Source organism: Hypanus sabinus, chromosome 22 (assembly GCF_030144855.1).
Source record: "Hypanus sabinus isolate sHypSab1 chromosome 22, sHypSab1.hap1, whole genome shotgun sequence".
Classification (NCBI taxonomy): Eukaryota; Metazoa; Chordata; class Chondrichthyes; order Myliobatiformes; family Dasyatidae; genus Hypanus; species Hypanus sabinus.
This window is the reverse complement of record NC_082727.1, coordinates 23,187,228-23,324,169: the sequence shown is the minus strand read 5'-3', so window position 1 is coordinate 23,324,169 and position 136,942 is coordinate 23,187,228. Positions and strand designations below refer to the sequence as shown.

Genomic DNA, 136,942 nt, shown 5'->3' with positions numbered 1-136,942 from the left:
GACAATTAAATGTGAGAATCCTGAAGCCCCCACCCCCAGCTCCCTTCCCGGGCATAAGTGATGGTGAGCAAAAATCCCCCCTCCCCCCCCCACCGGCAAAACAAAAAGCACATCCACTACCGAGCACAAGTGTGAGCTAAGTGATAGCAAAGGCACAGACCTTGCAGCTACCCCAAAAAGCATTGCAATTCATCTGCATTCAGCAACCCACAGGTTCTCTCTCTCTCTCTCTCTCTCTCTCTCTCTCTCTCTCTCTCTCTCTCTCTCTCTCTCATAAGGTGTCCCTCATTTCACAGCAAGATACAGACATAACAGCAACCTGCTGGCTTACGATGATAAAAGGTCTGTTTAGTTGCTTTTTACGAGCTCTGTGCCCAAAGATCGCAAAGATCTCAGGTCTTTGAGCCCACAGTGGAAGATTTTCTGGCCTCCCTGACAAAGCATGAGTCTCCTGCCCTTGATCCGCCCATCTCCAGAGCCCCGAGATCTTAGGCTTCCGAACACTAGGCCACCTCTCAGGCCGAACCCTGGGCGTGCTGAACATCATCCGGTCCTGAAACCCCGAGAACGTGTCCCATTCCCACAAAGAACCAAAGTCAGCGTCTACCTCCAGGTCACGGTCTTCTAAAGAACCCTGAAAGGGAAAAAATAAAGACATTTAAAGATGGAAATAGAGCTGTTTCTGAAGATACAAGCAAAGGAGTCGCCATTTGGTGCCATCTTAACTCCGGGTATGAAAGGATGTAAAGATAATAGATTCTGTAAATCTAAATCAAGCCCAGCAAAAATTCAGAAATCTTTCGTATTGTAATATCGACTTTAACTCCCACTCATGGTTAATAGAAGTTCTTAATCTGTATAAAATACTTGTGAAATTCCTGCAACATGTGATGAATCATTGGCATACTATAATCATTCTGTCTATTAACAACCCAAAAAAACCCACCTCTTTATCAAACTAAAGCAATTTTCCAAAACAACTCTCTGAGCCTACTACGGTTCTGTATAGCTTTAAATCCACTCTCTAATATACTGAATTGGATGAAAATAGGGTATCAAATCAGAAACATCCAAATGAATTATACCTTGACACACCATCAAAACATAGTTGATTTGAAATTATACACTCCTTCATCAGTAAAGCTAAAGCAATTAATTCAAATAGTAGGACTATTTTCTAAAGATATAAACATGAACTTTGGATTTGATAAGTGCAGAACATTAAACATAAAGAAAGCTGCAATAGAGCTAATAGAATACAAACCAGAGCCCCAGGATACAGTACAATCGATGGATTAATATGAAACATAAGTATGCGGGATATCAACAAGCAACGAAAGTAATATTTCCTCTGCAAATCCACGTGCAACATAAAAATCCCATTCTCATAGACATCACCTACTGTATTTACACCTTTAATCTTCCATTCTTTCCAGTACACCGTTCTTTTCCCAATGCATATCGCAGGGTTGTTCCAGAGCGAGGAGTATAACTGCTTTAAATGTGACATTCTACAAGCTTTATAAATTGTACTCCACACACTCCTTGAGTGAGATAGTATAGCATTTAAATTAGTCTTGTTTTTCACATGTTGTGAGAAAATGTTAAGGGGAGAATATGGTGCAGCCAAGCTCTGTTCTATAACTACCCAATCTAAATCAACATCAACCCTGTCCCAATGTTTCGCTAACTTGGTCATCTCAAAGGATAATTTATATGCCCTGACGTCTGGTAGACTGAGCCCACCCATGTCCCTGGACATACACATCTTACTTTGTAGATAAAGGGAATTTCTGGAAGTATTTACAAATAAGACATTGCATTAGTAGCATATCCAAGAATGGTGGCCCACAAAGTAACCCTTTAACTGAATACGCTACCACAGGAAGTTCATAAAGCATCAGTGTTTTATAAAATGTTCAAGCACTCTGTGGGTGAAACGTGTCACAATCTCAAAGCAGTACGGCAGAAGGACCTTGGAAGCAATAATGAAGATAATGGGTGGTCAAATATTTTATCAAATGTGGTTAGACATATTAGGGGAGCGAGAGGGAAAATGTATTCAGTATAAGATAGTACACAGATATTATTGGACACCAACTAGACTCTACAAAATGGGGATTGTTGATAATAATTTAGGCTGGAAATGTAGAAACGAGGTGGGCACATATTTTCACATGATTTGGGAGTGTTCCATGGTTCGTCTATTTTGGTGTAAAGTTCTTGATTTGTTGGGGAATTAGTCGGGTCCTACACTGCCCTTGTGCCCACGGCTTTGTCTCCTGGGTGATAGGACGATGATACCTAATGTAAACAATGCCAGATTTACTATTTTAAAGGTGGGTCTCATCACAGCTGCAAGAATTATATTGTAAAACTGGAAAAAACCCCGATGTCCCACTGTGAGGGAATGGACTGAGGAAATGGTTAAGATTTCATCATATGAACACATATTGGGAAGAATTAACAGTGAGGGAAAAGTGCAAGACACATGGGATCAATTTTGGTTGTATGTTAATCTAAATTTAAATAAGAAGTGTTTTTCTGTTTCTTAGTTTTATATGTTTTCCTGTCATGGGATGGCTGTGTAAATATGCTGTATTGTATCTGCTTTATGATATGCTGTGCTGCTTTGTAAAATAAGAATAAATAATAACAAAAATTTGAATTACAATAAAACAAGCAATGAAGATAGATCATAGTGCATAAATAAACTTTTGGCAGAATTTACTTCAAGAAAATCTGAGAGAGCTCAATAGTAAAAATATAATAGAGGAAATAACACTTTTGTCATACCCATGCTAATGTACTCTTTTGGCACAATGCCTTAGTCCGAAACCAATCTGGAAAATTTACTGAGAAAAATAAGAACTGAAAAGACACATTTTAGAAAACACTATGTACACTAGAACATATTTAGATTAACATGACCTGGGACAGAAAGAGGAAGAGGAATAACAGATAAAAAAATTACACAACAGACAGATAAAACTTTGAAGGATATACTTCCATAAATGGAAACAGGATTCAGCACTCCAAGTGAGCATATGCAATTCTGATAAGTACACGCCGCTAAACCTAAATGAAGGCACAACCCAGAAAAATGAAGAAATGATCCCTATAGAAGAAAAAGTAACCAATGGGAGAAGATGACCCTCCATGGAAGACATCTCTATAGTTTGAGCAGACTAGATGTTGACAAGGAAGTGTCAAATGTCTGGCTCAGAGATGGAGACCTCTTCCCAGAAACAGAGGTATTTCTTGTGACAATACAGCACCATGTATTTAACACAAAAATAATATCAAAATTACATGATAAAAGAGACCAACAAATTCAAGATGATAAATGCAGAAAATGCCAGGAGCATCCAGAAACGATCCAACACATTAAAGGATTCTGCAGCGGTTTAACTCAATCTGATTACTTACACAGGCACCATCAATGGCAAACATCACTCACCAAAGTCTTTAAAATGCAAACTCATAAATGACATCATTCTATAAATACAAGCCTGTCACAATTTTAGAGTCAGAGTGCTACAAATTCTATTCCAACCAATCCATTATTACAGATAATAACAGTCTGGATATAATATTGCAGGACAAACAAGCAAGAACAGCTTACTAAAAAATTAGCATTCCAAACAATATAACATACAGAAATCAATAAATGAAAACCACCAGAAAAATGCTGAATTGAGGGAACTGACAGTCTATTGAGCATGAACAGAGTATATATTGTCCCAATAGTAATATCTACAACTTGTATCACCCCAAAGTCATGGCATTGTAGCTATAGCCGTACTTTAGGTTTTACCAGCTTGAGCAGAGAAAAGATAATATTATAATAACTTTCTTATAGAGCACTTTCATACTGACAATGTAGTTCAAAGTGCTTTACAATGAGATAAAGTGCAAACTTGAAAATAAAATCAGGGTTATATTATATATTATTTGAGATGAAGAACAAGCTGCTTTAGACCTAGATGAGATGTTCCTGCCTCTGGGGAGATATGAACCTGTGGAATACTCTCCCACAGAAGGCAATTGAAGCCAAGTTGTTTAATATTGTTCTGAGGGATGGAGGGATCATGAACTATGGGAGAGAGCAGGTTCAGAGTACAGAATTCAGATGACCGGCCTTTATTATGTTGACAGTGAAGCAAGATCAAAGTCTTAATCCTGGTCTCGTTTTCTATGTTATCTACCAGTACAGATATGTACAGAGAGCTCCCACATTACGGAAGGGCTGTGTTCCTAGAAAATAATTTAAATATAGAACACTGCAGCGTAGTACAGTCTCTTCAGCTCATGATGTCATGCTGACGTTGTAACCTACTCTAAAATTAATCTAACCCTTCCTTCTGTTACAAGGATTATCCCTCAGTAATAATGAGACAGACACAGACAGAATCTATATTTACTGACAAAAGCCTTTATTGTCTCAGATAACCAGCATGAGAATTTACAAACTAAATTCCTGTGTGCACACTCACTGGGTTTCCTTGAGCCTCCATGAACAGTCAAAGAGGAGAAAAGGTAATAACCGGGAAAAGGATTCGACGGTGGTCCTGATGTAATCTCCACATGTCCCACGTGAGGTCCTACGCATTGGTTGACCTCTAGAGAGTTGTCACTACCTGCGCTCCCCAAATCCTTCATTCTTATTCTTTTCCTTATCAGATCAATTTTGTTGGCTCAAGGTCATCTGACTGACCTGTGTCAGATTCTTATTCGATGTAGCCTAGGGCTACAAACAGTATTGCTTTATAGCTTTTCCTCTAACCTTGTGCCCTAGGCAATTTCCCTTGTTTTTTTCCCGAATCTAGTCTAACCAGGTTACCCAAACACTGGGCTCAACTGACCAGATCACAGGCTGCTTCTCCTGCAAACCTGCTACTTTACATAATAAACAGCTTCTTAACTGAGAATGGTCTCAGATTTAGCAGATCACTAGCAGAAACTCCTTGTGTTCATGTTCAACTCCTCTGGTTAAGTTATCCCGGAGCAAGAACCAGTTCACCTAATAATTCACAAAATGGCTGCTGCATGGATAGTCTCACAATGTGGCCATCTCCATTTCTGCCATCACATGACAAGAACAAAGACTTTTGCTCGATATATTTCCATTGTCATTACCTCATTCCCATTTACTGATTTGTAGATTGAAGTTCTTTCTGGCCAACATCTCGTACATAGCTCTCCATTTTTCTATCACCCATGTGCCTTTCTAAGAGTTTCTTAAATGCCACTACATCTACCATCACCCTTCCCAGTGCATTCCATGCACCCTCCACCCTCTGTGTAAAAATCTTACCACTGAATAGATCTTTGCAATTGAATATTGTTTTGCAGTTTTCTGTGACATGAAACACTGATTCCCATTTAATTCTGTTTTACTGATGGAGATGAGTTCCCACCAGATGTTTTTCTCTCAACAATAATGACAGTACCACAGCAGGTGACAAATTAGGAGATTGCCTTGTCAATTTCCAAAGCAAATACCTTCAATGGCTAGCTGCTATCTTTAGAAACAAAGTAAATGTAAATGGGTTCGGATCATTTTTGGTTCGGAATGTTGTTATTCGCTTCAATTGTTTGCATGTCTTGTATTTTTTTCTCTTGACTTTTATTTATTTTTTAATTCGTTTTTTTCCCCCCTTTAAATTGGGTTCTTTCAGGTTTCTTGTTTTGTGGTTACCTGTGAGCAAGCAAATCTCAAGGTTGTAAAATTTTTACATTCTTTGATAATAAATATACTTGAGCTTGAATCTTCCAGTCTTTAGTTTAAACAGAGACATACAGTTTTAAGTGGCTATCAAATATAGGTCAGACATTTTATGACACAACTCAACAACAAGTAAGAGTTTAGACTTACAACTTGGGCTTAAAATTGTTGGCCCTGCTTACCACCTTGTAGGTAAAAATATGAAAAAAATATGAAAAACTTTTTTTAAAAAAACCACTCCACTATCTGCACATGTCAGGAAATGTGAGTTTAAAAAAAAGACAATATTTATGGTTATCTTCAAGTTTTTTGTGAATGTTCCTGCCTCGTAAATTCTGTCTGAGTGAATTATATTCAGTATCTCAGATTTTTGGGCAGTGATTTGTAGATTCTGTAAGGGTGAATTTCTGTAACTAGAGCAGATGTAATGCAAGGGTCACCCATATAAAATCAGCGGGCTGCAGTATTGTTATGGTACCCACACCCTAATTCTGTGTAGGTGTGTGAGCAACCTTCAGGAGAGAGAACCCACACAGCCTAGATGGGACCTGGCCAATTACTAAAGACCTGTGCTGTACAACTGGCTGGAGTGTTCACTGAGATCTTTAACCTCTCTCTTTGGCAGTTTGAGGTATCCACCTGCTTTAAGCAGGCATCACTTATGCCAGTGCCTAAAAAGAATGTGATAACCTGCCTCTGTGACTATCATCCTAAGGCACTTACATCCATAGTGATGAAGTGTACTGTGAGGTTTGTAATGAAACTCCTGCCTGAGAAGCAACTTGGATCTGCTCCAATTTGCCTACTGGTACAATAGGTCCACAGCAGATGCCATCTCATTGGCTCTTCACTGAATCCTGGAACAACTGGACAACAAAGAAAAATACATCAGGATGCTCTTTATCCGGTCAGCATTCAATACTATCAACCCCTCAGAAGAAATCAATAAGCTTCAAGACCTTGGCCTCAAAACCTCCCTGTGCAATTTGATCCTCAATTTCCTCACTTGCAGACCCCCGTCACTTTGGATTGGCAACAACAGAAGGCTGTGAGTTCGCCCCTACTCTACCCACTTTACATTTATGACTGTGTGGCTAAGCACACTCCAATGCACAATCAGGTCTGCTGATGACACTGCTGCCGCAGGCCGAATCAAAAGTGGTGACAAATCAACACATAGAAGGGAGATTGGAAATCTGGTTGAGTGGTGCCACAACAACAGCCTCTCACTCAATGTCAGCAAGACCAAGGAGCAGATTATTGACTTCAGCAGGAGGAAACCGGAGGTCTATGAGCCAGTCCTCATCAAAGGATCAGAGGTGGAGAGAGTCAGCAACTTTAAACTTCTTGGTGTTATCATTTCAATGAATCTGACCTGGGCCGAGCAAACTACTTCGCAGTTTGTAAAGATTCAGCGAGACATTTACAATGTTGACCAACTTCTACAGATGTGCGGTGGACAGTATATTTCAGTGGTATGGAAACACCAATGTCCTTGAATGGAAAATCCTACAAGAAGTAGTGGATATGACCCAGTCCATCCTAACAATGGCCCTCTCCACCACTGAGCACATCTACATGGATAATTGTCACAAGGAAGCAACATTCAACATCAGGGACCCCCACCACCCAGGTCATACTCTCTACTGACTGCTATAATCAGGAAGAACGTACAGAAGCCCCGAGAGTCAAGCATCAAGCTCAGGAACAGTTATTCCCTCTCAACCATCAGGCTCTTGAACCAAAGGGGATAACTTGACTCAACTTCATTTGCCCATCACTGAAATGTTCCCACAACCTATGAACTCACTTTCAATGACTCTTCATCTCACATTCTCGATATGTATTGCTTACTTATTTAATATTATTATTAGTTCTTTCTTTTTGTAATTGCACTGTTTGCTCTTTTGAACACTGGTTGAGCACCTAAGCTTTTATTGATCTTTCATTGATTCTATTATGGTTATTACTCTGTTATGGATTTATTGAGTATGTCTGCAAAAAAATTAATCTCAGGGTTATATATGGTGACATACATGTACTTTGATAATAAGTTTACTTTGAACTTTAAGAGGAGTATAGAAAGCATACAGAGAGAGAGAGGGAACATAAACAAGGGAACATAAATGCAGAGGTGTAGCAAATACCCAGTAAGTCAGGCCATGCTGGTAGAGAGAGAACTGAGCCAATAGTAAGTGAAGGATGAGCTAAAACCGTACAACAGGACTGTGCAGTTGTGAGAGAAACTGAGAAAGAAAATTAGCTGAAGTTGTAGAACTAAATACTGAGTCCAGAAAGGAAGAGACTAGATATAGGCTGGGCTTGTTTCCAGTGGAGTGAAGGAGGCTGAAGGGCAACTTGATAGAGGTTATGTAAGATTATGAGAAGCACAGATAGTGTAGTTTGTCAAAATTGTGTTTGATAACTGGAATGCACTGCCAAAGAAACTGCTAGAATCAGATACAATCATGTGGCACATCGGGCGGCAACCTTGCCATTTCTTTAGCAATTTTTTTCTGTTTTATTTTACAAGACCAAGTTGCCAGCTTGATGCTCAACCCAGCACAGATAGAAGGCATGCAAGGAGCTGGTTGGATTTGAACCTGGGACCACTCGTTTCACACTCCGGTGCAAATGTCACTACACCATTAGCTGGCTAATGACTGTATTAATCTATAACTGTTATGGTTGGGAACAATGTAACAGAAAACACAGGTTCAAACAGTGCAGTACAGTAGTTGTGACATTTTAAATTCCTGTTTCTGGATCTGGATGTCATAAAATGGCCGGCGTCTGTCGTCCATGAACTGACAAGCTGGCCTGGTCTCTGCAGTCAACCACATTAAGCCCAAACCACACAGGATGGCAGATCTATTATTTTATATGAGACTGAATTTAAAACCTCCATGGTGAGAGCTGAATCTTGCTTCTGGATAGTTACTCTCTGTCTCTGTGTCAGTTGCACAATAGCTTAGCTGCTGTTTCATCACCGTAACCCTGTATCACGGCAAGGAGCAGACCCTAGTCATATCGGCAGTGTAACATTACTGCTACCTCACTAGAAGTTGTGGGTACATGAATGTTCAGTGCACACGCTCTGTAAGTCTAGACTGCAGAGCCTGTATCAGGCATGTGGAAGATGTGGCTTGCACTTTAGGGCCGGGGCTCAAGTGTGATCATTGTCACGATGTTGTAGGCTGCTGGCCTGGGAGGAAGTGCTGACAAAGCCTGCCTTGTCAATCAATTGTACATATTTTGTGCAGACAGCATTGTTAGTATTTCCCCAGTATTTTGAGATGTTCATGTAGCTGTTCATGATCCTAAAAAGATGGGAGGGCAGGGACCAGGACTGTTTGATAGAACAAACAAGTGGGTGTGAGGTGTTGGTGCACAAAGCACTTTCTTGGTCAGGCAAGGACTGACGTGGCTCAGTGGAGCTGGTGGTAAATTTCATCATCGATATCTATGTTCACTGTGGTGTGGCTTCTTATATGTGGTGTCTGACCCAACTCCAGAGCTTCATCTCGCACAGTGCCACAGATCCTAAAAATTTAAGGCAACGAATCATTATGTCTTATATGATCTGTGAGAGTATGGAATGAACTGCCAATGGAAGTGGTGGAAGTAGGTTCAATTTCAACGCTTAAGAGAAATTTGGATAAGTACATGGATGGGAGGGGCATGGAGGACTAGGGATCAGATGCCGGTCAATGGGATGGGGCAGATAAATAGTTTGGCATGGACTAATTTGGCCTGTTTCTATACTGTAGTGCTCTATGACTCTAGAACTCTAAACTGCCCAAGGTACAGTTTAGTACAATGAGCAAACCTCTTAATATTTAAAACTTTAAGTATAGATAATCATCTTATAAACCCACTCAACTGTGTGAGTTCACACACTATGTCCTCTGTTAGCCACTGGAATACTTGATATCAGCCAGTTTCCTGACACAACTAAATACAGAAATGACATTTAGCCACATCCTAAATTATCTCCATATTCTTCGGTTTTTTAAAAAAATATGTTTTCTTAATCTATTTTATTTTCTTTGCTTTCCTCTCTCCTTGTCTTTCATGTCTCATCTATTCTGGATCTAGTTCCTGAAGCAACAGACACAGTCACTCTGCCACAAATACAAGAAAATGTAAAAAATAGGAGTACAAGCCAGCTTTTCAATTCTTCTTCGCAGCTTCACCATGTTGTAAGGTCCATTCTCTAATGAGTCATGTCTCCAGTACCTTGTAATTAGATGTGACTCTAGTACCTTGTAATGAGACATGTCTCCAGTACCTTGTAATGAGTCATGTCTCCGGTACCTTGTAATGAGACATGTCTCCGGTACCTTGTAATGAGTCATGTCTCCAGTACCTTGTAATGAGTCATGTCTCCAGTACCTTGTAATGAGGCTTGTCTCTAGTACTTTGTAATGAGTTGAATATTTTACTTCAGTGACATTTTCAAGCACCATCTCCGTAATTCCTTGATTTGCTCAATATCTATAAACATGTTGATCCTCCTGCATCATGAATTCCAATGAATTTCAAACCTCTACATGAAGGGCTTTATTTTGAGATTATGACCTCTAGTTCACACTCTCTACCCAGGGGAAATATCAGTTCAGCCTCTGTGCTGTCCAGCCACTCTAGAATGTTTTCACACAACACAGAAACAGGATCTTTGGCCCGTCTGTTCCATGTTGACCTGATCTTTCTAGTCCCATCTAACTGCACTTGAACCATACCCCTCCTATCTCCAACATCCATGTAGATACAATACTTCTCTTAAATGTTACTATTGAGCCAGCATCTACCACTTCTGCTGGCAACTCATTAACACTCTCATCGTACTCTGGGTGAAGAAGTTCACTCTCAGATTCCCTAAATATTTCACCTTTCACCCCAAACCTATGATCTCTAGTCTCAATCACCCTGAGAGGAAAAGCCTTCTTGCATTTATTCGATCTATATCCCTCATAATTTTGTATACCTCTGTGAAATCTCCCCTCAATCTCATACACTCCAGGGAATAAAATCCTAACCTGTTCAACCTTTCCTTATAACTCTGGTCCTCACGTCAGCAGCAACATCCTTGTAAACTATCTCTGCACTCTTTCAATCTTATAAATATAATTCCTATATGTAGGTGACCAGAACTGTAACACAATACTCTAAATTTCATGACACCAATGCCTTTTCAAATTGAACTACTCGGATTAAGGTGAATCCCAAGGCATTCTACACATACATCAAGAGTAAAGTGATAATTAAGGGACCACTCCACAATAAAGGGGGGAACATATGCTTGGATGCAGAGATTGTGAGTGAGGCACTTAATAAGTACTTTGCTTCAGTTCTTACCAAGGAAAAAGATGTGGAAGACCAACAGATCAATACTGACTGTATAAATACATTAGAGCATTTAGAGTTCAAGGAGGAGGAAGTTTTAGGCCTCCTAAGGAGTATTAAGGTGGATAAGTCCCTCAGTGTCAGATGAATTTACCCCATGTTATTGAAGTCGGCAAGAGGTGAGATTGCTGGGCCCTTGACCTGTATCTTTGTGCCCTCTCTAGGCACAGGAAAGGTCCCAGAGGACCAGCGAGTGGCTAATGTTGTACCTCGATTTAAGAAGGGAACAAGGAAAAATCCTGAGAACTGTAGATCAGTGAGTCTCCCAACAGTTGTAGGGAAATTGTTGGAGAATATGTAGGGATAGGATATATGAGCATTTGGAAACCCATGACCTAATTAGGGAGAGCCAGCTTGGCTTTGTGCATGGCACCTCATCGACTTGATTGAGTTTTCTGACAAGGTGAAAAGAGAGATTGGTGAGGATAGGGCAGTGGATGTTGTCTACATGGATTCTAGTAAGGTGTTTGATGAAGTCCCTCATGAGAGGCTAATCCAGAAGATTAAGATGCATGGGATCTGCTGCAAATTGGCTGTTTGGATTCAGAACTAGCTTATGCTTAGAAGACAGAGGATAGTAGCTGAAGGGACTTATTTGAGCTGGACGTCTGTAATTAGTGGCATTCCACAGGGATCTGTGCTGGGACCTCTGCTGTTTATAATGTATTTAAATGACCTGGATAAAAATGTAGATGGGTGGGTTAGTAAATTTGCGGATGATAGCAAGATTGGTGGAGTTGTGGATAGTGTAGAAGACCGGAAAAGGATACAGATATGCAGATTGCAAATATGGGCAGAGGAATAGCAGATGGAGTTTAACCCAGATAAATTTGAGGTGTTGCATCTTTGCAGGGCAAATGCTAGAAGTGTTGTTGAGCAGAAAGAACTTGGGATCCAAGCTCATAGCTCCTTGAAAGTGGCTACACAGGTCAATAAGGTGGTTAAGGCGGCTTATGGAATGCTTGCTTTTATTAGTCGAGGCACTGAGTTCAAAGGTCAGGAGGTTATGATTCAACTTTAGGATGCAACTCTGGTTAGGCCACATCTGGAGTATTGCATAGTGTCCTGCACCCCCCCCCCCAATGATAGGAAGGATGTTGAGGTTTTGGAGAGGGTACAGAAGAGATTCACCAGGGTGCTGCCTGGTTTAGAGGGCATGTGCTATCACAAGAGGCTGAATAAATTTGGGTTGTTTTCTCTGGAGTGTCAGATGCTGAGGGGAGATCTGATAGAGGTTTACAAGATTATGAGAGGTATAGATAGAGTGGACAGAGAGTATCTATCTCCTGATGCCTAATACAGAGGGCTTGAATTGAATGTAAGGGGGGTAGGTTAAAGGGGGATATGAGGGGTAAGTTTTCACTCATTGAGTCAAGTCATATCTGAGTACCACACTGAAAAATAAGGGGAAAAAACTAAGTAAACAAGTATCCTGTCTCCTGTGTTTTTCTTTATATTAATTTCCAGAGTTACAAACCATAATGGTGGTGACAAGGAAGTTTTAAAATGAACCCCAGATGGCTACCTACCTTTTGAAGTGCATCACATTTTATTTCAGAAGGGGAAAGAGATGTTTGAGATTTAAAAAAATGTAGAAAGCAGATGAAATTAACAAGCAATGAATATGGCCAATGGTTCATAAAAAGTGAGCACCAGGTAATAATAATAAACAAATGAACAGAAATAGCTGGTTACGTTGGAAAGAATGACATGTTTGATTGCACAACAGATAACAGCATGATGTATACTGAATGAATTGAGCAGTATTTTGAAGCAAATGAAACAGCCAATAAGAAAAACAAGTGGCAGTGTTGCTGAGTGCAATGGGTGGAAAAGCATACAATTTGCTTAGAAGTTTAACTACCCCAACCAAAGCAGCTGAAATGAGCTTTGCTGATATCATGAACATAATGTGGGAACATTTAGAACTGAAACCATTGTTGACTGCAAAATGCTTTAGGTTACATAAATGGAATCTAAAGGAAGGGGAGTCCATTTCAATTTATATGGCTGAATTGAAGAAATTGTCTGAGCAGGCTGAAAGAATTATTTCCAAGGTTTAATGGGCTTAATGATGAATTGAGAGCTCATTTAGTTTGTGGAATCTTACAAAAAAAGTATTCAAAATACCTCCTATGTGAAGCACAGCTCACATTTAAAAGAGCAGTTGAAATCGCTATATCAATGGAAATGGCAGCCAGAGACTGCTGACAAAAACAAATGGACTGTACAAGGAAGAGAAAAAGTTAAAAAGTCAAGTTGCAGTTTCAAAAAGAGCATTAATCTGCATGCTGTTGATTAAAAATCTGATAATGAGAATGACACAGGACTGGGTAGCCTTGGCATTTGTAATGTGAAAACTAACAAGGGACAAGCAATATGGCTTACACCAGAAGTGAACGGCAAATTAATTAAAATGGAATTGAACGCTAGCTCGGTGTTCATCATTCCACAAAATGAGTTTGAAAGGCAATTCAAAGATAATGAACTGAAGCCTGCAGATATTCAACTAAGAACTTATATCTGAGAAAAGATATCTCCCATGGAAATGACATTTGTAAAAATGAAATATAACACTGATAAGCCATAGTGGGCTTGTATGTGGTAAAAACAAGAGGGCCAAGACTGGCTGAGACAGCCATGACTTGATTGGAGATCCATCCACCACTTGCATGCCACATTCCCTGCAACAGAGTGACCTGAAACCAATTAAGAATGGTACTGGATGTTGATACAGCAGTGTTCAATGATGGCATTGGGAAACTGAAACAAATCAAGGGTAAAATAATGTTAAATAAAAATGCCACACCAAAGTTTTACGGAGCCCATCAGGTTTCTTATACCATCCATGATAAAGTAACCCATGCGCATGGAGGCTGAAAGAATTCTTTCCAAGGTTGAGTAAAGCCCATGAACGACACCAGTGGTCCCAGTACCAAGAAGGATATGTCTGTCAGGATCTGTGGTGACCATTAACCCAGCACTAATAGTAGATCAATACCTTCTGCTCAGGATAGAGACATAACCTATCACACACAAAGCAACATTGACTATCCCTAATCAGTCCCTGTCTAGACAAACACTTATATATCTGAACCCATAAAATATCTTCAAATAATATCCACTGCTGACGTTGGACTCACTGACCTATAATTCCCTGGGTTATTCTTAAAGCCTTTCTTAAACTATAGAACAACATTAGTTATTCTCCAATCTCTGACACATTCTCTGGGGCAAAGGACATTTTAAATATCCCTGCTAAGATTCCTGCAATTTTTGCACAAGCCTCCCACATGGTCTGAGGGAACACCTTGTTAGGTTTAGTTTGATGCCTTCCCTTATTTCCTTAGCTCTCCAAGGATGGCCCTCTCCACCCTTACTGTCATTGCTAGAATATGCTAGAACATGCTTTTGCTGGGCTCCATGAAAAATCTCTTTGAAAGTCCTACACTGTTCCTCAACTGTCTCACCATATAGTCGGTCTTCTCAGTCTACACTAGTCAATTCCTCCCTCATCCCTTGTTTAGATTGCACTGTTGCACTCTCCTATTTGTCAGGAATTCACTCTCTCCAAGAGGATCCCTGACTCTAAGATTGTTAATTTTACCTTTTTACCACAGCCCCAGATCTAAGACAGCATGTTCCCTTGACGATGTTCAAGAAAGCTATCATGGGTTCATTTTATGAAGTCCTCCTCAAAAACTGCCTCCATGCACGGCTCACCGGCCTGTAGTTGCCTGGTGATACAGCCAAAGAGTCAGGAAGAAAGCACCAAGGAGGGAAACAAAAAGGAGATTGTTATGGGAGGGTTGCCGAAAGGGAGAGAACGCAAAAGAGAGGGAAATCCAGGAAAATACTGGCAGGAACTGATACAGAGCGAATCTGAGTAAGTAGATGAAGGAATGGTAAATAGAATTTAATTCAGATACAGTAAGTGAGAGATGTTGCATTTTGTAAAGTCCATATCCCATATCATGGGACTCGCAGTGTATTCCAGGCACCTAGGGAGTGTTGTAAAACTGAGGAACCAGATACAAATACATGGTTCCCCGTAAATGGAATCCCAGGTAGATCGGGTTGTCAGCAAGGCTTTTAGCATGCTGGTCACCATCAGTCAGGGCATTGAGTATGGTAGTTGGTATCTATGTGGAACAAACTGCCAGAGGAAGTGATTGAGACAGGTAAATAAATACTTTTGAAAGACTGGTGGACAGATACATGGATCGGAAAGGTTTAGAAGGTTGTGGGCCAGATGGGATTAGCTTGGATGGGAATCTTGGTCAGCGTGGAGCAGTGGGCCAAAGGGCCTGTTTTCATGTTGCATCATTCTTAGGCTGTCTGATTCTGTAACCGGAGAGAGGCATGCATGCGCACAAACGCGCACATACACACACAAGCACGTGCGCAGGCACGGAGAGGGAAGGTGAGGATGAGGAGAACCAGCAAAAGAAAAGACAGAGAGAGAGACCAAGGCAGAAAGCAAAAAAGAAGCAGAGATGAATGGGCGAGAAGTACAAGGAGTGAGTGACACGGTAGGAGAGACATGGGACGTGTAACATGCAGGTGAAGAAAGAAGCAAGGAGCAGTTACAAGGGGAGGTGGTGAACAACAGGAGACTGAAGAGAGATATGAAGGGGCGGGGAGAAACACATCTGAAGAGCAGAGAGGGAGATCACGGCAGAGTTGCTAAGAGTGAAGAGATTGGAGGCACAGAGACTGAGGGAGGGGGTCATGGGGCTGATACAAAGGGAGCAACGTAGGAGAGGGTGGGACATGGGAAAGAGACAGAGAGAGAATGAAAAAGAGAAACCTGGGAAATGAGAGAGATAGAGACAGGGAGAGAGGAAGACAGTGAGAGTTGAAAGGAAAGATACGGTTTATTGGGGAATGGGAGATGAGTGGCCAGGGAAAGAAGGTAGAATGGATTAGGGAAAGATGGGGTAAGCTGGGGGGGAGGTACAGTGAGGGAGAAAGGGGAAGGGGAGAGAATGGTGGGTATGTGGGACCATGAGGGAGAAGGACAGTGGGACTGGGTCTACCTGTAGGATGCTACTTGGACAAACATCAAACAGTTGGAACAGGCTGTGTCAGATGAGGTTAACAATCGCTTTAGTTAGGAATACACAAGTGCAGAAACTGTTGGAGATAAGTGGGCTTGTACTTTGAAAAGAATGCACAGATGTATCCAAGGTTGTGGATTTGAAGCTACTTCCAAAGGTAGACTGAACATATTTATCAAGCTCACAGGATACCCACTTTGCAGCCAATGATATAACAATGTAATGAAAAGTCATCAAACTGAAAGGTCAGCTCTGTTTCTGTTCCACAGACGCTGCCTGACCTGCTCAGTATTTTTTGGTTCTATTCTAGTTTGCTTCTGTGGATGTTTGCTTTTGCCTTACAGCCTTAGTTTATCTGATCATTTAGTAGAACACAGAGAATGAAAGTAACTAACTTTACTTCGATCAACAAACAACTGATAGGAATATTAATCGTTGCAATTTTTACATTCTTTAAGTGAACTCATTACAGTGTCTATAAAGATAGATAGATACCTTATTGATCCCAAAGGAGATTACAGGGTCACACTAACATTACAAGTGCACACATATACAAATGTTAAAAGAGAAGTAAGAAAGAAAATAAGTTGCCTCAAACATTCTAACAGGAGGGGGTCATCACTTCCCTGGCTGTAGATTGCCTCATTATAGAGCCTAATGGCCAAGGGTAAGAATGACCTCATATGGTGCTCTTGGAGCAGCGCAGTTGTCTTAGCTATTATAAAAAGTGCCCCTCAGTTCAGCCCAGGTGCCATGCAGAGGGTGATAACCATTGTCCAGGATTGCTAGGATTTTCTGGAGGGTCCCTTGTTCTACCAGTTCGTCTAGTTTGACTCCTATACCAGAGCCGGCCTTTCTAATCAGTTTATTGAGCCCGTTGGCATCACCCATGTTGATGCCATTGCCCAAGCACAGCACCGCATAGAAGATTGTACTGGCAACAACAGATTGGCAAAACATGTGAAGGAGAGGCCTGCATACTCCGAAGGAACTCAGTCTCCTCAGGGAGAAGAGGAAACCCTGGCCCTTATTGTACACTGCCTCTGTGTTGGTGCTCCACTCAAGTCTGCCATCCAGGTACTTGTAGGTTCTCACCATCAATAGTAACGAGGAGCAGTGCAGGCTTGGTCTTCCTAAAGTCCATCACCATCTCCTCTGTCTTACTGATGTTCAGCTGCAGATGATTCAGCTTGCACCATTTGACAAGGTCCTCCACCCAGGGCCCTGTATTCATCCTTCCGTCCTCCCTTTATACGCCCAACTATTGCTGAGTCATCAGAGAGGTTCTGGAAATGACATGACTCACTGCTGTATCTAAAGTCTGATGTATACAGGGTAAAAAGGAAGGGAGCCAATTCAGTCTCCTGTGGGGCCACAGTGCTGCTTATAGCCACGTCTGACACACAGCTCTGAAGCCGCACGTACTGTGGTCTGCCAGTCAGGTAGCCCATTATCCAGGATAAAATGGAAGTACCAAGATGCATTGAACGGAGCTTTTCCCCAGCAATGAAGGCTGTATGGTATTGAAGGCACTTGAGAAATCAAAAAACATGATCCTCACAGTGCTGCCTGCTTATCCAAATGGGAGTCGGCTCTGTTTAGCAGGTAGATGACAGCATCAGCGATTCCAATGTGCTCCTGCTAAACAAGCTACAGAGGGTTGTGGGCTGATCTGACCAGGGGTCAGAGTTGAGTCAGGACCAGCATCTCCAGGGTCTTCATGATGTGTGAGGTCAGGGTCACTGGACAGTAGTCATTCAAGACTTTCGGTTGGCCCTTTTTGGGTACTGGGACCACACGTGATGTTTCCCACACAGTGGGGACCCTTTCCAGGCTGAGACTCAGATTGAAAATGCGCTGGAGAACTCCACACAGCTGCTCAGCACACTCCTTCAGGACCCTGGGGTTTACACCGTCTGGTCCCAATGCTTCGCAACTTAATGATGCCTCAAAGTATGCTTTAGAAGAGCAAGAACTTATTTCTATTTAGGTGAAATCACCCATGCAGGAATACAGCCCTGAAAAAAACCCACAGGAAGCATTGAAAAGCATACAGGAAATGTTTATCAATGCCCAGCTGGGGCCTGGAAAGTGTGTTTGGAACAGATAGCCCTTTCCCAGGCTCGGCTGCACTCTGCAAATGTGTTGATGTTTAATCCAGTCAAGTAAACAATCACAAGGCCTAAATTTCCATGGACTCACAATCCGAAATTCCTGAAAGCATTCTGAGGTCAACTGCTGAATTACACTTATGATTGTCAGGACATTCCCTCTCACTGAACAGCTGGTGAGAATAGGCAGCAGAGTGACGCTGAGGAAAATGTTCCTGCTCCTCAATTCCAGTCAGCCAGCTTCAAAACTGCCCTCCGCCGCTGTTGCCATGGAGATTGTGATTTCCCTGTGTCACTGTGGGATCCACACCAGATTCCTACTGGCAGGTTATTTCAAATGATTCCAAGTATCGAGAGAATGGAGAATCAACAGGAAGCTGACAGTCAGGTGAGAAAATGGGATAGAGATCAGGTACAGAATCCCTATTTTTATCCAATATTGACACCAGAGGGAGGTGATAGGCGGGCAAAGAGATGAGGTGAGAGAGAGAAAGGGGATGGGGAATGGTGAAGGGGAGAGAGTTGCATTACCAGAAATTCAAGAAATTGACATTCATGCTGTCAGGTTGGAGGCTACTCAAACAGAACATAAGGAATATTCGGTGAGACCCAACGTGGATTGGCAGACTGCTTCGCTGTGCACCTACACTCTGTCTGCCAGAAGAAGTTGGATCTCCCAGTGGCCACCAATTTAAATTCTATTTCCCAGTCTCATTCCGACATGTCAGTCCATGACCTCCTCTACTGTCGTGATGAGACCACACTCCGGTTGGAGGAACAATACCTTATATTCCATCTGGGTAGCCTTCAACCCGATGGCATGAACGGGAACATCGATATTCTGAGGTGTGTCTATTTCAATGCGAGGAGTATTGTGGGGAAGGCTGACGAGCTGAGGGCGTGGATTGACACGTGGAATTATGACATTGTAGCCATTTGTGAAACTTGGCTACAGGAGGGGCAGGACTGGCAGCTCAGTGTTCCAGGGTTCCGATATTTCAGACATGATAGAGGCAGAGGAATGAAGGGTGCGGAGTGGGGTGGCATTGCTAGTTAGGGAAAATGTTACAGCAGTTCTCAGGCAGGACAGATTAGAGGGCTTGTCTACCGAGGCCGTATGGGTGGAGCTGAGAAACAGGAAAGATACGACCATATTAATGGGGTTGTATTATAGACCACCCAATCGTCAGTGAGAATTGGAGGAGCAAATCTGCAGAGAGATAGCAGACAACTGCAGAAAACATAAAGTTGTGATAGTAGGGGATTTTAATTTTCCACGTATTGATAGGGACTCCCAAACTATTAAAGGTCTAGAGATGGGTTAGAGTTTGTAAAATGTATTCAGGAAAGTTTTCTAAATCAATATATAGAGGTACCAGCTAGAGAGGATGCAATATTAGATCTATTAGGAAACGAGTTAGGATAGGTGACGGAAGTGTGTGTAGGGAAACACTTTGGTTCCAGTGATCATAACACCATTAGTTTAAACTTGATCATGGATAAAGATAGATCTGGTCCTCGGATTGAGGTTCTAAACTGGCAAAAAGCCAAATTTGAAGAAATGAGAAAGGATCTAAAAAGCATGGATTGGGACAGGTTGGTCTCTGGCAAGGATGTCATTGGTAAGTGGGAGGCCTTCAAAGGAGAAGTTTTGAGAGTGCAGAGTTTGTATGTTCCTGTCAGGATTAAAGGCAAAGTGAATAAGAATAAGGAACCTTGGTTCTATAGGGATATTGGAACTCTGATAAAGAAGAAGCGAGAGATGTATGACATGTATAGGAAATGGAGCAAATAAGGTGCTTGAGGAGTATAAAAAGTGCAAAAAAAAAGTTATGGGAGAAATCAGGAGGGCTAAAAGAAGACATGAGGTAGCTCAAGGTGAAGGATAATCCAAAGAGCTTCTACAGGTATGTTAAGAGCAAAAGGATAGTAAGGGATAAAATTGGTCCTCTTGAAGATCAGAATGGTTGGCTATGTATGGAACCAAAAGAAATGGGGGAGATCTTAAATGGGTTTTTTTGCGTCTGTATTTACTAAGGAAACTGGCATGGATTCAATGGAAATAAGGCAAACAAGTAGTGACGTCATGGAACCTATACAGATTGAGGAGGAGGAGGTGCTTGCTGCCTTGAGGCAAATCAGAGTAGTTAAATACCCAGGACCTGACAGGGTATTTCCTCTGACCTTGAAGGAGACTAGTGTTGAAATTGCAGGGACCCTGGCAGATGTATTTTAAATGTCGGTATTTATGGGTGAGGTGCCAGAGGATTGGAGGATAGCTCATGTTATTCCATTGTTTAAAAAAGTCTATAAAAGTAATCTGGGAAATTATAGGCAGGTAAATTTGACATCAGTAGTAGGTAAATTATTGGAAGGAGTACTAAGAGATAGGATCTACAAGTATTTAGATAGACAGGGATTATTAGGGAAAGTCAACACGGCTTAGTGTGTGCTAGGTCACGTTTAACAAATCTATTAGAGTTTTTCGAGGGGGTTACAAGGAAAGTGGATGAAGGGAAGGCAGTGGATGTTGTCTACATGGACTTCAGTAAGGCCTTTGACAAGGTCCCGCATGGGAAGTTAGTTAGGAAGATTCAGTCGCTAGGTAAACATGGTGAGGTAGTAAATTGGATTAGACATTGGCTCAATGGGAGAAGTCAGAGAGTGGTTGTGGAGGATTACTTCTCTGAGTGGAGACCTGTGACTAGTGGTGTGCCACAGAGATCAGTGCTGGGTCCATTGTTATTTGTCATCTATATCAATGATCTGGTTGATAATGTAGTAAATTGGATCAGCAAATTTGCTGATGATACAAAGATTGGAGGTGTAGTGGACAGTGAAGAGGGTTTTCTGAGCTTGCAGAGGGATTTGGACCTGCTGGAAAAATGGCGGATGGAGTTTAATCCAGACAAGTGTGAGGTGTTGCATTTTGGAAGAAAAACTAAGGTAGAACATACAAGGTAAATGGTAGGGCACTGAGGAGTGCAGTAGAACAGAGGGATCTGGGAATACAGATACAACATTCCCCAAAAGTGGTGTCACAGATGGATAGGGTATTAAAGAGAGCTTTTGGTACATTGGCCTTTATAAATCAAAGTACTGAGTATAAGAGTTGGAATATTATGGTGAGGTTGTATAAGGCATTGGTGAGGCCAAATTTGGAGTACTGTGTACAGTTTTTGTCACCAAATTACAGGAAGGATATTAATAAGGTTGAAAGAGTGCAGAGAAGGTTTACAAGGATATTGCCTGGACTTGAGAAACTGAGTTACAGAGAAAGGTTGAATAGGTTAGGACTTTATTCCCTGGAGTGTAGAAGAATGAGGGGAGACTTGATAAAATTATGATGGGTATAGATAGAGTGAATGCAAGCAGGCTTTTTCCACTGAGGCTAGGGTAAACCCCCCCCCCCCAGAGGAAATGGGTTAAGGATGAAGGGAGAGAAGTTTAAGGGGAATATTAAGGGGAGGGCTTCTTCACACAGAGAGTGGTGGGAGTGTGGAATAAGCTGCCAGATGAAGTGGTAAATGCGGGCTCACTTTTAACATTTAAGAAAAACTTGGACAGGTACATGGATGAGAGGTGTATGGAGGGATATAGTCCAGGTGCAGGTCAGTGGGACTAGGCAGAAAAATGGTTCGGCACAGCCAAGAAGGGCCAAAAGGCCTGTTTCTGTGCTGTAATGTTCTATGGTTCTATGATTTCTTGAATTTCCATTATTATTTCTGCTTTGCACTACTTTTAATTTAACTATTTAATATACATGGATACTCACTGTAATTGATTTACTTATTTATTTTCTCAGTATTATCATGTATTACATTGTATGCTGCTGTTAAGTTAACAAATTTCATGACATATGTCGATGATAATAAACCTGATTCTGATTCCCATCAACCTGCACCCAGACCACAGCCTTCCACATCCCTCCCGTCTATGTACCTGTCCAAATTTACCTTAAATGTTGAAATCGAACCTGCATCCACCACTAGCACTGCAGGTCATTCCACATTCTCAGCACCCTCGGGTTCCTCTTAAACATTTCATCTTTCACTCTTCAACCATGACCTTTAGTTGTGGTCTCACCCAACCTCAAAGGAGAAAGCTAGCTTGCATTTACCCTATCTATACCCCTCATAATTTTATATACAGTACCTCCATCAAATCTCCCCTCAATCCTCTACATTCTAGGGAATAAAGTCCCAACCTATTAAACCATTCCACATAACTCAAGTTCTCAAGTCCTGGTAACATCCTTGTAATTTTTTTCTACTGTCCTTCAATCTTATTTACATGTTTCCTGCAGATAGATAACCAAAACTGGACACAATACTCCAAATTAGGCCTCGCCGTCATTTTAAACAATTTCAACATAACATCCCAACTCCTGTACTTGACACAATGATTTATTAGACCATAATATATAGAAGTAGAATTAGGCCATTAGGTCCATCGAATCTACTCCACCATTTCATCATAGTTGTCCCAATCTCCTGCCCTCTCACCATATCTCTTCATGTCCTGACTAATCAGGAAACTACCAAACTCTGCCTCAAATATACCCATTGACCTTGCTTCCACAGCTGCCTGCTGCAATTATTTCCACAGATTCACCACTCTCTGCCTAAAGGAATTCCTCCTCAACTTTGTTCTAAAAGGACAACCCTCTATTCTGAGGCTGTGACCTTTAGTCTTAGACTCGCCCACTATTGAAAACGTTCTCTCTGCATCCACTCTATCTAGGCCTTTCAACATTCAATAGGTTTCAGTTATGTCATCCCTTAGTCTGCTGAGTGCAGGCCTAGAGCCATCAAACATTCTTCATATGACAACTCTTTCAATCCCGGAATCATTTTCATGAACCTCGTTTGAACCTCTCCAATGTCTGCACATCCTTTCTCAGATAAGCGGCCCAAAACTTCTCACAGTACTCCAAATGAGGCCTCACAAGTGATTTATAAAGCTCAATATTACAACTTTGCTTTTATATTCTAGTCCTCTTGAAATGAACGCTAACATCACATTTGCCTTCCTCACCACAGACTCAATCTGCAAATTAACCTTTAGGGAATTCTGCACAAGTACTCTCAAGTCCTTCTGCACCTCAGCTTTTTGAATTTTCTCTCCATTTAGAAAATAGTCTACCCTTTTATTTCTTCTACCAAAATGCATGATTATACACTTCCCGACACTGTATTCCATCTGTCATTTATTTGTCCAATCTCCCAATCTGTCTAACTCTTTTTGTTACCTCTCTACTTCCTCAAAACTACACACCACTCCACCTATCTTAGTATTGTCCGCAAACTTTGCCACAAAGCCATCAATTCCATCAACCAAGTCACTGACACATAACATAAAAAGAAGCAATCCCAGCACAGCTCCCTGTAGATCACCGCTAGTCACCGGCAGCCACCTCTTTGCCTCCTACCAATCTGTCACTGATTTATCCATGTATCTTACCTGTAATACTTCATAGTACATAGAATAGTACAGCACATTACAGGCCCTTGGGCCCACAATGTTGTGCCAACCCTCAAACCCTGCCTCCCTCCCCCACCTTAAATTCCTCCATATACCTGTCTAGTAGTCTCTTAAACTTCGCTAGTGTATCTGCCTCCACCACTGACTCAGGCAGTGCATTCCACGCACCAACCACTCTCTGAGTGAAAAACCTTCCTCTCATATCCCTCTTGAACTTCCCTCCCCTTACCTTAAAGCCATGTCCTCTTGTACTGAGCAGTGGTGCCCTGGGGAAGAGGTGCTGGCTGTCCACTCTGTCTATTCCTATTAATATCTTGTACACCTCTGTCATGTCTCCTCTCATCCTCCTTCTCTCCAAAGAGTAAAGCCCTAGCTCCCTTAATCTCTGATCATAATCCATACTCTCTAAACCAGGCAGCATCCTGGTAAATCTCCTCTGTACCCTTTCCAATGCTTCCACATCCTTCTTATAGTGAGGCGACCAGAACTGGACACAGTACTCCAAGTGTGGCCTAACCAGAGTTTTATAGAGCTGCATCATTACATTGTGTCTCTTAAACTCTATCCCTCGACTTATGAAAGCTAACACCCCATAAGCTTTCTTAACTACCCTATCTACCTGTGAGGCAACTTTCAGGGATCTGTACACCCAGATCCCTCTGCTCCTCCACACTACCAAGTATCCTGCCATTTACTTTATACTCTGCCTTGGAGTTTGTCCTTCTAACATGTACCACCTCACACTTCTCCAGGTTGAACTCCATCTGCCACTTCTCAGCCCACTTTTGCATCCTATCAATGTCTCTCTGCAATCTTTGACAATCCTCTACACTACCTACAACACCACCAACCTTTGTGTTGTCTGCAAACTTGCAAACCCACCCTTCTACCCCCACATCCAGGTCATTAATAAAAATCACAAAAAGTAGAGGTCCCAGAACAGATCCTTGTGATCCTAGTCACAACCCTCCAATCTGAATGTACTCCCTCCACCACGACCCTCTGCCTTCTGCAGGCAAGCCAATTCTGAATCCACCTGGCCAAACTTCCCTGGATCCCATGCCTACTGACTTTCTGAATAAGCCTATCGTGTGGAACCTTGTCAAATGCTTTACTAAAATCCATGTAGATCACATCCACTGCACTACCCTCATCTATATGCCTGGTCACCTCATCAAAGAACTCTATCAGGCTTGTTAGGCACAATCTGCCCTTCACAAAGCCATGCTGACTTCAGGCTCTTAAATTATTAAGAAGTCTCATGTGTTGCACCTTGTCAAATGCCTTCTGAAAATCCAGGTACACAACATCAACCAATTCTCCTTTGTCTATCCTGCTTGTTATTTCTTCAAAAGATTCCAACAGTTTTGTCAGAAAAGATTTTCCCTTGAGGAAAATATGCTGACTACTGCCTATTTTAACCTGTGCCTCCAAGAACCCCAAAATCCCATCCTTAACAATTGACTCCAACATCTTCCCAAACACTGAGGTTAGACTAACTGGCCCATAATTTCCTTTCTTCTGCCTCTCTCCCTTCTTGAAGAATGGAGTGACATTTGCAATTTTCCATTCCTCTGGAGCCATTACAGAATCTAACGGTTCTTGACAGATCATTACTAATGCTCCATAATTTCTTCAGCCACTGCTATAAGAACCCTAAGGTTTATACCATCTGGTCCAGGAGACTTATCAACCCTTAGACCTTTCAGTTTCCCAAGAACCTTCTCCCTAGTAATGGCAACTACACTCACTTCTGCCCCGACACTCTCAAATTTCTGGCATACTGCTAGTGTCTTCCACAGTGTTGCAAAATACTTATTCAGTTCATTCACCATTTCCTCATCCCCCATTACTACCTCGTCAGCATCATTTTCCAGTGGTCCAATATCTACTCTCGCCTTTCTTTTACACTTTATACACAAGAAGAAACTTTTGGTATCCTCCTTAATATTATTGGCTAGCTAGCCTTTGTATTCTATCTTTCCTTCTTAACGACTTTATAGTTGCCTTCTTTTGGTTTTTAAAAGTGTCCCAATCTTCTAACTTCCCACTATTTTTGCTCTATTGTGTGCCCTCTCTTTGACTTTTATGTTGGCTTTGATGGCTACTGTTGTATCATTTTGCTTTTGGAATATCTCTTCCTCTTTGGGATGTATACATTCTGCACCTTCTGAATTGCTTCCAGAAACTCCAGCCATTGCTGCTCTGTTGTCATCCCTGCCAGTGTTCTTTTCCAATCACTTTTAGCCAGCTTTTCTCTCGTGCATTTGTGCCAAAAGCTTTCTTTACAACCTTATCCACCTGCGGCACCATTTTCAAGAAACTATGGATCTGTACTCCCAGATCCCTCTGTCTGTGATACTCCCAAAGTGCAACACCTCACAGTTCTCTGCCTTAAATTCCTTGTGAAAAATTTCAGCCCATTTTTCCATCTGGTTCGGATCCCCCTGTAAGCTTTGATAGTCTTCCTACTGTCCACTACACTCCTAATCTCGGTTTCATCTGCAAACTTGCTGATACAGTTTACCACATTATTATCCAGGTCATTGATACAGATGACAACAACAGATCCCTGTGGCATACTACGAGTCACAGGCTTCTGGTTAGAGAGACAACTACCTACTACCATGCTCTGGCTTCTCCCTCAAAGTTGATGTCCAATCCAATTCACTACCTCATCTTGAATGCTAAGCAACTGAGCCTTCTTGACCAACCTCCCATGTGGGATCTTGTCAAGGGCCTTGCAAAAATCCATGTAGATAACATCCACTGCCTTGCCTTCATCAACTTCCCTTGTAACTTCTTCAAAAAACTCCGTGAGATTGGTTCAACATTTCTTAACACGCACAAAGCCATGTTGACTATCCTTAATCAATCCCTGTCTATCCAAATATTCATATATCTGGTCTCTTAGAATACCTTCCAGTAACTTTCCCATTATTGACATCAGGCTCACAGGTCTACAATTTCCCAGCTTATCCTTAAAGCTTTTCTTAACAATGGAACAACATTAACTACCCTCCAATCCTCCAGCACCTCATCTATGGCTAAGGATTTTTTAGGGCCCCAGCAATTTCTGCACTTGCCTCCCACAGGGTCCGAGAGAACACCTTGTCAGGCCCTAGGCACTTATCCACCATAATTTGTCTCAAGACAGCAAACGCCTCCTCCTCTGTAATGTGTATATGGTCCATGATCTCACTACGGTTTTGCCTCACTTCTATAGACCCCGTGTTCACCTCCCGCGTAAATACAGATGCAAAAAATCCACTTAAGATCTCCAACTCTTTCATCTCTTTTAGCTCCAAGCACAGATTACCAGAGGATCAATTTTGCTCTTAATATATCTGTAGAAGCTTCTGGGATTTCCCTTCAGCTTGTCTGCAAGAGCAACCTCATGTTTTCTCTCAGCCCTCCTGATTTCTTTCTTAAGTGTCCTCTTGCATTTCTTATACACCTCAACTACTTCATTTGTCCCTGTCTGCCTGTACCTGCAATGCAACTCCTTTACTTAACCAGGGCCTCAATATCTCTCAAAATCCAAGGTTCCCTCAACCAGTTATCCTTGCCTTTTATTCTAACAGGAACATAAAAACTCTCAAAATTTCACTTTTGAAGGGTTCCAACTTATCAAACACACCTTTGCCAGAGAAAAAAAACTGACCCAATCCACACTCTCTAGATCCTTTGTCATCAAAATTGGCCTTTCTCCAATTTAGAATCTCAACCTGAGGACCAGAGCGATTCTTCTCCATAATTACCTTGGAACTAAAGGCATTATCATCACTAGATGCAAGGTGAGCATGGTGGGAATAATATACACACTTCTGTCATCTGCTCTGTCTCGTTCCCTAATGGGAGATTCACTATCACACTCACTCTAGTTGGGACATCTCTGTATTTGTTAAGGAAACATTTCTGAACACGTTTGACAAACCCTTTCCCATGCAGCCCTTTTACAGCACGGAAGTCCCAGTCAATACTGTATGTGGAAAGTTAAAATCATCTACTATCACAACCTTATGTTTCTTGCAACAGTCTGTGATTTCTTTACAAATTTGCTCCTCTATATACAGCGGACTGTTGGGTGGTCTATAATATAATCCCATTAATGTGGTCAATACTTTCTTTTTCCTCTGTTCTACCCATAAAGCCTTGTTAGCTGAGTTCTCCAGTCTGTCCTGAGCACTGCCAAGTTATGCTACTCCTCCCCCTTCAATCCCTCCCACTCTATCACATCTAAAACACAGGAACCCTGGAACACTGAGCTGCCAGTCCTGCCCCTCCTGCAACCAAGTCTCTCTAAAGGCTACAGCATAATTCCAGGGTCTGAGCTATGTCCTAAGCTCATCTGCCTTTCCTGCAATACTTTTTCCATTACAATATATACAGCTCACACAAGGCTCGACCTTTTGATTCCTGACTTTGTATGTAGGCTTAACAACATCTTTCTCCACAACCACTCCACTATCTGTTCTGGTTCTCTGGTTTCCATCTCCCTGCAACTCTAGTTTAAACCCCCTCCCCCACCCTGGGCAGCACTAGCAAATCTTCCCAATATGATATTAGTCTCCCTCCAGTTTGGGTGTAAATGGTCCCTTCTGTACAGGTCCCACCTTTCCTGGAAGAGAGCCCAATGGTCCAAAAATCTGGAGCCCCCCCCCCCACCTCTTTAGCCATGTGCTAAGCTGTGTGATCCTCCTATTTCTGGCCTCACTTGCACATGGCACGGTTAACAATCCTCTGATCACAACCCTGGAGGTCCTGTCCTGTCCACTAACTCCCTGAACTCACTTTGCAGGACCTTATCACCCCTCCTACCCATGTCAATGGTAATGATGTGGACCGTGACCTCTGGCTGCTCACCCTTTTGTTAAGAATGCTGTGGACTTAATCTGAGATGTCCCTGACCTTGGCACCCATAAGGCAACACACCATCTTGGAATCTCGTTCTTGTCCACAGAACCTCCCTTCTGTTTCCCTAACCAATGAATCCCCTTTACTACAACTTACCTCTTCTCCCTCACCCTTCCCTTCTGAGCCACAGAGTGAGACTCAGTGCTAGAGACCCGACTGCTGTGACTTTCCTCTGCTAGGTCATCCCCCAGCAGTATCCAAATTATACCTGGTGTTGAGGGGAATGGTCACAGGGGTGCTCTGCATTGGCTGCCTATCCCCTTTCCTCCTGCTGACTGTCACTCAGTTACCTGTATCCTGAGGTGTTACTACCTCCCTGTATTTCCCGTGCATCAGCCTCTCAGCCTTCTGAATGATCCAGAGTTCATCCAGTTCCAGCTCCAACGGCCTAATGCGGTCTGTTAGCTGGATGCACTTCTTGCAGGTGTAGTCACCAGGGCCTCTGGAGGCCTCCCTGCCCCGCCACCTACCTCAGGAGGAGCATTCCACTATCCTGCCTGGCATCCCCACTGTTCTACAGGTGCAATAAGAAATAAAGAAAGAATAAATAATGGATTAAAAATCTAGGCATATGCCCCTCTTCACTGAAGCCTCGTAGGACCAAAGCCTCAACTTCCCACTCTAATACCGATCCACTCACAGAAAGGCCTCTCCCACAATGGCTGCTTCACTTAAACCTAACGTATTTTTATTGGACCTTCCCAATGCGCAATCCAATGTCTCCTTGGGAACAGTAGCACGCAACATGTGCTGATTGCCCTCGCTTCCTTGTTGTACAAATGTCTGTAAATCTCTGCATCACATTTATTCAATCCTTCCCCTGCCACAGTTCCCTAGAGCAGAGAATTCCAAAATACTGTAATTCTTTCTTCCCTACACTGGGGAAACATGAAGCCTTAAAAATTCCAGAGCTAAAGGATAGTGCAGTATTATGCACAATTCCTTCCAGATCTTGCAATGGTTTTGCACCATCGCATGACTTGTTGAAGAAGATGTGATATCGAGGAAACAGTAACGAAATGCATATGGGATGAGTGCAGGAAATGTTTAACACAAGAAGCTTCCATTGTTCTTTAAGATGTTTAGTACAAGTTGATGTTGTGCTCCATTCAGACATGAAGAAGGAACATGCTAAAGAAACCTGTCATCTTTGCTTGCCACACATCAAAGAGCTAGCTCAGATATCTACAATGAGCTATAAGCACCAGAAAACTTCCTGGGAACAAGAATTGTCATTACATTTTTGACATATTACAGTAGAGATCCTTTATTCCAGGATGCTCAGGATTTAGGACTCAAATCTTTACCCATTTTTAGGGTATCAGAGATAAGTGGGCTTAGTTTTAAAGAGATAGGAAGGAGTTTTTAAGGGAGTCCAGGGGAAGGAATCCAAGTTTATTGCAGAGAGAATGGTTGGCATCCAGAACTTGCTGACGGATGAGGTAGTGGAGACACTTAAAAGGACACTTGAATGGACAAGGTCTAGAAGATACAGTCTTAATCTTGGCAATCAAATGGGCAAAAGGTCAGCATGGACAAGGTGGGCTGAAGGGCTTGTTACTGTAATGTACAACTCTATGACTCTGTGGTTTTGGTGGTGCTGAACCAGTAGATTTTCCAAACCATTAGATATTAGTCCTCTAGCAATCCAACACACTTTCAATTTACTTTTGTCTTTGATGTTGCACAACAGAATGATGTATATCCATGTCAGCCCAGGGTGATTGAAACATGCAAGGGGACTAGGGCCACAGTGAGTACAAGGGCAGGACAGGGGTCAGGACCTTAGGGAGAGCAGGAACCTGGCTCCTGCTGCTCCTTTGAGACAGGTAATGGGTCACCAAAGTTTTACTGTACCCTTTATAATTACCAATGCCTAAGAAGAATAATGTGAGCTGCCTTAAAGACTATCACCCATTAGTACTCACATCTACAGTGATGAAATGCTTTGAGAGGTTGGTCATGACTAGACTGAACTCCTGCCTCAGCAAGGACCTGGACCCACTGCAATTTGCCTATTTCCACAATAGGTCAACGGCAGACACAATCTCAATGGCTCCTCAAATGGCCTTAGACCACCTGGACAGCACAAACACCTACGTCAGGATGCTGTTCGTTGACTATAGCTCAGCACTTAACATCATCATCCCCACGATCCTGATTGAGAAGTTATGGAACCTGGGCCTCTGTACCTCCCTCTGTAACTGGATTATCGGCTTCCTAACTGGAAGAGCACAATCTGTGTGGATTGGTAATAATATCTCCTCCTCGCTGACAATCAATACTGGTGCACCTCAGGGATGTGTGCTTAGCCCACTGCTCTACTCTCTCTATACCCATGAGTGCGTGACTAGGCACAGCTCAAATACCATCTATAAATTTGCTAATGATACAACATTGTTGGTAGAATCTCAGATGATGACGAGAGGGTGTGCAGGAGCAAGATATGCCAACTAGTCGAGTAGTATTGCAGCAACAACCTTGCACTCAACGTCAGTAAGATAAAAGAGCTTCAGGAAAGGTAAGACGAAGGAACACACACCAATCCTCATACAAGGATCAGAAGTGGAGAGAGCGAAGAGTTTCAAGTTCCTAGATGCCAAGGTCTCTGAGGATCTAACCTGGTCCCAACATATCGATGCAGTTATAAAGAAGGCAAGACAGTGACAATACTTCATTTGGAGTATGAAGAGATTTCATATGTCAACAAAAACACTCAAAAACTTTTACAGAAGTACTGTGGAGAGCATTCTGACAGGCTGCATCGCTGTCTGGTATGTGGGGGGGATGGCTTCACCACAAGACCAAAAACAGCTGCAGAGGATTGTAAATTTAGTCAGCTCCATCTTGGTTACTAGCCTACAAAGTACCCAGGACATCTTCAGGGAGCGGTGTCTCAGAAAGGCAGCTTCCATTATTAAGGACCCTCCCAGCACCCTTTTCTCACTGTTACCATCAGATAGGATGTACAGAAGCCTGAAGGCACGCACTCAGTGATTCAGGAACTGCTTCTTCTCCTCTGCCATTTAATTCTTAAATGGACATTGAACCCATGAACATTACTTCACTTTTAAAAAATATATATTATTCCTGTTTTTGCACAATTTTTAATCCATTCAATATAAGTAAGCCGTAACTGAATTACTATTTATTTTATTTTATTTTCTTCTTCTTCTATATTATGTATTGCATTGAACTGCTGCTGCTAAGTTAACAAATTTCACGACACATGCCAGTGATAATAAACCTGATTCTGGTCTAATTCTAGATCATAAGCCATGATTTGTAATCTAGGCCTAAATCAGCCATATCTGTTTTCAGTGATCTTGAGATAAATGGAGTGAGCAGTCATGCTATCACAAAGTGACCGTACCTTTGAGCACAGGCATTCGAAGCAGAGCCCACTGTGGATTCTCTGTCGTTGCTACTAAATAAAAGCTCTGATAATGGAAGCAATAGTGTGATTACACACTACCTGTGGTTAATGAGAAATTTCCTGTGACTGCATGTGAAGCCACAAGCAAGATCTAGAGAGACCTAAAGCTGAACAAATGCTGAAATGTTGGACACAGTTAGATCAGTGAAGAGATAAGGAGTTGGAATCATTTCACAATCATCTAACTGAATAGGATGACCAAGTGAGATCACAGTGATATGGAAAGTTGGGGAACTCCCAGATGGCTACATGTGAGGGAGGTACTCCAGGTGCAGCTTCTGACAGACTGACCAAAGAAATGAACTGGGCTTAGGTATACTCAGTCGTCCATGAGTCAGAGGATGCTATAGAGTCATAGACTCATAGAGCACTACAGCACAGAAACAGGCCATTTGGCCCATCTAGTCTGAGCTGAACTGTTATTCTGCCTAGCTCCATTTACCTGCACCTGGATCAGAGCCTTCCCTATCCCTCCCATCTATGTACTTATCCAAATATCTCAAATTTTGAAATCAAACCCACACCCGCCACTTCCATTGGCAACTCATTCCACACTCTCACTATCCTCCAAGTGAAGAAGTTCCACCTCATGTACCCCTTAAATATTTCACCTTCCACCCTTAACCCATGACCCACGAGGCTGGGTTGTAGTCTCACCCAACCTCAGTGGAAAAAGCCTGCTTGCATTAACCTATCTGTATCCCTCATAATTTTGTATACCTTTATCAAATCTCCCTTTATTCTCCTATGTTCTAGGGAATGAAGTCCTAACCTATTCAATCTTTCCCTATAACTCACCCCCTCAAGTCCCAGCAACATCCTTGTAAATTTTCTCTGTACTCTTTCAACCTTATTGATATTTTTTCTGTAGGTAGGTGACCAGAACTGCACACAATACTCCACATTAGATTTCAACAACATCTTATGCAGCTTCAACATAACATCTCTTCTGTTCTCAATACTTTTGATTTATGAAGGCAAATGTACTAGAAGCTCTCTTTATGACTCTGTCTACCTATTATGCCAATTTTCTAGAAATTATAGATCTGTATTCCAAGATCACGCTGTTCTACCTCACTGCTCAGAACCCGACCGTTCATCACGTAATCCTTACTCTGGTTTGTCCTCCCAAAGTGCAACACCATGCACTCATCTTCATTAAATTCCATGTGAGCTTTGATAATTTTCCTGGTTGTCCACTATGCCCCCAAACTTTGTATTGTCCACAGATTTGCTGATCCAGTTAACCACGTTATCATTCAGTTTGTTGATATAGATGGCAAGCAGCAATGGACCCAGCACCTGTCCCTACAGCACACCACTAGTCACAAGTCTCCTGTCAAGAGACAACCATCTACTACCAGTCTATTGCTTCTCCTGTAAGCCCAATGTTGAATCCACTTTATTACCTCATTCAGAATGCCAAGTGACTGAACCTTCTTGACCAGCCTCCCATGCGCTACCTTTGTCAAAGTCCATGCAGGCAACAACCACTGTCTTTCCTTCATCAACGTTCCTGGTAACCTCTTCAAAAAACTCTATAAAATTTCTGGAAGTATTTACAAATAAGACATTGCGTTAGTAGCATATTCAAGAATGGTGGCCCACAAAGTAACCCTTTAACTGAATACGCTACCATAGGAAGTTCATAAAGCATCAGTGTTTTATAAAATGTTCAAGCACTCTGTGGGTGAAACGTGTCACAATCTCAAAGCAGTACAGCAGAAGGACCTTGGAAGTGATATTGAAGATAATGTGTGGTCATATATTTTATCAAATGTGGTTAGACATATTAGGGGAGCGAGAGGGAAAATGTATTCAGTATAAAATAGTAAACAGATATTATTGGACACTAACTAGACTCTACAAAATGGGGATTGTTGATAATAATTTAGGTTGGAAATGTAGAAATGAGGTGGGCACATATTTTCACATGATTTGGGAGTGTTCCATGGTTCATCCATTTTGGTGTAAAGTTCTTGATTTGATGGGGAATTAGTCGGGTCCTACACTGCCCTTGTGCCCACGGCTTTGTCTCCTGGGTGATAGGACAATAATACCTAATGTAAACAATGCCAGATTTACTATTTTAAAGGTGGGTCGCATCACAGCTGCAAGAATTAAATTGCAAAACTGGAAAAAACCCAGATACCCCACTGTGAGGGAATGGACTGAGGAAATGGTTAAGATTTCATCAAATGAACACATATTGGGAAGAATTAACAGTGAGGGAAAAGTGCAAGACGTGTGGGATCAATTTTGGTTGTATGTTAATCTAAATTTAAATTGGAAGTGTTTTTCTGTTTCTTAGTTTTATATGTTTTCCTGTCATGGGATGGCTGTGTAAATATGCTGTATTGTATCTGCTTTATGATATGCTGTACTGTATCTGCTCCATGATATGCTGTGCTGCTTTGTAAAATAAGAATAAATAATAATAAAAATTTGAATTACAAAAAAAACTATAAAATTGATTAGACAGGAGCTACCACACATAAAGCCATGTTGACTATCCCTAATCAGTCCTTGTCTATCCAAGTACAGTGGATTCTGGTTAACTGGCACACATCGGAATCAACACATTTTAGTCCAATTAAGTGGCTGCCTCAAATAGCCAAAGTTTCATTGAAATAGTTAAAAAGGTATATAAAAGACAAACCACCATTTAACTAAGTAACAAATCGTTATTTAAATACAATACACAATAAGTAAGAACACTATCAATACTACTACAATGCAATAAAACTGGGTGTTATTTCCTGATTGTTATTGACAGAGGAACTCACCCAGTATACGCTGCTGTGCTCTTTTGTTTGACTGTAAGTGAACAAATTCAGCACAGACACTTTGTGCTGATACCTTTATACTGCCTTAATACTTATGATTGCATCCTCCAAACTTTCATTTTCATTGTAACATTCAAGGAGGAAGAGCTGTGTCTTCTGAAAAGCCATTGAGATCAGCGCCAGGCTCGAGATCGGAGATTCCCGAGTTCGATCCAGTGACAGACCACTCCCGAGCGCGCTCTCTATCCGTAGCGGGTTGACGTCCAGCTCGCAACTCGGGCTCGTAAAAAAAAACACTGCCACCTCCAGTTTAAATTCCCATGCTGAATATTGTGGAGGATCAAATACCCAAACCCAAGACTAAGGTAGATAAGTCCCACAGTCTGATGGCATATATCCATAGTTCAATACGTGGCTAAGGAGCTGGTGCAGGAGGGAGGGCTTCAGATTTATGGATTATTGGGCATGCTTCCAGGACAACTGGATTTGTACAAACAAGATGGTTTGCTTCTGGAAGGGAACCAATATCCTCACCGGGAGGTTTTCTACTGGTTCACAGGAGGGCTTAAACTAGAGTAAAGATGGGGGTGGGAGGGGGGAGACTACAGAAGCAGGACAACAGGTGATAGGGTTGAGGTAAGAAAGATGATGGGACAAGTACAGAAGGGTCGCAAGGGGTGGGATAATAAACAAGGTGAAACTGAAGGGTTTATTTCAGTACTGGGAGTATTTATGGCTAAGGGGGATAAACTTTGGGCCTGGATCAGTACATGGAATTACAATGTTGTTACGCAGGAGAAGGTTTAGTATAAATTGGTAGAAAGATCAACACAACACTGTGGGCTGGAAGGCCTGTCCAGTGCTGTATTGTTCCATGTTCTAATTTGCCATGACTACAAATCATGCATAATTTACCATTGCATGGTAAAGAGAGTCATGATGCAATAATCTTTTCCCTAACACTCTGCCTTTATGTGTAAGCTACTCTTTTGGTTCCCGTTAAACCTTATTTTTGTCCTTTTCTTTGTTATAAAATGATTGGACTTCCTTGATTTTACTTGCGTTTGCATGTCTCATTGTTTTCTTAATACCTATCTTAATTTCACTTCTGCATTTTTCCTACGTATCCAGCCTTCCTGGAATTCTAAACTTCCAATGTTTGGCTTCATTGCTTCAATCAACTGACTGTTTAGTTTGCCATTTCAAAATCTCCAAATTTGGCAGTCCCGTTGTTTTTCTTTGTGGAGACATGTTTACCAAGAAGCCCTTGTATCTTAATAAAGTGTGACTGATCACATCATCGTTCATTACTTTTAGTCCCATTTGTTAATTTCTAGTAACTAGAGGCATTGAGCGTAAGAAGACCAAATATCAGGAACTGGTAGAGCAGTGCCAGAGGTAGGGGTGGAGGGCACGTTGTGAGCCTATAGAGTTGGGGTGTAGAGGTTTTGCTGGCTGACTACTCTGCAGAATCTATTGCTCTTTGCCATAACAGGGCTGCATAAAGCAATCAGGACCATCACAGAGGCTGTGGACCAAAAAGTGTGATCCATGGACCGATGGTGCTGGGACTCAAGCCTGGACCTGATCAATCCCTGGCTGGGTCACCTTGGTGAGGTTGTCTGATGTTGAAAGACCATAAATACCCAATGACCCCTCTCCCCCAGGTTACGTCACCAATGATGTGTCTCAGCACATCCTAGCATGTATCTCACTACATAAATGCTCCCCTCTGATACTGCTTCCACCTTCTTTACAGAAATAAATACAGATATGACAGGCCGCACTATCCTTATCTGTGTTCACTTACTATGTATCAGCAAGTTTAGGACAGATTAAATCTCCTGCACCACCTCACTTGATTACTTTTCTATCATTGCCATTCCTTCACAGAGCTGTGACATTTCTTAAACCAACATTGTCACTCCCTGCTCCTATTTATAACCACAACCCCTCATCCCACCTGAAATCCATGACTCCGGAATGTTAAACAACCAGCCCTGAACTTCCCTTATCTCACCTGCCTTTCCCCTTGCTCATGACAATGAAGTATCTATCGTGTCATCCTTTTCCATTCATTGATGATCTGAGATCGGCAGGGTAAAACCTGGGCCATTTGTACATACAGAGTGTTCCCACAAAGGCCTTTCCTGCGGTATCTGGTGAACTAGGTTTGCTGTGAGAGACATTGCAATTGATGGCTTGTGCTGTAAGCAGCGAGGTTTGTTGTGTAGCTGGAGCTAGGTCAGGCCCAGCAGTTTTGGAGGCCAGGCAAGCTGAACCTTCCAATTTCAAACAGCAGTCAAACACTTCCACGAACATCACATTGCAGCCTTAGTAGGATCTGTTTTGTTTTCAGTTATTGGTGGGGAACCAACATCCCTGTCCCACACAAATAACGAGCACTTGATTAAAGAAAGCCAGATCCTTTTTTTGTTTTGGTCCATTTGTTTTGTTTGCTTTTTGAAGTGTCTTATTAACTTGGAAACACAGAAAACTTACAGCACAATACAGGCCCTTCAGCCCACAAAGCTATGCCGAACATGTCCTTACCTTAGAACTACCAAGGAATACCCATAGCCCTCTATTTTTCTAAGCTCCATGTAGTCATCCAGGAGTCTCTTAAAAGACCCTATCGTTTCCGCCTCCACCACCGCCATTCCACGCAGCCCATTCCACGCACTCACCACTCTCTGTGTGAAAAACTTACCCCTGACATCTCTTCTGTACCTACTTCCAAGCACCTTAAAACTAATCCCTCTTCTGTACCTACTTCCAAGCACCTTAAAACTAATCCCTCTTCTGCTAGCCATTTCATCCCTGGGAAAAAGCTTCTGACTAACCACACGATCAATGCCCCTCATTATCTTATACACCTCTGTCAAGTCACTTCTCATCCTTGGTCGCTCCAAGGAGAAAAGGCCAAGTTTACTCAAGCTATTCTCATAAGGCATGTTCCCCAATCCAGGCAACATCCTTGTAAATCTCCTCTGCACCCTTTCTATGGTTTCCTCGTCCTTCCTGTAGTGAGGCGACCAGAACTGAGCACAATACTCCAAGTGGGGTCTGACCAGGGTCCCACATAGCTGCACCATTACCTCTCAGCTCTTAAACTCAATCTTATAGTTGATGAAGGCCAATGTACCATATGCCTTCTTAACCACAGAGTCAACCTGCGCAGCTGCTTTGAGCGTCCTATGGACTCGGACCCCAAGATCCTTCTGATCCTCCACACTGCCAAGAGTCTTACCATTAATGCTATGTTCTGCTCTCATATTTGACCTACCAAAATGAACCACCTCACACTTAAATGGGTTGAACTCCATCTGCCACTTTTCAGCCAAGTTTTATATCCTATCAATGTACTGCTGTAACCCCTGACAGCCCTCCACACCCCCAACCTTTGTATCATCAGCAAATTTACTAAACCATCCCTCCATTTCCTCATCCAAATCATTTATAAAAATCACAAAGAGCAGTGGTCCCAGAACAGATCCCTGAGGCACACCACTGGTGACCGACACCCATGCAGAATATGGCCCGTCTACAGTCACTCTTTGCCTTCTGTGGACAAGCCAGTTCTAGATCCACAAAGCAATGTCCCCTTGGATCCCATGCCTCCTTACTTTCTCAATAAGCCCTGCATGGGGTACCTTATCAAATGCCTTGCTGAAATCCATATACACTGCATCTGCAGTTCTACCTTCATCAATATGTTTAGTCAAATCCCCAAAAAATTCAATCAGGCTCGTAAGGCATGACCTGCCTTTGACAAAGCCATGCTGACTATTCCTAATCATATTATACCTCTCCAACTGTTCATAAATCCTGCCTCTCAGGATCTTCTCCATCAACTTACCAATCACTGAAGTAAGACTCACTGGTTTATAATTTCCTGGGCTATCTCTACTCCCTTTTTTGAATAAGGGAACAACATCTGCAAACCTCCAATCCTCTGGAACTTCTCCTGTCCTCATTGATGATGCAAAGATCATCCCCACAGGCTCGGCAATCTCCTCCCTTGCTTCCCAGAGTAGCCTGGAGTACATTTTGTCCGGTCCTGATGACTTACCCAACTTGATGCTTCCCAAAAGCTCCAGCACATCCCGTTTCTTAATATCTACATGCTCAAGCTTTTCAGGCCGCTGCAAGTCATCCCTACAATCGCCAAGATCCTTTTCCATAGTGAATACTGAAGTAAAGTATTCATTCAGAATCTCTATCTCCTCCAGTTCCTTACACACTTTTCCACTGTCACACTGATTGGTCCTAATCTCTCACATCTTATCCTCTTGTTCTTCACATATTTGTAGAATGCCTTGGGGTTTTCCTTAATCCTCTCTGCCAAGGCCTCTCATGGCCCTTTCTGGCTCTCCTAATTTCACTCTTAAGGTCCTTCCTGCTAGCCTTATAATCTTCTAGATCTCTATCATTACCTAGTTTTTTGAACCTTTTGTAAGCTCTTCTTTTCTCCTTGACTTAGATTTACAACAGCCTTTGTACACCACAGTTCCTGTACCCTACCATTCTTTCCCTGTCTCATTGGAATGTACCTGTGCAGAACCCACGCAAGTATCCCCTAAACATTTGAAACATTTCTTCTTTACATTTCCCTGAGAACATCTGTTTTCAATTTATGCTTCCACGTTCCTGCCTGATAGCCTCATATTTCCCCTTACTCCAATTAAACATTTCCCTAATTTGTCTGTTCCTATCCCTCTCCAACGCTATGGTAAAGGAGACAGAATTGTGACCACTATCTCCAAAGTGCTCTCCCACTGGGAGATCTGACACCTGACCAGGTTCATTTCCCAATACCAGATCAAGTACTGCCTCTCTTCTACATATAGTGTCAAGAAACCTTCCTAACAAATGCCACCCCATCTAAACCCCTTGCTCTATGGCGATGCCAATCAATATTTGGGAAATTAAAATCTCCCACCACAACAACCCTGTTATTATTACATCTTTGCAGAATCTGTCTCCCTATCTGCTTCTTGATGTCCCTGTTACTATTGGGTACAACCCCTCCATGACTTCCTCCTTTTCTGCAGCCGTGACACTATCTCTGATGAACAGTGCCACGCTCCCAGCTCTTTTGCCTCCCTCCCTGTCCTTTCTGAAACACCTAAAGCCAGGACTCGAAGTAACCATTCCTGCCCCTGCACCATTCAAGTCTCTGTAATGGCCACAACATCATAGCTCCAAGTGCTGATCCACGCTCTAAGCTCATCAGATTTGTTCATAATACTCCTCGCATTAAAATAGACACATCTCAAACCATCAGTCTGAGCACGTCCCTTCTCTATCACCTGCCTATCCTCCCTTTTGCACTGTCTCCAAGCTTTCTCTATCTGTGAGCCAACCTCACTTTCCTCCGTCACATCATTCAATGTGAATAAATGTGAAGTTATCCACTTTGGAAGCAGGAACAAGAGGGCAGAGTATTGTCTGAACGGTGTAGAGTTAGGTAAGGGAGAAATGCAAAGAGCCTAGGAGTCCTAGTTCATCAGTCAATGAAGGTGAATGAGCAAGTGCAACAGGCAGTGAAGAGGGCAAATGGAATGTTGGCCTTTGTTACAAGGGGAATTGAGTACAAGAGCAAGGATGTCCTTTTGCATTTGTACAGGGCCCTGGTGAGACCACACCTGGAATATTGTGTACAGTTTTGGTCTCCAGGTTTAAGGAAGGACATTCTGGCAATTGAGGAAGTGCAGCGTAGATTCACTAGGTTGATTCCTGGGATGGCAGGGCTGTGTTATGCAGAGAGATTGGAGAGATTGGGCTTGTACACACTGGAGTTGAGGAGATTGAGAGGGGATCTGATTGAAACGTTTAAGATAATTAAAGGATTTGATAGGATTGAGGCAGGAAATATGTTCCAGATGTTGGGAGAGTCCAGTACCAGAGGGCATGGATTGAGAATAAGAGGTCAGTTATTTAAAACAGAGTTGAGGAAGAACTTCTTCTCCCAGAGAGTTGTGGAGGTGTGGAATGCACTGCCTCGGAAGACGGTGGAGGCCAATTCTCTGGATGCTTTCAAGAAGGAGCTAGATAGATATCTGATGGATAGGGGAATCAAGGGATATGGGGACAAGGCAGGGACTGGGTATTGATAGTGAATGATCAGCCATGATCTCAGAATGGCGGTGCAGACTCGAGGGGCCGAATGGTCTACTTCTGCGCCTATTGTCTATTGTCTATTATCAGTTTGGTTCCCACTCCCCTGCAATCCTAGTTTAAACTCTCCCCAATAGCCTTAGAAAACTTTCCCGCCAGGATATTGGTCCCCATTGGTTTCAAGTGCAACCCGTCCTTTTTGTTCAGGCCACACCTGCCCCAGAAGAGGCCCCAATGATTCAGAAATCTGAATCCCTGCTCCCTGCGCCAATCTCTCAGCCCCACATTTATCCTCCACCTCACTCTGTTCCTATACTCACTGTCACGTGGCACAAGCAGTAATCCCAAGATTACCGCCTTTGAAGTCCTGCTTCTCAACTTTCTAACTCCCTATAGTCTGTTTTCAGGACCTCCTCCCTTTTCCTACCTATGTTGTTGGTACCAATATGTACCACAACCTCTGGCTGTTCTCCTTCCCACTTCAGGATATTATGGATGCGATCAGAAATATCCCGGACCCGGGCACCTGGGAGGCAAACTACCATCCGAGTTTCTTTCCTGCGTCCACAGAATCGCCTGTCTGACCCCCTAACTATAGAGTCCCCTATCACTGCTGACATCCTCTTCCTTTCCCTACCCTTCTGAGCCACTGGGCCAGCCACTGTTGCTTCCCGCAGGTTTTGCCCTCTATTCCCATTCTGACTTCCCATTCCGATTTGTTGCCCTTTTCCCATCCCTTTGTTGTCAGTTCAAACTCTCCTCAACATCATCAACATGATGATTCAGATACTCGTCTGGTTGGGACACAACCCATCCAGCCTATACAGGACTAACCCAACTTACCCCACCCACTTTACTCTCACAGACCTTCCCCTTTCCATTTCTCTGGATCTTAATACCTGTGCTTTTATAATTTATCCTAGTTCTGATCAAATTGGTTTTCTGTCATATCCAACGATGACAGTAAGCCTGTGTGAACGAGGTTTTAAAGTGGAAAAATCTTTGCACTGGGGCAGTTCCACCTTTCGATGTTGGAAGTCCAAGTTGTTGTCATATCCAGTGCCCAAGAATGGAAAGGCTTACAAAAGGTAGTGGATACAGCCTAGTCCATTACAGGAGAAGCCTTCTCCACCATTGTAGTTATACAAGGAACACAACTACAAGATGGCAGCATCCTGTGTCAAGGACTCCGTGCTCTCTTTTCACTGCTGCCACCAGGAAGGAGGTACAGGAGTCTTAGGTCCCACACCACCAGATTCAGGAACGGTTATTACTCTTCAACCATCAGACTCCAGAACTAGCATGGATAACTTTACTCACCACAACACTGAACTGATTCCATGACCTATGGACTCACTTTCAAGGACTCTACATCCCACATTGTCAGTCTAATTTATTTATGTATTATTATTATTGATACTATTATTGTTGCAGGTTGAGCACCTCTTATTGCAAAATTTGAAACCCCCTGAAATCCAAACTTTTTCGAGCACTGACATGACATCACAAAAGGAAAATTCCACAAGGTGCCGGGTCTCTGGCATCACAGACAGTGCTGAGAGGTGACCTCACGTAGGAAATGTACAAAAGTTAATGAAAAATAGCAAAACAATGCACAAAACGAAAATGAAGGCGTCAATCGTACATTGAAAGAGTGGATTCATCGGGTCCGAATGAACATAAGAACATAAGAAATCAGAGTGAGACTCAGCTGTCTGGCCAGTCGAACATCCTCTGCCATTCAATAAGACCATGGCTGATCTGGCCATGGACTCATCTCCACCTACCTGCCTTTTCCCCATCACCCTAATTCCCCTACTATGCAAAAATCTGTCCAGCCTTCTCGTTAATATATTTATGAAGGTAGCCTCCACTACTTTATTGGGCAGAGAATTCCACAGATTCACCTCTCTCTGCGAAATGCAGTTCCTCCTCATCTCCACCCTAAATCTACTCCCCTGAATCTTCAAAGGTGAAATTTTATGTCAGAGAAATGTATACATTCTACATCCTGAAATGCTTTTTCTTCACAAACATCCATGAAAACAGAGAAGTGCCCCAAAGAATGAATGACAGTTAAACGTGAGAACCCCAAAGTACCCCCCAGCTCCCCCTCCCGTGCGTAAGTGGCGGGGAGCAACTATCTCCCCTCCTCCCACCAGCAAAAAAACCGCGCATCGGTACCGTCACCGAGCCCAAGTGTGTGCTAAGCAATAGCCCAAAGGCTCTGCATTTCATCCAACAATCGACAAACCACAGGTTCTCTCTCTCCCTGGCAAGGGCGAGGAAGATGCCCCCCATTTTCAGAGAGAGTGGGAGATATAACAACAACCCGCTGAGTTATGATGTTAAAAGTCCGTTTCATCGCTTTTTCTGAGCTCTGTGTCCAAAGATCACAAAGACCTCAGGTCTTTGGGCCCACAGCAAAAGATTTTCTGGTCTCCCCGACGACACACAAGTCTCCTGCCGTGACACCGACCCTTGATCTGCCCGTCTCCAGAGCCTTGGGATCTTAGGCTTCCGAACACGATCAAGACTCTCAGGCCAAACCCTTGGCATGTCGAATAACAGCCAGTCATCGAACCCCGAGAACGGGTCCCATTCCCACAAAGAACTGAAGCCTGCATGTAACTCCAGGTCAGGGTCTTCAAACGAACCCTGAAAGGGAAAAACAAAGAAATTAAAAGTAGAAATAGAGCTGTTTCCGAAGAAGCAAGCAAAGGAGTCACCGTTAGACACCATTATTCCTCCTAAGCTCCACCTTGAGGTTATGTCCCAAGTTCTAGCCTCACCTATCAGTGGAAACATCTTTTCTGCCTCTATCTTATCTAATAATTTTATATGTTTCTATAAGATCTCCTCTCATTCTTCTGAATTCCACTAAGTATAGTCCCAGGTGACTCAATTTCTCCTCATAATCTAACCCTTTCATCTCTGGAATCAACCTGGTGAACCTCCTCTGCACCACCTCCAAAGCCAGTATATCCTTCCTCAAGTAAGGGGACCAGAACTGCACACAGTACTCCAGTTGCAGCCTCACCGGTACCCTGTACAGTTGGAGCATAACCTCCCTGCTCTTAAATTCAATCTCCCTAGCAATGAAGGCCAACACCCTATTTGCCTTCTTGATAGCCTGCTGTACCTGCAAACCAACCTTTTGTGATTCATGCACAAGCACTCCCAAGTCCGTTTGTGCAGCAGCATACTGCAATTTTTTACCATTTAAATAATAATTTGCTCTTTCATTTTTCCTCTTAAAGCCAATGACCTTGCATTTACCAACGTTGTATTCCATCTGCCAGACCCTTGCCCACTCATTTAACCTATCTATATCTCTCTGCAAACTCTCCGTATTTTCTGCACAATTTGCTTTTCTACTTGATTTAGTATCATCAGCAAATTGAGATACACAACGCCCGGTCCCTTCTTCCAGATCATTAATGTGTATCATGAAAAGTTTTGGGCTCAGTTCTGCCCCCTGCAACAAGTCACACTCCACTGGCTGCCAACCAGAGTAATACCAATGTATCCTAACTCCCTGCTTTCTGTTACTTAACCAGTTCTCTGTTCATGCTAATACATCAGCCCCAACACTATGTATCCTTATCTTATGGATAAGTCTTTTATGTGGAACCTTATCGAACACCTTCTGGAAATCCAAGTAAATAATGTCTATATGTTCCCGTCTATCCACTGTGCTCGTTACATCCTTAAAGAACTGCAGTATTTTGTCAAACAGGACCTGCCTTTGCTGAATCCATGCTGCATCTGTCTGATGGATCCATTTCTTTCCAGATGTCTTGCTATTTCTTCTTTAATGATAGCTTCAAGCATTTTCCTAACTACAGATATTAAACTAACTTCCTTATAGATGCCTACCTTTTGCCTACATCCTTTTTTGAACAGTGGTGTGACATTCACTGTCTTCCAATCCACCCAGGCCTGCCCAGAGTCCAGAGAATTTTGGCAAATTATCACCAAAGCCTCAACTATAACTTCTGCCATTTCTTTCAGTACCCTGGGATGCATTCCATCAGGACCAGGGGACGTATCTATCTACAGGCCCACAAGTTTGCTCAGCATCACCTCTTCAGTGATAACTGTTGTCCTGAGGTCCTCACCTCCCATTGCATCCATAACATCTCTCTTTGGGATGTCAGACATGCCTTCCCATGAAAACCAATAGAAAATAGTCATTCAAAACCTCTGCATTTTCCTCGTTGCCCAAAATCAATTCTCCCTTCTCGTCCTATGTTCACTTTAGCCACCCTTTTCCGCTTTATATATTATAAAAACTTCTACTATCCGTTTTTATATTTTGCGCTAGATTGTTTTCATCATCTGTCTTCCCTTTCTTTATTGCTCGCTTTGTGGTTCTTTGCTGCTTTTTAAAAGTCTTCCCCAATCTTCCAGTTTCCCGCTACTCTTGGCGACTTTTTACGCACGAACATATGCCGCTGATCATGAAACAGGCAAAGATCTATAACTGAAAATTGAAGGTGATTGTGAATATTCAACAGGCTGGTTGCAGAAATTTAGGAAAATGTATGGCATTATTTCTTTAAAGATAGAGCGTCTGCTGATCACGAAGCAGCGGGGGAATTCGTTGCTCAGTTTGCGAAGATCGTCGCTGACGGAAACCTAAACCAGGACAAGTGTGAAATGCTGATTGTTTTTATACAAAGGTAAAATACAAATACTGTGCAATTTAATCAAAACATGGCATCGTAGTTAGAGATTAAAAGCCTGCTCAAACTCGAGGAAAGCTGCAGATGTTGGAAATCCAAAACCACACGCACAGAATGCTGGAGGAACTCAGCAGGCCAGGCAGCGTCTGCGGAACAGTCGACGTTTCAGGCCGAGACCCTTCAGCAGGTCTGGAAAGGAAGGGGAGAAGCTGATTGTTGTTGTTCAACAGCTGGTTCAGGTATTTTCCCGATGTTGCTATGCTGCTTTTGTCACCCACAGCACAATGCATTTTCATTATGTGGATGATACGTAATATTTTTTAACTGTTAAGTACATAAGTGTGACGTACAAGTTGTAAAACAAAGATTACTTGCCGCTAGCACTGAAGTTCAGAGTCGGAAATAATGGCGATGTATCTCAATACAGTACCGTGCAAAAGTCCTGGACACATGTAAAAATCTGTAACACGAAGATGCTTTCAAAAACAATGAAATGAAAAGTTTCTAATACATCAACAGAATTCTAGAGTTCGGGGAGCTGGGTTAAGCACAATAGGCAGCGATTCAAACAGAGGAGAAATGGGCTAAAAATTCTATATCTGAATGCACGAAGTGTCAGAAATAAGGCGGATGAGCTTGAAGCTCAGGTGCGAATGGGTAACTATGATGTTGTTGGGATAACGGAGACATGGCTGCAGGGAGATCAGACCTGGGAAATGAATGTACAAGGGTATATGTGCTATCGTAGGGACAGAAATGTGGGCAGAGGGGGTGGGGTGGCCCTGTTGGTGAGGAATAAGATTCAGTCCTTTGCAAGGGGGGACATAGGGTCAGGAGAAGTAGAGTCTGTGTGGATAGAACTGAGGAACAGTAAGGGCAAAAGGACCCATATGGGTGTCGTCTACAGGCCACCAAACAGTAGCATGGATATTGGGTGCAAGTTGAATAGGGAGTTAACACTGGCATGTGGCAAAGGTAATGTCGCAGTAGTTATGGGGGATTTCAACATGCAGGTGAACTGGGAGAATCAGGTTGGTGCCGGACCCCAGGATAGGGAGTTTGTGGAGTGCCTACGGGATGCATTCTTGGAACAGCTTGTACGAGAGCCGACCAGGGACAAGACTATTGTGGATTTAGTGTTATGTAATGAACAGAATTTGATAAGTGATCTTGAAGTAAAGGAGCCATTAGGAGGTAGTGATCATAATATGATAAGTTTTTATCTGCAATTTGAGAAGGATAAGGGCAGATCGGAGGTGTCAGTGTTGCAGTTGAACAGGGGAAACTATGGAGCCACGAGGGAGGAGCTGGCCAAAGTTGACTGGATGGATATCCTAACAGAAAAGACAGTGGAACAGCAATGGCAGGTATTCATGGGAATAATGCACAAGGTGCAAAATCAGTTCATCCCCCAGAGAAGGTAGGATTCAAAGGGGGGAAAGGGGCCACAGTGGTTGACAAAGGAAGTCAGAGATTGCACAGCATTAAAAAAAAGGAAGTATGACAGAGCTAATGTGAGTGGGAGGAAAGATGATTGGGAATTTTTTAAGGAACAACAGAACTTAACTAAAAAGGCAATACGGGGAGAAAAAATGAGGTACGAACGCAAGCAAGCCAGGAATATAAAGGAGGATAGCAAAAGCTTTTTTAGGTGTGTGAAGATAAAGAAGATAGTTAAGAACAATGTTGGGCCCTTGAAGAATGAATTGGGTGAAATTGTTATGGGAAACAGAGAAATGGCAGAAGAATTTAATAAGTACTTTAGATCTGTCTTCACTAGGGAAGGCACAAGCAATCTCCCAGATGTATGGATGGGCCAAGGACATAGAGTAACAGAGGAGATGAAACAGTTTTACATTAGGAAGGAAACGATGATGAGTAGACTGTTGGGACTGAAGGCTGACAAATCCCCAGGTCCAGATGATCTGCATCCTAGGGTACTAAAGGAGGTGGCCCTGGAAATTGTGGATGCATTGGTAATCATTTTCCAATGTTCCTTAGATTCAGGATCAGTTCCTGTGGATTGGAGAATGACTAATGTTATTCCACTTTTTAAGAAAGGAGGGAGGGAGAAAACAGAGAACTATTGTCCTGTCAGCCTAACATCAGTAGTGGGGAAGATGCTAGGGTCCATTATTAAAGATGAAATAGTAACATATCTAGATAGCAGTGATAGGATTGGGCCAAGCCAGCATGGATTTACCAAGGGTAAATCATGCTGACTAATCTGTTGGAGTTTTTCGAGGATGTAACCAGGAAGTTAGATGGGGGAGATCCAGTGGATGTAGTGTACCTCGATTTTCAGAAGGCATTTGATAAGGTCCCACATAGGAGATTGGTGGGTAAAATCAATGCTCAGGGCATCGGGGGAGAAGACATTGACATGGATAGAAAACTGGTTGGCAGATAGAAAGCAAAGGGTAGTGGTGAATGGGTGTTTCTCGGAATGGCAGGTGGTGACTGGTGGGGTGCTACAGGGCTCGGTATTGGGACCATAACTGTTTACAATTTATGTCAACGATTTAGATGAAGGCATTGAGAATAACATTAGCAAATTTGCTGCTGATACTAAGCTGGGTGGCAGTGTGACATGTGATGAGGATGTTAGGAGAATTCAGGGTGACTTGGATAGGCTGGGTGAGTGGGCAGATACTTGGCAGATGAAGTCCGCAATTTCCAGGGCCACCTTCTTTAGTAATCAATTTAAGCCTTTAAGACTGCATCAATTCTCTTTGGTATAGTGTCATGCAATTCCATAAGAAAATTGGCTGGTAGGCTGTTCCAAGCTTCTTGGAGAACTTGCCACAGTTGTTTTGCAGACTTTGACTGTCTCACTTATTTCTGTCTCTCCAGGTAATCCCAGACAGCCTCGATGATGTTGAGATCAGGGCTCTTTAGAGGCCACACCATCTGAAATTATATTTTAAAAAATCTAGGGTGCTGAAGACTTTTGCACAGTTACTGTATATATTCCAAAATCTGAAATAAAAACCCGAAATCCGAAACACTTCAGACCCCCAAGCATTTCGGATAAAAGGTAACCAGTATTTGCATGGCTTGTATGCAGGGCTTTTCATTTGTTCTGTTATATCTCTTTGTTCTACTGTGAATGTCTGCAAGAGAACGAATATGTGATGAACTTCAAAATGTTGAGCACCCCTGGGATTAAATATAATTGTCTGGAAATATAAAGGATTTCTCTCTCCATATAACTGTTTCTTCTCCCTGGCTTGGTCTAAATCCAGGAACATTTTACTCGCCAGACTGTGGCCACCAGAAGGGCATAAACAGGTGACTACCCACCACCACCATCTCGAGGGCGAGTAGGGCTGCGGAATAAATGCTGGTCTTTCTATTGACGCACACGTTGCCTCTGAGTTGGTCAGTGAGTTTATTGAGGGATGGACAGGTGCTCTATACCGTACTCGTCTGTAATTTCTAGGCCTGACGATCTTGCACTCCTGATCTGAGTTTAACTTCATCTGTCGGCGTTGCAATACTGCAAAAGCCGCAGAAGGAACCTTCCTGTTCGTGCGGGAACTCGCCCAATATCGCCCCGCTTTCCGTTCAATTTAGCGTTAAGGGAGGAACATGTTTTAGACTTGTTCTGTTTTTGTACCGGGGGGGGGGGTTCGGAATTATTTTTTATGATTCAAAGTGACAGGTAGTGCGAGGGTAATTCTGTTGGAATACTTAGGAATATATTTTGAGTTATAAACTTGACGTCCCATTTCCATTGCGTGTTGTTATTCTCACCTCCGGTTCTGACGCAAGAGGGGGAGGGGGTTGATTCAGTTTATACGACTTGAACTAGAGAAGTGATCTTCATATTTCTGGACGTTTATAGAGGAAGATACATCTAACCGGGGTCACTGCTACAATCGGACAGCATCGCTATGAGTCTCATGTCGATTTATAGAAGCAGATGGGTTCTGTCTCTGTGCGTGGTTCTGTCGATGGCCCTTGCTCTACAGGGTAAGAAGATTCTCTTGCATGAACCTTGAGATTTAAGGTTTTTTTTAAAACGGTAATGGCTTTATCAATTCAACTTCAGCTGGATTGCCGCCAAGTGTATTTTATTTTAGGAATTCGCCCTTCAGGTGTCAGGTTGCGCCGGGACTGGGCAGATTTGGGATTTGTGCAGTCGGGTCTCGGGGCGCCGTGAACTGGCCGGCAACTCTATTGTGAAAGACACCGAGCGGAGGAAACGGCACCGCCTCCGAGCGGGGTTGAGCGCGGGTTTTCCGGGAAGAGGGCCGGCGGCCGGGGAAATCACACAAGGCGAACCCAAAACAGAAGATGCTCGAACGTCGCCCGATGTTTCAGGTTGAAGACCTTCGGTAGAAGTGGGAAAACGGGAAAACAAGTTAGCTTTAAATTGGGGTATTGATGATGAAGGCCTTCGACCTGAACCGCTTCTATCTATCTATTCAACGGACACTGCCTGATCGGCTGAGTGTTTAGTTTCAGATTTCCACTAGCTGCCTGTGTACCCCCACCAACATCCCCCGTCCTCCGCTTCCTCCTCTTCCTCCTCCTCCTCCTCCTCCATTTCAGGTAGACTACTCCGACAATTGTCTTCAACTGAGCTCTTCGGCCAAGAGAAGGTTCTGAACAGAACCGGTAGCTCCGGTGGGGTTTGAATATTTTTTGTCGGAGAAGTGAGGGGTGGGGGAGAAGTTTAAAACATCGGTTTGAGTGGAGTTGGCGGTTCTGTACATCCAATTTAACAAACGACTTGTGGCAGAGGTAGTCTTGTTCCGGGCCGTTTATTTGTCACCCTGGTTGGGCTGGGCAGTGTTAATGGCGATTGATGGTGTGAATCGGTTTACAAACACTTCTGCAAAGTGATTCTTGAAACTGGAGGCTCGGAGAGCCGGCAGCCGGTGGGTCCTGCGTTTGTTTCGCAGTTTCCGCTCGTGTTCTGGTGTTCTGAAGTGTGTGTGTGTGTGTTTTTTTATAGGTGCCCCAACGTCGAAAATTCCAACCCTTCCGGGATCAGAGAGGAATTCAGCCCCGATCCAGTGAGTAGTTGATACTAGCGCAGAGTTGCGCCGGGTTGGCTTCGGGATTGGGATCGTCCGGGAAGTGGGAGCGCACGGCTGGGCATTTCTGAGCAGCGGGATAAATTGTCTTGGCCTTGTTTCATAGATAGCTCTATGTATGGGGAAACATTTTCTGGTTAATGCAGATGTTTATCCACTTGCCGAACCCGTTAATAGCGCCAGAGAAAATTGTGCAATCCTCCAACTAAAATACGCGAGATTTGCGAAGGTCCCAGCCCGAAACGTTGGTTGTTTTACTCCCTTCTCGAGTTGCTGAATTCCTCCAGCATTGTGTGTGTGTGTTGCTCGTAAGTTTGACGGCATGGCATTAATGGTGGCGGTGGCGTCACAAAACAGAAATTAAAACACTGTTTTGCAAACCAGTATTGAAAAGTCCTTACCAAAGATCAGGATTTTCACCTCGAAGAAGAGGGCAAAGGCAAAGGGGGTTAGAGACGGATGATTCCAGAGCGTCGGGTGAGGACAGATCAATAAACAGGGAACCATTAATGTTCATGGCAGCTTGGCACAGCTGGACCACTGGAGGGTGGGACATGTTACCCTGAAAGGGGATGCGATGTCAGGAGGAGAACCGAAAGCAACAGTGGGGACTTTTTGTTCGAGCGATTTAACTTGAATTTGGCAGGTGTGGGCGAGCTCAAGGCTGAGCGAGTCGGGATGCTGAACGCTTCATTCCACTCCTTGATAACCATTGCAAAGCCCACTGGTAGGGGGAGCCCTGTGACGCTGAGCAGTTGGGGAGAGGCGGCAAAACAACAGGTCATTTTGTTCGCTTATCTTTCAGCCCGAAGTCGTCAGCAAAGGTAGGGATCCCTCTCTTGCCTCCCGACGAGGACTTAAATACAGTGGAACTGGAATCTGAAAATAAGCAAGAAGAAGATTTTGACTCTGCAGATGGCCCCATTTCTGAATTCGAAGGCGAAGAAATATCGGGAGACAATCCGATCGATTATCCTAATTATCTCATCCCTGGTCCCGTCAAGAAACCGACTATATTCGAAAAGGTCAAGCCAGGAAGTAATGAGTGAAACCTTCCCGAGCAGTGACGGAGAGGCGGGAAGTCCTGCCCTCACAGCTTCACCTTCCCCCATGGAATAAAGGATTTATTCAGACACTTTAAAATGGAGCAAAATAAACATGATACATTTCACTGGGGAACTTACCAAATACCATTGTTGACATTGATTGTGTTAGAAAACAAAATTTTGCCAATGTTCTAATGAAGAATCTTCAGTCTGAAGCCTTAAGTTTCCCTCTCTCTCCCCCCCTCCCCCTCCCTCCCTCCATGTCTCTCTCTCTCTCCAAATTTTGCCTGTGTTTCCAGTATTTCCTGATTTTCCTTTGGACTACAATCTATGTCTTCGTAACTCAGAAACTATAAATGTACATTCCCACCCTTTGGTATAAATTACGTCAAACTTCAAGAGGCTTTCAGAATGTTATCGAATGAAAACTTGGGCGTGGTCATAGTCATAGAGTCGAAACAGGGTGTTTAATCCATCTAGTCCATGGTGAACTGTTATTCTCATCAACCAGAAGCTGAATTATAGCTGTCCATACCCCTCCCAACCATGCACTTGTTCTCTTCAATATTTCTCTTAAATGTTGAAATTGAACTCACCCCCCCCCCCACTTTCGCTGACAGCTCTCACCAGCCTCTGAGTGAAGTGGTTTCCCCTCATGTTCCCCTTAAACATTTCACTTTTCACCCTTGACCTATAGTTCCAGTCTCACCCAACCTTAGTGGAAAAAGCTGGCTTGCACTTACCCTATCTATATGCCTCATAATTTTGTATTCCTCTATCAGATCTCCCCCCATTCTCCTATAACTCCAGGGAATAAAGTCCTAACCTACTTGACCTTTCCCCATAACTCAAGTCCCAGCAAAATCCTTGTAGATTTTCTCTGTACTCTTTCAATCTTACTGATATCTTTCCTGTAGTGAGATGAGCAGATCCGGACACATTAAATTTGGCCTCGCCAACACCTTATACACAAGGTCTGACTTGCTGAATATTTTGAAAGTTTTCTGTTTTTTAGACTTCCAGCATTCGTAGTTTGTTCTATTTTCCAAACCTGGGTTTTGTCGGGATTTGCTCTTCTGACGACTCTGTAGCAGCTTTGCAGTTTTGAAACTCATTTCACATTATTCGTTTTCTTAATTTTAATTGAGTTTGTATATTGTGATACTAAGACCAATGAAAAACTCAAATCATGGTAAAGATGTCAGCATTTTATTTCGATGACAGTATTTTGATATCTGACCCTGAAATACCAAAGATTGTCAATCTCAGATTCTGCGCTGCTGGTCCAGAACTTCATATACACATGCCGGGAAACCAATTATCTGATAGAATTTATGATTGACTCCACAACCTTCTTGTGCAAATACTGACAAGGTTTTTAAAAAATATACTTCCAATCACAAGTGAACCTTCTTATTTGTCAGTAACCTCTTCAATAAGATTTTAATAAGGCTGCGGTCAGACTCATCCTAGACTGCATTAGATTTACTAGGCTCATTGGGCTGTGGGAATTTTGATATGTTAGATTCTAATAGTTGCACAGGATTAAGAACTAAAGTGGGATTTGAGGGACGATTACCTTGGGGAGCAAGAAGGAAAGAAAGATTAGCTTTATTTGTTGCATGACGATGAAACATCAAAACATACGGTGACAAGTCGTGTGTGCCAACAACCAATATGGTCCGAGGATGTGCTGGGGGCAGCCGGCAAGTGTTGCTATGCTTCGGTGCCTGAATGTACACTTGTGTCACTCGACTGACTGGAGACACTGAGAGCTCAGACTGTGCTTCCACAGGGCTTTGGGATTCTGGCCTTGTTGGGCTGTGATGTTGGTTACAGCATATTTTACAGAGATTGCTCCCACTGGGTTGCAAAGTGCCTGTCCAACTTAGGTTTGGACTGGGTGTGTGGGATTTCCACATGGAGCAGTTTCCATGTTCTGGGCCACATATAATTCATGCAAAGGCTCAGGTTCTATTTGCTGAACAGCTTGTCTGATACACGAGCCAGATTGCACAAACAGAAATTGCACTTCACTTAAAAAGGTTCTTTATTTATACCACCAGAGCTTATAATACAGAGCCATGTGTTTGGTTAATAACAGTAATGGTTTCAATCCTCTTCCATGTGTTTGCTGGATGGGGACTAGCTCTCAGAAACAGCAAACAAAAGTAGATCCCAGCTCCCCCCCCCACCCCACTTAATGCTAATAGCCTGAAGATCACTTCTCCACTCTCTCCATACCTCCTAATGCCCTTGTTCCTTCTCCGAAGATAATACATTCTTATGTCACTATCCGCCTCAACAGCCAAAAATGCACCCGAAGCTACAATGTCCATTGCCGATGGAAGATCAGTCTTTGGCAGAAGGCATCCAGCCCAGATCGTGTCCCTGGCCATGTCCTTAGATCTTGTGAAGATCAGCTAGCTGGGGGTACTTGCATAAATTTTAACCTCTCCCTGATTCAGTCCAAGGTACCAACATGCTTTAGGAAGGCCCCTGTCATCCTGGTACCTCAGAAAGCCAAGGCTCTGACACCAACCACCATGAAGTGCTTTGAGAGGCTGGTCATGGCACACATTAACTCCAGCATCCCAAACAACCTGGATCCACTGCTCTTCATCAACTGCTGTAACAGGTCTATGCAGATGACATCTCCCTGTCTCTACACTCATCTCTGGAGCATCTGGACAATAAAAGGCACCTACATTACTGCATGTTGACTACAGTTTTACCTTCTGTGATAGCAAGATCTGGATGCATTATGGTTTGTTATGCTGGCAACTGCTGTGCCTGAAACTGCGGAGTGTTGTGTAAGCTGCTCATCACCTCACAGAAACCAACCTCCCCTCTATGGAGTCTGTCTACACTTCTCTCCGCCTCAGCGAAGCAGCCAGCGTAATCAAAGACCCTACCCACCCCAAACATTCTCCCCCCTCTTATTGGGCATAAGATACAAAAGCCTGAAAGAACATACCACCAGGCTCAAGGACAGCTTCTACTTAAACACTATAAGACTATCGAATATTTCCCTAGTACTCGACCTTACAATATACATTGTTATGATCCTGCACCTTCTTGTTTTCCTGCACTGCATTTTTCTGTAGCTACACCATAGAACATTACAGCACACTACAGGCTGAGGATACAATGTTGCGCTGGCCTCTTAATCTACTTGAAGATCAATCTTACCCTTCCCTCCTACATAACCCTCCATTTTTCCTAAATGCCCCTAATATATTTGCCTCTACCACCACCCTGGCAGGGCATGCCATGTGCCCACCATTTTTTTGTAAAGAACTTATATCCTCCCCTTAAACTTTTCCCCAATCACCTTAAAATTGTACCTCCTTGTATTAGCCATTTCTGCCCTTGAAAAAGTCTCTGGCTACTCTGTTTATGCCTCTTTATCATCTTGTACACCTCGATCAGCTTGCCTCTCATTCGCCATTTCTTCAAAGAGAATAGCCCCTAGCTCGCTCAACCTATTTTCATAAGCCATGCCCTCAAGCCCAGTCCAGGCTGCTGCACTTTATTCTGCTGTTCCACCTCAATGCACTGTGTAATGATCTGTTCTATACGAACAGTTACCAAGACAGCTTTTCACTGTATCCTGGTACACATGACTATAATAAACCAATTCCAATTCTTCTCTTTCTTGAATGTCGTCAATGGCTCTGCCTCCGTTCTTTGGATTAAAGAACTCCATGTGATCAGAACCATTGAAGAAATTGCTCCTCTTGTTTGAAAGGGATAACGGATAACTCTATTCTGAAACTACTGTGCCTGGATTAGAATGCCCCCCCTGGGTAAACTGGGTTTCAATAAGATCATTTCTTGTTTTCTTCATTCTAATGAGTGTAAACCTAACCTTATTTCATACATCAAACTTTCATTCCAGATATCAATCTAGTAAGTTGTTTCTGTCTCCAATCGATGTACGTTTTTAGATTTGGAGACAAACGTACACAACACTTCAGATGTGACCTCACCACTTGCCTTTAAAGTTGCATCAAAACCTTTCTACTTTTAAGGTCAATACTCCGTGAATCAAATGTCAGCATTTCACCAGACTTCCTAATTATCTGTGAGGCATTCTATTGTTCTATGCACTGGCACTCCCAGATCCCGTTGTTCTGGGAAAGAGCTGAACTGGTTTATTATTGTCCCATATACTGAGGTAGAGTGAAAAGCTTGCTTTGCATACTGTTCAACTGTTCATACAGATCAAGCCATCACAAAGAGCATTAAGGTAGTACAAGTTAAAGCTGTCATGGTCCCTTCTGGCAATCACCCACCTGGCTATTTACCTCAGGAATTGGGCCTCAATCACCTCGTTTAGTTCCAATCATTCCCAGGTTCCATTAACTACAAACACCTGCTTTCAATCAGCAAATGCAGTATAAAAACACTGTGATCACAACAAGGAGCAGCCAGTTTGTTGGTCGACTCTGGTGTGAGTAACCTCGTTTCAAGGTTCTTAGGACTATCAATTCTAGGTCAAGCATCGCCCTGGATACCGACTCCATGTTTGCTACACTCTCGACTCTGTCTCCACGCCCGTGTTCTGCACTTGGGTTTGTCCACCGCCATGCTCGTGTAACAAAAACAGAAATAGAAGGCAGAATAAAGTGCATCAACACCAGAGGAAGTGCTGTACAGGCTGACAGTAAGGTGCAAGGTCATAAGAAGGTAGATTGTGAGGTCAAGAGACTGTCTTATTATATTAAGAGAATGTTTCCCTGGTCTTCAGCTTTCACAATATCAGCCTCTGCATCCAGAGCTTTAACTTCCATCATTTCTGCTATCTGAATGCAATCACACCTCAAGAAACATCCTCCACCCCCACAGCTTTCTACCTTCTGCTGGGAGCCCTCTGACTGTCATTCCACCCCACCCTCCCTCCATGAATCCCTGCAGTTTAAGCCATGCAGGGGCCTGAGCAACTCTTCCAGCTGAGGCAAAGGTTTACATTTTCCTGCTCCAACCTTGCCTGCCAGATTTGTGCAAACGATGTAGCCTCCTCCACACTGGCAGGACCAAATGCAGACAGATGGTCTTCAGATTCTGCTCTTGGTCCACAATGGCCAACCTGATCTCCCTTTGCCTTTCCCATCCCCATACTGACTTGCTCATCCTAAGCCTTCTCCACTGTCTGAGTGAGAGCCTACACACGGAATACCTCGTAGTCGGTCCAGTAATGAATTATATACTTTCCAGTTTCTGGTAATCCTTTCCTCCTGGGTTCACTGCTCTCTCCCCCTCCAGTATTCTGATACACCCATTCCAGCCCTCGTCACCTATTTTTGTCCCCCATTCCATCTATGTTCCATGCAGATCACTCATATATGCCCGCGCCGGTGCTGGCAGCGGGGCGGGAGTAAGGAGTGCTCGAGGTCGACATATGACCGGAGATCGGAGGATCTGCCGTTGTAGGTAGGCCGAGACCATCGGACCTACCTGGACGGTACCTGAGAAGGAAGGAAAAACTGCGCAGGCGCGGGTGACGTCAGCGGCGAGCGCAGGGTTTAAAAAGCGGCCCACTTTCAGGAGCGGGCAGTGATGGTGCGGGTAGCGGAGTGCGTGAGAGCAGAGTGCTGGGCTTTGGCTTAGCGGGCTTCGGCGCAAGGGGACTTCGGTGAGAGGAAATCAGTGAGCCCGAGTATGTGCTTGCTGAGGTAAAAAAAAAGGTAAGGTTGGTAGGTACTTTTTTCATTTATTCTGACTAATCTAGGATCAGGTAATGGGGGAGACAGTTAGAGCGGTGGTGTGCTCCGTGTGCAGTATGTGGGAGGTCAGGGTCAACACAGTTGACCCTGATGACCACACCTGCAATAGGTGCATCCAGCTGCAGCTCCTAGCAGACCGAGTTAGGGAATTGGAGCAGGAGCTGGATGAACTACGGATCATTCGGGAGGCAGAGGCAGTGATAGATAAGAGTTATCGGGAGGTAGTCACACCAAAAAGACAGGAGGTAGACAAATGGGTGACAGTCAAGAGAGGCAGGGGGAGCAGACAGAGAGAGCAGAGCACCCCTGTGGCCATTCCCATCAACAATAAGTATACCGTTTTGGATACTGTTGGTGGGGATGAACTACCAGGAACAAGTTGCAGTGGTCCTGTCTCTGGCACTGAGGTTGGACCCTCAACTAGGAAGGGGAGGAGGGAAGAGAAGAGAATAGTAGTGATAGGGGATTCCATAGTCAGTGGGGTGGATAGTAGATTTTGTGGGGAAGATCGGGAGTCTCGAATGGTATGTTGCTTCCCTGGTGCCGGGGTCTGAGACATCTCAGATCGGGTGCAGGTTATTCTCGAGAGGGAGGGCAAGAACCCAGATGTTGCAGTCCATGTAGGGACCAGGGACGTGGGTAGGATGAGTGAGGGGGTCCTGCGTAGTGAGTTCAGGGAGTTAGGTGTGAAGCTGAAGGGCAGGACCTCCAGGGTAACAATCTCAGGATTGCTACCTGTGCCACATGCAAGTGAGGCAAGGAACAGAAGGATTATACAGATTAATACGTGGCTGAGAAGATGGTGCAGGAGGGAGGGCTTCAGGTTTTTAGATAATTGGGCTTTGTTCCAGGGAAGGTGGGATCTGTTCCAAAGGGACGGTTTACACCTGAACTGGAGCGGTACTAACATTCTTGCAGGGAAGTTTGCTAGTGCTTCTCAGTGGGGTTTAAACTAAATTTGCAGGGGGCAGGGATCCAGAATGTGAGAGAGGATAGTGAGAGGAAGAATAAAGGACAGGTGGGGACTACACGGTTCTGGAACATTAAGTGTGTAGTAGAGAAAGGTGAGGCGGAACAAGTGATAAAGAGGACACATGTACAGAGGGATGGTCTGACGGAACATGGAGTTAAATGTGCAGAAAGAATAAGTAAATTTAGGAAGGACAACAAAATTCAAGGGGCGTATAGCCTGATGGGAGTTCGGGGAGCTGGGTTAAGCACAATAGGCAGCGATTTAAACACAGAGAGGAGAAATGGGCTAAAATTTCTATATCTGAATGCATGAAGTGTCAGAAATAAGGCGGATGAGCTTGAAGCTCAGGTGCGAATGGATAATTGTGATGTTGTTGGGATAACGGAGACATGGCTGCAGGAAGATCAGACCTGGGAAATGAATGTACAAGGGCATACGTGCTATTGTAGGGACAGAAATGTGGGCAGAGGGGGTGGGGGGGCCCTGTTGGTGAGGAATGAGATTCAGTCCTTTGCAAGGGGGGACATAGGATCAGGAGAAGTAGAGTCTGTGTCGATAGAACTGAGGAACAGTATGGACAAAAAGACCCAAATGGGTGTTGTCTACAGGCCACCACACAGTAGCATGGATATTGGGTGCAAGTTGAATAGGGAGTTAACATTGGCATGTGGCAAAGGTAATGTCACAGTAGTTATGGGGGATTTCAACATGCAAGTGAATTGGGAGAATCAGGTTGGTGCCGGACCCCAGGATAGGGAGTTTGTGGAGTGCCTACAGGATGCATTCTTGGAACAGCTTGTACGAGAGTCGACCAGGGACAAGGCTATTCTGGATTTAGTCTTGTGTAATGAACAGGATTTGATAAGCGATCTTGAAGTAAAGGAGCCATTAGGAGGTAGTGATCATAATATGATAAGTTTTTATCTGCAATTTGAGAAGGATAAGGGCAGATCGGAGGTGTCAGTGTTGTAGTTGAACAGGGGAAACTATGGAGCCATGAGGGAGGAGCTGGCCAAAGTTAACTGGATGGATATCCTAACAGAAAAGACAGTGGAACAGCAATGGCAGGTATTCATGGGAATAATGCACAAGGTGCAAAATCAGTTCATCCCTCGGAGAAGGAAGGATTCAAAGGGGAGAAAGGGGCCACAGTGGCTGACAAAGGAAGTCAGAAATTACATAGCATTAAAAAAAAGGAAATATGACAGAGCTAAGGTGAGTGGGAGGACAGATGATTGGGAAATTTTTAAGGAACAACAGAACTTAACTAAAAAGGCAATACGGGGAGAAAAAATGAGGTACGAACGCAAGCAAGCCAGGAATATAAAGGAGGATAGCAAAAGCTTTTTTAGGTGTGTGAAGAGAAAGAAGATAGTTAAGAACAATGTTGGGCCCTTGAAGAATGAATTGGGTGAAATTGTTATGGGAAACAGAGAAATGGCAGAAGAATTTAATAAGTACTTTAGATCTGTCTTCACTAGGGAAGGCACAAGCAATCTCCCAGATGTATGGATGGGCCAAGGACATAGAGTAACAGAGGAGATGAAACAGTTTTACATTAGGAAGGAAACGGTGATGAGTAGACTGTTGGGACTGAAGGCTGACAAATCCCCAGGTCCAGATGGTCTGCATCCTAGGGTACTAAAGGAGGTGGCCTTGGAAATTGCAGATGCATTGGTAATCATTTTCCAATGTTCCTTAGAGTCAGGATCAGTACCTGAGGATTGGAGATTGGTTAATGTTATCTCACATTTTAAGAAAGGAGGGAGGGAGAAAACAGAGAACTATTGTCCTGTCAGCCTAACATCAGTAGTGGGAAAGATGCTAGAGTCCATTATTAAAGATAAAATAGTGGCATATCTAGATAGCAGTGATAGGATTGGGCCACACCAGCATGGATTTACCAAGGGTAAATCATGCTTGACTAATCTATTGGAGTTTTTCGAGGATGTAACCAGGAAGTTAGACAAGGGAGATCCAGTGGATGTAGTGTACCTCGATTTTCAGAAGGCATTTGATAAGCTCCCACACAGGAGATTGGTGGGTAAAATCAGAGCTCATGGCATTGGGGGGGGGGAAGATAATGACGGATAGAAAACTGGTTGGCAGATAGAAAGCAAAGGGTAACAGTGAATGGGTATTTCTCGGAATGGCAGGTGGTGACTAGTGGGGTGCCACAGGGCTCGGTATTGGGACTACAGCTGTTTACGATTTACATCAACAATTTAGATGAAGGCATTGAGAATAACATCAGCAAGTTTGCTGATGATGCTAAGCTGGGTGGCAGTGTGATATGTGATGAGGAGGTTAGGAGAATTCATGGTGACTTGGGTAGGCTGAGTGAGTGGGCAGATACTTGGCAGATGACGTTTAATGTGAATAAGTGTGAGGTTAACAACTTTGGGAGTAAGAACAGGAAGGCAGATTATTATCTGAACGGTGTAGAGTTAGGTAAGGGAGAAAAACAGAGATCTAGGAGTCCTTGTTCATCAGTCACTGAAGGTGAATGAGCAAGTGCAGTAGGCAGTGAAGAAGGCTAATGGAATGTTGGCCTTTATTACAAAGGGAATTGAGTACAAGAGCAAGGAAATCCTTTTGCATTTGTACAGGGCCCTGGTGAGACCACACCTGGAGTGTTGTGTACAGTTTTGGTCTCCAGGGTTAAGGAAGGACATCCTGGCTGTAGAAGAAGTGCAGCATAGATTCATGAGGTTAATTCCTGGGATGTCCAGACTGTCTTATGCAGAGAGGTTAGAGAGACTGGGCTTGTAAAATCTGGAATTGAGGAGATTGAGAGGGGATCTGGTTGCAACATATAAGATTATTAAGGGATTGGACAAGATAGAGGCAGGAAATATGTTCCAGATGCTGGGAGAGTCCAGTACCAGAGGCATGGTTTGAGAATAAGGGGTAGGTCATTTAGGACAGAGTTAAGGAAAAACTTCTTCTCCCAGAGAGTTGTGGGGGTCTGGAATGCACTGCCTCGGAAGGCAGTGGAGGCCATTTCTCTGGATGCTTTCAAGAAGGAGCTAGATAGGTATCTTATGGATAGGGGAATCAAGGGATATGGGGACAAGGCAGGAACCGGGTATTGATAGTAGATGATCAGCCATGATCTCAGAATGGCGGTGCAGGCTCGAAGGGCCGAATGGTCTATTTCTGCACCTATTGTCTATTTCTTCCCCCTAACCCCATCTGGTCTCATCAGCTGTTCATTTCTCCTTTAATGGTTCCCATGTTCCCATGATCATCTTCCTTACCTATCAGATTCCAGAATTTGCGGCTTTTGCACTAATCACCCCCTGCCCCACCTCCCCAGCAACACATACAATATGCCGGAGTATCTCAGGGGGTCAGACAGCATCTATGTAGGAGAATAAACGGTTGATGCTTTGGACTGACCTTTCATCAGGACTCTCTCAACCACCTGCACCTTCATCCTCCCCCTTCCCCATGTGGCTCCTTCTCCCTGCCCGGTCCAACTAGCGCATTAGTAAATTTGCAGACGACATGAAGGTTGATGGATCATGCGGAAGGATGTAATAGGTCATAATGGGACCTGGAGTTGGGCTGGGAAGTGGTGGATGGTGTTCAATTGGGAAAAGTGTGAAGTGATTCACTTCGGAAGGTTGAATTTGAAAACAAGGTTAATGGCAGAATTCTTAGCAGTGTGAAGGAACAGAGGAATCTTGGGATCTACATTATGTCTTTAGCTCAGTGTTGCTGCACAAGTTGATAGGATGGCTAAGAAGGTGTATTGGCCTTCATTAGTTGGGTGATTGCGTTCAAGAGCCGCAAAATTCAACCTCTATGAAAGCTTGGTTAGACCACACTTGGAATATTCTATTAATTTTTGGTTGCTTCATTACAGGAAGGAGGTGTAAGCTTTAGAGAGGGTGCAGAGGAGATTTAACAGCATGCTGCCTGGATAAGCAAGCATGTCTTTTGAGAAAAGGTTGGGCAAGATAGTGCTTTTCTCTTTTGAGCAATGGAGGGAGGTGTACAATATGATAAGAGGCATGGACCGAGTGGGTAGCCAGAGGCATTTTCCCCTTGAGGAAACGGCTAATGCAAAGGGGCATAATTTTAAGGTGTCTGGGGGAAAATAAAAGGAGGACGTCAGAGGCAATTCTTTACACAGTGTGGTGAGTGCATGGAATGCCCTTCCAGGGGTGCTGATAATGGCAGGTGCCTTAGGGGCATTAAGAGTTTCTTTGCTGGGCACATGGATAATAGAATAATAGAGAAATATAGGAGGAAAGGGTTAGATTGATCTTAGGACAGCAAAACATCATGAGCCAAAGGTCTGAGACATCCTTGACTTTGGATGGCACTGGGGTCCCCCTTGTTTGCAACCATGGGAATTGCATCCTTCCCTCCCTCCTGTGAGACACAGCCACCCCTGGTGCCACAGACCCCACTCTTGAAGCTTTGCACTAGATGATCCACCCAGATCGCCTCATTTTCACTCGGACCTCTTGTCCAGATACACTTCCATCCCCCTTAAGCAGGGCCTTACTGCTCTCCACTTCTTTCTGGACAATAGACCGAACCAGTTTCCTTCCATCACCACCCTCCTCCATCTGGCTGAGCTGGTCCTTGTCCTCAACAATTTTGCTTTTGGCTTCTCCCACTTCCTCCAGAACCAAGGGGTAGCCAGGGACACCAGACACCAGCTCTGCCTGGCTTTTTGTTGGCTGCATGGAACAGTCTGTATTCCAAGCCCACACAGGTAAAACTCCCCAACTCTTTCTGCACTACAATGATGAGTGCATTGGTGCTGGTTCCTACACCCATGCTGTGCTCAAAAACTTCATCAACTTTGCCTCCATCTTCCACCCTGCCCTCACGTTTACCTGGACCATCTCCAACACCTCTCTGCCCTTTCTCAATCTCTCTGTCTCCATCTAAGTATACAATTGACAAACCTACTGACTCTCACAGCAACCTGTCCAACCCTGTCATTTGTAAAATTGCTATCCTCTTCTCTCAGTTGCCCTGTCTCCACCACATCTGTTCTCAGGATGTGGTTTTCCATTCTAGAATATCTGCAACATCCACTTTTTTCAAAGACCAGTGTATCTCCTTCACCGTCTTTGATGCTGTGTTCTCCTGCATCTCCTCCATTTCCTGCACGTCATATCCTCCTGCTACCACAATACTGATGGGGTTCCCCTTGTTCTTACCTACCAGCCCTCAAGCTGTCATACTCAGCACATCATTCTCCATATCTGCCAACTACATGCAACCCTACCACAAGATTCCGTGCATTTTTGCCTACTACTCACTCTACTTTCTGTAGTCACTGCTCTTTATGTGGCTTTCTTGTTTGCTCATCCCTCCTCACAAGCATGACAAGGGCCATCCCCACCTCTACATCTCCTCCCTCACCACCATTCAGGGTCCTACCAGGTGAGGCGACACTTCACCTACGAGTCTGTTGGGGTCATCTATTGAGGGTGCTCCCAGTTCATCCTCTTCTACATCAGTGAGACCCAATGCAGATTTGGGGACTGCTTTGTCAATCACCTTTGCTCAAACTAGTGCAGGAGGCAGGGTGTCCTAGTGGCTACCCGTTTCACTTTCACTTCCCATTCTGACATATCTATCCATGGCTCCTCCTCTTGCATGATGAGACTGCACTCAGCTTGAAGTAGCAACATCTCATATTCCACCTGGGCAGCCTCGGACAATGGCATGAACATAGATTTCTCTATCTTCCAGTAATTTCTCCCTCCACCTCTCCCGCCTTCTTATTCTGGCTCTCTAACTTTCCGGGCCTGATGAAGTATCTTGACCAGAAACATCAAACTGTTTTTTCTGCTCCATGGATGCTGCCTGATCTACTGAGCTTATCCATCAATTTGCATGTGTTACTCTAAATTTGGGTGGTGGGATGGAGGAGAAGCCCCTACCAAAGGAGGTGTACGGTGCCTCTTCCCTCCGCGAACTACAGGTCACGCTTGGGCAAGGTGTAGCACCTGCTTAGACCCCCCAATCGGGGTCACATGAAGCCATGGGAACGAGCGGTGGATGGTCGTATGAGCAACTGGTGCATATCACAAGTCCTGGTTATGCGACCACTAACACCAGGCAGATTTCCAGCATCTGCAGAACCTCATACAAGGTCTAGGGTTTCACATCCCCTGTTGCATTTCAATATACCGGTGACAGGGTTCTGCGTCTTCGGTCACATTTCAAAAAACAGAGGCCGGGGTTCCACTTTCTCCAGCGATTCTTCGATATGTAGAGGCCGAGGATACACAACCTTAGAGCGTGTTCGATATACAGGGGCCGGGGCTCTACATCCCCTAGCTCGTCTTCGATATTCAGAGGCCGGGCGGTTGCGCTTGCGCTGTTGAATGGAGTAGCAATTATGGCGGCCGACGTGGAGAAGCGTGGGGACGATTTGGTCGAGGAGCCGGGCACGGCCGCTGAGGCAGCTGTGCAGCGCAGGCCGATACCTGGGGTGATCTATCTGGGGTACATCCCGCCGGGTATGGAGCTGGGTCTGTTGCGGAAAATGATGTCCGCCTTCGGGGAGGTGGGCAGAATCTTCCTGCAGCTGGCAGGTGAGAGGGGAGCGGCAGGGCCCAAATTAGAGGGAGGCTGGTTTAATGCATGAGAATTGAAATGGCTACGAGCGGTTGAGGGATGTAAACTGTGGTGTTTATTCAAATTACTTGGCGACTATTGTCAGGGAGCAATGGCTCATATTTAAGCAGGTATTTTATTTAGAGATACAGCGCGGAATAGGCCTTTACATCCCTATCGAACCCCGACAAACTTTATTAACCCTAACCTAATCACGGGACAGATTACAGTGACCGATTAGCCCACCCGCCAGGTCTTTGGACTGTGGGAGAAAAGCGGAGCACCCGAGGAAAACCACGAGGGTACATAACATACAGACTCCCCGAAATTGAACTCCCGAACTCCGCACTGCTCCGAGCTGTAATAACGTCACGCTAACTGTTACTGTGGCATGGTTTGATTTATAATATTCAGCTGAAGTTTATCGCAGTCAGAAAGGACTGAATGACTATGATGAACCAATCGTGTTTACCGAAGAGAAACGAGAGCATGCAAAAGCTAACGTTAGACTAGAAGGCAGGGAATTTTTCAGGAAGATGTTAAATGCCAGTAAGTGGTGTGAAAGTTAATTCTGAGACAGGGACATCATAACAAGTATGCAGGAGCATCTAAGGATATCCTTAGATATTACCTGCAAGGAAATCCCATTGTAGTATATGGTGACATGTATAGTGGATTCCGGTAATCGGGACCAGTACATTTTGGCCCAGTTAAGCAGTTGCCTCAATTAGCCAAAGTTTCATGGAAATAGTTAAAAAGGTATAAAAAAGACAATGCTATTTCACTGAGTAATTAATTATGTATTTAAATGAAATACAGAACAAATTAGAACGCTATTAATACTACTGCACTGTGAAACTGTATTAGTTCCCAATAATTGGTCATGGAGGAATTCGTCCAATTTACACTGGTGTGCTCTTTTGATTAACAGTATAAATGAAAAGGATCAGCAGATATTGCGGGTAATGGCCTGCCTTCATATAATGCTTTCAACGATTGCATCCTCCAAATCTTCATTTTCATATACCATAGAACATAGAAAATCTACAGCACATTACAGTACTTTCGGCCCAATGTTGTGCTGACCATGTAACCTGCTCTAGAAACTGTCTAGATACCTCCACCACTGTTACCGGCAGTGCATTCCACACACCCATCACTCACTGGTTGAAAAACCTTCCCCTGACATCCCCTCTGTACCTACTTCCAAGCATCTTAAAACCATGACCTCTTTGTGTTGGCCATGTCAGCCCTGGGGGAAAAAGGCCTCTGGGTATCCACATGATTAATGCCTCTTGCAGTCTTACACACCTCTATAAGGTCACCTCTTGTTCTCTGTCACTCCAAGGAGAAAACATTCAAGATAATTGTCGATACCTTTAAATTCTTTATCATTCCTAACTTGAAGTAATGAAGTAATTTCATTTTCAGTGCTGACTGTTCATCGCATCTCCTAGCCTGAAATCGTAGTGAGCAAAACAGTTATGAATTGCCCTGCTGCTTATTTCTCACCAGCTATTAGTGACAAATATCACTGCTTTTTGAATACAAGCACATGCAACTGGCACTATTTAAAACTTCTTTGCTTGAAGTATGATGTAGTGTCTAATGCCCACACAATTGCATGTGTTGGATGATAATTAGAAGCTGTTTGGCAGCATTATCCTGTCCTTATTAAGCAGCATTGTGTCCTGAATTCGATGGGCTATTTAATTTATTTCTATTTTCCCGATTAGTCTTTCTTCTTTAAGAGTTGGCCCAAGCAAGTGGCTGTTCCAATTAACCAAACCAAAGGCCCAATTGACCAGAATCCACTCTATGTACTTTGATACAAAATCTGCTTTGAGCTTTGAAAAGGTAGAGGGTAGGTGAGGGAATCCTGGAGGATGAGGCTTGGAAGACCAAAGCTGAAAATGTGATAATGATAAAGCTGTAAACCAATGCTTTGAATTAGTCTTCATGTGGAGCACATTGCAAATATGAAGGATGGCTGATGGAACGTGGGTAGACTAGAACTAGAAGTCATAGGTTAAGGTGCAATATTTAAGGGGAATCAGAGGGTGAACTACTTCACTCAGAGGGTGGTGAAAGTGTGGAACAAACTGCCAACAGAAGTGATGGATGTGGGTTTGATTTTAATGTTTAAGAGAAATTTGGATTAGTACATGGATGGGAAGAGTATGGGGTGCTATGATCTGAGTGTGGGTTGATGGGACTAAGCAGATTAGTAGTTTGGCATGGACTAGATGGGTGTAAGGCCCTGTTTCTGGATTGTTTCAAATAGGAGATGGTCTTGCTCCTGCATGGAAAGACCAAGTGTTGGAAAATCTAATGGGACTAAACACTGGCAGGTTGCTGTTATTGATCCTCTATCCAGGGATTTTAAAGGAACTACATGTGGAGATGGTAGATCAATTGAGTGAAGTTTTACAAAGCTCAGCTCTGGGTGGGTGACTGGATTGGGCAGCCAGGAATGTTGGTTCTCCCTTCTCTCTTCAACATAAACAAAATGTGGTAATTTGTAGGTCAGCTAGTTTAATGTGTTGTTGCGAAGATGTGCAGTCTATAATTGAGGCTGAACTAACCACTCATTTGGAGAAGCTTTTATAGTAAAACCAGGTCACTGTTGCTTTAGAAAAGGAAAATATGTTTTTGATATTTTTGTAGGATATGGCACATGGAGTCCAATTTCAATGTTCAAAGTACAGTTATTATCAAAATACATATGTCGGCATATACAACCCTGAGAGTCATTTTCTTGCGGGCATATTCTATAAATCCACAATTGAATAATAATCATAATAGAATCAATGAAAAGTCGCACCAACTTGTGTTTTCAACCAGTGTATAAAAGAAAATAAACTGTGCAAGATTATGGATTTTGAAAGACTGTAGGGAGTGTTGAGAAACAGAAGTACTATAGTGGATGTCCATACATCCGTTAAGGTGGCAGCACAGAGAGGAAAGGGAGTGAAGAAGGTATACTGGTTGCTGGCCTTTATTAACCAAGTACTGGGATACAGTGGAAAACCTGTCTTGTGTACTGTTCATTACAACGTGCATTGAGGTTGAACACAGTGAAATGTGAGAGCATGGGAGGACCTCACAGAGGCATATAAGGGGACTGAGACAGGGTGGATTGTGAGAAATTTTACCCGGAACAGATGTATTTAAAATGGGAGGCATGGGATTGGGGGAGTAGGAAGAGGTTGATGGAAGCAGAGGAAAATTGTTTTCACACGGAAGGTACTTAAATTCTGGAATGAGCTGCCTGAGAGGGTGGTGAAGGTAGACACTGCCTGGATATTTTGGTACCTAGAATGGTACAAATTAATATAGATGGGTTCTCAATAGTAGACATTGCTTTGGTGGGCTGAAGGATTAGTGCCCTATGACTATAGAGCAGGGGCTCCCAACGTGGTGACTGCGGACCCCTTGGTTCATGGTGGGCGTCCATGGCATAAGAAAAGATTGTAAACCCCTTCTATAGAGGATAAAATGAAAGTAATTTCTCAGTCAGGAAAATGAAAATGAATGTATGTCCACGGGGTAATTAAGATGAGGTGGGGGCATTGGGCATTTAAAATGGTGAATAGAAATGGATGGAGGTGGTGCTCCCACCTCAGCAGGGTGTAAAGATTGTTTTTCTTGTTTCAGATGAAAAGAAACCCCGGAGGAAGAAAAAGACTGGCAGTCTTGGGAAAGACTTCACTGAAGGATGGGTAGAATTTCAGAACAAGGCAGTGGCTAAAAGAGTAGCCAGAAGTCTCCACAACACACCAATTGGAACTAAGAAACGCAGCCGCTTCCACGATGATTTATGGAACATGAAGGTGAGCTTTAGGGGTAGGTAGGCAGGGGTAAAATTTAAGTGGGGGTGGTGGTGGAATTTAAAGGAATGCAAGCTGTCTGGCTAACGTGAAATATCGAGATTATCTGGGGTAGCTGTACACTGGGTAGCAGAGTTTGCAGGGCCTGACATGTTTGTTGAATTTTCACTAAAGGAACAGTTGAAAATGTCCTAGATACTTGTCTCCCTCAGTGGATTTTCTGTCTCAGGTGGGCAGGCTTTGTGCTGTCTCCTATGTGGTACTGAACATGCTAAACTAATGTAAACATGCATGGGTTTCTCCAATAGTCATTTGTACTGGAATGACAGGAGACCATCAAATTTTGTCTTTCAGTTATTTCTTTATTCCAGTACTCTTTGACTATCTACTCACCAGTCTCAGTAAACTAATTTTCAGAGCCTTGATGCTAACTCCATGTGTGTACACTGTATACCTTTCTCACAGTTAATCAATGCCCAGATTTTAAAGTTGGTCAGATCCTGGGACTTATCCACCTCAATGTGGATTTGATATCCACAAAAAGGTGGATAAGTCCCAGGTGAATAAGTCACCAGGTGAATACTGGTGGAAGCCAGTACCACCTCAGAATTTCATTTGCTCTCCAACCTGTTTGCCTCAATTCCCTTGCATCCATAATATTGACAGTAAAAACTGATGAGAAATACTTGTTAAAAATCTTGCCTAACTCCTGTGGATCCACACTCAGATGGCCATACTGATTTTTAAGGGGATCTAGTCTTTCCCTAACCACCATTTCACTCTTAATGGAAAATCTTGACATCTCCTTGACAGATCCATCTCATGTCCTCTTCTTGCCCTTGTGATTTCCCTCTTTAGGATATTCTATACTTGTACCTACTTAAGGATTTGCATGGTCCAGGTTTTCTAAATCTGATGTATGCCTCCTGTTTCCTGACTAGAGCCTCAATAGCTCTTCTCAAGCTAGGTTCCCTAAACTTGCCAGCTTTGCCCTTCACCCTAACAGGAGCTGTTGTTCCTGAATTCTTGATATCACGTTTAAAAGCCACCCACTTGCCTCTCATCATCAGCAAACGATCTCACCCAGTTGCTCTCTGTGAGATCTTGTTTAATGCCTCCAAAACAGGCAATGTCCCAATTTAGGGCCTTAAATAACTTGTAAACCAGTCATGTCTTTCCTCATAATTTATTTTAAGATTATGGCTACTGGTTGCAAGGTGCTCCCCAACTGACTCTTTAATCAACTACCCTATCTTGTTCCTTCAAACAATGTCCAGTGTTGTGCTCCCTCAAGATCCCTCTATATAGTTGTTGTGGATTAGTGAACACCACTTTGTCAAAGCCCTTTGCACTACAGGTTAAAATCTCCTACTAACACTAGCTTATTATTCTTCCAACTACTCTATCCTCACAAGTCTCTTCTAATTCCCACTGGCTCTTGAGGGGAGGGGTATCTAAATACAGACCCATCAGAGGGATAGTCCCCTTGTTTCCAAGCTGTACCCATATAATTTTACAAGACAATATTTCCATCAATTCCCCCCCCCCCCCTAAAGATCCTTTTTAGGCTCTTGTTATGTCTTCTGTCCTGAAAAAGGCGATCTCCTTTCCTTTCCTATTTGGACCTCAGTCATGTCTGGAGCATTGAGCTGTCAGTCTTGCCCTTCTCTCAGCCATGTTTCTTTATCATTGTAATGTTCTATTCCGTAGAGCCATTCCATGTCCTGAGTTTGTCTATACTGCCTGTTAAACTTTAGCATTGAAATAAATGCAGTGTAAATTAGTCTTTCCTCTCGTTGCTGATGTCCTGGTTGTCACGTCCTTGAAGTTTGCTCCTGTTGACTGCCCCAAATGTTTTCATCTGACTGCATACACATTGCCCCACCCCACCCCCAGGATATTAATTTCCTTACAATAATGTTTGCCAGGAATGTGCTGCCCTTCAAGTCACCTTTAAATTTTATTTCTCTCACCTGGGGGTTCAAGGCTGTAACCATCCACCTTAATCTATGCCTACCTTCATTTTATAAACCTCAGTCTCCTTCACTCTAGTGAAAAGAGTGGCAGCTTATCCAGTCACACATAAAAGCATAGTGTCTAGCATAACACTACAGCACCAGTGATGGGAATTCAATATCTAGAGTTGTATGAGAAGTCCGTACATTTTCCCTGTGACTGTGTGTTCTATCCAGGTGCTCTGTTTCCTTTCGCATTAAAAAGACATGTAGTATGGGCAGCCTATGTTGGTGCAGGAAACATGGTGACACTTGTGGGCTGTCCCCAGCATATCCTTGGACTGTGTTGGTCATTAACACAAGTCATAACTCATAGGAGCAGAGTTAGCCATTCAGCTCATCAGCAAGGCTCTTCCATTCCATCATGGCTGATTTATCATCCCCCTGAACCCAATTCTTTTGCCTCCTCTTCATAACTTACACATCAAGAACCTATCACTCTGCTTTAAAAATGATGCATTACCCTATATGTTTCATTGTACATGTGACAATTACAGCTAATCTTTAACATCCTTGTGCATCTTTCCTATACCCACTCTAGCTTTATCACATCCTTTCTGTAGTACACCGACCAAAATAATATTCCAGATGCCCTCTCACCAATGCCTTCCTGAGAGCATTACTTGCCCTCCAATTTCAAACCTCCATGAGATGGAATTGAAGGTGGCAGGGAAGGGGAATAAGATGCCCAGCAAATACAGTTGAGTTTCTGAGGTGAGTGGTTGATAAAGTGGCTCTGTTCATTCTTAAGTTTCTGTCTTTTTCCTGGCAGTACTTGCATCGCTTTAAATGGATCCATCTGAGTGAGCGCCTGGCCTACGAGAAGCTGGTGAAGCGACAGAGACTACGGGTGGAGGTATCCCAGGCCAAGCGTGAGACGAACTTTTTCCTCCAGAATGTGGAGAAGAGCAAAAACCTGGAGAGGTTGCAGGAACTGAAGCGGAAGAAGGGGGAGGAGTGGCAGGAGAAGAATTGGCATTTCCATCAACGGGCCACTGAGGCGGAGATCCAAGCCAGGAAGGCTACTGCTCGTATGCCCACTGCCAACAAGGCCAAGGAGCTCAAGAGGGTGGCTGAGTTCCACAAAAAATCCCAGACTAACACATCACTCTTGGCCAAGATCTTTAACCGTCCTGTGGAACAGGAGTAGGCCATTCCAGGCTCAAAGACTAAACTTCAACACAGAGTAACCTCCTCAATGGGGACAAAGGGAAAGAGACCTTGTTGGTTCTGACTGCAAATGATTAAATGGAAAAGATTGATTCCAGGAGAACAGGGGTCTTCAGGATTCATTTGTTTCAGTTTGAAATGCCCATATTGCAAATGCAAATATTTGTTGCAGCCTTGAAGTATGCAACATTACCAGGGATTTTTTGCTGATGGAGGAGCAATATGTAACTAGGACACACATCCTCAGGTTATGTGCGGAGGAGTGGAAGAATATTTTCCAGAAAGGGGTTATTTAAATGACTAAATAGCAGATGCTGTATTTTGTATCATTTTAATTTGTTCAACAATAAACTTGATGTTCAAATGTTGCTGTTTACATCAGCTACATTTAATTTACCGGGTAATCTTCTAAACTGTCACCTTTTCCCAGTCACTGCATTCACTATATACAACTATAGTATGCTACTTCACAATGCTGAATCAGTGCTAATTGGTTGTCCTTGTTACCTGTAGTACAGCATTGTTCCCAATTTACTATCAGTCCATATCTTTCTTTCTTTGTCCCTCTAACCTCAAACTAATTCCACAGCATTATTTTATCCAAAATCTTCCAACAATTCCTGACAGCATTTGTGAAGATGATATTCAGTTAAAGAGGGAAGACAAAGGACCTCTTAAGGATTTAACATAATTAACATACTTCCTGGATTAAGCTCCTGAGGTTGGTGTCCTATTATCAATGTGTTTTCTGGAATTTAAAAGAATGTGATTTGACGTTGTGAATCTAAAGGAAATATGCACACAGGATAGTGGCAAATGGCCATTGAAAGCAGGGGTACTTGATAATTCTAAAAAGCCAATGTGTGGATTTGGGTTGTAAATCAAGGAAAAGACAGAATGGAGCTGATAGGCTATTTGATCTTAAATTGCTGTTTCGGGTCAGTCTAATCGCAAGCTATGAGAAAACGAGGATGTGAAGGGGAATGGTGGGTATTGATGGTGCTGCCTGGCTGATTGGAGTCCGTACACATTGCAAATGGGCCTTTGTGACACTGAACACACCAAGACATAGAACAATCACAATGCAGGTTTGTAAATGGTTTAAGGACAATATGACGACAAGACCCCCAGATGTGACATTTTGTGTTGTGCATTGACTCCACAACTCTACCAAAAGAATCCAAAGCTGCTGGTGGCAGTATAATACATCATTGTCAGAAGGCAGCTTTTACATGTTAGTTTTAAGTGTGTCTTTAGTTATAACGCTAAGTTTTGAGAAATACTGTTTGGATTGTTTCATGACAAAGTCAATGTATTTAAAAATCCATGAAATATTGGATGCATTGGTTGTCATCTTTAAAAATTCTACTGATTATAGAACAATTCCATTCAGATTGGAAGCTAGTAAATGGAACACCTACTGTTTAAAGAACGAGGAAGTGAAAATGTGGAACTACAGACTGGCTCACTCGACATCAGTGGCAGAAAGAAAGAACGTTGAGAGCCAATGTTGAGGATATGAGTTACAAATCACTTGGGAAAATATCAGTGAGGTCAGACAAAGCCCACACATTTGTGAAAGTGTGATCATGTTTGGCAAACCTATGGGTAACTATTGAAGATGTAACCGGTAAAACAGATAGGGATGTGATGTATTTGGATTTTCAGAAGATCTTTGACTAAAAACCTATATAGTGTACCAAACCAAAGCACACAGGTGTGGGAGTAATTTGGTGCCATCAATTGAAAATGAGTTCACTGACTGGAAACAAGTGTATGATGTAATTGGGTTTTCTCACGTTGGCAGGTGGTGATTTGTAAGGAATCTCCAACAGCCTTTGCTCAATAGAGGAAGAATGTATCTTGACATTGAGACCTAAGATGAGTTGTGCAGATTGACTAGGCAGCCGAGATCTCTGACTTCCAACACAACTGCAACATGGACTACCTAAGCTGCACTCAATGCCGTTCACCATCACTGCTGTTTGTGCAAAATCCTCCAAATTCTGTTCAAAGATAAGCAAACTAATATCAGTATTTTCTTCCCTAGCCAAGATATCCATCATTAAGCCCCTTGTTCTGTCAGCTGTGTTGGGTTGGCTATATAATTATCACAGACGCTTGAAACAGGCAGTTCATTCACAGGACCTTAATACTAGGGAGAGGAAAAGATTCAAGATGCAGGGTTGATTTCAGTATTTTATTTCATTTATTTACTGAGATGCAGTGTGGAACTGGCCCTTTGAACCATGCCACCTAGCAACCCACCAATTTAATTCAAGCCTAATCACGGGACAACTTACAATGACCAATTAACCTACCAACTGGTATGTCTTTGGACTGTGGGAGGAAACCCACATAGTCATGGGGAGAACATACAAAGTCCTTACTTACACACAGCCGTGGGAATTGAACCCCTGTTGCCTGTACTGCAAAGCATTGTGCTAGCCACTATGCTACTGTATTAATAAGTTTGGATAAGTACACGAATGGGAGGGATGTGGAGGGCAATGGTGTAAATGTGGGTTGATGGGACTAAGCAGATTAACAGTTTGGCACAGAATAGATGGTCTGCAGGGCCTGTTTTTTGTGATGTAGAGCTCTAACTCTATAACCGGAACAAATGCAATAGCCCCATTGACTCTGGGTCCCTTGGAATCTTGGATGTGTGACTGCTGAAAGTAGAGAAGAAACGTTTGGGATGGTATTAAGCTAAAGGTACATCAGGTATACATAGAAGTCCTGCGGAGTAGAGGAAAGAGCACCACCTCACTAAACACCTGCTCCCCCTATTATCTATACTCTCCACCTTTCCTCACCCCTTCTCCAGAGAAGCAAGAACAAAGCTGTGGTGACACGAGACTACAGATATTGAAGTTGCTCCAGCAGTTTGCTGTTTGCTCCAGAGTTCTCCTATATTCATTTTCCACCTCCACTTTCCCACTTACACATTCAGTGGATCATCCTTTGCAAGTTCGGCAATCTCCAGCGAGATTCCACCACCAGAAACACGTTCACCTCCTGTCCCCGCTAACATTTCTAATGGATGACCCTGAGCCTTTCCTCCACCTCTCTCTGCTCTTCTCCCTCAGATGGTACTTGACCATGCAACTGTAGAGAGGGCAGGACTTGTCTTTTTCCCTTTCCACCACCCGGTGGCACAAAATAATCTTTACACATGAGGCAGTAATCCACTTATCGCAGCAAGCCGTGCTATACAATGTTACCCAGACTTCAATAGTGTTTGAAGTATATTACACAGGGCAAGTTACATTATTGATTTAGGTACAGTGCAGTACAGGGCCATCTGGCCCAATGAACCTTCTACTGCCCAGCGGCTCACCTATTTAATTGCCTCTTTAAAAAGAACCCTCAGATTTGATACAGAATTTTCCCTGCATAAAACCATGCTGAGTCACCCTAATCAATCCATACCTTTCCAAATGAACATAAATACTGCTCCTCAGAATGATTTTACAGTAATATCCCTATTACTGATATAAGGCTCACCAGCCTGTAGTATCCTCATGCTATCCACATAGGCCACCACCTTGAAGGATCTAAACCAAGGTCACTGTATTTCTCAGGGTTGCCTGGTCCATGGCATGTCCAGCATTTTGTGCGTGTTAGGACTGCATAAAAGGACTGATGAGTAAGACTACATAAAAGCCAAGGAAAGGGCTAGGGCAGCGGGAAGTTAGGTGATTGGGAAGCTTTTAAAATCCAACAAAAGGTGACTAAAAAAGCTATAAGAAGGGAAAAATGGGCTACATCCCAGAGTCCTGAGAGAGGTTGCTGAAGAGTCAATGGATGCATTGGTCATAATCTTTCTAGAATCACTTGATTCTGGCATGATCCTGGAGGACTGAAAGATTGTAAATGCTGTTTAAAACTCCACTATTTAAGAAGGGAGGAATGCAAAAGAAAGGAAATTATAGGCCAGTTAGTCTAACCTCAGTGGTTGGGAAAGCATGGAATTTATAATTAAGGATGAGGTTTCGGGGTACTTGGAGACTAATGATAAAATGTTACAGTCAGCATGATTTCTATAAAGGGAAATTTTGCCTGACAAATCTGTTAGTGTACTTTAAGGAAGTAACAAGCAGGGTGGGCAAAGGAGAGGTAGGGGATGTCATTTACTTGGATTTTCAGAAGGCATTTGATAAGGTGCTACAAATGGGATTGCTTAACAAGGTAAAATCCTATGGCTTTACAGGAAATATACTGACATGGATAGAGGAATATCTGACAGGCAGGAGGCAGTGAATGGGAATAAAAGGGGCAATTTCTGGTTGGGTGCCAGTGACTAGTGGTGTTCCTCAGGTTCCACTAATTTTCAAATTGTTTGTAAATGATTTTTGATATCTCCTTGCTTTTATATTCTATTCCCCTTGAAATAAATGCCAACATTACATTTGCCTTCTTTACCACAGACTCAACCTGTGAATTAACCTTCTGGGAGTCTTGTACGAGGACTCCTAAGTCCTTCTGCACCTCTGATGTTTGAACCTTCTCCCCATTTAGATATTAGTCCTCACTTTTGTTCCTTTTACGAAAATACATTATCATACATTTCCCAACACTATTCCCGCTGCCACTTTTTGTCCATTCTTCCAATTTGTCTAAGTCCAGCTGCAATCACATTGCTTCCTCAGCACTACCTACCCCTCCACCTATCTTCGTATCATCCACAAACTTTGCCACAGAGCCATCAATTCCGTTATCTAAATCATTGACAAACAATGTGAAAAGCAGAGGTCTCAACACTGACCCCTGAGGAACACCACTAGTCACTGGCAGCTCATGTGGAGACAGGTAGAACGCAGGAGGACTTAGATTAGGAGAATGGGCAAGAAAGTGGTAAATGAAATACAATGTTGGAAAATGCCTGGCCATGCACTTTGGTAGTAAAAATAAATGTGCAGACTATTTTCTAAATGGGGAGAAAAGACAAAAATCTGAGATGCAAATGGACTTGGGAGTCCTTGTGTAGAATACCTAATGATTAACTTTCAGGTTGAGTCAGTGGTGAGAAAGGCTAATGCCATGTTAGCATTCATTTCAAGAGGCCTAGAATACAAGAGCAAAGATGTGATGCTGAAGCTTTATAAGGCACTGGTGAGGCCTCACCTTGAGTATTGTGAACAGTTTTGGGCCCCTCATCTTAGAAAAGATGTGCTGACATTGGAGAGGGTCCAGAGGAGGTTCACAAGGATGATTCCAGGAAAGAAAGGGATATCATACGAGGAACATTTGATGTCTCTGGGTCTGTACTCGCTGGAATTCAGAAGGATGAGGGGAAATCTCATTGAAACCTTTCAAATGATGAAAGGCCTAGCTGGATTAGATGTGGAAAGGATGTTTCCCACGGTGGGAGAGTCTAGGACAAGAGGCCACAGCCTCAGGATAGAGGGGCAGAGATATGGAGAAATTTCTTTAGCCAAGAGGTGGTGAATTTGTTGCCACGTGCAGCTGTGGAGGCCAGGTCATTGAGTGTATTTATGGCAGAGATTGATAGGTTCTTAATAGGGCATAGCATCAAAGGTTATGGGGAGAAGGCCTGGGATCAGCCATGATTGAATGGCGAGGCAGACTCGATGGGCCAGATGGCCTAATTCTGCTCCTATGTCTTATGGTCTTATCAAATGCCTTCTGTAAATCTAAGTAAAATGACATCCACTGTCTCTCCTTTGTCCACCCTGGACACCCTGTTACTTCCTTGAAAAAGTCTAATATATTTGTCAAGCAAGATTTCCCTTCACAGAAACCATGCTGACTTGAATTGAAATGACTTTATAACCTAAATCCTTCAAATATGTGAGTAAAAATTTTTACGTTACATCTCTGTTCAAATGTGCAATTATAGTAATTTATTATAAATATTATGTATACCAGGAAAGTCAATATAAGATAGAAATACAGTTGTGTCAGCATGAATTAAGCAGTCTGATGACATCATTAGTCTCCAAGTGCCTCAAAATCTTATCCTTAATAATAGACTCCGAAACTTTCCCAACCGTTGAGGTTAGGCTAACTGGCCTATAATTCCTTTTGCCTTCCTCCCTTCTTAAAGAGTGGAGTGACATTTGTAATCTTCCAGTTTTCCAGGACCATGACACAATCAAGAGATTCTTGAAAGATCATGACCAATGCATCTGTTATCTCTTCAGCAGCCTCTCTCAGGACTCTGGGATGTAGTCCATCTGGCTTATCCACCTTAAGACCTTTGAGTTCACCCAGCACTTTTTCCTTTGTTATAGCAACAGCATTCACCCCTGCTCCTTGACACTTACAGACTTCTGGAACGCAGTGAAGACAGATGCAAATCTGCCATTTCTTTGTCCCCAATTACTACCTCACCAGTATCATTTTCCAGTGGTCCAATATCAACTCCCGCACTCCTTTACTCTTTGTCTAACTGAAAAAAAAATCTTTTAGTATCCTACTTTATATTATTGGTCTCATATTTAACCTTTTCTCTTCTTATAGCTTTTTTAGTTGCCTTTTGTTGGATTTTTAAAATTTCCCAAATATCCAACTTCCCACTCACTTTTGCTACCTTATATGCCCTTTCCTTGGCTTCTATGCAGTTCTAACCTCCTTTGTCAGCCATGGTTGCCTACCCCTGCCATTTGAGAACTTCGTCCTCTGTGGGACATATCTATCCTGTGCCCTGTAAACTATTCCCAGAAATTCCAGCCATCTCTGCTCTGCTGTCATCCCCATCAGTATCCTCCTCCAATCCTCCCCTCTCATGCCTCTGTAATTTCCTTTATTCCATTGTGATACTGATACATGTGACTTATACTTCTCCCTCTCAAAATGCAGTATGAATTCAATCATATTATGATCACTCCCTACTCAGGATTCCTTTACATTAAACTCCCTAATAAGATCTGGGTTATTACACAACACCCAGTCTAAGTTAGCCTTTCCCCAAGTAGACTTAAGCACAAGCTCTCTAAAAAGTCATCATCTAGGCATTCAACAAATTCCCTGTCTTGCAAACCAACACCAACCTGATTTTCCCAATCTCCTTACATATTGAAGTCCCCCATTATAATTGTGACATTACCCTTATTATATGCCTTTCCCAGCTCCCTTTGCAATCTCAACCCTCCATCCTACATGAATATGCTAAGGGATATTCAATGACTTGGAAATGTTCCTGTATCCATCTCCTGACTTGTGCTTTTCAATAACATCTCACAGAGTAGCTTGGAGTGTTCTTTCGTCTTCACAGTGTAGTTTTTGGTAGTATACTGGCTTCCCAGCAGATGGACCTTCCAGATACAAGTGGATCTTTACTGCAATCAATTGAAACACCGTGACTACACACAGATCTCCAAAAATGTATCTCCATTTAACTAATTATTTGACTTCTGAAACCAATTGGCTGCACCAATGATGATTTGGTGTGTCATATTAAGGGGGTGAATACTCATGCAATCAATTATTTTGTGTTACATATTTGTAGTTAATTTGGATCACTTTGTAGTTATCTATTTTCACATTGACACAGTAAGAGATTTTTTCTGTTGACCAGTGTCCAAAATCCACTGTGATTCAATGTTGTTAAGCAATAAAACATGAAAATTTCCTAGGGAGGTGAATACTTTTTATAGGCTCTGTATATTGATAATTATATAACAATACAAACAAGCATAATAAACTACAAGAACTATAAGGATTCTACAGCCCAAATCAATGCTACCTATTTTAAAAAGGATGTAGAGGGAGTGAAGGTTGAAGGTGCAGTGAAAGATCAGCCGGGCAATTACAGAGATGGCAGCACTGCTGTTACAGGAGATACTGGTCAACTTGACCTGTACTTTTAAGAGTTTAGAAGGATCATATTTTAGAAACATACAAAATTGTCAGAGGCTATTTGAGACAGATGCTATTGGAAGCATTTAATAGGTAGTGGGAGCTTATTCCCACTATTTCTCCTCCCCAACTATGACTATGACAACCTTAAGAAACCATGCTATGGTATCACATCATTTCTGCCCTGTTCTATCTTAATAGGGTTATATTTATCCAGCATCCTGCAATATGGCCTTTGACCTTTTCCTAGCAATTGATTTCAAAATCTGTCACTTGTATCCTTAAATAAATTGAGAAATATTGAAGTGTTATGAGCAGCTACCTCACATTTGCCTTTCTAAATGAAAACAAATCCCTTTCAGAATTTTTTTACAATAATATTCCTATTACTGATGCAACTTGAGTTAACCAGATTTAGCATGTTTCTGGTGCCTCACTGTATGATATAGTGTCCTCAGTGTGAAGGGAGGACTTTGCTTAAGGACTTTGCATTGGTCACGTTTAACAATGCACTCATGCACATATGCACCTGCAAAAGATTGATTGGTAAAAGCGGGGCTGAGCAGATTAATTTTAATATTTTCTGCAGACCCAAAAATGGCAACCATGTTCTTCAGGACTGTAGGAGCATGGCCTCTAACGGTACATTGAAGCCTCCTCTCAGAGTGGCCTCTCAGTTCACCATGGAGCACAGATTAAAGAGGTAGGTGGTGCTCAGAGGATTTTTTTTTGTTTGTGTTTAATCTGATTCCATGAGACTTTGAGTTTGCAATTGATGTTGGACACTTGATGGGGTACTCCCATATGCTTTTGAAGTACAGTGCCTTCATGCATAGTGGGTCTGTCCTGCCAGTCCAACAAGATTGTGATGGAATAGTGATTGTACATGGACTGCAAAGTTATTCTGTAATTGTAACTATGTCAGGCTCTGGCTGCTTGCTCTGAAAACAATTATCCTGTTTTGGAAAAAAGTCACAAGTTCTTTATTCCCACGGGCTGAAATCCTGGAATTCCCTTTATCCAGCGGCACTTTGGGTCATCACTTGAGGGGCAACTTGGGATGAAAACAAATGTTAAATTGGCTGGCGATTGGCGCGTTGATTAGTTGGCCAGTGCGCTCACAAACACGAGATCCAAAGCAACACACACCGTGCTGCAGGAACTCAGCAGGTCAGGCAGCGTTTATGGAAGAGAGTGACCGGCCGGCGTTGCGGGCCGGGACCCCGGGTCGCCCCGGCGTCGTGCGTGAGGCGCTTTGGCCGGCGAGCGCTGCGGCTTTAAGAGCGGCCCGTGTCCCTTTAAGCGAGTCACGTGAACGCGGGTCGGCTCGACGTGAGCGAACGGTCGGAGATGGTGAGCGGGGTTGGGCGGGCGGGCGGGAGGTGAGGTGAGCCTGGCTAACCCACCGGTCGGCGGGAGGGGGCCCACAGCCACCTGGAGGCATCGGTCCCGTCGCTGGTCCCCGGCCAGACGCCGGGATCCGCGGCCATCCAGGCGGGAGCAGGGCTCGGCTCGGGGACTGGCCGACGGCCGAGCTGTGATTCATGCATCGCGTTTGGCCCAGCACTCTAAAATCACTCGGCCCGCGTTAATTCCATGATCCGGGGCTCCGCCCTGGTTCCGGGCTAATCCCACATGGGAGGCACTTGGTTGTACTGTATAAATAAAACAGTTGCTGCTGTAAAGCAATGTACATTGGCAGATAGATTTTGGAGAAGTCCCTGTACCTAACAGAGATAGGTTTTGAAGTAGCATGGCAGTCCTTGTACCTAACAATAAGCTTCATCCCAGTGATTATTTTGGGAAGTCCCAGATGTTGAACAAAACTTGTTTGAAGTCGACACTTTTATCAGATTGGGAATGCAAGGGTTTTATTTGAAACGGCTTATATGAAGGAGGAAGTGAAGTCAGTTTGGTTGTTGAGCAAGGCCTTTGTCAGCCAGAGTTTAGATCAATGCTGGATTAATTTTTAAATGTTTTCTTTCAGGTGATAGGTCTTGTAACAGGATTAATCTTGCAGTATCACATGAAAACAGACTTGTATATGTTATTTCAGCCAATCTTGCTACATTTGTTTGCTCACTATGAAATAAAGCATCTTCACAATTACTATCTGGTCTCGTCTTCAGAAAGAATGCTGCTGCATAAAATATTGTAGGGTAGTAGCTTCTTGAGAACTATTTTGGGGTCATGTTATTGATGAAGTAAGAATTAGACACTACCAAATTCAAAGAAGACGCCAGAGTCTGCTGTTCCTGGGATCTAGAGCAAAATGACAGGACTTTGCAATGATTACTTCTAGAATGGACAAAAGCATCCACACAAGGTAGATTGCGGAGAACGTGGTTGAACAAGTTTATGGGGCAGACAAAGAAAACTGCTGGAGGAAGCTAGCTGGTCAGAAAGCATCTGCAGAGAGAATCATTGTTTTGAATTGAGACCCTTGGGTCTGTACTGGTGTGTTCATTCACTGTTTTGTGCAGACCCAAACTGGCAGGCGATTCCTTCAAGGCTCGGTGTGCTCGGCCTGCGGTGATGTTACTCGGACACTGAAGCCTCCGCACAGACTATGTTTAGTGTCTTTGCTACTTTTGGTGCTTCCGAGTGCAGCTCAACATGAGGAGCGCAGATGAGGCAGGTGGTAATCAGGAAGTTTTTATTGCCTCTGTTTCACCTGATGTCCTGAGACTAATATGGTTTGGAATCAATGTTGAGTACTCAATGGTCTACTCCCATTTGCCTTTGTTCCACTGCGTTTCCATGTGTAATGGGTTATTTTATAACCATATCGAGTATATGTAGAATGGGACCAGGAAAGCGCCTACAAAGATATTGGTCAGTGTTGTGTTGTTAGCAACCCACTTGCTGTGTTCCTTTCTCTCTCCTGATCCTCAAGTTCTTTTGTCACCCTTTTCAAACAAACCCAGCCATTTATTACCCAGATTCATTCCCCTCCCTCGTCTGGTTCTGACTGAGTAGCACCCACACACACTCTCCTCCACCCGCCCATCATCCTTCCCTCCTTTGCTTCCCCATTGCTTTTCATTAGTCTCCAGAATCTGAAGCTGCTTGTTTATTTGTCTCAACTTTTAACTCTTTCTCCCCCCCTCCCCCCCCCCCCCAACTCGACCTCCATCCTTGCCTTCATGGGCTCATTCTGCCCTTTAACTGGTGTTCTGTACTGGATTCAGACACAGAATCTTGCACTGGGGTGTGCAGCCAAGAAAGGTCAAGAGAGCATTAGTTACAGGGGTTATGCCCTTGGGAAGGCAGATGGGTGTTTCTGTAACAGCAGATGTGACTTTCGGATGAAATATTCTGATGAAAGGTCTGGCCCGAAACATCGACTTGTTCATTTCTGTCCGTTGATGCTGCCTATCAGTTCTCCCAGCATTTTGTGTGTGTTGCTCAAGGGTGGAATGTTGCAGAAAAAAATGAGCATATTCAGAAGCTGCAGAATGTTCTGGAGAAGGGCCAGAGATTATGTAGGTACCAATAATATGGGTATAGAAAAGAATGCAGGCAGATTAAGGAATTAGGGAAGAGATTAAGAAGCAGGATCTGAAAGACGGTGATCTCTGAGTTGCTGCCTGCGCTTCCTGTTTAGAAATAGGAGAATAATATAGATTGAAGGCTTGGATGGAGAGAAAGTCTAGAAGGGAAGGCAGTGAGTTTGGTTCTGGTGGGGGAGCTGAGACCTGTACAATCAGGTGGGTTGCAACCAACAGATCAGTGACCAGTATCCTTGTAAATGTTTTCTTGTTCCTGTTCTATATACATTATATGGTTATATACATGTATGTAGTTAAATGACAATAAACTCGACTTGTTGGTTGAAGTTTAAATGAGATTGGCTTTGGATGGAAGCTGAGCAAATTGAAGCTAAATAAATTTTCCCTTAATTCCCCTAGAATTGCAATGCTGGAGAGAACAGTGTCAGTGGGCTCACGTGAGAGAATAGGTTGAAAGGAATAGGTGGGGGAATGGGACTGCTCGGACTTGATGGGGCTGAATTGTCTTCATTGTCATAAGAAAACATGACGTGGGAATAAAGAGGAGGACTGGATGACAATAGTAGAAAAATGGTGACAGCTATGAAGAATGAGTCATTTGTTTTAGGAAATGTCAAATGTAGGGTCTTTGCAGTGTTAGGAATTTGCTAAGGCCTTCGTATAATCTAGACAAGAACAGATTTTTGGCAAAGTGTAAATACTTGAGCGCAGTGGGGGGGGGGGGGGTGGGGAGGCTATCTTACCAACATTAATGCAGTCAGCAAAAAGTACAGGATCTCAGAAGTGTGTCCAGAAGAGCCACTTTAGCCATGAACAGAGGGTAGGGTGTATTTCTAGACTTAGCTTCATGGAATTTAGATGGAGGGTTTTCAGTTAGAGAGCAATTTTGTGGTAGTTATAATTCTGTTAGATTTAACGCAAATGACAATATTAAAATAGGAATAAAAGTTTTAGGTTGCACTAAGGCCATATTCACTACACTGAGAAATTACTTAGCTAAGTGGACTAAGGAAAAGGGTACCAGTCTCTGAGTGAAGGGAAGTACTGTGGAAGGAGATGCAAAGGATGTGACTTGCCACCTTTGCTTAAAGCAAGGCCAACATGAAAAGGAGCTGACTGCAGCTGAAACCTGGAAGAATTTGAAAGTGAAGCTGGGAAGTTTAAAAAAAACCGACATGGAAAAGTATTGTCAAGTAAACAGAAAAATTAAGTACATAATGAGTAAGTAGGTATCAAAGGAGAAGGGTTTATTATAATGTAAGTACATGCAGAGGCAGAGGATGTGGGTTACATACTTCCACGATCAAAGCAGCTTTGATCATGTGACCACACTGCCACCCCACGCTTCCTCTCAACCAACCGATTCAGCTGATGCTGACGATTCAATATAGTTTTCCAGAAGCACAGCTAGGGTGCCTGACTAGCTGTGGTCCAGAGGGTTGAAGAAAAAATAACTACTGGCAGCTCGCCTGTGGCTAAAGGAGGTCCAAGGATCTCTGGTCTTTGTTAAGGCTCCAATAATTTTCCCCTTTCCTTCCCTCAGTACCCTACGATAGATCCAAATGGAACCTAAGGACTTGCCCAGTTTAATGCTGTTGTAGATACCAACGCCATCTCCTTTATATCGATATGTTCAAGGATATTGGCATACCCGGCCTTAACCTCACCATCATCTATGTTCTTGGTGAATACTGATGCATGGTATTCTTTAAGGATCTCTCCCACTTCTTTTGCTCCATAAAAAGTTTCCCCTGCAGGTTTCCATATTTTATTTTACAATATTGAATTACAGTGGATTTAATTTGGCTTTTTTGACACTGATCAACAGAAAAAGACTTGTGTCAAAGTGAAAACAGATCTCTACGAAGTGATTTAAAATAACTACAAATATAAAACACAAAATAATTGATTGCATAAGTATTCATCCCCCTTTAATATGACACACCAAAGCGTCACTGGTGCAGCCAATTAGTTTTAGAAGTCACATAATTAGTTAAATAGAGATCTGTTTTCGGAGACCTGTGTGCAGTCAAGGTGTTTCAGTTGAATGTAGAAAAAATACACCTGCATCAGTAAAGTCCAACTGTTGCTGAGTCAGTATCCTGGCAAAAACGACACCATGAAGACAAAAGAACACTCCAAGCAACTCCACGAAAAGGTTATTGAAAAGCACTAGTTACGAGATGATGCAAGAAAATTTCCAAGTCACTGAATACCCCTTGGAGTACAGTTAATTCAGTCATCCAGAAATGGAAAGAATATGGCACGCTGTAAATCTGCTTAGAGCAGGCTGTCCTCAAAAACGGGATGACAGTACAAGAAGGAGACTGTGAGGGAAGCCACCAAGAGACGGACCTATGACAACTCAGGCGGAGTTAAATGCTTCAGAGGCCAAGTTGGGAGTCACAACATTATGGGAGAGTGGTAAAGAGTAAGCCACTGTAACAAACTCGCATGCTGGAGTTTGCCAGAAGGCTTGTGGGAGACTCTGGTCAGCTGGAAAATGATCTGATGAAGCCAAAATTGAGCTTTTTGGATATCAGACTAAATGCTATGTTTGGCGTAAGCCAAGAGCACACATAATCAAAAACACACGATCCTACCATGATGTGGCTGTATTGTGCTGTGGGGATGCTTCACTGCAGCAGGCCCTGGAAGGCTTGTGGAGGGTAAAACGAATGCAACAAAATACGGAGAAATCCTGGAGGAAAACCTTTTGCAATCTGCAAAAGAATGGCGACTTCCAAGATTTGTTTTTCAGCAAGACTATGAACCCAAGGCTACAGCCAAAGTTACACAGGAATGGCTTAAAAACAACAAAGGTAATGTCCTGGAGTGGCCAAGTCAGAGTCCAGACCTCGATCCAATTGAGAATTTGTAGCTAACCTTGAAAGGAGCCATTCACTCACGATCTTTGTGCAGTCTGACAGAGCTCAAGCTGTTTTGTGAGGAAGATTGGGGGAAAAATTGCAGTCTCCAGATGTGTGAAGCTGATAAATCTATCCACACAGTCTCAAGGCTGTAATTGCTGCCAAAGGTACATCTGCTAAATACTGACTTGAAGAGGGTGAGTAATATGTAATCAATTATTTTGTATTTAATAATTGTAATTAATTTAGATCACTTTGTAGAGATCTGTTTTCACGTTGACAATAATGTCTTTTTCTTTTGATCAGTGTCAAAAAAAAAGCCAAATTAAATCCACTGTGACTCAGTGTTGTAAAACAATAAAACATGAAAACTTCCAAGGGGAATGAATGCTTTTTATAGGCACTGTATAAATTTGTTTGTCCTTGGATAGATCTATATTTTCTTTAGCTAGCACTTGTTCTTAATATATGTATAAAATGTTTTGGTATTCTCCATAATTGTACCTGGTAAGGACATTTGCTACCCCCCTAAAATGACTTCCTAATTTCTTGTTAACATTCTTTCCTGCTTTATCTTCCTTGAGCTTGTTAAGCCTGCCTTGCATGTACTGTCTCTTTTGAACTAAACATAGCATCTCTCAGCATCCAAGTTTCCTGAATTTTGTCATCCTTCCATCCTTACAAGAACATTTCAGTACAAAAATCAACCAACCAGCCTAGGTCTCACTCAAGCAGCCACCTCTAGTCTACTTTCTCTAGTTCCTGCATGATACGACAGTAATTGGCCCTACCACATTTAGCATTTTTACCTGAGGCTCAGTCTTCTTATCCAGAGCTATTTAAAACTTGCTGTTAAAAACAATTATTGTTCTCCAAGCTGAAACATGGATCATCTTGTCAGACTAATTTCCCAGTACGTATTAACATCTAGCATAGCCTCTTCCCTAGTTAGACTCTATGTATTGTTTCAAGAACCCTCCTAGATGCACCTAAACATTCTATTCCCCTAAACAAAAGCACTAAGGGAGTCGCGGTCAATATTGGAGAAGTTAAAAATCGGCTACTACAATAATCCAGTTGTACTTGCATATTTCCATGATCATCTTGCATATCTGTTCTTCTGGGTCCTGGTGGCTATAGGGAGGACTTTTATTTTTATTATCTTTTACTGTATTATAACTTTATCCTAGTCGTTGTATCTTTCTTATTCTTACCCATGTGGACTTGGGATGAACCCTCCAAGATGTCCCCTTTTACTACAGTTGTGACATTCTCCCTAATTAGTATTGCAACTCCCCACCAACTGGAAGACCTAACGAAGTAGTCCTCTGCTGGCCAGAGGTTAAATTTGATTCCATTGTTGATACTTTAGTAGATGGTGTTCATGGTTTTGTCTCTTTCATCCTCTAGAGTTTCCTGGGAGGTTTGTTTACTCCGGTGTGTGACATTGATATCGTTCTCAATGATGCTGACACAAGAAAAACGGCAGAGATTAAAAGTGAAGATGGCAAAGTAGAGAAACATTATCTTTTTTATGATGGAGAGTCTGTTGCAGGGAAGGTATGAATTAATAATCAATCTCCTTCCTCCCCAGTTACTACTTCCACCTACTCTTTTTTCTTGGTAACTTAAGACAAATTATTTGAACACAAGCTCTTCGAGTGGAGGTTAATAGATGTGAATCATCTGAAGGTATTGGAAAGTAGTGGACGAACCTCCTTATGCTTTGGTATATGGCTGATACTGTATGTAATGTCCATGTCTTAACATATTAATCTGTTAGTGGGCTTTCTCCTGAATTGTGACAATACTCCTGAGTGGTTCAAAGATAAAGTGTGGTGTGGGAACGGGGTGCATGGCAATTGGATTATTTGGAGGCAGGAAGATAATACCCATTTCTGCATGGACATGGATTAACTAGTTAATATTAGTCTTGAAAGAGCTGACTGCACTGAGTTGGGTTTTAAAAATGAGTTTATCAGCAAGTATGCACAGGGACCTAATGGGATTTGAATTGTATAATTTGCTCCCTTCCTATAGTGAAGAAGAAATAAACCATGACATTAAAGATATTATTAAAGATCAGAGTAGCAATGTAGAACTTGCAGATATTTACATAAATGTAGAATAGTGATATGAGATTTGGAGGAGCAAACAAAAGCCACATTAATTGGTGTTCAAAGTAACAGCCTGTTTATTAAAAACTGGTACGTACCAGGAGGCCAGTCAAAGCTGATCTACCTGAGTGTGAATTTGGTACGGGTTTTCCATTCTCAGTTGACGACATTACCAATAAAACTGGATTTTGACAACAGTACGGTGCTACAAGAAGACTTAAGTAATAAACTAGGTCCTGATCACAGAATAAAATAATTAGCTACAGGTAATCATTGGCCTTTGGATTAGAACAGCCTATAGAACCTAAAGATTAGATCCCCAACCGTACCCTTGTTTGGCCAACTGTTCTCCTTTCTAATGCCAACGGTTCAACCTGCTTTTGCAGTACACACACTAAAATAATGTCATTAAAACAATCAGCTGTACAACAGCAATAACAAGAGAGCTGAGACAAGTTGTCAGATGGATTTGTACATTCAGACACCAATTCCAAATAGTGTCTTAAGAGGAGGGTTTCTCTGGAGCCATTTTGGCAGTATTTTCATGATCCTTTTCAACAGAGCATCTTACTTAATTTCTTTTGTCCTCCGGGAAGATGGCTGCTGCCCAATCAGCAGTATAATGAGGAATGCCTGGTATTTTTGTGGTCACATATATGTGTAATCCTTAAGTCACTGCTATAAATAATAAGCTCAGCTGCAGTGTTCCTTCTGCTCTGCAGTCATTAATTCAGTTGCCCAGTCACATTATAGTCATTCTCTTGTTGTTGTTGTGACTTAGTAGATGTTCACCTAATTATCATTCAGAAAGGTATCATTATTTACAGGCAATATGGGCAGGGAACAGTTACAATAAGTAGCAAATCCACCCTCAGTCAGGGTTCTGCATACCTCATTCTCATTGATTCCCCCTTTGGTGCCATTGCATTAAGCTTACCCCTCACTTCCCCCCTGGGCTTGTGTAACTGAACTACATGGGCCAGCAGGTTGTTTTGAGATATCCAAGTTCCCTCATTATTTTCCATGTCTTTTCCAGCTCTCATGAGAGAGTATGTCTGATAGTCACTGTGTCAGGCAACATGGAGGACTGCTGCTACATACAGTTGACCCCTCTCGTTTCTGCAGTCTTCTAGGACATGATTCATCGGAGTGCTATCTCGAGCACTGACACACACAGGCACCTTCATCCACTCATTCTTTCAGCTGGCTGTCTGGGACTCTGTGGCCGCCTAATTGTACAGTGTTTGTCCCAAATACAGGCAAGAGCCAGGCAGCACATGCTGTACACATTGCATTTTAAAAATGCTGTCGGATGTCATTGTTCATTCTATCAGTAACCTTGTCATATTTTGTATTGGCTACAGAACAGGGTAGTTTCCGACTCCGCTTCTGCCCCCTTGCTTCTCTATTACACTAGCTTGTTCTAGGTGACCATAATTTTGTTTCATGATCCCCATCAGCTTCTGCAGAAGGAGACTGATTTGTGTATCCATGTCCGCTTTAGATATAGCAATCAAAAATAAAATACTGACTGTGGACACACCTGCTGAATATTGTGCTCCTGACAACTCTTATCAGGCCCTTTTTCCTTCTCTGCCTTTCTGTCCTAAATTCACGATGAGTAACTTGTCTTATAGAGTAAATGTTGGAAAAGGCCATTTGTACTGTCCCCACAAAAACTATGGAGTCATTAAAAAGACAGATTTAAAAACAGCTGTGTGTGTCTGCAACATGGTATTAGAGTAACACTTTTGTCAGTATCTTCCAAGGTTAAACCCTATTATCCCCTCATTACCCCCAGCCATGTCGCACTAACTCCCACTACACAGTCTTACTCTTGTAACAGGACATCCTGCCATGATCAATTCCCAAATGGAGCAGCCTCGTCATGTTACTGTGCAAATTTCATTACTGCAGTTAAGTGTGAGTGGTGCATTAGTCTTGTGTCTCAGCATCCCCTTCTTGCACACACCTGCTGTCCACAGGATGCCCCCTGAGTGCCATGCAAATATCCCATCTTGCAGCACTGCATGCCATCACTTTCCCCACGTAAAACCAGATGCAATTAGTACACCCCACAGCTGGTTTTGTCTGTTTTTCTCTTGATTTTAACTTCTGCATTTTGCTTACTGTCAGAGAGAGGTCAAAAGGTTGACACATTCAGCAATCCAGATTCTTCTGGGAACAGTTTGCTGCATTTACCGTTCCTGTCAAAATATGTTTGCGTGGTTAATTCTGCCCAAGGTTTATTTTCAGGTGGGACTAGTGTTTCCTGTTCAGTCCTCCTTTAGTCTCCACCTTAGTCTACAGTCTAGATTATCATAAATGGTCCTGTCCATCTGGTTGTAGACTTGGTTTTGCTAATGCATTCTCAACTATTGCTTTACCTGCTGTTTCTGATAGGTTCATTTAGACATTTTTGTGCTCCCAGCCCCCCACTCTCAGGGGTATCTACCATTCTGTGCACATTAGTCTTTATGACTGCCGCTTCCAAGGCAGTTTATCTGCTCCCACTTTTTGTATGCCCACCTGACAAGGTTACATACCCTCTTCTTGCCAGAGCTGTCATATAATCATTTACTGCTCCAATTTGTCTGTAAAAATGTTCACCCTCTGTTTCTTATTTAAATTAAGTAGTACTCATGCCCTCAGTCTGTATCAGGTTGGGTCGACTTAATTGAGCAAGCTTAGATCCTCCCTCTGCCCCTACAAATGTTGTAGTTTTACTTGTAATGAGTAAATCAGGATTTGTTGTTGATATTGAGGCCCCAGTGTCTACCAATGTGGTGCACTGCTGGCCCTTACAGATCATTGACAATTGTTCCCACCAAGGGTTGATTATAGTCAGGAGTCATTTTAATTCCTAAGTGGAGATCTGAATGTCAGGTCCCACTTCACTAAAGCTTGAAGTAGAGTTGTGATCCTTCACTTTATTGGTCCACAATAATTGTTCTACTTCCCCTTCTGCCCTGTAACCAGCAGTTGTCTTGATCATGCTCTATCTTCCCACAATTACCACACTTAACTTGGCCTTGTCCCTTGTTCTTATAATACAGTGGCATATGCCCCCTTCTCCCACATCGGCAGGTCTTTCGTGCCTAACAGCTGCCACTGGTCGGCAATGTGGACCAGACCTGCCTGGGTACTTTATCCTTTAAAGTGATGTGTATATCAAGAGTCAGATAGTGAGCCTTCCTTACTTCCATAACCTTTTTGCCAAACAAGGGTATTGTCATCATTGCCTATGATCTTCCTGATGACAGGGTGAGGTGCTAGTTCTGAGGCACCCATCGCCAACTCATTATAGGATGTAGTTTGTGAATCTTTATTTCAAGACCCATAGTCGTCAGCTGAATCGTCCCAATTCTACGTCATGTCCTGGGGGTACTTGGACTTGCCTTACTTATCATGTTCCCTGAAATCAGGGAGTTCCAATTGTTTGGAAATTACTACTCTGTGGAAATAGCACAATAACATTGTTACTATTACTGTCGTCTTTTCATATTTGCTCTCGTCCCTTTCACTAAGCAATTTGCTCAGGGATGGTTCCATTTGGCTAGTAACTCTTTTTTTACAATTTTTGCATTAACTTGCAGTTATGGTGTTCTACCATTTATGTGAGGGATCCTTCCAATCCCACACTACTTCAATTTCCTTTGGCTTCCTTCTCTCCACCACAGCCATACATACCTTACAGTGTCTGTAAATCCAGCTCCCTGAGCCTGTATCTCAAATAAAGTTGGTTAGTCAATCGATTTCTCAGATCAATTGCAACCCCTAACCACTTGGACCTCATTTGCCAATTACACAGACAACCCAATTTCCCCCATTTCTGACACCAAACTCCTCACACTTTGAGAGCTTTTTTTTTTATAACAGCATACGGTCACATTTGACTATGTCCAGTGGGTTACCCTGCTGCTGCCAATTGTAGGGGTCAACTGAAAGGCCGCACGGAGTTGGTGTCCGAAATATTGGGTGATTTATTAAAAACTAGTGTACTGCAGAAGACCAGTTAAAGTTGATCTACCTGAGTTTGGTACAACTTTTGTGCTTTTGTACAACTTTTGTCCTATTGTGCTTTAAGTGCCTCTAAATGCTGCTTAAACTTGGCACATGCATCTGATTCCACTGCCACATCTGACAGAGGCAAGAAATTCTGCAGATGCTGGAAATCCAAGCAACACACCCACAGTGCTGGAGGAACTCAGAGGCTAGGCAGCATCTATGGAAAAGAGTAAACAGTCGATGTTTCGGGCCAAGACCCTTCATTGGGACTGGAAAAACAGATAAGAAGTCAAAGTTAGAAAGTGGGGCGAGGGGGAGGGAATGAAGTACAAGGTGATAGGTGAAACTGGGAGAGGGGGAAGGTGAAATAGAGAGCTGGGAAGTTGATTAGTGAAAGAGATAAAGGACTGGAGAAGGGGGAATCTGATAGAGTGTAGAAGACCATGGAAGAAAGAAAAGGGGAAGGAGCACCCGAGGGAGGTGATGAGCAAGTAAGGAGATAAGTGAAAGAGGGAAACAGGAGTGGTGGGGGGAGTGCAATTACTGGAAGTTTGAGAAATTGATGTTCATGCCATCAGGTTGGAGGCTACCCAGATGGAACACAAGGTGTTACTCCATCTTGAGTGTGGCTTCATCGCAGCAGTAGAGAGGCCATACTTGGGTTGGAGGAGCAACACCTTGTATTCCATTTGGGTAGCCTCCAATGGCATGAACATTGCTTTCTCGAACTTCTGGTAATTCCCATTTTCATTTTCCCCCATCACCTCATCTCCTTACCAGCCCATCACCTCCCTCTGGTGCTCTTCCCTTTCTTCCATGGTCTTCTACACTCTATCAGATTCTCTCTTCTCCAGCCCTTTGTCTCTTTCACCTATCAGATTCCCAGCCCTTTACTTCACTCCTCCCCCTCTCCCAGCCCCTATCGCCTACCACCTTGTACTACTTCCTCCCCTCCCCCCCCCACCTTTTTGATCTAACCTTTCATATTTTTTCCAATTTTGATGAAGGATCTCAGCTCGAAATGTCAATTGTTTACTCTTTTCCTCAGATATTGCCTGGCCTGCTGAATTCCTCCAGCATTTTGTGTGTGTTACCACCTCTAACATCCCGTTCCATCTATCCTGCTCACCTCCTTCCCTTTATTGCATGGTCCATTATCTTCTCCTATCAGATTCATTCGTTACCCTCACACCTATCACCTCGTGGCTTCTGTCATCATTCCCACCATCCTTTCCTTTCTTTTTCACCTAGATCTACCTATTGCTCACCAATTCTTGCTCCACCTCTTCCCTCCTCCTTTCTATACTGGATATCTCCCCCTTTCTTTTCAACCCTGACAAAGGATCTCAACCCGAAATGTTTTCTTCATTCCCTCTGTAGATGCTCCTTGACCTGTTGAGTTTTTCCAGCTCCTTGTGCTGCTCCTATTATCAATCTGCCTGAAGTAGTCACTCCTCCCTTCAAATCTCCTTTAAGTCACCTTCCTCCTTGTGCTCACCTGTGTTTGATACTGATGCCATTGGAAACAAATTCTATCTACCCTATCCACTCCTCGTAATCTTGTGCACCTCTATCAGATCACTATTTAATCTCCTTACCGAGCAGCTAGTTGCCTAGCCATCCCTCGCCTCCAGCCCCAACACCCTAACCTTTTCAATCTGGCCCAGTGCTTCAATCAGTCAAACATCAGCTTGTTCCTGCTCTTGGGCCTGGGCCCCACTGTTTCAACTCTGCTTCGCCTCAGATTTTTTCACTGGATCTGTTGCTTCAAATCAGCTCCAAGTCTGCTCCAGGAATTGCCAAACATTGGCATGTTCCTTGCTCTCAGGCCTGGTTGGAAGCTGCCAAGCATCTATGCTCCATCCCGCCAAAAAAGGGGAATCTCCCAGTGACCACTCATTTTAATTCCACTTTCCATTCCCATTCCAACATGTCAGTCCTTGGCCTCCTCTATTGTCATGATGAGGCCACACTCAGCTTGGAGGAGCAACACCTTGTTTTCTGTCTGGGTAGCCTGGCATGAACATCGATTTCTCGAACTTCCGGTACTGCTCTCCCCGTGCCCCCCCTTCACCATTCTCCTTTCCCATTTGTCCCTCTCACCTTACCTCATTGCCTGCCCTTTAATCTCCCTCTCGTGCTCCCCTCCCCCCTTTTCTTTCTTCCATGGCTTTTTGTCCTCCTATCAGATTCCCCCTGTCCAGTTGTAATTCTCTTTCACCGTTCAACTTTCCAGCTCTTTACTTCACCCCCCCTTCCTGGTTTCACCTCTCCCCTTGTGTTTCTTCCTCCCTTCCCCCCTCCCTCTTTTTTACTCTGACCGCAACTTTTTTTCTCCAGTCCTGATGAAAGGTCTCAGCCCGAAATGCCAATTGTTTACTCTTTTCCATAGATGCTGCCTGGCCTACTGAGTTCCTCCAGCATTTTGTATGTATTGCTTATCTATCTATCTAAATGTGTTTGGCATTTCTGTTTTACAGAGAAAGCCTGCAAGTGTGATGCTCATCTTTATGACCTCAACAAGGCACACAGCTTTTATTTCTGCATTTGTAAAAATGAGGAACCTGTAGTTATGTAGAACCTTTCACAATCTGAGACATCCTTTGCTGATTCACAGCTGCTGAAGTACTTTTGAAGGTGGCTACTGTCATAGTGAAGGAAACAGTCATTCTACAGTCAGTGAACTCTCATGTAGTGTGTTGGTTGACAGATAAATATTGAGGCACTGGTTAAATTATGTGGCAGGATCTTTTGCATCACCTGAGAGATTACAATGCTTTAGTAACGCCTGAAAGAGCACAGATCTCTCTCCTGCACAGGAAGAGCTGGCATGAATTTTTGTGTTTGTGTTTGAAATTCTGTGGACTGATTTGAATCCTGTCTGCTGATCAGGTTCATTCATTCCCCTCTCTCATGTTTTGTCCTTGCAGACTAGGAATTAAATAAAAACAGGTAAACCTGTTTTTTTTTCTCAGCTGTTGCAATTATTTTTCACACAGCAATGAACCAAACAGTAATGAATACTTTTCAAGCAAATACATTTTCACTGTAACGCCCAAAATGCTGGAGCAAATCAGCAGACCAGGTAGCATCTATGGAAAAGAGTAAACAATCGGCGTTTCGGGCTGAGACCCTTCATCACAACAGTGTACCTTTTCACTGTGCTTTCTATTCTCTCCACCCTCCTCTTGCAACTATACCTTTTGTCATTGCAGTCAGATTCATATTGAAGAAAGGCAATTAAAGTAAATTATTAAAGCATTTTGGCTTATTGCCATTTTTTGGATTCAAACCCAATCATGGAAATGGTGTTCTCCAAAGCCAATGGAATACTTTACTTCCTTGGTATGCAGACTGAAATAGTCTGCAGGTTGTTTGGGAACAGAATTAAACACATCTCTGAAATGGAATAACCCAGTGGCTCAACCAATATCATACTGCTCAACTGGCAAATGACAATATAGGAATATACCTGACTGTGATTTAAAAAAAGCACCAGGTTTTTGTGTTGCTTAACTTCCCGCCTTACAACAATGACAGTATCACAAGGGTAATCCATTGGCTGTGGAGTTCTTATGTTTTCACTTAACTGGTGGTTAAATATGTGCCCAGGGTTGCATGAAAAGTAATACTGCCAAATTTTTCAGAGGACAGAAGGGGAAGCCTGAAGGCATGGTAAAGGGATTAAAGGAGTGAAGGGACTTGGTGGCAAACAAATTGAGATTTGTCCTGATGACAAATTGAGAATGATAACGAACAATTCCTTTTGGCAGGTAAACCTTACCTTTAAGCAGCCAGGAAAACGTTTGGAGCACAAAGGAATTCGGATCGAATTTGTTGGACAGATTGGTAAGCTACTGACCTTTCCCTATGCGCATTGTGGTCTGAGGCAATATGGGGCTCCTGGTACCTGAAGTGCAACTGGCTGATGTGCAGTACAACAAGTAATTGGGAAGGCTAATGTAAGGGAGGTCTTTATTACAAGGACATGGGGTATAAAAATGGAAGCTTTTTTTTTTAACCACAGCCAAAGTACATTAGAGGTTGCACAAAGAAGATTCACTAGTTTGATTCTTTGGTTGAAGTGTGAAGAGAAGTTTGGTCCACATGCATGAAAGTGTAGAAGAATGAGTGATTATTCCATTTGTTACGAACCCCGTAACTGGGTCACTTACCAGCAAAGATAGAGACGTCCTTTGAAGTCTGATGATACTGTTTTTAACAGTATTTATAAGTAAAAATATACAGAAATAATATCAATGCAAATATACAGATAATATACGTCATCAATACTAAATCTAGAAGTGCGGGTATAATAATAATCAATAAGAAATAAGCTCTATCGTTGTCTAGGGGATAATGTATTGTCCGATGGAAATATAAAGTTCACTCAGTTCATGCAGGCTGCAACCGTTGGGGACCGCTGTGTTGCAATGGTTGGAGAGAGAGAGATTTGGAGAAAAACTTGCTGGCTTTCCTTTTATGATTTCGATCCGTCAGGAGTCTTGTTGTCATGGCCGTTCACTTGTGGCCTCTCCTTTAGCTAAACCGTTCTTCCGTGGTGAGCTCGCCACCCCAGGCAAAGGGAGGACGTACACGAGCCCCCACCGGCTTTCACTATTAAACTCTGTCACAGGACTTCTAGCGTTTCTCCTGGTGTGTCTAAAGGGGTTGTTCCCCAGACCCCTCTTTTATCCTTACTCACGGGATCTCAGATGTCAGTCAGGTTGGGATGATGCAATCCCTCCACCAGACCACTCTGGTTGTCCCCTGAGGGGTTTCAATGAATAGTACAGTACTCAGTACACAATTCCGTCTCCAAGAGACAATGGCCTTTATCAGTGGTTCCGTTCCACTGAGGCCAGGACACATTCCAAACCTTATGTATTCTGGATGTCTCTCTCTCATTTCCTGGGTCTCAGACCCGAAATAATAGCGATCTTGCGATTCTCAAAAAGGAGGGGCGACTTTGTACCCTTTGGCCCCTCAGAGTTGCTTCACATTCATAACATCCCCTTCCTTCTAGGATTTTTGCCTCAGGTAAAAATTAACTAATACAGTCTTACAGGATCTCAGAATCTAACACAATACAAAAGAGTTTTTTTTTCTACCGAGTAATACAGTTATACATTCAATTCTGCATCTAAACAGTTAGCGATGACGTTGTCACTTACTTTAATATCTTAATATCTTGTACCTTAATAAATTCTTGTAGCATCAGACTCCAATTTAATAACCACCTATTTTTTATTCCTTTTCTTCAGCAAAACAAAACTAAAGAGTTGTGATCTTAGCTTACGCGTATATTACAAAAGTTCATGCAAATACTAATCTTTATTTTACATTCAAACTTAACAGTCAATCTTCCATGGGGTTGTCTTTATTAGTTACGTGCTTTGTCGAAATCCCTTAAAACCGGATCCTGTTATTTAAAGTGGCATCCCGTCAACCCTCGCCCCCTTTCCTGTTAACTCCCATGTGGTTAACTTGTATACCAGTGTGGACTAGGCTTTTGCATGCTCCTTTCATAGGCGCTATTTTATCAACAATGTTTTCCAAACGTAGCCCATTGGCTGAATTTCCACACAATTCTTTATTTTTAAGCAAGTCGTTAGTTTTATCTTCAGGACCCTTCATTCTATTGGTTTTCAGTTTAAAATCTGCAAGCGATCCCTCTTTGTCCAAACAGCATTTCAAATTCTGCCTCTTCACAGCACACTCTTTAATAACAATAGCGCATGGGGCACCTTTACATTCCAAATCAAACTGTAATTGATTCGCAGGCACCGCGTTACCAAGCCATTGTCCCTTCAGCCTGGTTACTGCTTCTGACACCAATCCAGACTTTAAATTTTCTTCATTCAATTTAGGAACTACACTTTTCCCTTTCCCTTCGATAATAGTATTCACCTCACCACCTTTCATCTCCTCACTAACTTTTAACACACCGTCGAACACCAACAACTGGGAATTCTCACTTCCCACTATTACCAAGGTTAATCCTTTCTTCACTGAACCAAGTCCATCTGACCCACAAGGACTGCATTCCTTTTGAATCAAATACCTCAGACTTTTCCTGAGTTTCATTACTAGGTTCAGTGCCACGTGCATCCACATCTTGAACACACTCAAACAGGACATCTGCCTCTTCCAGGCTTTCAATACCCGTCCCCTTTTCAAATTCTAAGTTCCCCTGATCCTCCCAGTTACTCTCTGGGCAACTCCCTTCTGGAGTAAACTCAACCCCGCGGGCTGAAACAACCTCATCTGCCAACCCAGCAGACTTCTTCAAGGTAATGGCATCCTTTTCATCTAGGACTGCCCTCATTTCATTATCGGGAACACTTAGAATTTTCAACTTCTTCAAACAGTTCTGTCAAGCCAGACAGATCATCCATGGACCTTCTAACAGCCTTATCTGTTTCTCATTTTTACTCCGTGCCTCTATAAATTTCCTCCTGGCTAAAGGTAGGTCTACCTCCTCTCCCTTACTCTCTTTCACCTCCCTATTCTCCGTTTTACCACCCTCTAACCCCAATTGGTACAAGGTCGGTAAAAACGACTCAGCCAAATCGATACTGGCCTCTTTCTCGGCTGCGTTTCTTGACATGCTGCGAGTGGTCGCGCATGCGGGATAGATCGTGGAATCTAGGGGTAGGTCCTCAACACTGACAGGCTGGCTCGTCAGCTCCATGGCAGACCAAACTTCACTACCAGCTAAATCGTTACCCAGAAGGATGTCTACGTCAGTTCTCGAGAATTGTGATCTCACCCCTATTTCAACTGGTCCAGATACCAGCTCACAATTTATAATGATCCTGTGCAAAGGCACAGCTTCTGTCCCTTTTCCTATGCCTCTCAAAGCTACCTCTCCAGTCTTGGGACCAAAATCTAGTACCGTACTGCGAATCAATGTGACAGCTCAGCTCCAGTGTCTCTCCAGATCAGCACTGGAACTGGTGTGTCTCCCTCTTTCACAGACACGGTTCCTTCTGAAATAAATTTCTCAGGCCCCTCTCGTATTCTGTCTACCTGGGGCTTTCTCGTCGATTTACTGATCACCACAATACATCTTGTAGGATCTGCTGCTTTCCCTTTTCCTATCTCCTTCCTCGGAGCAAGGCACTTAGATGCAATATGACCCACCTTTCCACAATTAAAACAGGTCAAACCAGGACCTCTCCTGCCGTCTTGCCTTTCCTCCTCCTTATTTTTACCACTAGCTCCCAGCTGAATCTCTGCCTCAGCCGACGGGCTTTCTCTACCATTCCCACGGTCTTTCTGGTAACTTTTATTCGAGGAAAACTTTGTCTTGTGGGTTAGGACATATTCATCTGCGAACCTAGCAAATTCGGATATGGACTTAATCGGCTTCTCTTTCAAATACATCCGGATATCATCCGAAACACAACCTTTAAATTCCTCAATCAGAATTAACTCCCTGAGACGCCAAAAATCTTCTTCTACCATTTCTGCTGCACACCAACGATCCAAGAGCACACCCTTCTCATAGGCAAGCTCTGCATACGTCTGATTCCACCCTTTCTTTAAATTTCTGAACTTTTGCCTATAGGCCTCGGGTACCAATTCATTGGTCCGAAGATTGGTCTCCTTTACTTTCTCATAATTCTCAGACTCCTCCTCCTCCATGGACAACGCCGCATACGCCCATTGTGCCTTCCCTTTTAACACACTTTGTAACAACGCCACCCACTGATCTCTGGGCCACTTCTGACTTACTGCCACATTTTCAAAATACAAGAAATAACTATCAACATCCGTCTCCTTGAACAGAGGTACTAACCTAAACTCCCTACTAACATTAAATCTCTCCTCTCGGTCTGGCCCTTGAGTTCTTCGCTCTTGCCTGAACTTCTCCATGTCCAACTCATGATGCCTCTGTTTCTCCTCCTCATACTCCCTCTCCTTTTCAGCTGCTTCCAGCTGTTTTAACTTAATTTCATGCTCCCTCTTCACCTCTAGCTCCTTTAGCTGGAGCTCATGCTCCCTTTGCTTTTCGGCTCTTTTTTTTTCCTTTTCGGCTCTTTCCTTCTCTTTTTCAGCTGTTTCCAGCTGTTCCAACCTTAATTTCTCCAACTCTACCTGAGCCGTCCACTAGCTGGTGCCTTTTCAGGGATATTTTCCAATACTTTAGCCGAAAACACATACTTCACAATATAATACTGAGTTCTAGCCCTCTGCACCTCCCGCTTTTTCATTGACAACTTCATCTCTGCGAGATTTAGTCCTTTCGCAATATTTATCAAGTCCGACATTGTGGCAGCCTCTAGCGCCTCCAGAGTCAGGTTTTCTATGAATTTGTCTACAACCATCTTTGCTGGTTTCCCGTCTGGTTACCCGCGCAACCAGATCCAAGTTTGGACTTAAAAGCCCGATTCACTGGCCCCCAATTTGGTATCAAATCTCGAGACGAGGCCCCACGTTGTTACGAACCCCGTAACTGGGTCACTTACCAGCAAAGATGGAGATGTCCGTTGAAGTCTGATGATACTATTTTTAACAGTATTTATTAGTAAAAATACACAAAAATATCAATGCAAATATACAGATAATATACGTCGTCAATACTAAATCTAAAAGTGCGGGTATAATAATAATCAATAAGAAATAAGCTCTATTGTTGTCTAGGGGATAATGTATTGTCCGATGGAAATATAAAGTTTTATCCAGAGTGAAGCAAGAGACTGACCTCAGCTGCGCTCTATACAGTATAGACTTGTGAATAAATATCTCAGTGCATCCTCTTAACCAGTGTAGATCCGTGAGAAATGTATCAGTTCTCTTCCTAAACCAAAACACATAGTACCAGTGACCGGGTTCAATTCCCGCTGCTGTCTGTAAGGAGTTTGTACGTTTTTCCCCTGACCCGTGGGTTTTCTCCAGGTGCTCCGGTTTCCTCCAACAGTCCGCGGACCTGCCGGTTGGTTGGTAGGTTAATTGGTCATTATAAATTGTCCCCTGATTAGACTAGGGTTAGATTGGGGGAATGCTGGGCGGCTCGGCTTGAAGGGCCTATTCTGCGGTGTAGATTAACTAATAAATAAATAAGCGATGTACTTCCTGAATGATCAAAGTTATGATCAATGTGATCTTTCCTCCTGAAGGAAAAATTGATCTGAGTATGTTCAGTAGGGGTTGAACTTCTGAGATTCTCTGTACTGGATAGCAAAGGAAACTAAGTTACACTCATTCACTAGAGATTGGTAGGCTTCTGGGAATTGAGAGAGATGAGAATGATGGTACGATGTGGAAGAACAGACATATTAGTGAATGGTGGAGAAGGCCTGAAAGACAATATGGTATACTCCTATTTAAATATATATTTAGCTGAAAATCTCTACTTCAGAATTTTCCATTCATATTAGATTGTCCAGTAAATAGAAAATTTTTTGAAGCAATATTTGAATATTGATGGCATACAGACAACCATGTAAGTGCACTTCTACAGTTAAGGGTTTGATTCCCTTTATACAAGTGACTTGGATACTGATCCTACCACTAAACATATCTTTACCCACGCCCCTCCCTCCCCTGCTTTCCGCAGAGATCGCTTCCTCCGCGATTCCCTTGTCCATTTATCCTTCTCCACTAATCTTCCTCCTGGCACCTACACCTGCAAGCAGCCTAAGTGCTACACCTGCCCATTCACCACCTCATCTGTTGTGTCCAGTGCTACTGATGCAGCCTCCTCAACATTGGTGAGCCCTCTAGTAAATTGGAGGTCCGCTTTGAGGAGCACCTTTGCTCCATCTACCAAAAGCAGAACTTAGCAGAACTTCCTGGTTGCCAAACATTTTAATTCTGATTCCCATTCCCATTCTGGTATGTTGATCCACGGTCTCCTCTTGTGCCAAGATGAGGCCACCCTCAGGATGGCAGAGCAACACCTTGTATTCCGTCTGTGTAGGCTACAACCTGATGGCATGAGTATTGATTTCGCCTCAAATTTAAAAAGAGCACTCCTCTTTTATTCCCCAATCTGGCCCTTCACCTCTTCAAACTTGCATATCACTTTCCCCTGGGTCCCCTCCTCTTTCCCTTTTTCCTATGGTTCACTCCTCTCCAATCGGATGCCTTCTCTTCCAGCCTTTTGCCTTTTCCATCCACCTGGCTTCATCTATTACCTTTTCACTATCCATCTTCCCCTCATCTTTTTCTGGTGTCTTTCCCTTTCCTTTTCAGTTCTGAAGAAGGGCCTCAGCTCGAAACATCGACTGTTTATTCATTACCATAGATGCGGGCTGACCTGAGTTCCTCCAGCGTTTTGTGTGTGTTGCTCTGGATTCTGCTTTGCACTTTACTTTTGTGGTTGATTTTACAGGAGAAGAAGATGGCATAATCCTTAATTTTTACAAGCTTCACTGTTCCAGTTGTAATAAGTAGTTTCTGTTTTGTTCTGTTTGGGTACTTGTATGCTAATCATTGATCTGGAAACCTCCCTCAACTCACACGTTCAGTTGTAAATAGGCAGAAAACAGGGTTTGTCTCAACCCTGGGATCCTTTCCGGTCTTGTTTATATATCGACTGAGGTTAGTTAAATGAAAAATCGAGGTGGTGTCATCCCTGAAAGTAGTTTACATTTTCTGGCTTGTGCCTCTGCTTCACAAATAATTTCTGTAGAGAATTTCAAAACATAATGGTGTAACTAAAATATCTGATCAGCATAAATACCTATATGGAAGTGTTACTTTTTAAAAAAAAGTCTCCTTGCAAACCATGAATTCCCAAGGCTCTAATGTCTTTGAGGGTTTATTAGCTGTAAATCTATTTAATTATGTTTGGTATAATACCTTTAAAGAGGTAAAATAGGAGTTACTATTTCTACTCCCTCAAAGCTGATTTATCTTTAGTAAGTCAGTACTCCACTTTGTGTGACTATTGTGATTTATCATTCTGAACTCTCCCTTTAGGAAATTCTGAAACTTTCCTGAAATTGGATGAATGGAATTAAACCAGCCGAGGTTTCACAAACACTCAGACTTGGATATGTTAAATCATCTCTATGATCCCGTTCAAGGATTGTTTATATATTTGGTGATACAGTTGGAGCAGGCCCTTCTAGCCCAATGACAGGGCAGTTGAAAATGATTTACTGCTACACCTTTGGACTGTGCGAGGAAACTGGAGGTCCTAAGTTTAGTGAAAGAAAAAGGATACATATGTAAGGTTTAGGAAACTAAAATCAAACGGTCTTGTGTATTATCAAGATAAAAAGGGAAGTACTCAAGCAGGTGGTTAGGAAGGTCAAAAAGGAAGCACTAGTCTATCAAGAACAACAGAGGGAAATAGTGCTGGAGTCAGAGCAATTGTCTGAGGCATTAAAAGAGTACTTTGTGTTGGTATTTACTGAGGAGAAGAAATTGGAGGATAATGAAAACAGAGCAGGACATGCTAATGAGCTGGAACACTTTGAAATGGAGGAGGTGGTGCTGGGTCTTCTGAAAAGCATTGAGGTGGATCAATCCCCAGGGCCTGATGGCATGTATCTCAGAAGGAAGTGAGAAGATTGTTGGAGCTTTGACAATAATCTTTGTGTCCTCATCAGCAACAGGTGAGGTCCCGGAGGACTGGAGTGTAGCAATGAAATGCCTTTATTCAAGGAGGGAAAAAGGGATAATCCAGGTAATTATAGACGACTAGTAAGACTCATATCAGTTGTAGGAAAATTATTGGCAAGGATACAGAGGGAGAAGATTTGTGTACATTTGGAAAGGAATGGCCTGCTTTGGGATAGTCGGCATTCCCTTGTGCAGAGCAGGTCAAGTCTTACAAACTTGGGTAAGACAGTGACAGTATTTATTATTTAGAGATACTGTGCAGAAAAGGCCCTTTTGGCTCTTCGAACTGCGCTGCTGAGCAGCCCCCTGATTTAACCCTAGCCTGATCACAGCATATTTTGTAATGACCCAGTTAACATATTAACTGGTACATCTTTGGGCTGTGGAAGGAAGCCAGAGCACCTGGTGGAAACCCATGCGTTACATGGGGAGGATGTACAGACTCCTTCCAGATCGCGTCAAAATTAAACTCTGAACTGTGATGAACTGAGCTGTAATACTGTCATGCTAACTGCTATGTTACTGTATTTACATTAAATTTGGTAAGCTTTGGTATATTCTTGGTGGTAGGTTCATTCAGAAGCGGTATATGGTATCCTAGATGAGTTAGGTTTGGATTCAGAACTGGTGTGGAAGTTGTTACAAGAAGTTCTGTAAGGATAGGTGCTGGGACCTCCTGTTTATGAACTGTATCAGTAACTTGTATTAAAATGCAAATAGGTGGATTAGCAAGACTGGTGGAATGGCATACAGTGTAAAGGATTATCAAAGAATACAGCTAAACATAGGTCTATTACAGATATGGTCAAAAAATGGAAGAGTTTAATCTGGGAAAATGTGAGGTGTTGCACTCTAGGTGTCCAGTAGAAGGAGGAAATACTGTGTAAACACTTAATAGCCATTTCCTTAATAGTACTGAGGTACAGAGGAATCTTGGGTCTAGGTCCATAGTTGACTAAAAGTAGCTCTGCAAAGGGATAACATGATAAAGAAGGCACGTGGAATGCATGCCTTCATTAGTAGCCATGTTGAGTATAAAGTAAAGAATTCATACTGCAGCTACAGTATATACAACTTCAGTCAGACTGCACTTGGAGTATTGTGTGTAGTGCCCCATTGTGTAGTAAGGATGTAGAGAATGTACAGAATCGATTCAGCAGGATGCTACCTAGATTGGGGGTATGGGTATAGACAAGCTGGACAAACCTGAATTGTTCTCTCTAAACCATCAGAGACTGAGGGGTGCCCAGTGCTGTACCCTTCTCTGTTAAAATGTTGGCAGTTGGGTCAGATGGCAGTTAGACCAGGAACTTTAAAATGGTATAGCCAGGTTTTGAATACAGATTTTTTATGTGGTCTGTTGATACTTATGAATCTGAATGTGCAGTGTCTTTGCTAATTATTGGCACGGGTTGTTTTTTGTTCATCTCCAGTCACAACAATGGGGGAGGTTTTTGCTTCATTGGGTGGCCTAGTGTTACTTGATGGCTACTAATAGTCCTTCTAGCATGCTTTATCAGTCCCTGTGACTAACAGTTAGACCGTAATTAGGCCATTCAGCCCACCAAGTCTGCACAACCATTCCATGATGGCTGATTTATTATCTGTCTCAACCCCATTATCTTGCCTTCTTCACCTAACCTTTGATGCTGGTACTAATCAAGAACGTAGCAATCTCCACTTCAAATATATCCAATGACTGGGCCTCCACAGCTGTCTGTGACAACAAATCCCACAGATTCACCATGGTCTGGTTAAAGAAATTCCTCCTCGTCTTTGTATTCTGACACTGTATCCTCTCCCACAATAGGAAACATCCTCTCCGTGTCCAGTCTATCTAGGCCTTCCAATATTTAATAGATTTCATTGCAGTACCCCCTGTAGGTCTTCAATAAGATCTTCTAAACTCCACATACAGGTGCAGAATCTTCAAATGGCCCTTGGTACGTTAACCCTTTCAATCCTGGGATCATTCATGTGAACCTTCTCTGGACCCTTTCCAATGGCGGCACATCCTTTCTTAGATAAGGAGCCCAAAACTGCTCACAGTGCTCTAAGTACAATCTGGCAAATGCCTTGTAAGGCCTCAGCAGTAGGTTATTGCTTTTATATTCTATTCCTCTTGAATTGAATGCTAACATTGCATTAGCTTTCCTTGTTACTGATTCAAATGTGTAAGCTAACGTAATTGGAATCCTGCAGGAGGATTCCCAAATCCCTTTGCACATCTGATTTCTGAATTTGCTCCCCATTTAGAATGAAGTCTGCCTATATTCCTTCTATCAAATTGCATGAGCATTGTCATAATCTGTCCACTGCAGACTTCCTGCTTCCTCAACACTACTTGCCCTTCCACCAATCCTTGTATTGTTCACATACTTGATCACAGAGCTATCAGTTTCATCATCCAAATTGTTAACAAATAATTTGAATAGTAGTAGTCCCAGCACAGACCCTTACAGAACACCACTAGTCATCAGCAGCCAACCAGAAAAGGCTCCCTTTATTCTAGCTCTTCACCTCCTGCAAGTCAGCCTATCTTCTATCCATGCTACTATCTTTCCTCTAATACCATGGATTCCAAGTTTGTTCAGCAATCTCATGTGTGGCATCGTGTTAACAGCTTTCTGAAAATTCAAATAAACAACATCTACCAATTCCCCTTTGTCTGTCTTGTTTGTTATTTTCTCAAAAGAATTCCAACAGATTTCCCCTTAAGGAAACTATGCTGAATTTGGTCTGTTTTGTCACGTGTCTCCAAGTACCACAAAACCTCATTCTAAATAATGAACTTCAACATCTTCTGAACCACTGAAGTCAGGCTAACTGGCCCATAATTTCCTGTCTTTTGCCTCCCACCCTTTTTAAAGAGTGGAGTGACATTTGTAATTTTCCGATCTTCCAGAACCATTGCAGAATGTACTGATTCTTGAAAGATCATTACTAATCCCTCCACATCTCTTTGACTATCTCTTTCAAAACTGTGGGTCATTGGGTCAGTATCCATCTGGTCTGGGTGACTTGTCTATCTTCAGACCTGTCATCTTCCCAAAGACTTCCTTAGCAATAGCAACTACACTTCTATCTGCTCCCTGACACTCAAATTTCTGGCATATTGCTAATGACTTCCACAGTGAAGGCAAAATGCAGTGGACTCCATTTAATTGGGTCATAAGTTAATCAGTTCAGCTACTTAATAGAGACAACTCTTAAAGAACAAAACCTACTCGAGAAAATAGCTGGGATTCCCTTCATTTATTTGGGACTCTGCTCATAATTGAGATAGACTGTTGCCAAGCAGTCTCTAACCAGCATCAGCTGCATGCTCTTATGTAGGAATTGGACACTACACTGCACTTAGAGTGAACAGTTTTTAAATAGTTGTGTGAGTTTGCCTTCAAAAAGCAGTGATTTTTGTCACTGATAGTTGATGAGAAAAATAAGCAGAAAGACTGTCTTAGCATAGCTGTCTTGCTCACCACAGTCTTAGCTTTCAGGCTTGGAGATGCTGGAAATTGCTGGGGTGAAAATGAGAAGATTTCACTGCTTCAGTTAGGAATTATGAAGAATTTGAAGCTATCAACAATCATCTTGAATGTTACAATGAAAACTAAGATATGGAAGATGTAATCCTCAAAAGCTTTGTATGAAGTCAGTCCATTACCTGCACTAGGCTTCAACGCTGATTGTTAATTTACAGTCAATCAAAAGTCATGGCAGTGTACATTGGATGAATTCCTATGTTGATAACCATTAGAAGCTAATAGTTTTATGGTACTGTAGAAATATTGGAGGTATTCTAATTTGTTCTATATTTTAAGTAAATTGTTACTCGGTTAAACAATAGTTTGTCTTTTTAATACCTTTTTAACTATTTCTATGAAACTTTGGATAATTAGGGCAGCAGCTTAATTGGGACAAAATGTATTGGTTCTGAACTGGAATCCACTGTACTTATTGAGTTTGTCTGCCATTTCTTTGTCCCCTATTGTTACCATTCCAGGTTCATTTTCCAGTCTCGCTTCTCTTTTACTCTTTAATATGATTGGCTACTTTACTTTCATAGTTCATCTGTTTACTTTATTGCTTTTTAGTTGCCTTCTGTTGGTTTTTATAAACTTCCCAATCCTCTAGCTTTGCACTAATTTTTGCTGTACAATATGCCCCCTCTTTTGCTGCCTTTGACTTGCCAGCCATGGTTGCCTCATCTTCCCTCTAGAATACTATATCTTGGGGAGGAATCTATCCTGTGCCTTCCAAATTGCTCCTAGAAACTGTTCTGCCATCATCTCTGTTAGTTACCCTTCTAGTCAACTTTGGTCAGTACCTCTCTCATGCCGCTGTAATTCCCTGTAACACAGATGTATCTGACTTGAGCTTCTGCCTCTCAGACAGTAGGGTGAATTTTATCATTTATGATCACGGTATTTACGTTGAGGGCACAGAGTTATGGAGTCGTACAGCATGGAAATTGATCCTTTGAGCTCTGGCTTGATGCAATCTGTCAAGTATCCATCTAGACTAAACCCATTTTCTAACTCTTGGCCCATAGCCTTCTGTGCTGTGGTTTTTCAAGTGTTCATCTAAATACTGCAGTAAAACAATGATAATCCATTCTTTGACAAATTTGGAAATCTTGTCGTTTTGGCATCTGACACACCAGGGCTCTGGAATATTATAGTACTCTTTTAATTCACTTTTTAAAAAAAGTTTGTTTTGTCCGAAATATGTGGAAGTAGCAGTTTTGGAGAGAAAGATTTGGCCTGAAATTATATCTTCATAACCCTCTTTTTACATTACAGAACTATTTAGTGATAAGAGTAACACGCATGAATTTGTGAATCTGGTGAAGGAACTGGCCTTACCTGGAGAGTTGACACAGAGCAGGACTTATGACTTTGAATTCATGCAAGTGGAAAAGCCTTATGAATCATATATTGGGGCCAATGTCAGACTAAGGTAACAACTTTCAGTACAGTATAACCATGTTTAATAAGTGCACACTCCGTTTCTCTCACTTAGTCCTCAAATTGTATTTCCTTTGGCTATCTGTCAAGAAAGTGACCTGTTAAGTGTGGAAGGAAGTAGCTAAGTATTTTTCTGAGATGCTGGGGCTGATACCTATTCTGTTGCTCACTTCCAGCTGCAGTGACTGGATGGTGATCAGTAGCAGCATTGTTTTTTAATTACCTCTCCTTTCCCACCAGCACCAACTTGCCCCCACCCATTGATTGTCATTTGCAAGGACTGTACCAATCAACATCAGATAAGCAATTGATCCAGACATAGACAAGAACTGCAGATACCGGAAACCAGAACTGATGGAAGGTCATTTATCTGAGGTGTTAACTCTCTCTCTCGCTCTCTCTCTTTCGCTCTCTCGCTCTCTCTCTTTCGCTCTCTCGCTCTCTCTCTTTCGCTCTCTCGCTCTCTCTCTTTCGCTCTCTCGCTCTCTCTCTTTCGCTCTCTCGCTCTCTCTCTTTCGCTCTCTCGCTCTCTCTCTTTTGCTCTCTCGCTCTCTCTCTCCCTCTCCTCCAATCCTCCTGCACCTCACCTGTGGTTAAGGACATTTTAAATGTATCTGCTGGGACCCTTGCTATACTTTTGCTCTTAGTATCTCTGTAGAAGCCTTTAGGATTCTCCTTCACCTTGTCTGCTAGAAGAACCGCATGCCCTTCTGGTTTCCCTCATGAGTGTTCTCTTGCATTTCTTATGCGCATTAAGCACCTCATGAATGATGCTCAGACTATTTTCAGCACAAAATAAGTCCGTTGGTGTTCATCTTAATAATGCTATGATGTGTCAGTGCCCCATTCCAATCTCTGGAGTAGTTTCTGACACTGGCATTAAGTCACCCATCAGGAGTTTGTCTCCGGCTGGTATTTACTTCATGACGCGGTCAAGTTCGCTGTGGAAGATTTCTTTGGCTTAGTCACTGCAGGTCATAGTAGGCAGCTTCTGAGGCATCTCGTCCGTTGGTTCTGACCCGTATAATTCTCAACTGCCTAATCACCAGTGCAGCAGAACAGCTTCCGGAGGCAAAGTGTGGTTTTCACTGGGGTCGCAGCACTGGCAACATGGCTATTGTTTTTTGTCTGGTTCAGGAAAAGAGCATACAACAAAATTTGAACTTGATTGCTATTTTTATAGAGCGCAATCAACAGAGTAGCACTGTGGACAATATTTTCAAAGCTGAGATGCTCTTGAAGATTTGTCAACCTCTTTCACCTCCTTCATTAATAATGAGTGGTCTCATCCTGAGAAATTTCAGATCCATTCAACATTTCAAATGGTGTGAAACAAGGGTCTGTGTTGGCCCCTGTGTTTTTTAACCTGTTCTTCACATGTGTGCTGAACCATGCCATCGGAGGCCTTGAGCACAGAATGTACCTGAAGTACAGGCTTGATGGATCACTCTTTGACCTGCGCTGTCTGAATAACAAGTTGAAGACAATTGAGAAGCTCATCTTTGAAATGCTCTGACTGTGTCCTGATGGCCCACACAGAATCTGATCTCCAACTTATTGTCAACAGCTTTGCAGAAGCCTCTCGCCTCTGTGACCTTGCCATCAGCTTGATAAAGATGGAAGTCCTATTTCACTCTGCTCCTGGAGCTATTGTCTCTCCTATCACCTTTGAGGGAATAAAATTGAATACAGTAGATGAGTTCAGGTACCTCAGTAGCATCATCTCTAGTGATGGCTCCCTGGATAAGGAATCAATGCCAGGATTTGCGAAGCCAGCCAGTTCACGCATATTGAACCAGCACAACATTCAACGATCTACTATCGTCATCAGCAGTCTCCTTTATGGCTTTGAAATATGGAATGTGTACAGAAGACATCTCAGACAGCGAGAGCGCTTCCACATTCAAAGCCTGAGGTTAATCCTAGGCTGAACCAAGTCACAAACCTGGAAGTCCTCAATAGAGAGAGAGCGTGAGCATTGAGACTGTGACCCTAAAAGCCCGCTTTGATGGACAGGACAAGTCATTTGCGTGGAGAGCTCCAAAATTCACGAACAGCTAATGTATGGCATGCTATCTCTGGGCAAGAGGTTCAGAGATTAAAAGCTGACATCGCATATGCTGGACTTACTCCAAGAGCAGCTGGAACAGTGTGCACACGACTGGATTGGATGGTTTGTATTGGTAGGACTTGTCCATGATAGCTTTGAGGCGAGACATTGCGCAGATGGAAAGCTGCATCAGCAAATCCTCCATTTGACTCAAAGCAATTCCCCTGCCCTCGTTGCGAACGAGTTTGCTGCTCAGGACTTGGGCTCCACAGCCACCTTCAGGCCTATAACAGATGAGCTGTACAAGAATGACCATTATCGTCGGACATGACAGACTACCATCACTGAAAGCAAACAAACAGCAGAGATCAAAGCTTGGCAACTTTCTGATCCTATGATGAGTCTTTATTCTGGAGAACTGGAAATATCTTTCAGTGTCTAAAACTGCTAATAATTGGTGTACATTTGACAAAGATTCTTGTCTCCGATTCAATTAATAAAGTGCAATTTACTTGAGTAAGATTCCAAGTTCGTTTCCGATTGTATTGGTATGATTTTCTTGTTTGTGATTAGGAGTACTGATCTATAGTATCTAAGAAGTTCCAACCTATTTGTTAACAATTCTATAACTTTATTTTAAGCAGCATTTCTAGCACTTCACTTTCCAACAAAACCTAAAAAGTAATTTTAACAAATTTTTCTTCAGATATTTCTTGAAAGTGACAATAGTCCGAAGTTTGAGTGACCTGGTAAAGGAATCTGACCTGATTGTACACCAGCTCGCTACCTACCCAGATGTCAACAACTCCATCAAAATGGAAGTGGGCATTGAAGACTGCTTGCACATCGAGTTTGAATACAACAAATCGAAGTTAGTCATTTCCATTTTTTCTTTACAGCAGTTTGATTTTGTTTAAACTTCCTGCTCTCAGTAGCATGATTGCTGTGGCTTTCTGTAGTGATCCTTGTGAGGCAAATGGGAAATGAGCAGGTTGCTGCTTTTCCTGTTCCTCACTTGTGAATTAACGTTGTGGTATGCCTGCAGAAGGGCAAACTTAGTCATTTATTGCCTAGTTAAACAATGTTCAACCTTAGATTTGGAAGCAGAACATTAGTTTTTTGAAGAAGTGTGTGAACTGGAAATTATTCAGCTGATTGAGTTTTCCATAGATTATTTTTTATAATATACAGGCTTCATATATTGCTGATTTACAAGCACTTCATCTTATTAAGAACAACTAAAGAAATTCAATCTATATTCTTTGACGTTTTGAAAAACTAATGTGATCTTGTTGGAATGATATAGGTTCTTTTGGAGTATTCCATAGTCTGGCATTGGAAATATCAAAAGATAGGATTAAAAACTGTCAGGCTAAAATTGCAAGCAATGTTAAACACACCTAATGTCATCTCAAAAATAAAGTACAGCAGGTTGGTAGATGAAGTATAGCCAGCAGCTATATTTCATGAGATGTTGGAGGAGATTTGGTATGTCATCAAAGACTCTTATCAAATTTCTAAAGATGTACAGTGGAGTGGAGAACATTCTGACTGTTTGCATTGCTGCCTGGTGCGGAGGCTCCGATGCATGGGATTGGATTAAGTGGCTGCAAAGGGTCGCAGACTCGGGCAGCTCTATCCTCACCATTTAGGACATCCTTACCACCCAGGACATGCCCTCTGCTCATTACTAGCAACAGCATGGAGGTACAGGAGCCTTAGATACATACTCAACATTTAGGAACAGGTTTCTCCTCCTGCCATCTGAACAGTCCATGGAAACTATCTCACTGTTCCTCTTTTGCACTATTTATTTTAATTTTTTATTGTAACTTGTGAGTTTTGCAGTGCCTATAAAAAACATTCACTTCCCTTGGAAGACTTGTGTGTTATTGTTTTACAACATTGAATTACAGTGGATTTAATTTGGCTTTTTTTTTACTTTGATCAACAGAAAAAGACTCTTCTGTGTCGAAGGGAACACTGATCTCTACAAAGTGATGTAAATTAATTACAAATGTAGAACACGAAATAATTGATTGCATAAGTATTCACCCCCATTAATATGGCACCAAATCATCACTGGTGCAGCCAGTTGGTTTTAGAAGTCACATAATTAGTTAAATAGAATTCACCTGTGTACAGTCAAGCTGTTTCAATTGACTGCAGTAAAATTCACCTATATCTGGAAGGTTTAACTGTGGGCGAGTCAGTGTCCTGTTTTAAAATAAAAACACCATGAAGACAAATGAACACTCCAGACAACTCTGCAAAAAGGTTATTGAAAAGCAAGAGTGCTAAGATGGATACAAGAACAGTTCCAAGTCACTCAGTATCCCTTGGAGTACAGTTAAGTCAATCATCAAGAAATGGAAAGAATATGGCACAGCTGTAAATCTGCCTAGAACTGGCATCCTCAAAAACTGAGTGACATTGTAAGAAGGGACTAGTGAGAGAGGCCATGAAGATACTGAAGACAACTCTGGTGGAGTTACAAGCTTCACTGGCTGAGATGGGAGAGACTGCATTTGCAACAATTGTTGCCTGGGTGCTTCAGTTGCGGCTTTGTGGGAGAGTGGCAAAGAGAAAACCACTGTTGGCGGGGGAGGAAATACTGGAATGAAATCTCGGCTAGAGTTTGCCAGAAGGCACGTGAGAGACTCTTGAAGTCAGCTGGAAGAAGGTATTACGGTCTGATGAAACCAAAATTGAGTATTTTGGCTATTAGATTAAACACTTGCATCAAACACTGCACATCATCAAAAACGCACCATCCCTACCATGAAGCATGGTGGTGGCTACATCATACTGTGGGGATGCTTCACTGCAATTGGCCCTGGTAGGCTTGTGAAGGTAGAGGATAAAATGAATGCCCCAAAAGACAGGGAAATCCTGTAGGAAAACCTGATGTGATCTGCAAAAGAACTACAACTTGGGAGAAGATTTGTTTTCCACCAAGACAATGACCCCAAGCCAAAGCTTCACAGGAATGGCTTAAAAACAACAAAAGTTAATGTCCTAGAGTGGCCAAGCCAGAGTCCAGACCTCAATCCAATTGAGAATTTGTAGCTGGACTTGAAAAGGGCTGTTCACTCACGATCCCCAAACAATCTGACAGAGCTTGAGCAGTTTTGTAAAGAATGGGGACAAATTGCAGTGTCCAGCTATGCAAAGCTGATAAAAGACGTGGACTCAAAATTTTGCTGCTGAAGGTACATCTACTAAATACTGCAATCAATTATTTTGTGTTTAATAATTCTAATAAATTTAGACCAATTTGTAGGAATTTGTTTACACTTAAGAGTTTTTTTTTGTTGATCAGTGTCAAAAAGCCAAATTGAATCCACTGTGATTCAAAGTTGTAAAACAATAAAACATGAAGATTTCCAAGGGAGGAGAATATTTTTTATAGGCAGTGTATGTCTTATACTTAACTGCTACCACAAAAATAAACCTGATTCTGATGTTGGTACTTCAGAAACTAAAGTCTCAATGACAATAATGCTGAAGTGTTTGTGTGATGTACATTGTCCATCTCACCTTTAAGGCATGGATTCTATTCTGCTTTGATTTCATCAGATACCACTTGAAGGATGTGATAGTTGGTAAGATCTACTTCCTGTTGGTGAGAATCAAAATCCAGCACATGGAGCTTCAGATGATCAAAAAAGAGATAACTGGCATTGGTAAGATTGGCAGTGGGAATCTGGGAGATGGTTGATGGACCCCATGTGTTATTTCTCGCTCATTGAGATTGCGATACATCACTTGCCTGATATTTTATTTTTTTTGTTTGGAAAGGGCCCAGTACAACCACTGAGACTGAAACAATTGCCAAGTATGAAATCATGGATGGAGCTCCTGTTAAAGGTGAGATATATAATTATATAGCGTTTTTTGTATCTCAACAACTGAAAATAATTACCAAGTCATTTAGTGGCTGCATAATATGGACTGTTTACTACTATTGGAAGTAGGTTTAAAGGGCTGTTCTCTTCTTAGAGATCAGTGAAGCACGTAAAGCTAAACTCTTAAAACTTGCCTGTCCTAAGTTACACATTTATGGTGCTCTTTCCTGTCTGAAATGCCCGAAGATGTGCTTTGTTAAACTTTGTATAAATAGATTTGAGACAAATAGAATAATTTGCATTAACAACTTTCATGAAACAGTTGGCATTCTAGAGTGCTGAATGGTGGATGTGTTAGAGAACTGATCTTTTTCCGAGCGATTATTGAGTTGTGATCTGTTGCCACTGGTGCTATAGAGATTTCTGATCTCATTGCTATCCTCTAAACCTGCTATTTATCTGTACTGTCTTTTTCCCCCAGTGAAATCTAGTGATGGCTGAGGAATTTTGTGAAATGTGGAGTGTTTGTTGTTGATTCTTGTCTGAAGAAATAATTGAGCTGTACACCAGCAAGTGAAATAAGTGCCAACTGGTGCAATGATGTGGGTTGTTACTAAGATAATGACCAAGTATGCTGAGTGTGATTATTTTGTTTATCAGTGAACTAAAGCACATGACATGACAATATCAACCCAAACTGCACCTGACACTAAGGCAGCAATGAGAATGAATTGCTCAATGTCATGTCACAATTATTACCTTTATTCAGTTGAATGCCACGTTAGAATCATTGGTGACAGGAGGCAGATGATAGTGGTGCATGGTGATTTTCTGACTAAATCTGTAACAAGTGGTGTACTGCTGAGGTCAGTGCTGGGACCTTTCACTGATTTGGATGAGAAAGTGGGTGGTCTTATTGCTGATGTCACAGAAATTTGAGGAATCTTAGATTGTGAAGAAGGTTGTTCAAGAATACCAAGGGACATGGATGAGCTGAGCAATTTGGAATGATGGCAGGTGGAACTTAATAAAGAAAAACATGAGGCAAGGGTTATGCATTTTGGGAATTCAAATTCACATTTGTATGAGAGCAACTCATAAGTAGTAATGAAAAGCAAAAAGCTGCTAGAGGAGCTCAGCTGGTCAGGCAGCATCTGTAGAGGCAAATGGACGGTTCACATTTTGGGTGTCGACCTTTCTTGATGCAGAATTTCCACTGAAATGTTGACCACATGACCTCCTCGGACGCTGCCTGACTTTAACTCAGGCAGATTGTTTTCTGCTCCAGATTACACCTGCAGTTACTTGTGCCTGTATTAATGAAAAGATTTGCAAATGTTTAGAGCCTTTGATCATTCCAGGAGGGTTGTGACTTCTAAGAAAAGGCTGATATATTTCTTATGTTGAAGAATTACTGAGACGTTTAAGTTTGTTAATTTGATGTCAAGAAAGTTAAGAATGCTGATGGTACTTCAGTCAGGCTTTCTTCCAAATATCCATAAACATGGTTGAGTTGGAGAAGTAGAGAGTAGACATTGAGACTTCCAAACACCTTTTATAATGTATAGACTGCAGTACTACTTCAGCAATATCAGTACTATAGAGTTGTACATCACAGCCGTCTGCTTCCATGCCAGTCCTCCTCTCCATGGAGGGAGAGCGATTCATATGTTAATAGTTGGCTCATAGGAAGCAATAGTAATGGTTCATAAAGAGGAACGAGATAGAACAAGCAATGTTATAGCACAGTACAGGCCGTCAGCCCACAATGTTGTGCCAACCCTTTAACCTACTCCAAGGTCTATCTAACACTTCCCTCCCACATAACACTCCATTTTGTCTTTCATTCTCATGTCTATTTAAGAGTCCCTTTAATTGTCCCTCATGTCCTTCAACCATCACCATTTGCAGCACATTCTACACATCCACCACTGTTTTAAAAAAAATAAACCTGCCTCTGACATCCCCTCTGTACTTTAATGCCCCCTTGCATTATCCTTTTCTGTCCTGGGAAAAAGTCCACTCTATCTGTGCCTCTTATCATTTAGTACACCTCTTATCAAGTCACCTGTCATCCTCCTTTGCACCATAGAGAAAAGAACTAGCTCACTCCACCTATCCTCATAAGACACAGTCTAATCCAGGCATCATCATGGTAAATCTCCTCCGCACTCTCTCTAAAGCTTCCACATCTTTCCCATGATCATTGCTAACAGTTGTTTGCTTCGGTGAGACAGTATGAGATTTAGAAAGACCATGGACCTTTTGGAACTTTCAGAGTGCTTCATTTATCACCATTTACTAGACACTTGGCAAAGACCAATAAAAAGAAGTTGTACGTAAGTAGCGTGGTCACTGTGTTGGACAAATGGTTCAGTCTTTTATCAGAGATGTGTACAGTATACAACCCGAGATACTTAGTCTTGATAGACATCCACGAGAACCAAAAGAACCCTAAAAGAATGAACGACAAAAAAACTTTTCAAGCCCGAAGCCCCCTCTTCCTTCACACTCCCCCATGTGAGCAACAGCAAAGCATCAATCTCCCTCCTGCCACCCCAGCCATATTAGCAAAAAGCCTCAGCACTATGATCCACCAAGCAGTAGGAAAATACCCAAAGAGAGACCATGATCTGCAGTTAACAATCACTATTTCAACATGCCACAGGCTTTCACTCTCTCTCACTTAACAGGGGACAGAGAGTTGCCACCCATTTACAATGAAAGGAGAGAATAACAATTGCTGTTACAGTGTTACAGTCTACTTTGTCACTTCTTTATTCCGAAATTCTCCAACTCGAGAATCGGTAGCAAGCTCCCTACCGTAGAGAGAAAGAGAGAGCAGTCACTCAACTACAGACACGTCCGTCCGCTCATCCGCTGCAGCAGAATCCTGATGTTCCTTCTCCTACGGTGCTTCAGTTGGCAACACCAGCCTGGAATTGGTTGTCCACAGGGCTGCACCCCGGTGTCTTCCATAGCACGCCTGGAGAATGTCAGAAAGCAGCTGGTCAGTGAACTCCAAGAGCAGGAATTCATTGGCCGTGAAAAACTGCAGTTTTGAAAGATGTTGCAGATCAGGGATCTCGACAGAACCCCAGTCTCTTTGAAAAGGTAAAAAGGTCTTTAAAGAGAGGAATTTAAGCTGCTTCTGCAAAGAGGCTGCCAGTTGGCGCCAACTTAATTCCACCCTTGTGTTAAAGAAAGGTTAGTTTCAGGCTTTGGCTCAAGATGCTGAGATGAAAAGAGGTGAAGACTCTTGGTAGGTTTCTGGTAAGTTTGTTGGTACACAGCTCGCGTAGGGAGAATGGGTCCTGGGTCAGTGGGGTGTTCTTCATGTAAGATGTGGAAATGCGGGCCGAGTGGTAGCGTAGTGGTTAGCACAACGCTTTACAGTACCAGCGACCTGGGTTCAATTCTCGCCACTGCCTTTAAGGAGTTTATATGTTCTCTCCGTGACTGCATGGGTTTCCTCCGAGTGCTTCAGTTTCGTCCCACGGTCCAAAGACTTAACAGTTGGTAGGTTAGATTAATTGATTATTGTAAATTATCCAGTGATTAAGGTAGGATTAAATTGGGGGATTGCTGGCCAGTGTGGCAAGGCCCTATTCCACTTTGTATCTCAATAAACAAACTCCAGGAGAGTGTTTATCATCTCTACAATGTGCATCCAGTTACAGCTCCATACAGACCATTTTAGGGAACTGGAGCTGCAGCTAGATGATCTTCAGCTCACATGGGAGAATGAGGACATCATAGATAATCCCTACAGGTGACTGTCAGGAGAGGGAAAGGGAATAGGCAGACAGGACAGAGCGTCCCTGTGAGTGTTCCCTCACAGTATGACAACATACTACTTTGGATACTGTTTGGGGATGGGGAGGTTGGGGAATGACATATTGTGGGAAAGCTGCAGCATTGAGGTCTCAGGCACTGAGTCTGCCTCTGTGTGGATCAGAAGGGAAGTGGGGTAGAAGATGAAAGCAATGCTGATAGGAAATACAATAGTTAGAGGAGCAGACAGGAGATTCTGTGGATGTAGAAGAGACACCTGGATGGTATGTTGCCACCCAGGTGCCAGGGATGTCTCAGATTAGGATCTGCAGCATTCTAAAGTGGGAAAGGTAAGCAGGCAGAGGTTGTGGTGCATGTTGATACCAAAAACATTAGTAGGAAAAGGGTTGAAGTTCTGAAAGTATAGCGAGCTAGGTAGAAAATGGAATATCAGGATCTCAAGTGTAGTAATCTCTGGATTGCTGCCTGTGCTAAGTGCAAGTAAGGGTAAGAATAGGATGATTTGACAGATGATGTATGGCTGATGAATTGGTGCAGGGAGCAGGGTTTCTGGATTATTGGTATGATCCAGAAATCCAAAATTCACTTGCTCTTCTGATGAAAGTATGATCTGTATAAAAAGGATGGATTACACCTGAACTTGCGGGGGACCAATACTGTTGCGAGCAAGTTTGCTAGAGCTGTTGAGGGTTTAAAGTACTTTTGCAGGGGGATGGGAACCAGATTGATGGATCAGAGGATGGCACAATTGGTATACAAGTAGATGCGGTGTGTTTTGAGACTGTGGGAAAGTCAGATGATAGGGCAAAATTGCAGTCAGTGGGATAGGTCTTCAAAATGAAAAGATAAAGTTTAGAAAGGGAAAAGAATTTAACTTGCAGTAACATGGCAAAATTAAAAAGGGTGATGAATACAGAGCTGAAAGTGTTATATTTAATTGTACGGAGTACATGGAATAAGGTGCTGTTATGAATTGACAGTTATGTTGTTGTGGTCGTCACTGAGACATGGCAACATAACGTCCAGGGGTGCACATTGTATTGAAAGGGCAAGCAGAGGGATTGGGGTGATTCTAATGGGAAAAATTGATATCAAATACTTAGGCGTGACATAGGATCAGAAGGTTTAGAATGCTTGGTGGAGTTAAGAAACTGGAAGGGTAAATAAACCCAAGTGGAGTTACTGTATATACAGGCCTCCAAACAATGGTCAGGATGTGGGGTATCAATTACAATGGGAGATCAAAAAAGCATGTGAAAAGGGCAATATTATGATAGTTATGGGGGATTTCAGTTTGTAAATTGGAGAAATCAGGTTGGTCCTGGATCCTAAAAGAAGGTTTGCAATTTGAGGAGGAGAAGCTGAAATTGGATGTATCGGTGGAGTAAAGAGAATTACAGAAGCACGAGGGAGGAGCAAGCCAAAGTTGATTGCAAGGGGACACTTGCAATGGATGGAGTCTCTGGGAGCAATTCGGAAGATGGAGGATAGATGCAACCAAAAGAAAAGTATTCTAAAGAGAGGATGAGGCAACCATGGCTGACAGCATAAAAGTGAAAGAAAGACCATATAAAAAGATTGGGAAGCTTTTAAAAGTTGACAGAAGAAACCCAAAAATGCAATGAGAGGAAAAAACAAAACATGAAGGCAAGCTAGTCAGTAATATAAAATAGGATACAAAAAGTTTTCTCAGCTGTACCACCATGTGTTAGGGTGAGGTAATCAGAAGTGAACACAATACTCAAGTCTAGTCTAAAGGTATTAACTGATGCATTTCTCTCAAAAATCAAACTGAGAGGCAGAATAAGCTCTGGCTAGGATGCTGGGTTGTAATCCAAATGACAGCAGCCATACGGAATCTATGTTCTAGATGTGATTTTGATTTCTGATTAATCTTGGATCATGATTTTATTTACTCAGAGATACAGTTCAGAATAGGTCCAACCTGCCCTTTGAGATGCACTGCCCAATTTAACCCTAACCTAATAGTGGGAGAATTCACAATGACCAACTAATCTACTAACTGGTACGTGTTTGGACTGTTGGAGGAAACCAGAGCACCTGGAGAAAAGCCACACATTCCACAGGGAGGGTGTACAGACTCCTTACAAAGAGCATCAGGATTGAATTCTGATGCCTCGAGCATTGTGCTAATCGCTAGGCTACCATGGCACATACTCGATGCTGGTTTAATAAATCTTCATTGTGATTTTCAAACACCCTAGGTCTCTGTTTTGTTGTGCTCTATGCACAAACTATTCACAAGTGTATTTATTAACTGCATTTTTGAATGATTTAAAACATTTTGTCAATCAACAGCTAGTGAACCTGTTAGTGTCTTGGGAATATCTTCCAATCATAATCATTGGAATTATCTATGGAGCAGAAAATATCTATTAGCTATTCCTGTCAAGGATTGTTTATCTGAGAGTTTGCATAATATAGCTAAAATTAGAATTGTTACCCAAAAAGCATTCCTTTGAGTATATCATAAGAATATAATGGGTAGACCATAAGTATTGCTTGGAGCTATCATGCCATACATTTTGTTTATGAAGGTGAATCCATTCCAATCAGACTCTTCTTGGCTGGATATGATCTTACGCCGACAATGAGGGATGTCAACAAGAAGTTCTCTGTACGCTACTTCTTAAATTTAGTCTTGGTTGATGAGGAAGACAGGCGGTACTTCAAACAGCAGGTAGGTCTTGGGGTACGGAAATCAGATTGTGTGTGGGGTAGGTGACAGAGGAAAGAGAGTGTGAAGATATGGCAAAGGACATGAGCTGTCCACAGAATGTCACTGTATATTGCCAGCACCATCTTTACCAAACTTTGACAGACTAACTAGTGGCATCACAGCCTGGAAAGGAGAGACAATACCCAAGAAAAGAAAGTGATGAATATTGCTCAGTCCATCATAGGCCCACTATTGAGCATATGCACAAGGAGTGCTGTTACAGGAAAGCTGCAACTATCATCAAGGACCCCAATCATCCAGGCCTTGCTCTCTTCTCGCCATCAGGAAGGAGGTACAGGAACCTTAGGTCCCATACCATCAGGTTCAGGTACAGTTATTACCTTGCAATCATCAGGCTGCTGAACCAATGTGGATGAGTTCACTCACCTCAACACTGAACTGATTCCATAACTCATGAATTCACTTTTGCATATTGGTTGTTTGTCAGTCACTGTGTCCAGTTCTTCATTGATTCTATTATTTTTTTGTTCTATTGTGAATGTCATCAACAAAATGAATCTCACGGTAATATGTGGAGATATATATATGTACTTAGATAATTTTCTTTCTACATTTAATCGCTTATCTCCAATTCTACGCTATTATTTATTACTATTTTGTGTTTTACAGTTTGTCTTTTGCACATTTTCAGTGTTGAATTCTGATGTTTCAATCCAAGTATTTTCAGAAGTCTGGAAACTTGTTGCTTCACAATCATTTTATTAAGCATTAATAGAACAAAGGAAAGTTGTACTGACAGTGATAGAGGCCTACTAAGTGAAGGGTAAACTAAGATTAAGATAGCGCTAGTTTGTGTTTAGCTATTTTATATCCGTAGAAATGAGGAAAATTCTATTCAAGGTTGTAGATAAGAGTCAAGCAATGAGAAAGCACTTATTCAATACTGTAGTACCAAGTTAACCAATGAGAAAGCACATTTTCAAATAATGTAGAACAAAGAAGCTGAATGAAGAACCTTCTAGAGCTTTCCAGGATGATACTTTGGATAACCAGTAGAGGCATATAAGAACGACTTAAAATACAAGCAGATAATTCATTGTTAAACTGCAAAGAAAGTGACTAACAGTCTCCTTGATTCTAAATCATACATTTAGAATCATTACATCTGAAAATTCAGAGGCAGAAAAACTTGTATCTACATTAATTATAAAGTAATCAAAAAAACTAAAGATATGAAACATCAAAGGGTATGCATTCTTCTAAGTATTAATAAAATTGTCATTGTTAGGCTGGTTAGTAGGTGTACTATCACGGGTTTGAACTATTCTGTTAATTATCACCTTTAAACAAGTAAAAAAGATGTAAATTATGGTAAAGCATATTAGTCTTTGTGAATATGATCAACCAATTAGATTTTCATTCTTGTCAGGAGTATAAGTGCAACACTCCTTGCTTGTAACTGCACTTGTAATTTTTACTTTTTTAATCTTTCTTATACTCCTTACAACATCATAAAATGGGAATAAAATTGTTGGAAAATGTTGTGTCTCATTTATTTCTAGACTCAGGAGATAAAGGTAAGGCATGTATCTGTCTCATGATACAGATACAGGAAAAACCTTCCCTGAGGTACAAGATCCTAACCTGTTAGGTCGAAGAGAGTTTTTGACCTCATTTCCACATATTAAGTACATATTGCTTTTGACAAGATGGCACCGGAGAACCATAGTGAAGTTCTGCAAGCTACATAGAACAACTTATAAATAGACCTTTGTTGAATTATTCACATTGCAATCTGTTGCAGTGATTTCCTTTGAGCGACATATTTTTAAACCGATTTAATGACCTACAGATTTAACGATCAGCACGACATCTAGCACTTTGACAAACTTCTAAGCAGTGGAGAGTATATTGATTAGCTGCATTTCAGCCTGGTATAGAAATACCAATGCTCTGAATGGAAAATCCCTCAAAAAATAGTAGACATGGCCCAGTTCCTCATGGATAAAGCCCTGCCCACCATTGAGCACATCTACATGGAGAATTGTTGCAGGAAATCAATGTCTATTGTCAGGGACCCCCACCACCCAGGACGTGCTCTCTTCTCACTGTTGCCATTATGAAGAAGGTACAGGAGCCTCCAGACTCATACAAACACCAGGTTCAGGAACAATTACTATCCCTCAATCATCAGACTTGTTAACAAAAGGGAATAGCTTCACTTGTACCATCATTGAAATGTTCCCATAATTTATGGACTCTTCATCTCCTGCTCTTGATATTTATTGCTTATTTATTATTATTATTATTATTATTATTATTTCTTTCTTTTTATATTTGCACAGTTTATCTTCTGCACTCTGATTGAATGCCCAAGTTGGGCTGTCTTTCATTGATTCTGTTATGCTCACAAGAAAATTAATCTGAGCTATACATTGTGACATATATGTACTTTGATAATAAGTTTCCTTTGGACTTTTGAATCTTCTGAAGGACTTGGCGGACTTAACTCTAAAGCAAGCAGTTATGGCACCTTTAAACGATAATGCCCTAAGAAAAAGGATAATGTATTGTAGGGAAATGAATTGTGTTCTGAGCTTTACTGAGATGCGGCTCACTCAGAGTATGCCATATACAACGATTAAATGCGAAGAGCACAATACACATGATAGACCAAACTGCTGATTCATAAAGTCAAATAGTGAGGATGTGTGCTTTATGATAAACCCTCTGTGGTGCTCTGATCCATTGGTTTTGTCATACTCGTATTCCCTCCGATCTTGAACACCTAACAATCAAATGCCAACAATTCTGTTTACCAAGAGCCTTTTCCTCCCTGACCTTGATGGCAATTTACATACCATCAGCACCCGATTATAATTAAGCACTTGGGATACTGCATGATGCTATTACCAGACATGAAATGATCCACATCAATGCATTTTGTATCATAGTCAAAGATTTCAATCAGGCTTGTTTGGTGAATTCCCTGCCCAATTGCCATACATATATAACCTGTTGCACTAGAGATCCCAATACACTTGACCATTAAGATAAGGAATGCCTACCGTTCCATGCCCAGATGGCATATCAGGAAATCTATCACTTGGCTGTCCTTCTCCTACGTATGTAAAGGCAGAGACTAAAGAGCAAGGCTCCAGAAATAAAGACAACAAAAGGTGGTCGTGGGAGGTAGAGGAGCAGCTGTAGGATTGCTTCAAGTCGGTGGACTAGGCTGTGTTTAAGGACTTATCTGTGGATCTGAATGAATACACCACTATAAAGTCCGTGACAACAAAGACAGTTGTAGATGTGTGCATCCCCACAAAATCATTCAATGTCTTCCCCAACCAGTAGCCCTGGATGAACCACGAGATCCACAATCTGCTGAAGGCCAGATCAAAGGCATTTAAGTCTGGTGTCCAAGAAAGTTGGAAGGATTGCAGGTACAATCTCTGGAAAGTCATCTTTCAGGGGGAGTAGAAATTCTGAACCAAGTTTGAATCAATGAAGGATGCTTGGCAGCTGTTGCAGGGTTTGAACGTTATCCCCTCTTACAAAGTGAAATCAAGTGACATGGGTGACATCAGGACTGGGCTTCACTTCCAGATGATGTCAATGCCTTCCATGCTTGTTTTGACTGTCAAAACATGGAGGAACCATCACGGAACTCCCACAGCCCATGATGACCCTGTGCATTCACTCCCTGAGGCCGACACGAGGGCATCCTTCTGGAGGATGAACTGATGGAAGCATCTAGCCCAGATGGGGTATCTGGCTGAGTACTGAAGACCTATGCTGATTGGGATCTTTAAATTCTTGCAGGCTTCAATTATACCAGTGCCTAAGAAGAATGTGGTAACCTGGCTCAGTGACTCATCCAGTAGCACTTGCATCCACAGTGAAGTGTTTTGAGAGGTTGGTAATGGAATATATCAACTCCTGCTTGAGAAGCGACTTGGATCCACTCCAATTTGCCTACCGGCTCTTCACTCTAACTGGAACATCTGGACAATAAATATCCATACATCAGTGTGCTCATTATTGATTGCAGCTCAGCATTCAATATTGTCACCCCCTCAAAACTAATCAAAAAGCTTCAGGACCTTGGCCTCAGTACCTCCTTGTGCAGTTAGATCTTTAATTTCCTCACTTGTACCCCACTCATTTCAGATTGACAATAACAGCTCTACAATTTCCATCAGCACAGGTGCACCACAAGGATGTATGCTTAGCCCCTGTTATAGGTTAGCATACATTTTACACTTATGACTGAGTGGCTAAGAACAATTCCAATATCATATTTGTTGTCGGTTGAATCAAAGGTGGTGACAAATCAGCATATAGGGGGGAGACTGGTGCCACAACAACAATCTCTTACTCAATGTCAGCAAGACAAAGGAGCTGATTATTTGCTTCAGGGGGAGGAAACTGGAGATCTATGAGCCAGGTGGAGAGGGTTAGCAACTTTAAATTCCTCGGTGTTATTTCAGAGGACCTGTCCAGCGCCCAGCATGTAAGAAGTGCTGTTATGAAGAAAGCAGGGCAGCATCTCTACTTCCATAGGGGTTTTTGAAGATTCAACAAAACTTTGACAAACTTCTATAGGTTTGTGGTGTAGAGTTTATTGACTGGCTGTGTCACAGCCTGGTATGGAGACACCAATGCCCTTGAACGGAAAATCCTACAAAAAGTAGTTAGTGAGTATGGCATAGTCCATCATGGATAAAGTCCTCCCCACCATTGAGCACATATACTTGGAGAATTGTTGCAGGAAAGAAACATCTATTATCAGGGACCCCTACCACCTAAGTCATATTCTCTTCTCTCTGCTGCCATCAGGTGAAAAGGTACAGGAGCCTCAGGACTCACACCAACATGTTCAGGAACAGTTATTCAACTATCAGGCTCTTGAACCAGAGGGGATAACTTCACTCAACTTCATTTGCTCCATCACTGATCTGTTGCCACAACCTAAGGACTCATTTTCAAGAACTCTTAATCTCATGTTCTCTATTTGTTGCTTATTTAATTATTATTTTAAAATTCTTTTTGTATTGGCACTGTTTGTTTTTGCACCTGGATGTCTGCCCTTTTCGTGCGATGTTTCATTGTTTCTATTATGGTTAATTGATTATGCCTGCAAAAACGTGAATCTCAGGGTTGTATATGATGGTATTTGAAGTTCCATGAACTTTATCTGGAGCTTTGTTGAATTGTAATATTTTTCTGATCATCAATGAAAATTCCAGAGTCATTGCCCCATTTAGGACAATGTAGAGTGTAAATGCATGAAGTATTCATTCATGGATGGTACCTTCTTAAATCAAGCAAAAGGTAGCTTTTATAGTGAATACAGAAAAATAACACAGATGTGGATATATCCCAGGATAAGACATGAATATGGTCAGATATGATATTCCCTTAATGATGCTATTTTTTACATGAATGAACCAGTACAAGACAGTATGTGGGGGAGCATGATCATTGTATATTGATGTCTACCTTGAGAATAATGAATCATGAGTGTGATGTCAACATCACCATTGCTGGAATGTTTCTTCTGGATCTGCCAGAATGCCTAGTATTGGTGAATATTTTGAAGTGTGTGGTAGATATTGACATACCTGGCCGCCTCCTTTTTGCCGGGCGCGGTGGCGCGCGCCTGTAATCCGGCTACTCGGAGGCTGAGGCTGTCGGATTACTTGAGGCCAGGAGTTCTGGGCTGCTGCGGGCTGTGCCGATCGGGTGTCCTCACTAAGTTGGGCATCGATATGGTGTTCCCGGAGGAGTCTGGAATCACCAGGTTGAGTAAAGAGGGGTGAATCGGCCCAGGTCGGAAACGGAGCAGGTCAAAGCCCCCGTGCCCATCAGTAGTGGGATCGCGCCTGTGAATAGACGCTGCAGCGCAGCCTAGTCAACACAGTGAAACACGGTCTCTTTTAATAAAAAAAAACAGCTAGTGTTAACAGCATCAGCAAATTCATGTGATATTCACAAGTATATATTGAGTTCTCTCAACTGGTACACTGAGTAGGGAAACTTGGCAAAAATATAACAACAAATAATATTGGAATAAACTTCATAATGTTCAATTGTTGCCGACTTGCTTGAAGTCTTCTGACTGGTTAGTGATTTGCTCACTGTCACCCAGTAGTGTAGGCACTGGGCCAAGAGATTACTAGCACAATAACCACAGCACTTTGTTGTCCTTGTCAGGTACCACTTAGCTGTTTGCAGAGGTTGGTATCCACATTTACTGCCAAGTTGGTAATTAACATTACTTGATAGGGACCTTCCCATTGAGCTCCTAGTGTACCCTTCTGTCATTTCTTAATCAGGACCCACTCACCAGGAATCATGGTATGTTGTTCTTCTGTTGGATTACTCCAAGTGACAAAAACCTGTTGAGAAGCAGACTGGATAGCTTGAGTTAATTTCACACAAAAGTTAACTGAACTGTCTGCCATAATGTGTAAATCAGACTCTCTGAGATAGAGGGCTCCCTGCAGTTGATGGATGGATTGGTTGATGGATCCTCTCATTTATTCAACTTGTCCTGATGACTCCACGTGACGTGGACGATGTTCATCAGTCGACATAATTCCCAGTGAAATGGGTTCTTCGGTCAGAGTCAATGTGACGTGGAATATAATCCTGATCAGAGTTTTTGCTGCGGGTCTAGTCGTGGCTTTCTTTGCTGGAGTGCCTTCCACCCATCTTGTCCACTATTACTCATGTATTTGAATATCCTTAATACTTTGGTAAAGAAATGTAGTCCACTTTTAAGTTTAAAAAATGGATCAGGTGGGTGAGGAGTACTCATGGTAGCCTTTCCACTGTTCCAGGATTCATCTTTTTGACATGTTATGCATCTTTCAAATGTTTGTCGATCTTGTGCCCGAACTTTGGATTCCACCATCATTCGGAGAAGGTTGATCATCTTTTACACTCCAATGTGTCTAATGTATCTGCAGTGCCAGATAAGGAAGCAAGGTAGTTGGAGCTATTAGTCTGTGACTAGTGCCATATCTGTTTAATCTCCCACCATTCTCCATCCAGAACCACTTGGTTAGAATATTGAGCTTACAACTTTTGTGTCTTGTATGTTCACCTGTGATAGAGATCAACTTTGTTTCCACAATTCCAGTTGTTGGGTTCACTGCATATGTTAATGGTACTTTTATTTATTTTTGTGCTGCCTTTTTTGCAATTTCACCTGCATGTGCATTTCCAGTGCCTTCCATTGTAGGTATTTTGGAGTGGCTTTTACATTTTAATAGCAACTTCTGACAGCAGTTGAATGACATCATTATGTTCTCATACCATGGCCATTCTTAATTACAACCATAAATAATCCTCTTTGTCTCCATAAGTTTCCAAAATTATGAACAAGTCCTAAAGGGTATTGGGAATTAGTGTAGATCTTAGCTGATCTTCCCTCTGCCTCTTCCCTCTTACAGGCTTCAGTCAGAGCTTTTAGTTCTGCCTATTGCACAGATGTACCAGGAGCCGTGCTTCCTGATGCCAGCATTTCAGTTTCAGAAACAACTGCCCATTAGCCATTCAGATTCCTCTTAATTGTTGAGCCATCAGTGTACAGATCTTTGGCAGAGTAACAACCGACTGGATGCTGTCGGTTTCCATGTTTTTGCGAGTTAAGGAAAGTTGAACAGACATTGATGGGTCTAATAGGTGAAGCGAAAGCTAAGATTAAGATTAAGGTGGTGCTGCTTTGTGGTTAGCTGTTCATGCCTATAAAGATGAGGAAAATTCCATTCAGATAGGAGTCAATGAGAAAACACTCAATACTATAGTACCGTTAACCAATGAGAAACACTTGTTCAACTCTGCAGAACAAAAATCTTCCAGAACCTTCTAGAAACCTAGTAAACTGCTTTGTACATATAAGAACTACTTAAGATGCAAGCAGATAATTGTTAAACTGCAAAGAAAATAACAATTAAACAGTCATCTAACATCGGTCTTTGTGTATAGTTTTTCATTGCTTTATTGTATTTATTCTGTGAATGCCTGCAAGAAAATGAATCTCCGGGTTTTGGTGACATATACATAGATGATTTATTTTGAAGGATGAGTCAGTTCTCTCATTTGAGTCTAATATTGTGCAACGGCAGTGTGGACTCTGTGCATGATGAAAGTAATTCTGTCAAATATCTTATCAAGCAGTATTGCCAATGCCTCGACTTCTTCAGGAGATTGAAGAAATTTGGCACATTGATTTTGACCCTCACCAATTGTTATCAAAGCTGAATAGAATGCATCCTATCTGGACACATCACAGCTTGATTTGGTATCTGCTCTGTATATAACCACAAGAAACTGCAGAAAGTTGTGGACACAGCTCAGCATGTCACAGAAAGCAGCCTCCTCGCCATGGGCTCTGTCTACATTTCTCACGACCTTCGTAAAGCATCCAGCATAAAGATCCCACCCACTGTAGACAATTCTGTCTTCTCCCCTGCCCTTTAGGCAGAAGATAGAAAAGCCTGAGAGCATGCACTAGGCTCAAGGACTGCTTGTATCCCACTTTTATAAGACTATTGAATATTTCCTCTAGTTCAATAAGATCTTGACCTCCCAATCTACCTCAATGTGACTCTGCAATTTGTTTACCTATACTGCACTGTAACACTTTAGCTTTTTTTTTTGCACCACTCTTGTTGTTTTACCTTGTACTACCTCAATGCACCATAGTTTTGCAAACTGTTGGTACAGATCCATTCATTATAAGTTCTTCACCGTATGTCAGTACATGTGTCAATAATAAACCAATTTGTCTCTTCCTTGCAACTCCTTGAATAAATTGTGTCACCAGTAGGTCACTTGATTTGACTTTACCCACACAGCAGTATGTAGTGTCAGACAGAAGGTCCCCATGTCTGTGCTAACCCTTTTGCCCATCTACACGAATCACATTTGCCTTGCTTAGTCAAGCACCTATCCAATACCTTTAACTGTAGTGATTGTACTTGATTCCACCACCTGTGGCAATGCGTTCTAGACTTCAACCACTCTGTGTAACTCTGTCTGCCAATTATCATTTCATATAAGGTCCGTCCTTTATTCAGGGAAAACCAGACCACCCTAACCAATCACTCCCCATATCCAAAGTCCTCCATTCCAGGCAACACCTCGGTGAATCTCTGCACTCTCTCCAGTACATCCACGTCATTCCATGTTGGGTTTTCCCTGGATCTATGGAATTTTAAATGCTCTGGTTATGTTAATCTATAACATTTAAAATCTTTTTTTATTCCCATTGTAAAATACATTTTTATCAGCATTAAATAATCCATCTGACCAATGTGCTGGTACCACTTATTCAGTGCAAGTGTCTTCAACTTTTTGCAGTCCTTGCCACACTTAACAACAAGCTAATTGCTATATTCCATTAAGTTCTGATTTACATGCAAATACTCCCCTGACTCGCTACTGCCATACAGTCCCTCTTACTTTAGGGATCTTTCCCTGTCTATAAATAGCCAAATTCTTTCTTAACATCACTTGGGATGTGAGTCATTCCAAATCTAACCTTCAACCATTGGCTCAGTTTACCCTTCCTTTGAATTTTGGGGATTATTCTTGGAGTTACTGCTTCTTTTCCAATATCCCTTGAGATTGTGAGATTATGTAAACAGCCTGACACTTGAGGTTTGTCTTTGTGCCTTTTGTATGTGAATAGTGTCCGCCACTGGTCATCAGGTTCTACTGTCACTGAGCACTCCTGGAAATGAGGCTGCAGATCTACATTGTGAGAGAAATGATGGTGGAGACAGTGGAGAAAGGGCATTTCAGTTGAGAGGATTGGAAGCAGAAGTCCAAGTTTCTCAATGTGTACAAACCTTCAGAATGGATTTCCGACTCCAAAGAAAAAGTATATGCACATTGGCAAAAACCTTGGGTAGAGAATGGATTATGACGCAGGGCAGAGAAATAGGGATCTTGAACTGGGTAGAATGGTCGATGGAACAAAACAGTAAATGGAAGTCTGAGTAGTGTAATGATGTGACTTGGCTTTTCAACTATGACGGAGACCACAGTAAAACATGTTCCTTCCATTTAGAGTCACTTGGTAGTCAGAAGCAGGCGGTGAGAGAGTAAAAGTGAGTTGTCATAGTTTACTGCCGTCAGGATGACCTTGGAACAATTATATTACAAAAATGAATAAAATTTGTGAAGTTTGTGTAATTTATAAGCAGCATGGGACAGAGACCCCATGAGTTTAATGTTTAGCTTTCAACAGAATGCTGGGAAATGGAGAGGAAAAATCTCTTTGTGCATCTGGTCAATGGTTCAAGTGTATTCAAAGTAAAATAGTAAAGAATTGGAAATAAGTGATTAAAATAGAGAGAAAAATAGAAAAAGGTCAAAATTCAAAATAAATCTATTTTTTTAAGTATGTATATGTAACCATACACTACCTTGAGATTAATGTTCTTGCAGGCATTCACAGTAGAACAAAGAAATATGAGAGAACAAATAAAAAATAACATACAATGACTGACAAAGGATTCAATTATATTTATATTATCAAAGAAGATAGAAATGATACAATCTGAGATTTGTCTGCTTACAGGCAGCCACAAAGGAAGAAATCCAAAAGAATCAATTAAGAGAAAAGACCAATACCTAATGCAGAGAGAAAGAGGGATAAAACACAAATTATGCAACAATAAAGCAAGCAATAACATTTTGAACCAAATTGAGACCATAGTCCCTGATTCCAGAACAGCCAGAGTAGGCCTATAGCCATGGTCTCCATTCATCATATAGTTGGGCAAATTGTCACAAAGCTCACAGGCATAAAGCATGAGGCAGCTAGAGCACTCTCACAGTTTCAGTGCTGCAGAGAGAGGGGCGAACATTGCAGAAGAGCGAAGGGCATCGACCTGACCCTCGTCTCCAGTCTCGACATCCTGCCATCAGTGTATCTGGGCAGGTATTTAAATCAACAAACACCGGGTTTGTCCACGCACTGGGACCCAGCCCTGCTGCAGCGATACATGCTGGACCTAGACCTCTGCTGCCTGGTGTGAAGCTATTCTCAATCTCTCCAAACTGGCTCGGTGCTCAGAGTGATCCAGCTTTGCACTCTGTGTAGATGGAGAGGCACCGAAACTCCTCCGCCTCGGCATCTCTCAACTCCATCTCTGACATCAGCATGACCTCCAACAAAAGAAGACAATTTGTGCAAATATATGAAAGTACGTAATTAATACTCAGAATATAAGTTGTATAATCCTTGAAAGTGAGTCCATAGGTTGTGGAATCAGTGCAAAGTTGTAGTGAGTGGAATTATTCACTGGTTCAGGAGCCTGATGGTTAAGGGGTAATAACTGTTCCTGAACCTGGTAGTAATGGAGTTAAGGCTCCTGTACCTACTTTCTGATGGCAGTAGCAAGATGAGAGCATGGCCTGGAGGGCAGGGGTCCTTGATGATGGATGCTGCTTTCTTGTGGCAGCTCTCCTTGTAGATGTACTCAATGGTGGGGATAGCTTTGCCTCTGATTGACTGGGCTGTATCCACTTACGTTCTTGGGCATTGGTGTTTCCATACCAGACCATGATGCAACCAGATAGGATACTATCCGCTGTGCAAACTTTTAAGAAAACAGAGTTGCTGTCGTGCATTCTTTATGATGGAGCTTATGTGCTGATCCCTGGACAGATCCTCTGATATAGCATCAAGGAATTTAAAGTTACTGACCCTCTCCACCTTCAGCCCTCTCATGAGGACTGGCTCATGGACACCTGGCTTCTTCATCCTCTAATCAGCTCTTTGGTTTTGCTGACATTGAGTGAGAGATGATTGTTCTGGCACCATTCAACCAGATTTTCAATCTCCTTCCTATATGCTGATTCATCACCACCTTTTGGACAACAGTGGTGTCATCGGCAAACTTAAATATGGCATTGGAGATGTGCTTAGCCTCATAAATTGAGCAAACCAAGGGACTAAGCACACAGCCTTATGGTGTGTCTGTGCTCATGGTGATTGTGGAGATGTTGCCAATCTGTACTGACCAGAAAATACTAATTCAATAAAATAATTTGGTTATACATCCATATTAATAATTGTGGGACAGATAATGTGATGAGGTTATACATTATGGAGCTCTTTGAGCCCACTCACCTTAAACCTATGCCCTCTAGTTTACTACCCTGTGAAAAAGACTCAAACAAGCCCCCCCCCCCCCCATAATTCTGTAAGCTATAAGTTTACCCAGTAGTCTCCTGTGTTCCAGGATAAACCATTCTTCCAACATATCCAGTCTCTTCAAACTCAAGCTGTCACATCCTGGTAACTTCACTGAATCTTTTCTGTATCCTCTCTAGCTTACTTATTTTATTCTATTTAGAGAAACAACGTGGAGTGGGCCCTTCCAGCCTTTTGAGTCACACCACCGGCAACCCTCGATTTAACCCGAGTTTAATCATGGGAAGGTTTATAATGACCAAATAACCTACTAACCAGAATGTCTTTGGACTGTGTGAGGAAACCAGAAAACCCCTGCATTCCATGGGGAGGACGTACAAACTCCTTACAGAGGACGAACAGATTGAACTCCAAACTACGACACCCTGAGCTATAATAGTTTTGCGCCTGCCACTACGCTAACATGGTGCCCTAGTAAGACCGCAAGACATAAAAGAAAACTTGGGCCATACGGCCCATCGAGTCTGCTCTATCATAGCTGATCCATTTCCCTCTCAACCCCACTCTCCTGACTTCTCCCTGTAGCCTTCATTGCCCTAACTAATCAAGAACCTATCAACCTTGGCCTTAAATACACCCGATGACCTGGCCACCATGGCCGCCTTTATTCTAAGTGGATATTGTTCTATTCTGAGATTGTACCCTCTGGTCCTAGACTCCCCTACCATAGGAAACATCCGCTCCATATCCACTCGATATAGGCCTTTCATTATTCAATAAGTTCCAAGGAGCTTTCCCTTCATTCTCCAAATTTCAGTGAGTAAAGGCCCAGAGCTATCAATCGCTCTTCATATGATGAGCCTTTCATTCCTTGCCAACCTCTTCTGAACCCTCTCTAATGCTAGCATAGCCTTCTTAAATAAGGGGTCCAAAACTGCTAATAATTTATCACATCCATAGAATCTCATGTCTACTCCTCTAACTGTGGAATCCTCTGTCACTACTCTTCATCCCCCTTTCCTTCTGAGCCATGGTGGCACTGTATCAAAGATTCAGTCTTTGTGGCTCCTCTGGTAGGTTATCCTCCTCAACAGTATCCAAAATGGTATACTTATTATTGAGGGGAATGGCCACAAGGGTACTCTGTACTGGCTGCCAATTTCCCTTCCCTCTCCTCTCTCCCTTTATTCAAATTTCTTGCACCCCAACCTACGTGAGGCTTCCAGCACTGATACAACTCAGCTGTGCTGCCGAGAAAAGCTTGAATAGAAAGGGGATGATAAATTATTTGGGAAAGGTGGGGAGGTAGAGTTGAGGCTAGGATCACACCAATGGTGATCCTATTGAAGGCAGAGCAAGCTACCCAGCACCTTGCTCCTGGTCCTAACTGGTATGTTTAATTTCTAATGTGCTTTGTTAACTGATGTCAGTTAACTGTAGTGCAGTTACAATTGCCAGTATCGTCTTGAGTCAGAAGGAAGGCAAAGTATGTGTCCTCCAGAACTGCTCTTTGGAAGTGGTAGTATGAAACCTTCTAAAGGAATATCTCAGTTGTGTCCCATGATCAAAATAAATAATAGCCTGCCAGTTTATTTGTGTTTGCATTAGATTATTGTCTAAATCACCGGCTGGTTCTAATCCAGCAAGTGAAAATATAAAGCTGAGCCTATTAAACAAGAGTTTTTATTTTGACAGGAGATTGTACTATGGAGGAAAGCTCCTGAGAAGTTACGGAAAAGAACCAATTTCCATCAGCGTTTGGAATCTCCAGAGCCACAGGCTTCTGCTCAGCAGCCTGAAATATGAGTGATCAGGGCAACTATCTCTTTAAGATTTGCCAAAATCCACAGACATGGTCATTGTGTTCCAAGCTCAGTTTCTTTGTGACACTAAACTTTCAGAAAACTAATTGTTTTTCAAACACTGGAACATGTAAAGCTATCATTTTATACCACATAAAATTTGAGTTAGTTTGAACGTGCACTAAAAATCTGTACAAAGCAGGATGTTTATTTGGTCCTGTATGGCTGATCTAGTTAAGCTGCTTGGGCCTGAGATTTACTGTTCATGAAGTACAGATGCTTAAATATGTCTAGGGCATTTAACAATAATGATTTTAAGCACACAAGTTAGTGTGGGGAGATATTTGAAGAGTTTTTGTATACTTCTAATTCAGCAATTGAAATTCGGTGATTGGTCTTGCTTCTGTTAGAATTTTTGCATGCTGTACCTCTTTGGCATATTCCACTTGTTTAGATAGCAGAGATTCTACAATTGTTCTGTACTTCAGTCACAGGTCCTAGCAGATAAAGCACTGTCCAAGTCCTGACCTGTAACCTCCACTGGTGTGCAGTAATTGTCATTGCAAGTAACTACGTAAAGTTTCCAATTTCCCATTGTTTATGTCAATTGCAACTTCAAAGCCATTTAATTCCAGATATTTTCCTGCATGTCCATGTCTGAAATCAATAAATGGAAAATTGGAAATATTTTAATACTTCTATAATATCTGTACTTGTATCAGCCTGGGAAAATGTATTCTTTCTATATTCAATAAAACTTCTGCCAATGTATCTTAGCTACTCTCATTCATTTCAGATGTTGTATAAATCTCTGTAGAGGGGAAATCCAAGCCAGGTTAAGGGTTAGAGTTGGCGGATAACAAATGAAATTAGTAATAAAGATTGAAGATGATATTGATTGATAGTGACTGTTAATAGAATATTTAGCGTCATTGTCTAAACCTTCCAACATTCGTGATTTCCAATGAGCATCATTGGAGAAGCTTAGGGGGGATGAAGAGAATTGTTTTTTTTTCTCCTTGTATATTAAAAGATCTCTTTTACAGAGTGCTAAAACACTGCATTAGTCCCTAATAACATTATTGTGATAAGATTATTAATAGGCTTGTTATCAAATTAAATTTGATTCTGGAGATTTGACTCTGGCTCAGTATGGTAGCTGAGCGGATTAGCGTAACACTAGCACAAGACTATTGGAGTGTTGGAAGAGAATGGCAAAGTCAGCCAGATGAAGGGTTACTATGTCAGAGGCCATAGATAAGTCAAGAAGGAGGCTCAGTGACTGGGAGCAGCATAGTGGCATTGTAGGCAAGCTGCTGCTACGCATTTCCAGAGGAAGGTTCAATCATGACCTTCCATGCTCCATGGAGTTTGCACGTTCTCTCTGAATGGCTGCCATCAAAGTTAGTTACTTGGCCTTTCCCTTTTTCCCTTTATGTACAATGATACCTCATCAGTGTTCACTAACACCCACCACCCCAATTTCCCACTCCCATTCTCCAGGATGATACCCCATCGCCAAAGTACATTTGAGGTTTATAATCAG

At 42.5% G+C, this 136,942-nt stretch overlaps 2 protein-coding genes across 3 annotated transcripts; both read left to right on the top strand.

Moving 5' to 3' along the window:
- The first annotated feature begins 64,878 nt into the window (after window positions 1–64,878).
- On the top strand, window positions 64,879–72,510 carry abt1 (activator of basal transcription 1). Of its 2 annotated transcripts, none has more exons than XM_059947305.1 (3): window positions 64,879–65,026; window positions 68,781–68,956; window positions 71,741–72,510. In XM_059947305.1, the coding sequence occupies exons 1-3, from the start codon at window positions 64,906–64,908 to the stop codon at window positions 72,116–72,118; spliced, it is 675 nt and encodes a 224-aa protein (XP_059803288.1). In that variant the 5' UTR covers window positions 64,879–64,905; the 3' UTR covers window positions 72,119–72,510. The 2 variants fall into 2 exon arrangements, with proteins under 2 accessions (XP_059803288.1, XP_059803287.1); XM_059947304.1 differs by having other exon boundaries at window positions 64,879–65,101.
- Window positions 72,511–81,162: 8,652 nt separating this feature from the next.
- Window positions 81,163–136,172, top strand: vps26a (VPS26, retromer complex component A). Its single transcript, XM_059947303.1, has 9 exons — window positions 81,163–81,318; window positions 87,758–87,907; window positions 96,246–96,321; window positions 108,855–109,011; window positions 111,776–111,940; window positions 114,649–114,755; window positions 114,871–114,939; window positions 121,271–121,413; window positions 135,290–136,172. The coding sequence occupies exons 1-9, from the start codon at window positions 81,316–81,318 to the stop codon at window positions 135,398–135,400; spliced, it is 981 nt and encodes a 326-aa protein (XP_059803286.1). The 5' UTR covers window positions 81,163–81,315; the 3' UTR covers window positions 135,401–136,172.
- Window positions 136,173–136,942: the final 770 nt, after the last annotated feature.

Bases quoted from the DNA above. Each gene is read 5' to 3' on its own strand.
- abt1 (XM_059947304.1), top strand. From the start codon at position 64,906: ATGGCGGCCGACGTGGAGAAGCGTGGGGACGATTTGGTCGAGGAGCCG. The intron at 65,102-68,780 runs GTGAGAGGGGAG...TTCTTGTTTCAG, and splicing joins AATCTTCCTGCAGCTGGCAG to ATGAAAAGAAACCCCGGAGG. The intron at 68,957-71,740 runs GTGAGCTTTAGG...TTTTCCTGGCAG, and splicing joins ATGATTTATGGAACATGAAG to TACTTGCATCGCTTTAAATG.
- vps26a (XM_059947303.1), top strand. The intron at 96,322-108,854 runs GTAAGCTACTGA...TTTACATTACAG, and splicing joins CGAATTTGTTGGACAGATTG to AACTATTTAGTGATAAGAGT. The intron at 121,414-135,289 runs GTAGGTCTTGGG...TTATTTTGACAG, and splicing joins GGCGGTACTTCAAACAGCAG to GAGATTGTACTATGGAGGAA.